This window comes from Cyclopterus lumpus, chromosome 8, assembly GCF_009769545.1.
Source record: "Cyclopterus lumpus isolate fCycLum1 chromosome 8, fCycLum1.pri, whole genome shotgun sequence".
Taxonomy (NCBI): Eukaryota; Metazoa; Chordata; class Actinopteri; order Perciformes; family Cyclopteridae; genus Cyclopterus; species Cyclopterus lumpus.
Window position 1 is genome coordinate 15,094,517 of NC_046973.1, and position 121,896 is coordinate 15,216,412.

General features: G+C 43.5%; 9 protein-coding genes across 9 annotated transcripts in view; 7 read left to right on the forward strand and 2 right to left on the reverse strand.

Moving 5' to 3' along the window:
- pvalb6 (parvalbumin 6) overlaps positions 1-11,884 on the forward strand; it is a 34,785-nt gene extending 22,901 nt beyond the window's left edge. The window contains exons 2-5 of the mRNA XM_034539124.1: positions 10,486-10,551; positions 10,748-10,877; positions 10,983-11,092; positions 11,859-11,884. Of these exons, the coding sequence (XP_034395015.1) occupies positions 10,491-10,551; positions 10,748-10,877; positions 10,983-11,092; positions 11,859-11,884 (327 nt within the window). The 5' untranslated portion in view covers positions 10,486-10,490. The remainder of the gene's footprint in view (positions 1-10,485; positions 10,552-10,747; positions 10,878-10,982; positions 11,093-11,858) is intronic.
- Positions 11,885-14,184: 2,300 nt separating this feature from the next.
- baiap2l2a (BAR/IMD domain containing adaptor protein 2 like 2a) lies at positions 14,185-24,558 on the reverse strand. Its single transcript, XM_034539125.1, has 14 exons — positions 24,450-24,558; positions 24,043-24,118; positions 22,731-22,817; positions 21,500-21,561; positions 21,345-21,416; positions 21,056-21,136; positions 20,838-20,969; positions 19,814-19,912; positions 18,783-18,852; positions 17,935-18,118; positions 17,189-17,254; positions 16,082-16,262; positions 14,688-14,728; positions 14,185-14,268 (listed from the first exon to the last, which is right to left on the reverse strand). Exons 1-14 carry the CDS (start codon positions 24,501-24,503, stop codon positions 14,196-14,198), a joined length of 1,278 nt encoding a protein of 425 aa, XP_034395016.1. The 5' UTR covers positions 24,504-24,558; the 3' UTR covers positions 14,185-14,195.
- Positions 24,559-28,515: 3,957 nt separating this feature from the next.
- cbx6b (chromobox homolog 6b) lies at positions 28,516-40,099 on the forward strand. The gene is made up of 5 exons (XM_034539840.1): positions 28,516-29,583; positions 34,365-34,647; positions 35,041-35,282; positions 36,443-36,622; positions 37,072-40,099. Exons 1-5 carry the CDS (start codon positions 28,870-28,872, stop codon positions 37,300-37,302), a joined length of 1,650 nt encoding a protein of 549 aa, XP_034395731.1. The 5' UTR covers positions 28,516-28,869; the 3' UTR covers positions 37,303-40,099.
- A 15,697-nt stretch (positions 40,100-55,796) lies between these two features.
- On the forward strand, positions 55,797-62,401 carry LOC117734794 (extracellular serine/threonine protein kinase FAM20C-like). Its single transcript, XM_034539060.1, has 10 exons — positions 55,797-56,329; positions 56,505-56,683; positions 58,843-58,921; positions 59,087-59,179; positions 59,678-59,793; positions 60,305-60,485; positions 61,386-61,495; positions 61,596-61,677; positions 61,835-61,894; positions 62,155-62,401. The coding sequence occupies exons 1-10, from the start codon at positions 55,797-55,799 to the stop codon at positions 62,399-62,401; spliced, it is 1,680 nt and encodes a 559-aa protein (XP_034394951.1).
- A 571-nt stretch (positions 62,402-62,972) lies between these two features.
- Positions 62,973-71,056, forward strand: sp100.1 (SP110 nuclear antigen, tandem duplicate 1). Its single transcript, XM_034540080.1, has 16 exons — positions 62,973-63,249; positions 65,731-65,905; positions 66,378-66,602; positions 66,740-66,859; positions 66,979-67,112; positions 67,235-67,279; positions 67,411-67,450; positions 67,601-67,702; positions 67,800-67,922; positions 68,021-68,160; positions 68,821-68,889; positions 69,103-69,236; positions 69,393-69,510; positions 69,698-69,769; positions 70,082-70,225; positions 70,364-71,056. Exons 1-16 carry the CDS (start codon positions 63,106-63,108, stop codon positions 70,448-70,450), a joined length of 1,872 nt encoding a protein of 623 aa, XP_034395971.1. The 5' UTR covers positions 62,973-63,105; the 3' UTR covers positions 70,451-71,056.
- Positions 71,057-71,129: 73 nt separating this feature from the next.
- Positions 71,130-74,156, forward strand: LOC117735449. Its single transcript, XM_034540081.1, has 4 exons — positions 71,130-71,831; positions 72,001-72,069; positions 72,554-72,846; positions 73,026-74,156. Exons 1-4 carry the CDS (start codon positions 71,627-71,629, stop codon positions 73,893-73,895), a joined length of 1,437 nt encoding a protein of 478 aa, XP_034395972.1. The 5' UTR covers positions 71,130-71,626; the 3' UTR covers positions 73,896-74,156.
- Positions 74,157-74,245: 89 nt separating this feature from the next.
- On the forward strand, positions 74,246-76,840 carry LOC117734759 (GTPase IMAP family member 7-like). The gene is made up of 3 exons (XM_034539025.1): positions 74,246-74,270; positions 74,795-74,934; positions 75,829-76,840. The coding sequence occupies exons 2-3, from the start codon at positions 74,865-74,867 to the stop codon at positions 76,821-76,823; spliced, it is 1,065 nt and encodes a 354-aa protein (XP_034394916.1). The 5' UTR covers positions 74,246-74,270; positions 74,795-74,864; the 3' UTR covers positions 76,824-76,840.
- An 866-nt stretch (positions 76,841-77,706) lies between these two features.
- On the reverse strand, positions 77,707-80,469 carry ccdc97 (coiled-coil domain containing 97). The gene is made up of 7 exons (XM_034539026.1): positions 80,041-80,469; positions 79,768-79,944; positions 79,490-79,649; positions 79,034-79,122; positions 78,711-78,900; positions 78,496-78,619; positions 77,707-78,036 (listed from the first exon to the last, which is right to left on the reverse strand). The coding sequence occupies exons 1-7, from the start codon at positions 80,191-80,193 to the stop codon at positions 77,895-77,897; spliced, it is 1,035 nt and encodes a 344-aa protein (XP_034394917.1). The 5' UTR covers positions 80,194-80,469; the 3' UTR covers positions 77,707-77,894.
- A 504-nt stretch (positions 80,470-80,973) lies between these two features.
- On the forward strand, positions 80,974-113,997 carry LOC117734758 (myocardin-related transcription factor B-like). Its single transcript, XM_034539024.1, is given in 23 exon segments — positions 80,974-81,248; positions 82,518-82,576; positions 84,027-84,204; positions 94,931-94,996; positions 100,091-100,138; positions 100,918-100,973; positions 101,222-101,297; positions 101,410-101,571; positions 103,514-103,683; positions 103,919-104,035; positions 104,560-104,628; positions 104,717-104,904; positions 105,000-105,195; positions 106,140-106,401; positions 106,553-106,707; positions 107,303-108,322; positions 108,547-108,744; positions 108,974-109,072; positions 109,662-109,811; positions 109,901-109,984; positions 110,239-110,287; positions 110,742-111,130; positions 111,132-113,997. Coding segments are annotated over 21 exon segments (3,864 nt in total). The 5' UTR covers positions 80,974-81,248; positions 82,518-82,576; positions 84,027-84,065; the 3' UTR covers positions 111,303-113,997.
- Positions 113,998-121,896: the final 7,899 nt, after the last annotated feature.

A 121,896-nucleotide genomic window follows, 5' to 3' on the forward strand; every position in this document is an offset into this window, starting at 1 on the left:
TAGAAGTACTTTTCTATTGTTGTGGGTAAGTGACACTTGTGCTGAAGTCGAACTCTACTTCAGCATTTGTTCCATGTAATCATTTTATTTTATCGTGTCTTACTCCCTCTATCATGTATGTCTATGAAACCTGTCACTTTGCACACACTTCGGGACTCTGAACTAAATAACTCAAGCAGGCTGACTTTGTTCTAAAAGCATAATTTGATGTGAACCCAAACACCTGCAACATCAGTTTCCATTATTTGCAATTTCGGGATTTAGCACATGTTCTTATCTAGTGACTCTAGTCCAGTTGCATCAGTAATGTGTGGGTGTAGTAACCAAACACAAGGCGTGGAGCAAATGGAGAGTTGAGTCAGTGAAGAGGAATGGTAGTACACGCTAATATAGTGTTATGAATGGGAGTGAAACCTAGTTATGTAGATTTCTTAATGAGGCGGTATATGACTCGACACATAAAGTATATTTGTCGTGCTACACAAGAATTATAGTTGAGTATCATCTGCATAGCAGGACTGTAGCTTGTCATACTAACAAGAATATCATCTACAAAGACGGTATTAGACAGATGAACAACATGGTAGGATGATTCTTGAGATGTTACGTCAAGGCCAAGGGACCTGGTTTGTATTAAGAACAGTGTTAAGCAAAGGTTTGAACCCCTCAGGGAGAGCATATGCAGTAAAGAAAGACACCTTTTCTATGAAACTCGATTGCTCTGATTGTAAAAGACCCATGAATGTAAGAATGTCAAAGACATGACAGCACATTTAACAATTTGTTACAATCAACGTTGGAAACATTTGGGATAATGTAAGGACACAACTCAACAACATATAGAACTCAGGCCTAGTTGTGTTTAGACATTGTAATGTGGAAATGTGACATTTATACCCGTTCAAACTGCAGAAACCAGTTGGCTGTAATCACACTATGTCTCTTGCTGTTACCCTCAACATAGTTTCCCAATGTGTCTGCATGATGTTGGCTTACCTGGACTCAGGTTCTAAAGCATCTCTCCCTCTCCTGTCTACTGCCTTTTCTCATTCCCATCACTTGTTCTCTCTTCTTCTCCTCCTGGGACTTTGTTTCATCCTCATAGTTGATCTCGAGAATAACTCTCCTTTGTTCTAAGTTAGAGAATGCAATATAAGTGTAATCTTGTGTGTTTCTCAAAACCGGTGCATGAAAAAAAGGTTGGACCAGAAGTTTGTTTTACTATGAATCAGTGGGACAACTGATGCAGTGTTGTGTTCCATGTTGCCATTGATAAGAGAGTAGAGGAAAACAAATACAAGTTTTTGATTTCGTCTCCGGCAGCAACCCCTGATGGGTTTATTTGCTTTGGGTGAGATACTCATGATGTTAATTTCTCTTCCTCATTTTCAGTCATTTGGCTTTCTCTCCCCTCCCTGCCCTCCAACTCATCTACGCATCATCGAACAGCAGCATTCCCTGATGAGATCCATGTCAACCTCTAGCACTTGACTGGCCTCAACCCTCCCTTTTTACTTCTCTCTATTTCTCTTTTGAATCTCTCCTTTTTGCCATCCCTCTTATTAATTCATCCTCTTCCATTTATCCACTTTCTATCTCCCTGCCGGCTTTGCTTGTCAGTACCCTCCTTCTCCTCTCATTCCTCCCTTCCTCCTGTCCCCCACGATGCGCCATGGCACATCGTGGGATCAAGGCGACCCCCTCTGATACATTAAGAGGGATCTCGCAGCAAATGGACAGAAAGAGCTGAGTGAAAACGGGTCACAAGGCTGCACCAAAATGAAATACCAGATGAAAGAGTCTTTGATAGACCTCTAATGGTTAAAAAGATTGAGAACTTTGAGGGGAAGGTTTGTGAATTGGACTGTGAGTGATGTCCCTGCGCAGTTATGCCAAAAGGAATAAAGAAAAGTACAGAAAGATACAAAGAGAACAAGAAAGAGAGAGAGTAAACGGCAAGTTTCATAGAGATATACAGATCAACCCATGTCATTGTTTCACGAAATATTTAGTGGTCCAGATACCTGAGAGAAGCCGAACAGCATTAAACGGTCTTTGTCAGTAAGTCATTTTAAGTGTTTGGCCAACGAGCTTCTGCAGACCATTTCATGATTAAGTTGCAAAGATAATACATCACTGCCACCGTCACAATGATTCTGGCTTCAAAAAAAAAATCCAATATCAATAAAAAGTACTATCATAAAAATGTATAGCTGTCTCATGAATTAATACTTTGACAGTAATTGAGATCATCAAGTCGCTCCACAGAGGAGAACACCCGTTGCTGTTCTAATGCCTCTCGCCATTACTAGCAGTCCACATTCACAGCACCAACACAGAGAATCAATACAAACCCATCCCTCCCATGAAAACTTGTTTATGGCTTTCACGTTCATGACAGTAGCCCTTAAGTCTCGCATCTCTCGGCCGACCCTTCCTAAAGGTTAACATGAGAGGCTCTTCTGTAATACCACTGGTGGAACAGCTGATGTTGCTGTGATCTATGATCACTTCACGTCTATAAGTGAGCCTCAGGAAGGACTCTGCACTGTCCCAGAGGGATGTATAGCCTGGCAATGCTAGAGGGCTTTTATTGTTTAGGTTCGCAATGAAGAGCAGATTATTTTTCTCTGCAGACTCACTGCATCACTTTCTGGATCTCGGCTCATCTTAGTCAAGCTATTGATCCCCTACACTCAAAGCCAACTAACTTTAATTCAACCCTTGAGGCAAAATGGGCCCAAACCTTTTTGAAAGTATCAAGAGTGAACATGTCCATAGCTTACTGTTTACCGTCGTAACCCAGCTAAATTTCCCCAAGAGCACATCATTATCAACCAGGTTAGGCTACATCCATTTTTGGGGTCACATGTTGCATTAAAAAGTACAAAAACTTGTGTAGAAGCTGGTGTCCCAGATGTTTTTTAGCAGGATAAAATATATATAGTCCACAAGTCCACAAGACTAAAATTCATGGAGCTAACTTTAGCTTCATTAGCTGGCTAGCGACAGCTGATACAATCTACAAGCAACAATTACCATTTCAGCTATTGACATCTTGAAAGTAAGGACCCACAGCCACAATACTGCAAATGGCCATGTAAAGTCTAATATAAGGGTAAGCGGGTAGAGACTAATGATAAAGGTAGAGGAGGTCAGGGCCTCATCATTTGTCACTGACAATACTAAATGCCTTAGAGGAGGAAGTGGTAAATGAGTGCAAAAGAAAAGTTTAAGAGAAGAGAGAAAGAGAGAGGCAAAGAGATTGAGAAGGGAGGAGAAACGGATCAGAGGAGGATTAGAGGACAGAGGGAGTGTCCCCCGGGTGGGAGGTGGGCGAAAATGAGGTGGAGGAAGGAGGGAGTGTTGGAGGGAGGGAGGGGCGAGCATGAGAAAAGAAGTGTGGCTGGTGTGAGAGGTGGAAATTGATGATTATTAATAGTAATGTTTGATTAGTACAAGTGCAGTTGGGAAAGCGACACGGGTCGGCCTGAGCAGCCGAACATCACTGACCCCGTGCCGAACTGGACGCCCATTTTTCATCCCAAAATAGTTGTAGGGGCCATGTATAAAACAGAAGGAGCAGAGCCTCTGATTTTTTTACTGGACGTCTCTCCTGCACCTTTCTGGCCCTTCTCACGCCTCAACATCAATCAAGTGAACTGGTAAGACAAAGATATGTGAGATATCATTTAGAGGGACAACGCTTTTAACAACTCACGGGTTATCGCAACATAGAAGTCGAGGGAACAAGGTGCTTGATATCAACATCTACACTTCGTGATGTTAATCTGTGATCAAATGCAGCGATAGATGTCATCAATAAGAGAGGTTGTAGCTCGAGAAATGTGTGAAGGAATGCAATATACCTTCTTTATAATACGAGTTGAGATTTTTATCGAGACAGTATATCAACCAGGTAATAACTTTCTGAAGCCAGCCGCTGGCTTCCAAAATAAGAGACCATTTTGTTGCAGGGCTTGCTTTGCGTTATCGTTCAAGGTCAAATTTTAATTACGCACAATGAGATTGAATACCGTCTCCGCCCGTGCTCCAGGGAAGTGTAACTTTGTCAAAATGCTGATGCGGGGAAAGGCTTGATGCTCCTCTTGGGAATAAATGTCTCATTCTACGGCTGATCACAGATCTGGCATGTGCTCATACAACAGACTCATTATATACAATGAATATTCATACAACACTAAGTGCACGCAGTCTCAGTTAATTAATGAGGACGCATAATATTTTGTTTGTGTGCCACAATGAAATATGTACGCTTTTCTTTTTTTTTTTTTTTACACTCTTGACGCTGTCGCTTTTAATGGCAGATTAAATGGAATTTACATCTATAATGTGTTTGGTAATATTTTATGCAAATGTGATCGAGACTGCGCGTTAAAGACCACTTTCGTTACAACGCTTATGTGTTTTGCAAAGTCATCTCAATAGAGTTTGTCACCTTATTAGATTATGAATCTTAGTGGTGCCCACAGTATGCTAGGTGGGAGTGAGTAACCATGGCGAGGCTTCTTGCATACACCCCCAGTGATGGATGGCTGTGACATTTTCTACAGGCGTTCATGTTCTCCTCGGGATGAACTGAGATAACTTTGGTGATCCCGACTTTTGCTCTAGTGCCATATTTTTAATATTTTTCCAGTACTTTTGTTTATGACCAAATATATTTTAAACTAATGAAAGTCCCGTCAGCTTGAGCTTTAGCATCGTCATTGTGAACATGTTAGCATGCTGATGTTAGCAGTTAGCACCGCTGTGAGAGCACAGAGAGGCCGTAGACATGAACACCACATGGCACAACACGGAGGTCTGTAGTTCCAACCAAGACGGAGAACTTTATTCCTCCTTTTAACCTTGATAAAGGAAGACCAGATCCACTCTTCCTGTGCTTACCTTTCACAATAAAATCCCCAGACAAAAACTTTGCGTAACTGTTTAACAGTAAGAACAAAAATGTAGTCGGAGCATTTTACTGAAAGGAAACTCAATTAGATATCTCACAGTAGCTATACAAACATTTACCTCAGACAGACGCTGCTCTGGGTCAGTAAGATAAATTTGCATCGGCTGGCTGCACGGTGGTGTAGTGGCTAGCACTGTCGCCTCACAGCAAGAGGGCCGCGGGTTCAATTCCCGGTCGGAGCGGTCCTTCTGTGTGGAGTTTGCATGTTCTCCCCGTGGCAGCGTGGGTTCTCTCCGGGCTCTCCGGCTTCCTCCCACAGTCCAAAGACATGCTGCAGGTTAATTGATCTCTAAATTGCCCATAGGTGTGAATGTGAGAGTGAATGGTTGTATGTCCCTACATGTGCCCTCGATGGACTGGCGGCCTGTCCAGGGTGTCCCCTGCCTTCGCCCTATGTCAGCTGGGATAGGCTCCAGCGCCCCGCGACCCTAATGAGGATAAGCGGTATTGAAAATGGATGGATGGATGGTGTGTTTTTCATTTTTGCAAAACTAGAACACATTAAAAGTTACAGTTTACTACAACCATGTGGCTATGATCATGGGATGGAGAGGAGCCAGAAAAATAAAATTGTTCCACAAACAAATCGTATGTTACCTAATTTACATTCAGTCAATCAGGAAGGCAATTAAGTATTGTGCAGTTATGAGCACGCACACACACGCGCACACACACACACACGCACACACACACACACACACACACACACACACACACACACACACACACACACACATACAGCACCACTGTTGTTGCCAAGCTCTAACTGTGCAGTTAATCCTGTTCTGTACCTGCCAGAGGATTAGCTAGTGGACAGTGGTGATAATAGCCAGATGATCCTCAGGCCTCTGTAATACTTTTATCAAATCTGTCCTTGCTGTGTGTGTCCATAAGTGTGTGTGCATGTCCATGGATGCACGTGTGTGTTTGCTTTTTGCTTTTGAATGAACACCATTGTATATTATCAACGGCTCAATAGACAATGTAATGCCCACTGAAAAGATAGCTCTCTCTCTACAGTCCACCATCAAGCTTATTTGAAGATCAACTGTGCAGATTAGTAGCGAAAAAGCTTTTATGGAGGAAGAAAATCACTTGGGAACCCTTAGATTGGGTGGTTGTGGCTCAGTGGAGAGAGCGGGGTTGTCCATTAACCAAAATGTTGACAGTTTGATTCCGGGCTCCTACTGTCCGCATGCTAAGTGCCCTTGAGCGAGACACTGAACCCCAAGTTTCCAAATGTCATGTATGTATGTGACCTTTGAAAGTTGTAAGCAGTTTGTATGGCATGTTATAGCTATTGTTCTTAAGATTAATGGTGCATCTATAGCTGGGTCTCTTTGTATACATTTAGATACCTATGCAATATGTCGGAGTCACTGTTAGTGGCATGTCAATATTATATATTTTACTTTATTTATAAACGGGAACAATTTAGCTTTTAGTCATTTCAATCTTCTCTATCAACTCCACCAGGGATGGAGGCCTATTTATGATGGAGATCAGTCATATTATAATAATCTGAATCCTATTATATCTCTAAATATTGTATCCAGTGTTTTTTATATTAGTAACCAAAGACACATACAGAAGAACAGTCGGTTTTTTTCACCCATTCATTACATAAAAATCCCAATATTGATGAACTCAATTTAAACTTAAAGCAGCATAAAGCTCCAATGGTGTATGAATGACAACACAATTCTCAATTACAGTACACTGACGCAGCAGCATAGAGGGAGAACAACACACACACACAATACCTTCAAAGCCTATTCGTTTAGAGGACAAGAGTTCACTTCTCGTTCAAAAACTGAGTACAACGATACTGAGGATGCACATATATATATATATATATATATTATTTTTTTCCTTTCTCCTTTTCCCTTTGTCTCTGCTTTTTACAGAATCCCCACAAACATACACACAACAGCCAAATGCACACGAGGGGCTCGGGTTTCTTGAAATGCAAGTGCATTCTTCTTTAAGCCTTCCACCTCTTCGTCCTAGCCTGCTTGGCACACACACACACGCGCACATGCACACGCACACACACACGCTCGCGCACACGTTCATGCAGCTGTTTCAGTTGGCAGCATGGTTAGGTTTCCCACACCTAGAGAGGCCATCAGGGTGGGACTTCCCACAAAGGAAACCCCCGTTTCACATACTGTACATTCACAGACCTCAAGAGGGAGAGATACCATCAGCATCCTGCAGAAACCTTCTACACTCCATTCTCATGTCACACATTGTTCGCCTACTTCCTTTTTTTCCTCCATACAGTATGAAGCACATACATAACCCCTCTAAAATGTCCTCACTGTTGTTTAATGAAAATGTATGTGTGTATAAATATATATACTAATAAAGAGTAATACTAATAAAAACACAAATCAGCAATTTGACCATATTGAAGAATCAGAGTTTATCAGCTGAAGCTTTGTTTTATTATTTGTTTTCCCTTTTGTATTGAGACTAGCAGGCAGTATATTGTATAGCCTCAGTATTCTGCTTCAGCCATGAAAATGTTGATTACTTGTGAGACTAGAAGTAAACAACACACTTCAGGGACAGGTTTTTAAGACTGCAGAAGTCAGTGCAGTAAAGAGTGAAGGAAAAAAATACATTCTAGATGGTTCTTGGAGACAACGACTGTACACAATACATGCATCATATCAGCACTGCAGTGCAGCAGACTTCAAACTATTTAAGAGCTCCTTGGGGAACTAAGTTAAATACACTTAAGATGTCTAAAGTTACTCCCTTGCGTACATCTCGAGACACAGGCGGATTGTATAACATGTGATTTAATTTCAGCTTTGTGAAGACAGATTCATCACAAGACTAAGTGAATTGCGAAAAGTCTGTTTGATAACTTAATTTACATTTTAAATGCATGACAACGAGGCTAATAAAGTATTTAACAGTTCCCCACTGTCGGAGTAAAAGCTCAGTTAATATTGTTAAATGTAACCAAGCCAAGCTTCCTGGTAAACGTCCACTCAAGCTTAAAGATAGTTCATGATTTCTTATATAAACAGACTATGACTCATATGGCCATGATTTGACATTTTGTATGTACATATTATTTACAATTAGTTTTCTATGTAAAGTGAGTGAACTTTCTGTTTGTGACTGCTGATATATTAAATCACAGTTCTACTGAATGAAACATGACGCTGAATTTAGCAGTAAAACTGACTGAGCTCAAACATCTGCAGAGACAGACCGCAGCGCAAACGCAATTGTCCTTTTATACCTAATTTCCTTTAAATAAATCAATGTAATGTACTTTAGACAGTTCCACTGGCAGCACAGTGAGTGAGATATCTCGGTAAATCAATCTTAACCTCCTCATCTCACGGCGAATTGTCTCTTTTCCCCCGCGGACACCTTATGTGGTAAAGGTCGGAGATGGAGGTTGTGCTTTTATAATGATAAAAGATTGGATCTGTGGCCACACAAGTTAAGCAGTGTTCAGTATTGATCTGTGTGTGCAGCAGTATGTTACTGAACTAGATAACGCCATAAAGAAGCTGGAGTGGAGTGTGACACCAATGAAAAAGAACATTGAACTTCTTCATTAGGGACGCTGTTGGTATCTAAGATCAAAAACACTTAAAGATCCAGCCAGGATACACTTCTTTTTTTTTTTTAATAACATATTTACCATTTCGGTGATATCCTAATTTCTGTTGATTTCCCCACACTGTGGTAAATGTTTAACAGTTTTAGAATGGAGCCCACATGAATAACATTGTTTTTTTGTGATTATGCACATAAATCCAGTGTTGCAGACTACGGAGCAGATGATATTACATTAGTTGGACCGCTTGAGGCGTGAAGCAGCAAAACACAACGGGAATATACAGGCAAATCGGACTGTATTTCCACTGAGACGGTCAGGGCTATGATAATGATGATGATGATGATATTGGCCAGCTCAGCATTATGGGGCGCAATCAGGGAGCATAGTGATGATGATGATGATGATGGTCCAAGGATGATGCTGATACCCTGGCATTACTGTGACCGATGAGACCTCTCAGTCCAACCCTGCATTGCATCAACATCAGAGATGAAAGGTTGAAAGATGTTTCATTTATTATCTAGCCCTCACTGACATGAGACGTGTGTTTTTTGTCCAAGAGCTCTAGGGTCCACTGCAGATAAAGTACAGTGAATTTAGCTCAGGGCATAGAAATAGAATTGAAGTAAAAGGCAGTACTCCTATTGTGCTTCCATGGCTCGGAGTGTAGGGGTTTACGTTCTCCTTCACAGGGTCCCAGTGGCCTTGAAAAGCCAGACCACGTCGCACAAGTGCAGCTTTTTAGCCTTTGCTGGTTTCATGTCTCTGGGGACTTTTTTCTCCACTAAAATGGAAGGGGGGGAAATCCAAACTTTTCCATCAATCTCCCAACAGTTATGCCATCAAAGCATCCATCCACACTAACACTGAGAACGCTCGTCTTTTCACGCTCACGATGTGACACGGTGTTCTTCCTGTATACTCCTCATGAGCCGACATTTGTATGACAATAATGATCAGATTTATGTCCGAGTTGGTTGAAAGGACTTGACGCTTGTCACTCTTAGCACGCTTTGTTTGAGCAAAATGTTACTTCCCAGAAGGATTTATTTTTTTGTTGTTGCTAAAAGCAAACACAACATGCTTAACGTGTAGGTGTGTGTGTGTGTGTGTGTGTTCAGTTAGGTGCAGGTGAGGTTTGTGTGTAAGTGTCAATCATCTGTCAAACAGCATACTTGAAAATGTCCCGAGAGAATCCCTTTTAAGGTTTGCCAGACCGCAATAAGGCAAAGTGAAATCAGAGCACCGCATCCTCTAAATCCACACGTCACTCCTTCTCAGCGCCTCAGTCGATTATTTTTGTGATTGTCCATCTCCGTGATCAGCTTCAAGTCGCCATGTGTTTGCAGTAGCAACAGAGGAGAGAGAGAGGAGGTCAAGGTCGGGGGACAGGTGACAACGATCGGGTTCGCTCACATGCGGCGAGTAAAAAGGGCCGCTAAGTGCCGGGCTCACCTTTCAAAGTGTGAGGTACCAGCCGGTTCTCCCTCTGGACCGGGCTGACAAACTGAATTTGGCCTGCTGACTCGGTGCCCTGCTTTCATCTGTCACAGCTCAGTGATGTCAGACGGATCAAAAGCGAAGACACAGATGAGGACACCTCGCTGGTTGTTCCGCTTCCTTCATATCTTCATTTTGACACCACAACTCAACCTCCTCCCACGTCCATGCTCAACGACTCTCTCGCTCTCTCTCTCGTCGCTCCTCTTCGACGGTCACTGATTAAATCCGTCGCTCGCCACCTCTTTCTCACATGTCCTGGTTTCCTGCTCCCTTTCTAGAGCGTCATCAGTGTAAGAGGAGAATATCTCTGAGTTCTCTCTCTGCTCTCTGGCGACCTTGTTTTTAACCTCTGTCCTTCTCTTCCTTCTCTGTCACCCTCGCCTCTGTCTTTTTATCTTCATCTCAACAGCTGAGATGGCAATGAGCAGCATTCTCAACGCTGATGACATCAAGAAAGCTCTCGATGCATTTGCAGGTAAAAGCAACCTCCAGATCTGGCCAATGGCAGCTGGTTACAGAAGTTTTTAATTTAGTGTACAACACAATCTGTATTTCCATTATAATTTCTCCTTTCAACAAAATCCCTATTGTTAAAACCCTTTAAATCAAAATCTTTGTGTTTGTACACCTGTGTGTGTGTGTGTGTGTGTGTGTGTCTGTGTGTGCCGTAGCTGGCTCTTTTGACCATAATAAGTTTTTCGAGATGGTGGGTCTGAAGGCCAAGTCTTTTGACGAAGTGAAGAAGGTCTTCCTGGTGCTGGATGCCGACAACAGCGGCTTCATAGAGGAGGAGGAGCTCAAGTGAGACAAACACACACACACACACACACACACACACACACACACACACGGATGCAACACATGTTCTAGGACATATATCCATTCTGCTTCTCTGTCCCTGGTTAGATTCGTCCTGAAGGGCTTCGCCAAAGATGGCCGGGACCTGACAGACAAGGAAACCAAAGAATTTCTAAGAGCAGCCGACAAGGATGGTGACGGCAAGATTGGAGTCGATGGTAAACATTGTTGTATTAGTGGCAGCTCCATGAGGTCACACAGACATCCAATGACAAATTATTGTGGAGACAACACACACAAACACACACACACATACCAGATGGCACGATTCGACCCATTAAGGGACTATCAAATGACCGGGGTTGGAAGAGGTCAAATATTCGGAGTTGAATCAGCAAAAGGTGAACATAACAAGTGGTGCATCCTCTTCATCGCAGCTGCTCTCCATTTTTTAAACCAATAAACAGTCATCGCCACCGTCACTGAAGAAGCTAATTGGGCAGTGCTTTCACTTCAGCCATTAGTGCATTACATTAAAGGTTTAACTCTTCATGAAAGGTTTAACGTCACCATAGATCGGAATAAAGTTAGCGTGCTAGTGACGAGTGAAAAATAATGTGCTTTTTACATATTATATCCCAATTATACTGTTTCTTAAAACTGACATTTTAGTCATATCTACCTGAAATTAAAAGCCCTGATTGTGACAAAACATTTATGAATCATGGTGCACGATGCAAAAAATTAAAATCACCGTTCGTTAAGCAAGTAAATACATAAACCCTCCCCCTTTTTGACCCCACTTACCCGCCTAATAATTTGTGTACAGTCCCTAACTACAAACTGTGCCCTCTATGTATTACTGTTAGCATCAGTGCCTTTTGGATCAAATGTGGACATCCTTTTTACTGTGAACAATGTTCAAATAGAGAGAAAATAACGAATCCTGACAACGTGTGTCTTGTTTCTCTTCCTCTCTTGCAGAGTTTGCTGCCCTGGTGAAAGAATAGATGGTCACCCAGTGTGACTGACTCTCCCAGATCCCCTCCCAGCTACCGCTACATCCCAACACCCTCCTGACCCCCCTTTCCTCCCCTGCGCCCACGCCTCACCCCCACAGCCGACTCCCGCTAAACTCACTCCTCTTCCTCAGCCTCTTCCTCAGCCTCTCCCCCACGGCTGTCTTCGCTAGAAATGCAATGCTGCACTATAGGAAGTAAGCTGTGGACGTGCCACACTTCAGATGTCCCCGCAGCTATAGTCATCCTATTTATTTTTCCCTTTTTATACAAACCGTTCTTGTTTCTGTATAGATATAAAACATGCCTGCAGGAATAAACCTCACGTTTGAAAGCATGAAGTAGATATTTAAAGGAAATAAGAGCATATTAAAAGGAAGACCCGAATGTCCTTCTGTATTTCTGACTTTAGCTTCTTTCTTTTCTTCGCCAACACTTCCTCTCACTTCCCCTCTTTGTTTCTTTTTACATCTTTCTCTTCTCTCCGTCGATTTCACTCTTGGCACTGTTCCCTTCCTGCGATCCCTTCCATCCCTCCCACTCCATCACCCCGTCCACCCATCCATCTATCTATCGTTGCATCCCTTTCTCTGCTGGTAATGAGCTGTTGTAAAACATACCAAAAGAAGAAAGAGGTCAAGCTGTGAAAGAATAAAATTAAATGAGAAGAGAAAAAAAAAAATCAAAGCCTGTGAGAACACTGACTCCTCTGTTACTTCCCTCCTTTTGATGTGACGCTCTTATCTGATTCTACACTCAATCCAGCTCTCCTCGCTCTAGAGGCAAGAAAAGCGTATCGTGACAGCAACCTAGTAATGAATAAAGAGGGGGACTCATGGAAGGTCAAAATTAATTGTTAGAAATCGTTAGCATCGGCTGTGTGGAGAGAAGGAAACTCCTTGAAGACAAAACGCTGCACATGACATCTTTCTGCGCTCTATGTTGCATTACAAAGGTCACTTTACTGAAAGAGGAGAAGGAGGCCACACGATTCCTGCCAGAGAGTCTTTATTGAGAAGTGCTGTGCTAGTTTAGCCGAGCCGTGCTGTCAAGCCATTAGCAGAACTGGATCCACGCTGAGGTTGAATTTGGGTTAAGTATCCCCAGGGGTGGACCCAAACAGGCAACGCGGGAATCCTCTTTAGTAGGCCATTTTACTGCCTGAGCAAATAAACACAGATCTGAAGCTTAGAGGCTATCACTTAAAAGACTGTTTAGCTCAGAAAGGCACCAGACTGCTCAGGCCGGTGTCGTTCTCAAGAAGGAGAAAGTCAAAGTTACTGAACTTTAACTTAGTCGCTTGTTTAGTTGTCAATATTTAATGCTATAGAAGAAAATACTAAATATTTGAAATCAAGTCGTCAGGGGCTTCAACTGATGATGTAATATCAGTATTTTGTTATTTTCAAGCTTATTTCTTATGTTTGCAGGATGAATATCATCATTATGACATCGGTAAAAAATGCCACCTGAAAAAGCTAAATAAATTGGTTAAAGTAATTATATGATGCTATAAAGACGATATTATATTATCCACGAACGCAGTGCATTTTTCATCACGTTTTTGGCTCATTTATTTCATTATCTGCCAGAGGTTACATTTTCATTTTTCCACAAGCCATTTTCCAAAGTAAATTAGTAATGCAATTAATATGTATTAATGGGTTTTCTCTGCATACAGACTACGCAGAGAAAAATGGTGGAGATACAATACAATGATAATACAAAAGATTATTTATCATGCATCCATCCCTGAGCTACAAGTGACATATCTCTCAGCACTGACTCCTAATATCAACTGTACACAAACACATCCTCGTCATTTATTTCCAAATGGAAAGTTGTTTTCATTATCTTCTAATGAATGAATGTTAGAAACCACAGAGAAGGAATGATGATTTAAAACCAGGTACGATCAATGCACCTATTGGTTTACGTTACATTAACACATTGTTTCAGTCTTACTTTCATACAAATGTTAAAACCAGAGCAAATTATGAAAAAGTCAACAAGATAAAACCCCTTAAACCCCTTAAAAATACTGTTTGTTGTAGTTTACCATAATCTAAAAATATACATATACATTCCTAATGCTAACCCAAAAATGATCAAATATTCATACATTTTTCAGTCCTCTTCCTCCAGCTTTGTGTGTCTCTTAGCAAACCGAGTGTTGTTTTAAAAATTAGGAACACACTAGACGGCCTCCACTCACATACACACTGCCATTTCTAAGGTCAAGAATGAACTGTCAAGCTCAACGAAAACCATTTTGTTTTCGGGGTGAAGATGTCATCGTTGATTAAATATGCGAGGACGATCTGTCATTGGTGGACGTGGGCTTCAGTTTAACCGTGGCAAACGGGTTGGTGCCCCTTCAAAATAAAAGAGGAAGAGAGGGATAAAGATGTTGGAGGAGAAGAAAAAGCATCTTTGAGTCTCACTGTGAAGGTTATAGCAAGAGAAATGAGAACTTCATTTCCCACTGTTCAAGCCTCATCTAGCAAACTGTTCACATGAAGTGAGAGTGAGAGTGAGAGTGATAGTCATGGTTCCCACATGGCCATGACTGAAATGGCTCCAGCACTAAAATGCACTTCAAACTCTAATGGAAGAGAAGCAATCCTGTACCATTTCGATCACTGCCCTCATCTGTTTTTCTCTCATTTAATGGGTTCATGATATTCTTCAAAAAATCATTATTTTTGAAGAAGAGAACATGAGTTCCATTTACACATATTACAACCCGAGAGAGAAAGAGAGAGTGTGAGAGCCACAGGTACATGAATTTTACCTCGGGAAGAGTTCTGGCTGTGATTCGTGTGGTTTTGATCTCTGCAGAAAAGAAATATGAGAAAGGTATACGGGTGAGTAAAGGCCAATCCAAAGCATAAAAAAAGTAGACGCACTAATGGAGGCTCTGCAGGCTCCGGCCCTCGACCCCTATGCCCTTCTGCTTTCAGTGGGTCCTCCCACAAGCTGCTCATTGATGTGTTGTGCCACACACACACACACACACACACACACACACACACACACACACACACACCTACATGCACACACCTAAACACACACACACGCACGCACGCACACACATGCACACACGCACACTCCAACATGCACACACCTACACACACACACACACACACACACGGAGCAACAGAAGAGACCATGCAGAGACATCAAGGAAAATGCATCAATGTCACCATGAAATACAATCAATTTGCTTTGACCAATGACCAGATATTTGGGGTCATCCTAAATGAAAGACATCTTACTTGTTGTCTCTTAATTATACCAACTGTTGGAATACTGATTTGTTTTTATAAAACAAAATAGGTCCCCAACAGTAACAGAAATGCTATTCAAACCACTGCGTGCTTGAATATCACCGAAGAGAAAACACATTGAAAGTATTATCACACTGCAGCAACCTAAAGGTTATGTACCGGACCTGTTTAGTCACCAGCACTCCAAATAGGTCTCCGGTAACAGCATGCCAAAACAAGATAAAACATGTACATGTACACGTACACGACCTCCTAGCCTATACACCATCAACAGCTGGAGCTTCCTCCCTGCATCCACCAGAAAGATGGGTGTGGAGCCATGGAGAACAGCACCTTGCCACAGTGTCCCTGCTGGACAGACTGGCAAACACCATCAAAGATGTACAAACTGAGTTAGAGAGCTGTCCCCCCTTAGGTCACCGTTTGTTAATGAAGCACAAATCAATGTGGTACAGCACTCTCTTATAAGGCGCCTTCTCTGAAGGGATTGTGAATTGAAATGAGAGACTTGAAAATCATTCACTGATGCTCTATGGGTTAATAAAAAAGACTAATATCAAGCAACTTTTGGGTTGCCAGTTGGACTTTTATTTACAGCTTATACACACTACAACTTCAGACTTGATGGACCAAACTCTAAATGACTTTTTTATTAATTATCATTGATTACCAATGTCTTAAACTCTAATATTACCAAGTAGAAAGTTGTTCTTATTAATGGTTAATTTAAAACTCCTTCATAAAGACATTAGTTACGTCGTATATACGATATAGAAAATGCTTTTGAAAAAGACCACAGAAGAAGACAAAAAGGCCATTTGTAGACTATGTTTAAAAAAAGTATTGCTATTCATCTGATAAATAGGGAAAGAGTGAGAAATTATTAATATTGATGTACCTTGTATTCTGAATTAGACTTAGTCCTTTTGTCAGGTGTTGATGTGATCGGTTGCATCTCATACTGTTTATATGAAGATAAAGGTGGTGGTGGTGGTGGAGGGGGCGGGGCTCCGCTGTGGCTGGTGCTTTCTGGTTGGCTAAGCAGGTTGCTCATGCTGCTGCTGCTTCGGAGAGAGGAGCTAGTGAAATTACAAAAAATATATATTTCAAATTAGCTGTCTTCTTTGTTGAAGAAGTATAGTGGTTGTATTTCACTCATTCCTCTTGAAATGATAATTGTCTTTCATACTCAAAGTATATTAGATTTGAACACAGACATTATAAGTTTAATCATGTTTTCCATTTTGAAGAAAATAACATTTCCTGTCCAATTCATAAGCTCAGTGCATGTGAAGCTTTTAGATGTTTGGCATGTGTCAAGAGTGACTGAGTAACAATTTAGTTTAAACTTCTTATTGTTTTTGCTCAGAGCAATGGGTCACCCACATATCGTAAATAGTTAAAACAAAATTATTCCAGGCCTGACCCTCTTTTAAAATGGTTGGACCCATAAAACTATAAGGACAGCCTGGGGGAGCAGCAAAATATGTCCTGTATCATGTTTTAAAGGCAAACATTTGTGGGTTAAAGTCTCTTCATCCGTTCTTAATGCCTGCAAATAAATAATTAATTACTTCTTTGAATTGTGGGAAGTAAGACAAAAATCACAACACAAATAGATGATGTTTTAAGTATATTCCAAAGAAAGAGTAACATGGGAGCAGCTGTAATTCCTGTTGTTGTCCAGAAATGCATGACTAGATGTGTGCTTGTCATCATAACTAGTAAGTTAATGTACAATATGCAATGAATCCAAATATTGAAATCACGAATACTTAAAAGATTCTCCGTAAGGTGTTAGACTGGGGCTTTGAAAGTAATATTTCAACAACAAATAATATGCGTAGTCACCTTCTTACAACCTTATCTTTTGCCAAGATGGCATAGTAGTAAGTAGTCAGTAATTTGTCATTTAATTTCTCCAACAGCCCACAATTCGCGTGACATTATTGTTATTTGACATTCATACTGAGTACATATTGAATACATTTTATTGGATGTTTACCCAGAGCTGGTTGTCTTTGGAGGATCATCCAATGCGTCTACATAGGCGACTGGAAACCACCCCTCACTGAAGACAAAAGAGACCCAACGTAAATGGCAATAGCGGTTCATAGCAATTACATTTTGTTCAGATATTCACCAGCGGATGAATCCTAATTGAGTCGAGGTCCAAATTTTAACGTCTCCAATACTTTGGTTTATTACCAGATATCGGCTAAACTAATAAGATCTGCACTTGGGTTTAGCGCTACGGCTAATAAGCAAATGTGGCATGCTAGCACGCTAAACTCAGATGGTTAACGTAGAAGGCATTATGCTAAATATTAACATGTTAGCATTAGCATTGTCAGCATATTAGCACACTGATGTTAGCATTAGCTAAAATAACCGTACAGCGTCCTGAAGCAGCTGGAGTTGCTATATAATGTTTTCTTTTGCTTTTCTGTTTTCTGTTATTCTTCTTTAATTGTCTGTCCAGTAATTTCTTTTGCAGTTTCTTACTCCTTACAAATGGTTGCTCCGATCACTTATTCTCACCATTTTATTTCTCCTTATGAAGGGACCTGTGTCCAGAACATTAAAACGTAAAATGTCTGTCAGTAGACCTTCAGAACTGTGACAGCGAGAAGCAGAAGACACAGCAGAAGAAAGTAGGCTGATTTACAGGTTTGTACTGTAAGGGACATATTAACAAAGGGTACAGATAGCCAGTGATTTAACCAGGCACACAGGCACTCACACACTCACCGTAAACTGCTGTCAGCACGTCCATACAGCCAGCCGTTTCGGGGTTGTTGGACCAGCACAGTGATGATCTCTCCCCTAGTGAAGGGCAGCAGGGTGGGGTTGGAGCCTCCAGGCTGGTGGGCCACCCGGGCCCTCGTGGATCTGCCTCCTGGAGGGCGAGACATGCTTCCCTGGGGAGACGGAGCTGGAGAGATGACAAATGAAACATTTCAGTTCACTGAGGATAGTTTGTTAGATGATAACCCAGCGTAAACTGCCAAGAAGGATCTCTGGTGAGATGATTAATTAAAAACTATAAGCGAGAAGGGTTGATTTATTTAATTATGACCCTGGAAATCATTACTCAGAGGGTTAGAAGACTACTAAATATTTTTCTCTATGTAAAATAACTTTTGCTTTGATGGCAGGGGATGCACTTCAATGAATTATACCGAAGGCGGGTTGTGCATCGGTTGGGCAAACAAGCTATATTTAATATTCTGGCCATTATTTATTGTCTGTTTTAACATTGTTACTTTATGTATTTATTTATTTTTTTACCATAGATAGGCATGCCAAGTAATTAGACATACTCTATGCACAGGAACTTCAAAATGGGGAGATATGAAAATGTGTGATGTCCAAAATTATGAAGAGGGAGAGAAAGATGGATGAGAGAGAGTGTGTGAGAGAAACATAGATAAAAGGCTTAAAGAAAGATAAAGCGGGTGGTGGAGGAAAATCAAAAAGAGCACTCGCGGAGGCATTACAGGCAGGAAAAAACATAATAGGAAATATGTGGCACTGAATTTTAAAGCAGAATTGGCTTCATCGAGCACAGCTAAAAGGATGACATATCGAGCCCTCACCCCTTGACGGGACGTTGCCGAGTGGCAGCTCCTCTCTGCTCCTTCTCACCTCCTCCTCCTTCATCCCCATCTGTGCAACAAGCATATGCACAACTATCTTCCTGATGCTATATATATTGTAAACCTCAGGAAAAACTGCAGTCACAGAGGCACCATTCCTATGTGAACAAACCCCCCAAAAAATAAAGAAAAGCAGCCGCAGTGACGGATGTTCTGTACGTTACAATGAGTAATGTATGACATGTAGAAGCACAACTCCCACATCTGTCCTAAGCGGCTCTCCGGCTTCTCTCTCTCTCTGTTGTAAGCGAAGGAATAAATCCCACGTCAAACCAAAACAAACACAGAATCCACGTTAATCCTGCGGTTGTTATTACAGTAGGATGTGGGATCTGTGGGGTTCGTGGCCATGTCCCCTTCCAACGAGGAACAGACTGAAGCTGACAGGCTTTATCTCAGGGCCGTCTCTGTTGTGTTTACTTGAATGGTAATTACATCCTTCATACAAAGAATCGTATGCTTTCAGTTTTGGGAATTATCCGTGTTAATCCCACTGTATTGAGAGGTGGATGCAACTCAAGGACTCATGTGTTCATTCAGTTGATATATGATGTTTATATGTTGATACAAGTTGTAGTGTTTGGACAGAGCCCTATCAAAATCACATATTCATTTATTTCATGCTGGACAAACTGTAATCTCTGTCTTCTTATTTCAACTTTCCTCTCAAAGGTAACTGATTTCAAATTAAATCATGCTCCAACCACTAGAGGGCAACCTTGTAACACTAATATTATTGGAATAATAAGGATTTCCCTCCAACATGATCCCTTTTCTTCGTTGCAAATTCGCACACTTTAAAACCAAAAATATTAAACGTTTTGAATTAAACAGATATTCCCTCAGTCCTTTCTCCTAAAACAGCATTATATCTCACATCAGGAGTTTTGACAGATTCAAATGCAACATTCAGCTCTGACCATGGTTGAATAATTCAGTGAAAAGGACTGATTTCTATGGACTGAACTCACAGAGTTGACGACAGCAGTGGGTCGTCTGGCCTCGGGTCCTCTGGTAGCATCAACCTCCTGGTTCCAGGCCTCAGCTGTCTGCTGGAGGGATCCTCCTGTCTGCCACACACACACACACACACACACACACACACACACACACACACACACACACACACACACACACACACACACACACACACATACACACACACACACACACACACACACACACACACACACACAAACACGTATACACAAACAAACAAACAAACACACCCAAACACACACACACACACACAGATGTATAGAATCATTTCATATTCAGGACAAGAGGCATAAACACTACATACATATGATTTATCTTTTAATTTAGATTTATAATCCTATATTTTATTTTATCTAGACAAAACTCCTACCTTTTTGTTGAATAATTTAGATTTTGGTTTCCCATCATTACATTTCTTTGTCTCATAATTTTGAATTCTTTATCTTATCATTTAAATATTTACATAGTTGCTGATTATTTCTCTTTTAATGCTTTAATCTTATAACCTTGACTTTTTATGTTATAATGTTGTCTTTTTATCTGTATTTACATTGTTAAATAATGATTTTAAGTACCTATTTTGGTTGGAGGGCCGCTAGTTAGCCAACGAGTGCACCGGGAAACAAAAGGGCTTTGTGAGAGCCTTATTGCGATAACTGAGCACTACAGGTGTCAGTTTCAGTATCGTGTTTAATTGGGTCACAGAACTGTTCGCGTGGCACCAGTCCTGCTGAAGACACCGAGCGTGTACCAGCTGATCTGGGGTTGCCCTTTGTTATGAAAAGAGAAGAATATCCTCACGGGGACAGATAAAATCTCATAATCATTACACATCATTGAGACCTTTCTTCTGAGTGCCTTCCCGTCATTGCTCCTCTGAGAACCATTGCAATGAGTTGTAAGACAAACCCGACCCACTTGGCACCTGCAGTCAATTAGCCAAAACAAACCATAAAATATTGTTTGGACGAATGCTATTTAAAGAACATTGTGTACCTTATTCATGAGGCGGGCGATGGATTGGATCAGGCCGCAGTGTTTCTCCGACAGGAAGCGATATCGCCTCTCCTCCTCCTTCAGAGCCTCGGTGTGGCTCTCCCTGAGGAACTGCATATACTCGCTACAATCCTGCGGATACACATGATTGACAGTTCATATATATATACTATACAAGGACTGCATAGTTGCTGCAGGGTGGAGACATAGAGAGAGACCTGGTTGTTTCCTCTCCTCAGCTGTCTCTCCAGAGCTGCTGCCTGGTCGTGGACTTCCATCTCGTAGTGCTTCCTGCTTCCCTGAAACGGAGACCATTCACATCACGTCTGCGCAGAATCACCCAGGTCACAATTAGCAATCCAGTGGAAATTAAAATGTTTTTCTCATTTATTCTAGTTTTCCCTTCTAATGACAGATTCCCATTATACGGTTATTCATTCGACGTTACTTCCTGGAAATGATGCTGAGATAACGGCCCTTTTGATCTTTGCTTTGGCCCTCACTCACCGATATGTAATCTTTGTCCAGTCTAATGTTAGAGTCCATCTCCTGAAGGACCTCCATCCTGAACAAGCGGACCTGGAGAGGGACAAAATCATACTGAACACAAGAGAAAATGGAACACCTTGAGAGTTTGGTCACGATGCGTGGGTGTAACTTACCACGCCATCGAGCTCCACCATGAGTCGCCGTTGGCTCTCAGAGATCTGAATCAGGACATCTCCTTCAACACAATTGCATCAAGCTACATGTCACATTATTATCATTACTCAATAACTATAAAACAATAAAATGACATTGTGCTGATTAAATTAAACGTTAGGCCTGTGTATCTATGCAACTACAAGGTCTATTTTGGGTCATCGTGAAGGGAACACCTGTAAGTGTGTAAGCATCAGCATATATGTGACTGGGTACATGTAAATGAAGCTGGAGGAAATCATCAATGAAAGATTTCATTTCCACGAGATGACACAGTGGATGGACAGTTTTGGAGTGAATGTCACGCCAGTTTCAGCACAAATGTCAAGCAAATCATATCCCACGATAAGTTGTATGAACAATTGTTCTTAGAATAACTTTCATCTTGAGCCTTTATTGAAACTGTGCTTAGATATATAGCTTGGGGCAAAGCGCTTGAATATCAGATGTTATCGTGCCATAACATTGAATTGTGGAGGGTGCAACTTGTTTAGTTTGACTTGTCCCTGTCCCTGAAATGCATGCTGGGAGTCATTTCCTCACGGAGGAAACAGTCCACTGAGAGCAGACTGATGATCCAGTTTGGACGGTATCTTCCAGCCACTAAAGCGAACACGACTCCCCTTCAGAGTGGCTGAAAGTGAGTGCAGCACGGCCCCGCTGCCTGTCGTCCTCGATTATTCATGTTCCCAGCTGGCATCGGATCCCTACTCTGCCAACACTTCTTGGCTTAAACTCATAGAAAAACATTCTTAAACATTCATGCGTTTGAACCCGACAGTTGACGTACAGTAAGTAGAAATCCAATTAGTTAGTTGTGCCACACTCTTGGCTTAACCTGAGCCCAATACAGGCCTCAGGTCAGGTTCAAGTTTCTAAGTCTTTTAAAAGCACTGTAAAATACACACACACACACACACACACACACACACACACACACACACACACACACACACACACTCACTCTCTCTTTCTCTCGCTACACAAGCATTTCCTCGTAATTGTGAAAATGATAAAGCGCCACCAGAAGGTAACCTTTGGACTTCATGACGCTGAAGAATACCGTTGAATTAGTTTAATGACCATAAACACATCAAAGACAAAAGGCTCACATCCTGGATGGGAGATAAAGCAAGAACGTCTTTGTGTTTCCAATTTCTTTGTTGTCGTTGTTTGTGTGTTCATACCTACCCAGGGAGCGTGAAGATATGGTGTGGAAGGTATTCTCTCCAATCTTTGAAAGTGCACTAAAGTAGGCCTCACTTGTTACAGCCAGAGCTGAAACAACACAAACACTGTGTCATTTAAATTGATTTGAGGACATCATTTATTAATTCAAATGTCCATATGCACACATATCTTTCTGTTATATGGACATATGTTCACCAAAAAAAGTAAGCATAAATTCACAGAGAAATCCCATTTTTCTAAACTCGCTCTCATTGACCACCAGCTTTTGATACTGCGTTGTTTCTACTGCAGTAAACGCCATCGCAGGTTTAACTCTGGTGTAATTCATTATTAGATTAGCTAGTAACATTATCATATTGATTTAAAGGTTAATATAAAACAACAGTTTATTGAGTCAGCCTGAAAAACGTTCAACCCCTTTTTTTCCCCAGCCTTTCTCTAGTTACTGCTAGCTGCCATTGTAGGGCAGTGGGTGTTAGAAGGGGTCAAATCCCAGCCTGACCCCAATTAAATCTCCGGCCTGGTGTTGAGCACATAATTAGATTCGTTCTGGTCTTTTGTTTTCAGCAGGTGAGAATAACTGGCTTCTGGAGCTAACCAATCAGACAGCACAACCGCCAGAGGTGGTGTGACACATTGATTTCAATAGGGAAAGAGATGGTGCTTCATTAACAATGGATATAGGGAGAGTCTGAGCTGCATCCAGTACCTGTTTGAAAAATAGATGATTTAAAGAATGTATGAGGAGAATCAGCAGAATCTATACATTACATTTTTGAGCTCATGTCATGAGGTTATTGCTCTCCGCTGAACATACGGAGTGAACTCATAACCTCTGTGCAGGTGAGTAACAGAAGACATAATCTGTTTTGAGTCCGCAGGGCTTTTGTAGTTGCTTTTGGTTGCAACTGTGAATCAGTTGCTCTTATGCATATATTAAACAAACACCTCTAGTGGAATACAAAGTGGGAAAAACTGCCTCTGTTGCTGAATTTCATTTGAATGTCAGCCTTTCACATTTATTGCAATGCACGGGGATTAGAGGTGATTATTACGTGTATAATTAAAATGAAATATAGATGCAATTACTGTCCCTTTGGATACATATTACCAGTTTCATCCAGACCTCTTCTCTTCCTCACAAGACTTTGAGTCGAGTGAGATATAATGCCCGACAGCACCATATTCCATGGAAAGACATTGAAGTTTGTTTAGTTTATTGCGCTCTTAAAGGTAGCTGTGTCACAGATTACCAGAAAGGGAGGGAGTCTCTTCAGCGGATTGTGTGTCTTTAAAAAAAAAAAAATCTTACCCTGGAAAGCGTGTACGTAGCTGTGACCCAGTGAGACCAGTTCCTGTAGGCTTGGGTTGAACTCTTCCATCAAGCTCTGTTTGGGAAACACACACACACACACACACACACACACACACAGACAACCTCAGACTCAAGCAGGAGAACTACTCCTCGCAAAATGACTTTGTGCGTTCACATCGTGTTCGCTTGGCAGAATTCACATAATAGAGAAAAAAAAAGGAGAGACAAAATAAAAGGTTTAACTGAGCTTCACTCCTCAGTTTCACTCCTCAGTAACCAGGACATGTTTCTATGTTTTACAAAATCTTCAACTTTCCAGAAGCTTGTGAAAAGCAATGACAAAACAGGGCAGGTCACTCGGGTACGTTTGTCGTCTAACTTGGCACAAAGTATCCGTTGCTTACCGAGTAAATCCTCAAGGTGGAGCGATGAAGCTGATCACTATTCATCCCCGACATGTTTGTATCCACAACAATGCAACCGTCAGTGAAACCTTGAGAGGCTCGGCGGGCCTTAAACCATCCCGCAAATGTTCCAACGCCTCTGAGGGGAAAGAGTTAATAGTATTGAACTGGAGGTGGAGTTGAGGAGAGGAGGCGGTGGGTTAATGTGCTGGAAACTGACACCACCGTGGCCTGAGAAAGACAGGAGTAAATAATTAATCATGGCTCAACCATAAAACACTGACATGTGCTGTAAACCCTGACTGGCTTGTGTGTGTGTGTGTGTGTGTGTGTGTGTGTGTGTGTGTGTGTGTGTGTGTGTGCGCGTGCGCGTGTACTTGCCACATTATGTTTTATTCAAGACTATATCAGAGATCTGTTTTCATGAAACCATTACATGTGTACTTTTAGAAATGAGTCATTAATATCTATTCTTGGATCTGTCTTTAGGTATTTTGCTGAATCCTGAGCTTAACATTTAGAAAACATTTTGGAAGCTTTGGAATCTTGACTTGTTTTTTAAATTATTTTTAATGGGGAGTCATTCACAGCTCTAAACAGCAGTTTGATCTCCCTGACATCTGTTTTGAAGTTTCAAATGAGGCTCTATTTAGTCAACAGAACCAGACTTGCTGCAATAATCTGTATATTCAGGAGCACCTTCACATTTTTAAAACAATTACAAGATTGAGGCAAATTTGGGATTCGGGGGCTACATAAATGAAAGTGACTTATATGAAAATGTCACAAAGTCAACTTGTAATTCAAGCATATTTTGAAATCCGTGATCGCAATCCTTTAATACAGTAATGCCACTCATATTTCTCCTTTTTGATTGGTTAACGCAGAATTCAGTGCTCATATGCGCTAAAAATCCTATAATCCTTGTACTTTAATCACTTCGGATGTGAAAATCCCACTGCAAAGGAAAAAAGAATAGTGGTGTCCCCACACTTTTCGTCTAACATTTAATATAACATGTTCATTGAATGCATCTTGATGATTGGTCATAATGTTCTGTGATACACAGGCCTCAGTATAAGGACACTGAACTGTAAGAAATATTATTAAAATTCTGACCAAGTCAAAAGTCAAAGACAAGGAGAGAGTTGCTCTGTGATATTTGATCAAAACCCCAGATGAGTGGAGAGAAACTTATTTATGTCTGCCCTAACTTCAACCATCATATTTTGGCATTCGGCCCCGTACCTCCTGTTGCCAGGCGGAAACACACACGGCCGGGAGCTGCACTCGGCCCCAAAGCTCTGACGGACTCATTTGATTCTCAAACAGCAAATTTGTTCTGTCTGTGACATGTCAGAGTCAGTGAACCCCCAATGAACTCCTCCAGGAGACGTGCAGGTGTCACTTGCACGGTGACACATTCCTTTTGTGAAGGCATGGAGGATGATGTGGTAAGAGTGTTGATTCTATTTCATGCTTTCAGATACACGTGTCTGAGAGAATCCACACAGGAAGTAAATAGCAAACTGGGAAACCTTTGGTTCTTGGGTTAGTTATTCATAGTTTAATAGATTACTGAAGACCCTGGGAGAGAGAGAGAGAGAGAGAGAGAGAGAGAGAAACAGAGAGAGCCTTGTACACTAGATGGCACCATAAACTCACTGACTACATGACTTGAATTTTAAACAGTTTCATATCCCCCTGATTTAATATCTTTCTTCTTCCCTCTTTTTTTCTCCTCATAAAGTAATATAAACTTTTGTTCAATATTTCAAGTTTTGGCACACAAACCCACTCGGCATACTAACACTGTCTTACACAAGAAGCTGCCATTTATGGATTTAGTGCAACATACTGCAGTATTGGTTCAAATATATATTGGACCATCAGTCGTGGGGGAGGTTTCCAGGCCCTCTTCCTAAATAGAAATATAAAAAAATACTAAATTACAAGTCAAAAGTATTGAATTGGGAAGCGTAATGTATGGTATTTCTCTCCAAAATGCAGTGGATTCCCCCAAATGATACTTTAGCACAGTGCTGAAGTAAATGTACTTTGTTACTTTCCCCCGCTGCAGACCATTAGCAGCTCGCTGTCCATTCTGCTGACACGGTGGATCTTTGCACAGCATAATTACAGCTGGAACAATCAAGCAGCAGATGGATGAAATGCATCAAAAGAAGGAAAAACAACATTGACATACAAAAAAATCATACTTAAAATCTTGAAATATGTATTAAAAAATGTTTTTTCACTGCCACGATTGACTTTGGTCAAGTCACCTGCTTACGAAAGCGTCATCGGACCAAAAGTCCCACAATGTTCTTTCGACTTCGGAGTAACTGAGCAGCTCTGAATAAATCCCCATCACAGCTTATGGATAAAATCCTGTGGAGAAAGAGCATTAACATAATGAAAAATTCCCAACAAGGAAAAACTTTAAAAGCTGTAATGTCACTGCAGCACACAGCATAAAGGTCATGGGCGAGTTATGATGAATCAAGCTCAGACTTACTGGCCACAGAGTCTCAGAGGCTTTTATATAAAAGATCTACAGTATATTGCCATCATTAACTGGGTAGCAGTCTCCAGACTGCTTCACCCAAACTGGCTTTGTTAATGCACTGGTATACCCCTCATATTAAAGCACTGACTCAGTGCTGCAGTGTAATAAAACATCCTTTTAATCCCCAAATGCATTCATGTAAGCCAGTGTGTACACCGTCATCACCATAAAACCGGGAAATAAAAAACATATGAAGCTCCCAGAATCGCCACAATCATCATCGGATGTAACACAGCAACGAGCATAAATGACTGCAATAAGAACCCACACCACAGCTGCAATGCTATTTACAGCCAAAGGGTTGCCACCGGTGACATTTAGTGTGCACGCTGAATACAAAAGTGTGGTGCTCAGCAATCAGTCTAGCTCACGTGCGAGAAGTGATTGTTTTGTATTGACTTTTCCCGAGCTCTCGTCTCCATCTCTGCAGGAGTACTTAACAATCTACTTTACTATTCTAGCGTTCCAGTGGAGACCGAGAGCCCCAGCTATTTTTTGCTGCAGACACGTCTCACGCCATCTCCCTCACCCATCTTCTATTAAAGCTTCCAGCGCCTGGGACTTTGAGAAGTCTTAGCTCAAATCCCACTTAATGCTTGTGTGAGAATGCTCATCACACACTCACTTTATGAACACGGCAAAGAGTTTTCTCACTCCTGTCTGTGTCTGTCTGTGTCTCTCTGTGTGTGTGTGTTTGTGTACGTGTGTGAGTTAAATTTTTCCCCCACGCAGGCCCACTCATGCATGCTCATAAATATGTTGTTTAATTACGTGTGTGTGTGCATGTGCATCACATTGAGATTAAAATGTATTTTTACTGCCAAGCATGGTTTAATGAGACATACCCTAATATCAGCAGGTCTGTGTTGTGGTCTGCGTCACACACACACACACACACACACACACACGCACACGCACACGCACACGCACGCACGCACACACACACACACACACACACACACACACACACACACACACACACACACACGCACACACACACACACAAACAAGCACACAAACCCCAGCTAGGGCCATCATTCTGTCATCTCTGCTGCTGGAGAGCTGTTCTACAGGGAGCCTTTAGGCTGACTTATGGCCGTGCACACATTACATTATACAGTATAGGTCTGTAATGTGTTGCTGAGCAAGGAAATATTAAGCCCAAGAGAGGGGGGGAAACAATGTTCTGATGTGATACTGATTGCTATGCATGCCGGGGAGATCCAGTTTAGAATTTGCATCCTCGATGGAGGCTGGAGGAGAAAACAAAAGGGATAGAGACAAAAATGTAAACTCTTAGCTAGAAAATCTGATGTGTTGAAAGAGCAAAAGGATTTGATATACCAATCACATATTATTACACTTTAATTAAACACTGCTAAAAAAGTTAGCCACAGGCTAAACAGATTATTTTCAAATGAATGTGCAATCAGACTGCGATCTCTCTCTCTCTCTCTCTCTCTCTCTCTCTCTCTCTCTCTCTCTCTCTCTCAGGCTGGATTCTGAATACAGAGCAGAGGGCATGCGCGCTGAACAGGGGGAGGAGGTCTATCACAGACTGTTTCTGATGTTTGTGTTGACTCAATTATGGTGCAGAACTCTCATTTTCTAGTCGCCTGTTCTTGAGAAAAGGAGGAAAAGTGAGGAGTTGTTTTTCTCTCTCTCTCTCTCTCTCTCTCTCACTCTCTCCAACATTTACAGACTATGAATTGACGATGTTGTTGTTTTGGAGTTTTTAGTTTCTTACAGGGGCAGTTATTATTTATTAGCATTATTATTAGATTTTTTTTCTAACAATCGATCGCCCCCGCCGCCACCCTGAAGTTCATTGTTATTATCTTGGCCGCCGGGATGGTGGCCTTCATGGGAGCGGTAATCTGCATCATCGCAGCCGTCCACACCGGTTCCTCCAGGGCTGCCGCGGCACAACAGCAACCGGCTACCGACAACCACTCGCTGTATCCGGACGCGCGGGCGCACAGCCCCGCTGCAGCGGGCTCGGTGGCCCGGGCCGCATCTTTGGGCGCTCTCCATGGTTCTGAAACCCCTGATTCAGAAGCACCGACCTTCAACATCGGGCTCAACGGGATGGACGGGGTCACCGGACTCACGGGTCACGACCCAACGGTCAGTCGACTCATTTGCACGCCGATCCCCGCCGGAGAGTGCAACCCGAAAAACTTTCAGCAACAAGCGGAGGACCCGTCGCTGTACGCGGGGGAAGACTGGGGCTTCCTCCGCACCACCGCGGAAGAGCTCCGGCAGACCGTTCTGCAGCAAAAGGACCAAATCTTGACGGACCAGCGGACCATCAGGGATCTGACGGGGAAACTATCCGAGTGCGAGAAGGGGCTGGACGGCGGGGGCAGCCGCGCGGACAGACGCGGGAGCGCCGCGGGGCTGTGGGGGGGCAAAAGCACGGCGGAGGAGACGCACCTGGAGCGGATCATGGTGCGGGACAGCCCGGGTTCGACGACCGACGGCGTACACTTGCTCACCGTTCGGGCTGTAGATGAGCTGGAGCAGGCTATCACTCAGCTCAAAGACCGCATAGAGAAACTGGAGGTAGGTAGTGGGAAGAAAATTACCCCTCCACATAAATCATATACCTGAGTTTGTGGTCCCACATGATGGGATTTTGAGGCCATAAAGAAATATCTCCAAATAGTGTCACCTAGAATGATGTTTCATGGCCTGAGAACAGCGTTGAAAATGAATGCAGCCTACTATAACTCACACTCTAGCTATTTTGCTGTAATAAGTGATGTTCAGAGTTGACATCCATATCTATTATTGCCTTTTCTCCCCTCTTATGGTCCCTTTTAGGATTCCTGGGTATGCATGAGTGGTTTATGAAAGCCATGGGTTTCAATATTGAATGAGAACAAGTGAGTTATCCAAAATCTTTTGTGTGTGATATTGGATATTGGCAGCCAGATAAATATATATACTACTCTATATTTTACCTGCATACTTATAACATAACCAATTAATCACGTGCATTGATTTGAAATTATATCAACGTTAATTGCTGATAACGTCAACATTTAGTGATTTCTTATATTCATAACTTTCCATCTGTTTATGTCATTAATAATGCATGAATTGATTGCATTGGCGCGGAGGATGCTCATTTCTCACGCCAAGTAAACAGATTGAGATTTTAAGTTAAACGAAGGGGAGAGAGGAGATGTGAGGAAAAAAGGGGGGAGGAGATAAAAGAAGCAGGAGGAGGAGGAGGTGGAGGAGAGAGTATAGCAGAGTAACATGAAAACGTGCTCTCATCTGACCAGAATCCGATGATGTGAACACTCATTTTTGGCTAAAGAAATGCCACACATAATTTATGAGTTGCCTATATTTGTAGAAAGCGCAGACCTAACATGATTCTCTGAGGTGTAGTACTCCTCACTCTGTGCCGGCGTATGTAGGACATGTCTGTATGGGTCATTTTCTTTGTGGATTATAAACACTTTGCTTGTTATTCAATATGGCCACTGACAGATGGAGCCCTCCAGGATGCAAAGGACTAATCTCCATGTTTCACACTTTCAGGAACACATTTCCTTCTGACAGAATGAGATCTGAATGTATATTTCACACATCTTTGTAGTTCAACCCCAACACTGTAGCGTGTGAGTCTTTAGCCAACCGAGACACGTCTCCGAGTACAGGAGCTATACATGGCCCACTGCAGTAGCACACTGTGGCGTTTACATCAGACGCTATGGTGAATATTAAAGAAGAGCACTCATCTGGGATTACTCGGCAGGGCAAATAATATTCCAAATCGCATATGTTTTATTTTTATTTTCAGCACGTACTGCAGCTGCAATTTCAAAGTATACGTACTGTTGCATGTATGTGATCAGTTGAGACGCACTACTTCCTCATAATGTTGCACCTTGAACTTTGACCCTCTTCCTCGTATATCCACTGCACAGAGGATATAGCCATAAAGATATGCTGGCTCGCATACTGTAAAAAGCGACCGGATGCAGGAGAACATATTGGTATTTCTGGCATATTGCATTTGTCATAGGTATTGGGACATACTAAATATTGTCTTGTGGCATACTAAATGGTATGGTTGTATTGGCGTTGTAACGCACAGTATGTTACATTCCTATAAACGTTAGCATTCAAGACCAGACCACTTCAATTCAATTCAGTTTATTTTGTATAGCCCAATATCACAAATTACAAATTTGCCTCAGAGGGCTTTACAATCTGTACATATACAACATTGGGCAGACTTGAAGCACACAAGGAGATATGGCTGCAAATGGTGTGAATGTACAGTTATTGGAATGTTTTTCCATTTCTATCAGTACACTTATGGTACCACAGTTTCTAAGAGCAGTTTGAGCAATTGTGAATTATTTCCGCCCTGCAACATCAGTACGATTTCCATCATAACCAGCAGCTCATTGATAGTAAGTACTCTGTAATATCGCACTGATCCCGCTCCAGTGTGGAGTTCCTCTGCACTGAGCTTTACCTTTCGTATTGGCTCTTGTTTTCATGCATATGCTTTGCATTGGGCACCATAAAGTTTTACATTTTTACATATCTAATTCTAAAATGATTCATTGATGCAATGCTCTGCCACCGTTTTGGCACTTTTAAAAATCTCAAATCAGACCAAAAGATCACAACCTACTACACCAGAACAGGCCATTAAAACATTGCTTTGAGCTGAACGCTAACATTAGCATGCTATCAGGTTCACAATGACAACGCTGACATGTTGATGTAAAACAGGTAATAACGTCATCATGTTCTCCGTCTCAGTTTACCCTGTAAACACGCTATACCGAATGTTTTTGTTCATAAAACCACAGTATTGCATATCAAAAGTTGGACCAGTTGATGGCGATAGATGAAAAGTTAAGGGGTCACCAAAGCTATACAAAAGATATCCGTACCAAATTTCATGACTAGATGGAGTTGCGTTTCTAGACCCTTTCAGATGCTCGCAGCTCCTGAGATACACGTGGCCCCTCGTATGGTGGCCCCTGCCAACAGTGTATGAATGGGTGTGTGAATGTGAATGCGTTTAATGGTGGTCGCTAAGACTAGAAACTCCCCCAGTAATTGTTTAACAACCTCGTCTGAATAGATGAATTCAGTGTGAAACTGTTACCTGCTACTGATGCTAGACAAAAGGGGGGTCACCAAAATCATCCTCTTGGTAACATGGATGTCTGCGCCATTTCATCGTAATCCATCTGAAAGTCGGTGAGACGGTGGACCAACATGGTTGTCAAGTTAGTGTGAGGTATACATAGGTATTTACACTGTTACATGTCTCAAGAACAATAAAGATGCCTGTTAAAAGTCCCCAGAAAGGAGATGTCATGACCGCACCTGAGACAGGGAGGATAAAACAAACGCTCCCGCCTGGAAATGAACCCCCCCTTCAGGTACATTTACTTCCACTCAGCAAGAGACTGCCTTCCCCCCTTTGCTCCCACTTTTTTAGACCATGATGTGTGCTTCCTGTGAATTTGTTCACTTCTTTCTCGCTTTGATTCACGTTACCGCACAATATCTGTTGAGGGGATTTTGATTTGCTAATGAGCCTGTTGTCCCTTTGCGGAGTTAAAACCACTCACGCCGAAGTGACCGAAGAATTAATAAGAGATCTTCCTTTGAAAATGAAACGGCTCTCCAGAAATTAAACGAGCTGACTACTTCTGCTTCTGTGCTCAAATCCATTAAGTCAAGTCCACTGCAGCACACATGTTGTACGTAATGAATTAAGGATTACATTGGAAATCCCATCCATCCTGACCATGCATCTTCTTTTCTTTTTTTTTAACACTTTATTTTGTCTTTTCACCACAGATAGAATACATATATATATATATACAGAAATGAAAAGCAAGTACAAATAACAAAAACAAATAAAGGGGGTCTGGTTTGCTCTGTCCACTCAAAAACTTGATAAATCCTGATAACCATTCAAGCATTCTTTTCTTGTGTTATCGTTGACGTGTAAACACTGTCCATTTCGCCCACTTCTCACGACATTGCTCCTCTTGAGCTCTTATTAAGACATTAGTTAACACATCCATATCATGTATATCAGTCACAATTTTCAACCATCCATCTTGTGATGGTGGTTCAATCATGTGCCATCTCTTAAAAAAAAATCAATACCTGCTCGTTAGAATGTTAAAATATTAAAATATGCAATAACGTCTCTTTTAAGCCATGACTTACATGCATGTGTTAACATTTCAGATTGTCACATAGAAGTTATCATATAGGGAGTAATTCTCCTCTATGGCTTTACTTTATCTCATAGCTCCATGTAAGCACTCAGCACCCTGAATGTATTCTGAATGAATTTTTCTGTGTGTATTTCTTCAGTAACACAATGCTCAGTGGATAGACTGGACCACGCAGGTTTCAGGAATCTAGCAGCGTCTGTATTTCTCACATTCCTTCCCTCGTTGTTTGGCTATTTATTTAAGTGAGCCGTTGTGCAAGGGAGCCCAGTAATTTCTTGTTGACTGAAACAGTTCATTATCTTGGTAGCCTTTTCTGAAATGCAATAATTTATTGCGGTATAGTTAATTAACTTTTTTTATGTTTTATTATTTAGCATGCATCTAAGTAATGCTGTAGAAGCATGCTAATTCTATGGAATAGCTAAAGTGTGAGATTCAATATAGGCTACAGGAAAAAGACACCCATCTTTTATTTAACATTTTTTATGAATGCTTTTTTGATTTCTTGGTAAGAGATATCAGAAGACTGATTCCACATCTGTCCATTCAGTATGCAACTACAGTCGACATTCAGTTAGCTTAGCTTAGCATAAAGACATGACAGAGCCAAAGGTGACAACATCCAAAAGTTTTTTTAATTAACCTGTTATACAGAAATGTTTGTATTCTGTACCAAAAAACAAGGTGTAAAACAACAATTAATTGCTTTTATAGGAGAAATTGTTGGGATTTTACTGGGGGTTATGTTCAGGGCTATTTCTTGGCTGGTTATCTAGCAACCTCATGGTGACTGCACCCAGCCAAGAAAAAGTCCTGAAAGCAATTAATTAAGGACTATTTCATTAAGGACTACATAATCGTGCAAACTGCAGCATCGTGACACCTTTATAAATGAGCCCTGTTGTATATCCAGCAGTGAAGTAATATCAATAACCTTCCCTTACATAGGCACGCAACCAAGCTTTGTTGTAGCTATTGTCCTAGTAAATGCACTATTGCCTGAACTGTTGGTTTGTTTAAACATTGCAGCGACTGCAGAGTGTATTGTACAATATTTTCCTGTAAAACCACTCTGTGAACCAGTTCTCATCCACTGTCTCCCTGCAGTCAGACATCGGCCCATTTCCTCACAACCAGACAGACAGCAGCACCTCAGGGGCGCCAGAGGTAGGCGCTGTGTCGGGCGGCCCTGAAAGGTTGGCGGACCCCGGGCACAGAGCCGGTGCCGACAGGCCCTGGAGGATGGAAGACTTGGAGGGGGAGCTGGAGAAGAAGGTGGAGCTGCTGGAGAAAGAGAGAAAAACCCTGAGGCTGGAAACGGAGAAGCACAGGCAGGAAATCGACCAGGGCATCAATAAACTTCACCACCGACTCTCAGGGCTGGAGGGAGGTTGGTATCAGGGGAAGAAAAGAAGGAAATTATGTGTAAATGAAAATATAATAAATAGGTATATAAAAGGAAGTGAGAAATTGTGAGTGACTGTAATGAACCACTTGCAGAATGACTCAAGTCACTAATGAGAAATGAGAAATAATTTACTTTAAAAGTTATGTTTAATTTGTGTGTTGCTCTTAATCAAATCAGGCCATGGGGTTTCTTCAAGATGAATAAATGATGTTTAAAAAAAAGAAGAAAGAAATCTATGCCCTGCCTAAACATGTCAGATCACATGAAGAAGTGGGAGTTTCAGTCTATGAGAAAAGCAGGAAATCCATTTGATCGTCATTCCAGATCGATGATTTAATTGATTCCTCGATTTTGTTTCCGGGTTTGTGCTCTCAGGCGTTTCAGGGCATTCCTTCCCAGAGGGCTACAGGCTGTCCTTCCCAACTCGGACCAACTACATGTACGCTGTTGTGAAGCACTCCGTCCCGGCTCTGCGGGCCTTCACCGCCTGCCTGTGGCTGCGGCCCGCGGAGGGAGGGATCGGGACGCCTCTGTCTTACGCTGTTTCCGAGCAGCCCAACGAACTGGTGCTGCTGCAAGGCCTGCACACCCCCACCGAGCTGCTCATCAACGGCAAGGTATACACGCTGCCAGTCCAAGAGACCAAGCCTCCACTGTGTGTCTGAAACTGACCTGTCCTCTGATTGGGTGATATTCCCGAGGAGATTTATGTCACGTTATTATTATGTTATGTTTGTGGCTTGCATTTCAAACTATTTATTGATATGTATTATTGAGTCGACCCAAACCTTTTAGAATCTTTGGAGAGCACACCATCATGAGTTCAATGAATTCAGTGGTATATAGAAACTGTATACATTGACATACACTTGTATTTTTAATAAATGTTAATTATTGACAATCATTTTGCGATATATTTTACTCCATAATGCAAGTTTAAATTGCTCTATCTCAATTATTGCTGAATAAAAAGATCAAGATGTACATGCATTATTACCTATTACTAAGTAAATATACTCTCTCCCATCAATTACAGATTTTAACACACATTTTATAATCTGTGTCAATATGATTTTTTTATGTAATGGTACAGCCAATATGTTAGTGCCTTTTGAATAATAAACATGCAGGATAAAAAACAAATGTCAAACAGAGAGTGCTACCTGTTAATAACGTTGCTGTAAGACACAGTAACTAGATCCAAGAGCCGAACGCACTAATCTGGAATAGATTCGGAAGACTCGACTCAATGATTTGTTTATTATCACCCACAACCGCTTTGTAGTATAGGCTCACCCACTTTGTGAAAATGTTACCAGTATCACTGCGCTGTATATGAACAGCATTATGGTCTTGATTAGAATCTTTAACGTCTCCTACAGAAGTTATGTGTGTGTATTAGTATGCAAATAAGTCGAACACGTCAAGCGAAAGAAGCCATTTAGCAGACAAGCTAAATGGCCTCATTCACACAATAATGCACCACCTCGACAGCACTGCTGGGTGGTGTGGTGCGGTGCAGGTACTGGTGTAATTCAATGAAGTCATTATGGTAATAGATGCCTGGAGGGTTGTTTGATGTGTCCTTGGAGGTGGCAGGATGTCTTTGGGACTTAGGGAACACTGCACCACAGCCAACAGAGAGAACAGGGGAGAAATAAGATCACAGTGGGACGTCCTACAGCGGTAGAGCTGCATCCTCTCTCGCCTCCAAATGTGTGGTGTGGAAACCATCGACTTCTCCTGAATTGCCCTTTTTGCCCTCCGCCGTCGCTAGGTGGCACAGTTGCCACTCAACCTCTCCAGAGGCAGCTGGCAGCACATCTGCGTAAGCTGGAGCCAGAAGGGAGGAGCCTGGCAGGCTTACCAGGGGGGAAAGCTGCGGGGCGAGGGCCACGCGCTGGCGGCCGGACATCACATCCGACCTGGAGGAGCGCTCATTCTAGGGCAGGAGCAGGTGAGTGCATGAATGAAGGAGTGAAGGACTAAAGGAATGAAGGGTTCACTGCTTAGACGCATGTAAGGCTTACTCCAAAATAAATCTAATTTGGAACAGCCTTCAGGCTTCTGCTGACTACAGCATTGCGAGCTAATTTCAGTTTGGTTTTGAGTATACTGCGTGGTATATAAGTGGTGTTGTAGTGTTATGTGAATAAGGTGTGCGTCTGCATAATGGTGAGAAGCACCTCAGTTAACAGCCTCGGGGGCCCTCATCCAGATCCCGGAGAAGCCCTCTCTTGTTCAGTTGTCCTGCATTACAACTTCTTGATCTTACCCATTAGCCAGTTCACAGTCCTGCCCAAGGGAGCAAAACAGTCGAAGCGGAGCCTTTTTGTGTTTGGAAGTCAAATGTGTTTTTGTCTTCAATCACAGCCTCTCTGTCACTTCCCTCCTCTGTCTCTCCAGGATTCCCTGGGTGGAGGGTTTGACTCATCCCAGGCCCTGGTTGGGGAGTTGTCCCAGGTTGGTCTTTGGGACCGGGTCCTGTCGGCCAACCAGGTGGCCAGCTTGGCCCGCTGTGGCCGAGTAACCCAGGGCAGTGTGGCCCCCTGGAGCGAGAACGGAGTTGAGGTTTACGGTGGAGCAACCAAGGACCCCGGAGAGCCTTGTAGTAAACACAACAGGAGTTCTCAATGACCGATGGGGGAAAGGGAAGTGACGGAAAGAAGGGTGGGGTAAAGTTGTAGCCCTTTCAAGAAGGTAGGATTCTGCCGATTTATTAGCACTGGTACAGGATCTTTTTTTTTTTTTTAAACATCTCTATGTGGCATGGAATGACAAGTTTGTAAAAAAAAAAGGAAAATTAATGGTATGCATATATATATGACGTGAGTACTCGAGGGTTTGCAGTCACTTTACCACACTTCTAATCAACGCCATCATGGAGGCCCTGTAGAAATTTGTACAATACAAGATGAGATTCCTCATAAATATAGCTGATTAAATTTGTAACCCGATTCAGGCCACACTAAACTATTTTGTCTTTGGGCCAAGCAAATGTAATCAACTAATGTACATATTAACTACGTGAATACGAGTAAGCCATTGAACCTTCTGCTGGTTATTAATTTGTGAGCGAACGCTTAAGCATATGTCAGCTGACCAAAAGTAGTATCATTAGCTATCTAACAAACAGTTTTTAACCTTTTTAAAAGGAATTGTTAAGCATTTTGGAAAATATATCCATTCGCTTTTTGCTCATTTCTGTACAGTAAATCAGCAGCGAGTTTACTTAGCTGGGCATGAAGACTAAAAATGTAAGCGTGGCTCCGTCCAAAGGTAACGAGATCTACCTATTTATTTTATTTTTTATATATATTTTATTTTACTGGGACAATGCACACCAATCAACAGTAAAACTGTAAGTGAGCCAGAGAGGCTAATTTTCATCTGATGTCCCTAGCCAGATTTGTTTGAAGGTGGCCAGAAGTTACAAAATGTCCAATAACATAATGCAACTAAAATTCACAGACAGTGACGTTTGGAAAAAAACAATTCACATATAAGCAAAAGAGAGGTGTACCTACAGTATGAGCACATATATATCACTGAGGCACATAACATACAGCAACACTGAACAAGAAAAATGCACATAAACACCAAACAAGCATGACAGACGGCACATTAATGCTTCACATCCGATTGGCAAAAAGCCGCTCCTTAAGGCAATGTTTGAATGTTTTGTACGTGTTCTTTTCTACCAGCTCACCAATTAACATGTTATATCCTGTTTGAGCACAAATATTTCTTTAAATTAGTCATTTTGAGACTTTTTGTAAAAATATGTTAATTTGTGAGCTTTAGGCGAAATATGTTTCGTTTGGACAAAGCTATGCTGTCTTTTTGCCCGGCCCTCCTGGCGTGCATAGCTATATGTGAGCTTTTTACCAAATGCTCAAGAAAAGACTCTCAAGAACGCAAACAAGTGTATCTCCCGAAATTTTGAACTGAAATCTTGTATCGGATAAGAGGAGCTGTAAAAAAAACGTGCAAACATGACCACTATCTATTCATTCTTTTGAGAGGGCCCAGGCTTTGGAGAACTTCAACGAGTCGCTTGTGGTTGACCTCCATTATGGCTGCCAGACGTTGTGTAAAACCTCTGAAATCCCTCCGTGAGTGCAGCGGGGTCGGGGTAGAGCTAATTAAGAGCTGTGACAGCTTTGGAGTTGGGAGTCAAGGTAAGGTGATGAAAAGTGTTGGAGAAAGTGGTGTGAATATTAAGTAGTAGATGGCACCAAGGGTAGATGATGAAAGAGAAGGGAAAGGAGTAGGAGGGGGATGGATTGGGCACTTTTAAGGAGTGATGCCACATTGTTTTCACCTCTGCATGATGTATTCACATACCTGTAATGTCTTGCCACTGCACAGTGCCTCCTGCATCATGGCTGGTAAGTGGCTGTTTATGCGTTTGTCTATAAAGGCCCTAAGCGTCTCCAAATAAGTTATTGAACAAATCTAAAACAAGTCTTATTCACGAATGAATTCAACACCGCTAGCAGAATGTTACTCTTTTTTTTTTTTAAGGGCGCTGCATATATATATTTCTGAAAAGCCTTTACCCCATTTATGTAATTATGTGCACTCTTTATGTTCTTTGAAAACATGTTAAATCGAGATTACGATACAGCGACCAACGTGGAGAATATATTCACCCCAATTTTATACATGCAGCCACTCAATAATGCGGTTCGACGAATGAACAACCTGCAACCTCCAACTCTTCCAACCTTCCGACATTCCATGCATGAGTTGTACTGTATGTTTGTTACACGCCAAGGTGCATCCTGTATGTTTCTGAAAATCCATTCACTGTTGTGTTGAGACATAACGTTAAATACAGATTGTCCATTTCACCATTTCTAAAATAACTGGCTCTCCCCAGCACACACAAAAAAAATATCCTTCGTGGAAAGTGCCTGTCCGGGTGTTTGAACCCATGTAAACAAATCATTTAATTTAACGTCCTGATGGAAAATTCCCACTGCGAGATATTCTGAACTAATTAAGCATCAGTGATTCTGTGAACTCCCTGGTGGATTTTTAAGATTTAGACGGTTTGATGAAACATTTGAAAACACAGGACTTCTTTGCAGTGCCGCCAAACTGATGCTAAATCAGGTCAAAATCCTCTTGCTGTGCCTAATAGTGTCTTTGATGATGTCTGTTATTACAAATATTATGCCTGTTGTCGGTTCAGCTTGTTTCAGAGCATTTTTTGTCTTTTTGATAGTTGTGTGGCATTATTCTCTTTACAGTTATTGGAATTCAAGACTTTTGGCAGTGTTTTCTTACATCAGCTTTTTATTTTTTTTCACTGTATGCATATGTGTCTAGTTTGTATAAATACTGTATGTCCACGTCTTGTATGGTGTTGTATTGTTCTGCATATTTGCTGTGTACAAAACTCTTTAATAAAGTCCTTTTCAGATCTAAAGAATGTGATTATTTTCATAGTACCTTATACCGGGTCAGCTTCAGAGAAGAAGTGTTAACTCAGTCTATTTGTGACTCTCTCCACTCTCTTATTCAAGGACACACACACACACACACACACACACACACACACACACACACACACACACACACACACACCTGTGATAAAAGGGCAGCAGCAACAATACCTGCTGGGAGAGCCTCCGACACCAAAAATATTTGATGGAAAAAGATATATAAAGGTATTTCTTTGCTGTCCTCGTTCATTCTCCTCCCAGGCAAATAAAAGGAGAGAGTTTGAAGGAGAAAAGCCCGGAGCCATCTCCCTTGGGTGCAGCAGGTGCAGATGTAAGGTAAGAGTAAATTGAGGATTTGGGAGAGCCAGTGAGTCATCTGTTGTGTGTCAGAGCTCCTTATCGAGATGTGAAAAAAAAAAACTGTTTCTATTTCAGTAGCCATGTGTTTTAGAGGCATAATGGGTTCAAGACCTCACATTCAGTGAAAGTCTAAAATGGACAGCACGATACATTTAGTACAACGAGAACACATTAAGCACAGAGTAGATAGAACAGACTCTAACAGTGACTCATTCATTCATTCATTCATGACACAGTCGAAAATAAACTGTCATTTAATTAAAGAAATAGTTTGACATTTGTAAAAAATAAGTTTTCTTACGCCTTCTTGCTGAGAGCTACAGCGACCAGCCGGTTAGCTTAGTTTAGCACGTCTAACGCATGTTCGGCTGCTATATAAGCTGTTGAACGTGTTGACTACCACTGGACAGATATCAATATAATGCTTGTCTATGTAGCGGCCATTTTCTAAAAGTGAATAAAGACAAACCCTTGAGTCTGTCATGGTAATTGATGTTTTGAACATGAGCACAGAGAATGTTGGTAGCATAGTTGGTGACTTGTAAGCTCAGAATTCCTCGCAGGTGTAACGTTACTCGCCCGGTTTCTCCACACATACATTTGTATATCGGGCCACATGCTTATATAAGCTATAGCCACGTGTGCAACAATCTGGAAAGTCAGTTTGTTTTGGTTGCGTTTGCCATTGCACAGCTCGACAAGCTATTGCCTATTGCTCTCGGGCGCACACGTACGTACGTCATCGTTGGTGACAAACGCGCATCATTTAAAAAAATCTTCGTACAGAGCCAGGCTAGCGGTTTCCCTCTATTTCCATTAATGCTAAGCTAAGCTAACTGTCTGTTATTAGATGAGAATCAAACTTCTCATCTAAGTCATGGCGAGAAATCGATTACGGGTATTCCACAAAATGTTGAACCGTCCTTTTACAAATCTATGTTTTGCATGAACTCCCACATCACCAAAAGATATGTATAGGCTTTGAAAGCCTATTTTACTGAATAGTACAAGTATCTTATATAGTATCCCGTCGTGCCACTAGTGTGCAATCTCCAACGCAGTTTCAATTCTCACTGCAATTATTCTCCCCACCTCTCTATCATCCTTCATTCTCACCTCCCACTCTCCTCCTCCCAGCCGACCCTGTCCGCTCGTTGTCGCCTGTCGCCTGCTCTGTACTCAGTCCCAGCATTCCTCGTGTCCCATTTCTCGTGTCACAAGTCTACTGACTACAGAAAAAGAGAGACACCGTCGTATCACTGGCTCCGACGGTTCAAGGGTGCTGTCACGATACTATCTGTCATTTTAACAGATATTTTGGAAAATTGGAGAGAGCGAGCATAAAAGAGATGTGTAAAAACACACCACTGTGTGAGTCGGGGGCAAATCCATCGAGATATGCCGCTGCACCTCAAGACCTAAATCATGCAGGACATTTTTGATTTTCTCTTGGGTCTGTATAGATTACAAACACAATATGATTTGACAAACCATGACGCGACTAATCGTGAAAAGGCAACAAACACGATGCCATCGGCTCACACGAGGCCACGAACTCAGCGATGTGTGAGGGGGGGGAAGGGGGGGGGGACGTTTTACATGTTACTGTCGTGTTTTCTTATCGGGTGAAATAGGAAACTGTCTTGTTTACACGCTATAATCTACATACTGTACATGTTGTGATGGAGCTACCTGTTGAGGCTGAAGAGGTTAAAACGTGTTCCAATACAAAAAGCATTCACGTTTCATGGTTGTTTTGCAGACACGTGTATTTATTTTTGGTGGCTTTTGCATCGTGTCTCACACCTGCTATGACGCTGCAGCTTTAACACAATTGCCCGCCACTCTTAACCGCTCAGCGCCTGTCGAGTGTTCATTTCTTTCTCTGCGTTTGTCCGAGACAGCAGACGGCACGGACACGTAGGTGGAGACACACATTCAATGTGGGATTCGTTCACATCACATTTTTTATGTTTTAGCGCCTCAAAGATATAGGAATTGGCGTCTTTGTATTTCTCACTGAACAGCCTGCAGCACGGTTGGAGGACGCTCTGATACTGGCTGCAGCGAGAGGTTTAACCCTTCAGATCCTGACCACCTCCAACACATGTCATCCACAGCAACGGGAAGATATTACCTGTTGGATTACTGATCCCGATCTAATCCATAATGTTCCATCTAGGAATGGGCCGACTGTAATTCCATGTAATCCATGAATTAGATGGACCATCAAACGGAGAGTTGGCCTGATACTAATGAACTCTCACATTTCATTAGTCCTCAGTTTATTATGTTTCTGAACGTGCTGTCTTTGATTGTTATTGTGTGTGTTCAAATTTCTTTGACAGTGGATTAGACACTAGATGGGTTGGCTCCGGGTAGGGGTACTTTTTTTTATGACTCAAAACTGTATAAATGAAAGTCATTGTTTTTTAAAAGCTCAAGCAGATATATATGCAGCTTTTTAATGGTGCATTAAATCTTTTTTTAAAAGTACTCTTCCTGTAGATGTTTCGCGTGTACGGGATTCACTTCATACCGCAAAGGCTTGAGTTACTGTACAATTTCACACAGCGATGTCACCGGGGTACTGGACTACACCTAGCAGCACGGTGAGGAGTGAAACCACTGGAGGTCAGCAGAAACAAGGTTTGTTTTTAAAAGACACCCCGTGGTTACTGGTGTTAACAACAGGTGTGAAAATCAATACCGAATCACATGCATCATCCCATGTCTTTGTCTTGGAAGGTAAATTGAATCCTGCACAGGAATGGCGGACTCCGCCACTTAGAATGAAAACTGCTACACAGAGAGGTAAATACAGAATGTAAATACTTTGAATGTAACAGGTTGGAACATGAATATTTGGATCTTTGGTTTTCACACACCCAGCGGATGCTTTTTGACACTTTGCGGTCAATGTGATGACTCCTTTTTCGATCAAAATCCTTAAATACACCTACTCATCACTTTCCCTTTTCCCTTTTAGGTAATCCGCCTACTCTGCCTCCACATGGCAGTGTACCAGAATAGTTGCTCTTCATACACTCACACACACAGTCCAAAATCCCCACTGAGGCTCCATCTGGACAGGAACACACTTTGCTCGTCCTCCGTCGTTGTCTCCCACATTGCATCTCATATTACTCCCTCCCTCCCTCAATGACCCTCCATTGTTTCATATAGTATTATTTCAAATGAAGGTAGGTGGCCTTGTATAACTCCCTGGACCAAGCAAAACTGTAATAAAAAATAACGCCAATGGTTTAGCTTCCTCTGAGACCGCTTGTGTTAAAAATGTATACACTCATGGTACGAGTGCACTTTAGCCCAAAGGGCATATTTGGTGATAAATAAACCGAACTGTGTGTTCTGGTTATTTGGTGTAGTGTGGCTTTGTTCCCCCATAGCTGTGAGTGAAGTCTTTTGTTGTCGTGAAGAGAGCCCAGACCAGGTCACTCTTCCATGTTTCCATCACCTGTAGTCCTGTAAAACAGACCTGTAAGAGGTCACTCCTCCATGTTTCCATCACCTGTAGTCCTGTAAAACAGACCTGTAAGAGGTCACTCCTCCATGTTTCCATCACCTGTAGTCCTGTAAAACAGACCTGTAAGAGGTCACTCCTCCATGTTTCCATCACCTGTAGTCCTGTAAAACAGACCTGTAAGAGGTCACTCCTCCATCACCTCTAGAAGCTTTGCCAAACCCAGACCTTTTTTTAACTTATGTCCTGTAAACCTGTAAATAATCCAGACCAGAACCTAGAACCACAGCTTAGTTGTGAACATCTGTCTCCACTGCACAGTGAATAAAACTCATTTGAGCCACAGAATTAGACCTGAAAGAAACCTTTCTTCAACAGTGTCAATACTGCTGCATGAATGAATATTGTTAATGCGTTTTTTATTAATAGTGTTATTGTGTCATTAAAACTGAATTAAGTAGTGCATGCAGTACCTGCCGGTCCTGTTTTACATAACTGTAAAGACACAACATAACTTGCAAGGAAATGAATCATAACAACAGCTTGTTGCTGAAGCCTACACATAGTACGAACATTCAAAGTGGTCTTTGGTAATATGACGACTGGTTGCAAAAACTGGCAAAAAGACTAAACAATTTATGTATAATATCAAGATATTTATTCACCTACGCTGTACACTAATATACATACAAACGCACATTTAGTGTTACTGATACAAATGTTATATAGTGGCAACCTCATTCTGTGTACTGTACACGTGCTTCATCAAAACAAGAGTTAGAATGTGTTGTATACGTTTACTAAGCAGACAACATCTAGATCACTTATTCCCACACTAATCTCATCCTGACATAACCCTCCAAATCTCCCTCATTCACTTTCTCTCGGCGTCTAATTACGTTTCTGTAGCATTCTCAACCTTTTCGTCTTTCACTTCTTCCAATTCCTCTGCGCTTGGGTGCAGAGATGCTTGGCGTGTGTGTGTGTGTGTGCGCAGGGCTGTGCAAACACGCTTGGCTCTTGGTCCCACTCCTTTATCAATGAAACACATCCTGAATTATATGGATTTTGAACTAAAATGTTTATGTGTGTCTACAGTATGTGTTTCCAGGCAGGAAGCGATCAAGTATTATTTGTAATCTTTTTTTTTGATAAACAGTTCAGTGTTTGGAGCTGATGCACTGCGCAAATCAATCAATCTTTGCATTTCTATTCAACATCCACACCTTCTTTCGTTATTTATCGTTAGAGACATTCTTTTCTGCATGAACCCCCTCAAAAAAAGGAAATAATTGCAGAGTGAACGTGTGGTGTGAAGACAAACAAGTGTGAGAAGATGAGAGGAGGGTCGGCGTGATGAAGGCTGAAAGGAGCAGAATGACGATGCGACTGACGGAAGCGTCCAATTTTATCTTTGGACAACGAATAGAGAGGAAGGAGAAAGGGAAATTGAAACTGATAATAGCAAATCAGAACTGTTTGTTAGCACTAACAAGTGCATTATCATGAGAACATAAAAATGAGCAAGTGCACTGCTATCAACCTGTGTACACACAAGCGGCTCACAAGAACAACGATATATGAATGTGCTGTGCACGAGGTCACTCTGGTGTTCCTGCTGCATTTCAATGTGCAGCACGTGTTCGTCTTGTTTGGTCCTCTGAGGGCTTTTCATACAATCTGCTGAAAATCAATTTTTATGCTGGTGAGAAAGACACACACACACACACAGACAATTAAGAAGGACTCTCTCTCTCTGTCTCTATCTCGCTCTCCCCCCATGTGTCCCCTCAGCTCTCTCCTCCTCAGTTTATGTCCATTAAGGATCACAACACTGGCGCAGCTCTCTGAGTCACTCCCACTCACTTTGTTTTTCTGTCTCTCTCCCTCCACACGTTGTACGCTTGATGCTGTCATCACATTTAGCTGAGGCACACGGGCTGACCGGGGGCGTAACAAGGTGCCGCTTGGTTTACATTACAGAAAGAAATCGTTGTTAATTTAATGCTTTTTTGGGTCTATATTTTAGTCATCAAACCAGTTTTACAAAGGGCATTATGAAAAGGATGAATTTCAACAAACAACAAATTAATCAGCAGGCAGAAACCAACCAAGAATACAAATTATTACAAAGACTACAGCAGGAATACAAGAAGAGTGTGCAAAACGTTTCATGAAATGAAAGCACAGTATTTAATCCCAGGCTCAATAACAAGGGACAATACAACACATTCAAAAACGGTGTCAATACACGGTGTATAACTTTTCAGCAGCAGTTTAATACGTCACAGCACTGCCAGCTGGCAACAAAAACACCTTCTGTTGTGATTGAAGCTTTACTTGGAGAGAAATAACCTGCCTGAGAGGTGCTAGGTCAGCCAGGTTATCAATGCCTTTGATTCCCACAAGTCCCCCTTCATCAAAGTACCCCTTCAACCATACAGACAAATGAACGAGCAAACAAACAACTTGTTGACTCACAAACAGTTTTGCAGCGATGAAGCTACATTATGACTTCTTTAATATACCAATTCTGAAATCTGGTCGAGGGTAACAGGGTCATTTGCCCTTTTACCATCAATGTCCTTTTAAATGGAGCTTAAGTGGAAGTTCAGTCAGGGAGACTCTCTTTACACTCCTATTCATTCATATTCTCTCTCTCTCGCTCTCTCTCTTTCTCTGATTACTCTGTCGGCTGATTGCGGGCGTTTAACTTTAAATTCACTAACCAGGTTCTGCACGGTTTCCTTCAGCCAATCACATCGTTTCTGTCAAACTTACACAAAGTGTATCTGTCTATAATTTGGTCTTTTGAGATTAAGTTGATATAAAAAGTGTTTCATATCCTCTCTCCACATATGGCCAAGTAAAGATTATAGAACGTGTAATATTAAAATATGTAGGCCTCCCTGCACAGGAACAGCGTATGTAATGGTCAGCAGTTGATTCAGACCCAACACACTATAAATTATTTTAAAAAGCTAACTTATGAATTCACCATATTTGTGTGGAGCGCTGCTTATCAGCCACAACTATGCCATATCTACTGTATCACACATGTACACACGTGCACAATCATGTTAAAACATGTACGGAAATGAATAGTCCTAACATAATTCATAATTAGTCTAAAGCCACGATGGGGTTGCGCTAACTTTTCATTCTCCTTTTTACTATCTGCTCTTCTTTCCTAATTGCCCCACACATGCACATCCACAACACAGGTCCACGCGTTGCCACGCCGATGACAGATCGCCCCATGTGCAGAGACGCGTGATTAGATTATCCCAGGAGCTGTCACCTTGAAATGTACGACCAGCGAGAGAGAGAGAGAGAGAGAGAGAGCACGAGGTTATGAAAGATGGATGGAGTGAAGAAATGTATGGCATTGGAAAATATTATTACAATTGCTCTACTAGGAATACAAGAGGCTTGCAGAGGCACATTTATATGATTTTCTACTTATGTGTTTTGTGAGTTGCGCTTTTTGTGTCCACGGAGAACTAAATATAAACTGTGTGCATCTTACACATTGAAGCTCCAACTGTAGTTTGTATTCCATGCAAGTTCTCTCCTCGCCGTCGCCGTCTCTCTCACTCCTTCGGCTTTCCTTCGGTTTACTTCTCATCCCCATTTGCATTTGTTGCTCGTTGTCTTTATTTGTTGCTCTCGCCCGTTATGCTCCATCACTTCTGTCTAACCCTCTTTTCTTTCTCTTTCGTCTCCCACTTCTTTCAATCCCAGACCCCGCCACCTCTCTCTCTTTCTCTCCAGATGAAATATTCATGCCCATCTATACTGGGAGTGGAGCAGCAGCAGTAGCAGCAGGAGCCACAGGAGTCAATGCTTTCAAAGACTGTAGGCCTCTCATAGAAAGAGAGAAAGAGAGAGAAGGAGAGGTTGTGGGGGAGGACGAGAGGGAGTAGGAGGAAAACAAGCGAGGAGGTAGATGCTGAAGAGAGCATGTGAGAGAAAGGAAGAGAGAGATACGCTGTGATGGAGTAAGAATGGAGGAGGAGTAGAAGGATGAGTGAAAGACCATGCAGGGAGACCCCCTCCCCTCACATCAAACACCAGGCAACACATGATGAAACGTTTCTTTTTAATCTCTCTCTCTCACTCTCTTTCTCACTCTCACACACACACACCTGCAGACACACACACCTGCAGACACACACTGCCGGTTAAACACAAAGGGAACCGCCAAGATGCAGCACCATCAGCCGACACATGATAAAACACATCGGTCTCTTTGTATTCCACACTCGCCAAGAAAAAAAGAAAAAAGAAACTAACACCCTTGGGTGCTCATAAGGCAATGTAATGCACCCAGGCACAAACACAGACAAACTACATGTTCAGGAGCGAACACACACTCGCTCTCGAAACAAGCGTAATGCATGCAGACCCACGCACATTAAAGCCTCCGAGGCTTTGGTGGGCCAACCCTCCACATGAGCCGATGGGCCCTCTGCCGCTCGTTCTCCCTCTAATGTGGCAGATGTGATCTTAAATTCACTTTGTCTTTTATCCTGAGTTTGCACATCAGGGTCGCTCGCCGTCCGCCTGCCTGCTGGATAAAGCACACGCACGCTCCAATTAGGCGCCCAAATTCTGGGTTGTTTCCAAGCAACCTACATTAAGCTGCAACTGCTGTAAGGGAAACTGGGCTTCAAAGCTTTGAAGGATGTTTTCTTGCCGCTTGAATGCGAGTGTGGGGAGAGAGGCTATGGAGAAAGTGAAAGCAACAATATATATTTTTGTGTTTGATTACCTGTAATAAGATCAGAGCACTGAGAGAGCAGATTCCCTAGGGCCTTGATGTACAGTAGGATTGTGCCTTCATTGATCCTTTCTGTTGTTGAGCACTTGACCCCGAAGTGACCTCGGATCTCCCTCTGGAGGAATAAACCTGTGAGGAGACGGCGATGCATGAGGCATCACATTACATAACGTTACTATGTGTGAGCTCTCATTGTGCCCTATGTAACATTGAGGCAACCAATCAGTTGTCAGTGTTATAGTCCTCTTCTCCTTTTATTTCCCAACTGTTTGCACTAATTCATATCAATCCACAGCTGAAAATAGTCCCCAGCAAGTACTCTGTTTACTCCAATGTGTGTGGCATTGGCTGCACTACATTGCCCAGCTGATTTGGGGAATCATCATTTTCCAAAGAAGAAACTATTGGTGATGTGTTTTCACAGATTTAGATGTGAAATGGGAACCAGTGGGCTTGGGGCTGAGAGACATGGTATGTAAATCAGTTAGTCAGTGTTGGGAGACAGACTTACACACCAGTTGGATTGGGTATTTTCATGGGATTTCTAGACAATAATATAAATATGGAATAGCTCCTGCTCCGTCCTTTAAAACTTGGGAACAGACCAAGCTACAACCTCCAGTGCTGAGAAAAGAAAGAGCCAATGAGGGAGTGGACCCTTTGAGTGACAGGTGTGTGTGTGTGTTGTCTCAGGTTGGTGTGTGTGTGTTGTCTCAGGTCGCTATAGCTACTAGCTGTGGGCCTGCCTCAGCTCCAAAGATGATTTATTTCTTTGGCCATTTTCAGAGTAAAACTGTGTCGTCACTGGGAAAATGGCGACGACCGACTTCACAACGGTTATTAAAAAACCTGTAGACTATGCCCATGTTTTAAACCGTCTCTAGACTCACAGAGCGTGGCTGTAGACTTGTACTATTGTACGTCACTACCAAATATATTTTAATATGTAGTCCACACAATGCAAAACTCTATTCCAAACTTAATACAAAACATCCAAATACATACATTTGCTGTATTGAATCACGACGCCACCCTGAGTTTAATGAATCACAACAACCCTAAACTATATATTCCCAGTTACATTATTCCAATTTAAAACTGCAAGGGCATTGTCATGATGATGAATAATTAAGATAAATTGCTGTTGTCATGCATTTAGATTTCTCCAAATGAGCTGTATTTTTATTTTCCGCACAGTTGTTTACATGTAATGAAACACTGGCTGCATATAATACCACAGCATATTGCCCCTGTTTTGAAAATCATCCGCCTGCTCTACTGGGACCTGCTGCAACATACATAATGCATTCTCTCTCAGAGCAAAGTTACCTAATTACCGGAAACATATAGTTGGCTAATTAGCAGTATGCCAGACAACGATTTCTCAACCCTCAGGGGACACAAAACACTGAGAGTCAAAGAGAAGGATTTAAAGTCAGAGCACGAGATAGAACGGATGGTAGAGGGGACAGGCAGGGGTGGGCAGAAGGAGGGATTTGGCATTGGACATTGAATCCATAACTGAGTAACTTCTGCACATGTTGGAAACAATGAGCTTTTAATGAAAAACAATAACAAAGAAGATAAAAAATCAAGCAGGTTTTTTTCTGCAGAATGTGATCTGGCGTCTAAAGTGCTTTCATTTCTCCTTTTCATTCACGAAACCTATACAATTTGGTGTTTGCCTGTAATCTACCATCACCGTGACTACTTCACATACTTGAGGGTGAAACACAACTATGATGTAGGACTTTAAATTCCTGTCATCATACCCGTCCTTTCATTTTAGGGCCTCTGAAGGCAACGCATGTAAAAGAGAGCTCAGATGACAAAGGAATGAATTAAAGTGCTTCGGGGGATACCTGCTGGATTACGTCAGAAATGAGGTTTCTGAACCGTGTAAAATGGCAAAGAGGAACATTATGGTTCGACCATCATGGGAGCAGTTGGGTTATGCAATGACGTTTATAAAAGGACAATATGAAAAGGATGCTGATTATCCTGGCCGAAATAAAACATCCAGATTATCATCAAAATATGCTTCAATCTCTTTAAATGGCACTAAACATAATAGAATGGCTTAACCCCATACAATCTAAGAAATACATATTTTATTTCATGACAGATAGTACACACATAGTTTTCTAGTGATAAACAAACATATTTAATGTCTTAAAATAGGTCCCCCTTCATTTAAAACATTGTGGGAATCTGTTGTTTCTTACTTGATAACGTCTGGGTAAAAATAAAAAAATTAATCTTGAGGATATTCACAATTATCCCGATTTGGAAATTCACCACCATCAAGTTATTTTGAGAGTTTTTTTATTATTGCACATCGTCCCATCCTTAGTTTGTAAGAACTGCTGAAAGTCTTCTGGTTTGCAATAGATTGACAGAGGGCTGTCTCCTTCATAATGAATAACTCATAATGAGTTATGCTGTGCTCAATGATATTATCCTTTCACGCTCTTGTTACAAGTCAACTTTTCTTCATCCTCTTGATATATTGAACCCATCATAATCTTCAAGGAGGGACACAGACAGGAATTACCCTCAACTCTGTCCCAACACGAGGTTGTTTATATCTCAGATATGGGCATGACTTACAGAAAGATGAGTAGCGCAGAGGTTATCATTTCTTCTTCATTCCTGAAAATGTGGCAACTCTCTACAACCTCATGGAAAAGGATTAGCTCAGACTCTGGGGCAATGAGGCCTCAGACTTCTTCCACATCCACCAACTTGAGCAAAATATTCTGCCCTCCATATGGATATTAAGCCTAAGCTTTTCATGGTGTTTCTGGGGGACGTTTACATTTCCAACTCTTACTAGCAGCAAGAACACACAAGAAAATCTGGCAGGGAACAAGTGCAACTAGTGGGGCTTAGTGAGGCCCTGATGAGGGGATGTGCTGCAGGTGAGATGGGCGTGGAGAACCAGGTGGCCTCAATGAGAGAAGGCATTTCTTGTGTAGAGGTCCTCAGGCCCCTAAGGAGCTTCTCTCATGTGATCTGGGAAACTGATGAGCTGGTTGCCTACCTGGACCCCAACCATTGGATTCCTGGGTCAACCATTCTGACTAGAAAATCTCTTAGTGGGGCAAGAAGCATCTTCCAGTTGGCGACACAGGATTGTGTGGCTATGCTACAAGGAGCAAGAGCTGTGTCAAGCTTGCTATTTGAGATTGGAAGTGCAGCGCTGTGCCTTGGTTTTCAATCCAACCCCTGATCAGCCAGCACAAATTCGACTGCTTCCTCTTCATGGCCTAGAGCCAAACTGGCAGCCCAATCTTGCAAATGAAGAGGAATTCCAAACTCATGATCCTGGCTACTGCACTTCAAAAAGTGGCCTCCGCTGGGACGATGAGGCACTGGCTCAGGTTCAAGCCAAGATTAGAAATGGACTGCCAACACCAAATGCACCTTCTTGCTTTGACTTCTACGGAGACTCTTCCAATGATAGCCTGTTCTGTCGCATTGTAAGTGGACAGCAGCAACAGTGGAGAGTGTGGGAGGACAGTGAGCATGTTGCCTTCCTGACACCGTACCCAAACACTCCTGGTCTAACCGTTGTGGTGCCACGCAAACATCTGTCCAGTGACATCTTCAAACTGAAAGAAGCTGACTACAAAGCACTGATCTTAGCCACTTATAAAGTGGCCAGACTACTGGAAGATGGGATGAGAGCTCGAGGAGTTGCACTGATCTTTGAGGGCCTTGAGATTGATTATGCTCATGCCAAGCTAATTCCTCTGTTAACCTCACCAGAGGGCACAACGCCTGCTTATCTGCAAGCAGAGTTCTTCCAACTACCCTGGATATGTGTCCTCATTGGATGGCCCAGCTGCTGAGCCCTCAAATCTCTTCCGTAAGGCTAACTTTATTTTAGGTGTTATTAAATGTCACTCTAGCCTACTCAACACTTGGGTCGCTCGCAGACGAAGCAATTCTTGAGTGCGAGCCGGCAGCATGGCACCGGCACAAAAAGGTTAAATCCTTTAAAGGTGGTGCTGAAAAGCTCAGGGAGAAAAAGAAGAGATGTCTGGAGGAAGGTGCATCAACATATTTACAAATCTCTGACTTATTTGGGAAACCACCGACTGGTGACAGTGATATAAGTTGTGGCGTTGACTTAGCCAATGTTAGCTTGCTTTTCACAGATCAGGTAACGTTCCCTACGAGCTAGCCTAGCTAACGTTAGCTAGATAAATGTCAAATTGAGACGGTTATGTCAAGACAGCGGACAACAAATTCGTCCAGTGGACCAATCAACTACAGGAGGAGACGGAGCTGGAGGCGGAGACCACTCTGCCACAGAAAGGGGGAAGAAATCCATGCCTGGAGAGATGTTCCGAGATGAGGCTGTGACTGATGCCGAAACATCATACAAGATTGAGGTCAATCGAATCATGGGACACAGTCGCAGGAAGCATGCACGAGCGGTTCTTCAACTGGCACTTTGTATACTGATCTGGCACTTCTGGACCCGAAAAACTTCAACAAGGTAACATCTTACGGCGATAGTTTTTCCAAGTAGTTAACTGACCGGTCAATAGACTACAGTTTGCTAGATGTGCGATGCATTGAGTGGGCAACGCGGCGTGTATGGAGTGGGCCACTTTTCCCCTCCAGTCCGCCCCTGGGGACAGGTTCAAAAAGACGGTGTCAAAGAGATGAATATTTGATTTAATCTGGGCTCCTTAGTGTATGAATTCATTACTCTGCATGTTTCTCTGTGTGAACTTTAATGTGATCAAGCTCACTGCTTTTGACATCACTTACATTTTCATTCAGGAAAGTAGTTGAGACTTAAAGCAATCCATTGGGCTTAATGAAAAAGTCTCAATGAATTCACAAAATGAGCACAAACCACACTGAGTGTCCTTTAAAAACCCCAAACTCAAGGAACAAATTATTTATCTCTCTCGCTGGGATTTACATTAGATTGACACCACACTCGTGTCTGTACTATAAACATGAAGCTACTATGATCAACCAGTTAGCTTAGCTTAGCATAAATAATAAAACCAGAGGGAAACTTTGTTATTGTGGTCACATAGGTTAATAATCTGAACCTTTTATTTGTTATATAATTGTAGGAGTTTGTAACCAAGTGAAACCAGATACAAGCTGTGTTTAGCTCTATTAAATTGTTTTTTGTGACTACCAGTGGTGACCCAGCCATCTACAAACAGTTTGTCAACTTTAAAGGTGCTGATGGGTGAATGGGGTTAGCTTTGGGCATAACCTGGCTAGCTGTCTGTATGGTAAGATAACCAGTTGCAAACAGTATAGCTTCATATCAAACATCCTTTAACTATTGGCTTGCCAATAATATTTCCCAAAATGTCAAACTATTGCTTTAGAGATTAAAGGTGGAATGTGTTGTTGGCATTTCTTTTTTCCAGGGCTACTGCATTGACCCCACCACACCTGTGCTGAGATTTCTATTATAAGTCAGTGATACGGTGGCATGATTACCCATCGTGCATTGATCCCGACGGACTAAAAGATCATTTGGCAGTGTATTGTGATTCCCTTCCTCTTCACTGTGGGTCACGTCGACAAAGGTCACTGCAACCGCAGCGTGTCAGTCCTCTGACTTCTGTTTGGATTGCAGCGGCCGCACGATACAGATCTTCCTGGGAAAGGACACAGGGGAAAAGGAGGGGTAGAAATGTCACCAAACTCTGATTATCTACCTCATTAACAGCGGAAGAGGAGCAGACTAGAGAGCGTGAAAAGGAAAAAAGGCCTTAAATGAAAGAGACGTAAGTAATTCATCCAGCCTCATGGTCCACACAGGGAATTTGGGAGCAGTGAGTGGTTCAATAATGTATTGATTTTCTTAATGAACTTTTCTTTCTTTTGAGGATTTGATGTAAATGTTATCTGACAGCTTAATCTGTGCAGTGTGAATGTATGCATGCGTTCCTGTTTCTCGGTCCATCCATCTGTCTGTCTGACCATGTCAATGAACCAATGGAGAGTTAATTAAAGTGTGTGTGTGTGTGTGTGAGTGTGTGTCATAATATAATGCATCTCTGAAGTAAAGATGATGATGATGTGACAGCTGTATGGATTAATTGTATATTTATCTTCTTGTAGAGTTATCTGGAGGACATAGTCAACCTCTGGTTTACTGAGGAATAAAGGATGCAGAAATGTACTTCCTAAATGTCCCATAAAGTCTGCATTATGTTTAAACTGAGCAGATGTTTAACTGCTGCTGAATTTCTCTAAATTGAGATGTTATTATGGTAGTGTGGGAGCTGCGTTGGCACCACAACCTTCGCAACCCCATTGGGTTTTGTGAACGCAGCCAGCGTGTTTTAACTGTTACTGTAAACACCCATCCACACATTGTGGCTCCCATGCTAAAACTGTCTAAGCCCATGATGTTCACATTTGTGGTTTTGAGTGTAACAATCTCAACATGTATTGGATGGTTTATCATGACATGTGGTAACTTTCTTACATTGATGGTGCCCTCTTAAAGAAATGTAAAAAAGATGTATTAATTTAGCGTCATTATCAGGTAAAATGTTTATGACTGAATACCTGAAAACTCGCGACATTCCCCTCAGCCTCAGCTGTTATTTGTGATAAATAAATTGCCCTGTTCAGACAGCGAGCATTTTGCAGCTGGAAAACGAGAGGCGCGATCAAACTTTGCAGTTTGCCCCGTCTTTTTTAAAAACAAAAAAGCTACTCAACTGATAATAGATGTTAGCTTAACACAAACCATAAGCTGTATCACACCTGCTAAACATGTTGGCTTCATTGTGAGCATGCTCACGTTCAGCGTTAGTGCTGCTAGCATGGCTCTGTTCCTCTGTCTGAAAGCTTTTTGGAAAGGTAGCAAAACACCAATTGGAGTTTAACTTGTGAGCCTTTGTGAGCAATCCCGTTACTTCAAATTGTTCTTGAGGGGAATGCAATGACCAGAAAATGTTTCATCATGATCACGTTTGAAGGGTTGGCGGGGCTCCGTGGTCTGTTTGGATTTTAAATGTCTCTCTGTTTTTTTGCCTCTCTTTCCTCCAGCATGAAGACACAGAACTCGGGTCGATCCACTCGCTGCATCTATCTGGGTCTGGCGTGTCTGTCCCTGGTTCTCCACCTCTTTCTGGCATTTTTGTGTCTCTCTGTCCTCCAGAAAGCCTGTGTCCTTCCCACCTCCTCCTCTTCCTCCATTCCAACTAGAACAGATACTCAGCACTGTCGGTCCATCTCCCACTCCTCCTCCTCTTCAGCTGCCTTGCCCTCACGTAAACTGCCAACCATCCCCCAGAGTGAAGAGCATCGCAAACTGAATGCCAACACCTTCCGCCATAAAAAGAACCACTCCTTCAGTGATGCCACTGAGTGGGAAAATACACTGATTGGAGCTGGAAAAGGTCAAAAGGTCAATGGTCGCACTAAGCTGGAGGAGCTGTTTGAGCACCCTTTGTACAACCTGCCGCGTCCAGAGCTGCAAGACGATGATTGGCTGCTGAGGGTCAAGAAAAAAGAACATTCGGGGGATAGAGGAAGTGAGGAAGAGGAGGGGGAAGACGCCATCGATGATGACAGTCAGGGGTAAGGGAAACGGATGTAGAGAATAGATCAACGTCCTCTAGAATAGATTACGTATCAACATTGGTTCTGAATGAATAACTCGTCACAAGGATGAGGTACAATATTGTCCCATAGTTTCAACAAGAAAACAAAAAACTCTTCTGCCTATTTATAACCACGTCTTCCTCTCCCAAAGGTCGAGTGCCAGCGAGGAGGAAGGCTACGACAAAATGTCTTGGACGAGCGCCATGGAGACCCACCCTCCCTGGCTACGGTTCCACCTGGGCATCTCTCGCCGGGAGCTGTACGACAGGAAGGATCCCAATCTGGCCCAGCTGACTCACTATTTGGCAACGCAACGTGTCCTCGGTGCTGGTGAGCAAATGGGAGTTGTAAGGGGGTAGCATGGGGACAGAGAGAAGGAGAGACAGAGCCAGGGGAAGCCACCAGAAACAAAATAGACGCCTTAGAGGAGGGGGAAGAAGGTGAAGGATCACCAGTGATTTCATTAATCTCCCGCCAATCTCGTCTGTTCCTAAAAATAAAAGTGTCAGCCACACATAATTACGTCTCACTGGCACACAGCATACTGAAGATGTTATTCTTTAGGTAATAACCAGAACTGGCACTTGTGTGAAAGCACTTGATTTAGGCATTAACGTACTAAAGACCTTAATCTGTATTCTGCACCATAGTGGTGTCTTAATATGCATGCCAGTTAAATTTCAAAAAAGCTTGCTTTTTTCATTTTCATGGCGTATTTTTATCGTATAGTTTTACGCATTATGTGGTCGGGTTCAAGGCTGCACAGATGAAACGCAGCACTTCACTCTGAAGCTCCACATTAACTCAATGCATCAACCTTTCATTTTCCACTTGACACAATTACAAACTCACAAGCCGGCTGCGTTTTCCTTCTGACTCTGATCCCTTCATACAAACACACTGCTGTGTGAGAGCCGGAGGCAGCACAGTACGGCACACTGTGCCAAAGTTCATATTTAGAACAGTGGAGATTACATTTTTAGAAAATGCTCATACACACAAAGTTACACAATGTCAGAGGACAGATCCTTGGGTGCTCACATTGATGCAAAGTACTTTTCCAGAACATTTACACCGAGAAAGAATACATACTGAACTCAATATTTGTGATCACCCACAAATTCTTTTGATCACAGTGACAGTTTGAAAGGGTGGAAAAGCAAACATAGAGGAGGCGTGTATTGCATATGTGTGTGTGTGTGTGTGTGTGTGTGTGTGTGTGTGTGTGTGTTGTCCTAAAACGTCACAGAAAACAAATACATGTATGAAGTTTGCCATGTTAAATATTTGTTGAGGCCATGTGCAGATTCAACTGAGTTTAAGAGAATGTAGATTGTGCTGTCGGTGTCACATATTATACTGGACTAAACCATGATTTCTATATAAATTAGAAGACCAACACACATAATACAGAGGGATTCATGTTTTATGAAGAAAAACAAACTGATCATCTTGAATTTTCTTCTTTTGGGGGGGTGTTATACATATAATCCTCCCACAAATGTACATTATCTCAACACCCACACACTGACCCGAGTGCACAAGTGCCACACACAAACAAACACATGGCACACGACTTCCCTTGCATCAACACAAGCTCAATTGTGTGTTTACTCATCTCAGACGTCCCCGTCTCCAGCACGCCGCACAAATAAATAATGCATTGATGTCTGTGTTATGCGCTGCAGATTACACACTAATCTCAGCGACAGGCTCCCTTTTCTTTCACGTGTAAATCTCGCCGACACACATACACCTTTCAAACATTGGAGTTCAGATTCATTCCCTTTAATCAGACTTATAAACAGGTATCATGAATCCGTGTGAGAGGATTGGATTTCTATTTCAGGATTTCTATCTTTTGAATCATTTACAGGACTTGTTCCTACAAGCATAGCGTACCAACATGTTCTCTTCTTCTCAATGTCTGGGGCCGTAATTTTTTAAACCTTTACGTGAGTCCCATTGAGATTAAAAATCTCTTTTTCGAGGGTGCCCTGGCCAAGACAGGCAGCAGCATAAGAAACAGATGGTTACAAACAAAAAACACAGAACAAGTTAAAAGAAACTAAAAGTTAAGAGACAGTGACATAACAGAGTTAATTTAAGAAACATTGACATTTTTGGGAACCTGCCTCCTTTTCTTTCATTTTATATTTAAAAACAGTAAGTGATATCAGATCTTTGAGTTTTTGTTCATGTTTTGGTAAACATTCACAGGTTTTGACATGACTGATGCATTATCGGGGGGGGGGGGGGGGATTAAAACTGATTCAATCAATTTCGCTGAGTATGTTATTCAGGCCTCACTGCAGTATTGTACCTCATGGAGGGACAAGTAGCAGTTGTTGGTTCAAGGCCACCATGTGGAGGAACAGTTGTACTGCACTGCATCATCCCAGTGCAGTCCTCATATGACCCGATATGCAATAATCTATCCTCTAATATTCCAGTGTGTGACGATTGCAGTATTTATGTCTATCTTTCAGTTCAGAAGGAAGGAGGCACCCAGCTCAAACTGCTCGTATCGTTCCAGAACCACGGACAAGCTCTGCTGAAACCTATGAAGTAAGAGGCCGCGGACCCGATGCTGACCGACTGACATCGTGAACCAATGGCAGTGTGTTTGTGTTGCTCCGGGTTCAGTTGAGGGGACGGGGTCACAACTGGAGGTCCCGTAAAGCATCGCTCCACGCAGCCTCATGCATCACGTGCTTCTTTTTTGTCTCGCAGACAATCCCGAGACGCAGAGACGGACGGGAACCTCTTCTACTTCTCCGACTTTGAGAGACACAACGCGGAGATCGCTGCCTTTCACCTGGACAGGTACACAGCCATGCTGGGGACACAGGACATTGTGTCACCAGTAGACCCATTACTGGGACTACATCTTCATGAAGCTGCTTTCGGCTTGTAGCGTAGAAAAGAGTAACAGTGTTTAACTCTTCTACGTTTTATTATTTTCTGCTTATTCCCGTCGCCGGCGCGGAGGCTATATTTCTTCAAATGTGGCACAAACGCGGTCAAAGGTCACTGTGACCTCACGTCCGTCCGGTCCGTTGTAGTGAACAGGGCCTTCGGGGGAAATTTCTTCTCTTCCACTTGGACTCAAGGAATGAAGTGAATAGATTTTGGAGGTCAAAGGTCATTGTAGGCCATATATTAAAAAACTGTATATGCTAATTATGACACTTGAACACTGATAGCATTAAGTAAATGATGAAGTGAACCCGAAGAAGAAACTGCAACTTGACTGGTTGGTGGAGGCAAACAACTGTCAGGCGCAAATTCTAGCTTGTGTATCTTTTTATTTTTATTTTTCAGATTGTTGGGCTTTAACAGGATCCCTCCAGTAGTTGGCCGACTCATCAATGTCACCTCAGAGGTCAGAGAGATTACCACTGACAAAAAGCTGTCTCGCACATTCTTCACTTCCCCTGGTATGTGTGAGCGATTCTTAAAATTATTCTTCATTTTATTTGGGTTTTATTTAACCAGGTTTGTCCCATTGAGAGCAAACATCTCTTTTACAAGGGAGAGCTGGCCAAGAATAGCAGCAGCACCGAGTTTGAACAATCAAAAACAAGAGTACATGAGTTTGATCAGACGGCACATTGTTACACTCGTTCACGGTTACTATGACGTTAACGCTCAACAGTCGGTGAAGGGGAAGACACTCTAAAAGCTTTCTTTTCCAATTCACTTCTGACTTTGGCATCAAAAACGTCTGCGAACGGAGATTTGTAAGTGCCCCAAAAATTCTCATTTGAAAGAGAATATAAATAGGTAGGAATTTGACTAAGAATAGCTTTGGCAAGGAAAAACGTGGACATAAAGCAGACTAATTCACATTTGAGTGACATACATATCCAGCATGGGAAGACGGTGAGTTCACGTCCAACCCATTCCAATAATCGGTGACACACTAAACTCCAGCTCTCGCCTCTCCAGTGGGGAACGTGTGTTTCTACGGCCAGTGTGAGTACTACTGCTCATCAGAGCACCCGGTGTGCGGCCGTCCACACCAGCTGGAGGTCTCCGTGGCTGCCATGCTGCCTGACCTTAGCCTGGCTCCCCGCAGGTCCTGGAGGTCCCCGTGGAGACGGGCCTACAGCCGCACCAAGCTAGCAGCGTGGGTACACTATCACGTTTGTTATCAATAGTGGCGTTAAAAGTCATGCCATCACTAATGTTTATTAGTAATGTGTATTATAAAAGATCGGTTTGAATAGAAAAGGCTTTATACACTTGGTGGTGGGCAGAATATTGGAAACACCTCCGTTTACCTTTACCCTATAAGTTGTAATGTTTCATTCTGCCATATTGCTGTTGCATTTTACAGTTGCAATGACTATATGTTGAGTCATGAGTCTTCACTGCCCCCTGGGGGTCCAAAGGAAGAAGTGCAACACAACATTGAAATTGTGGTTAACTAAATTGTGTGATAACTTAAATTAAATTATCACACTCAACTTAAATTGTGTGATCAATATAGAGTGCTATTGTTGCTATTACTCATTATGGGCATAATTACTAGAAACAGTAAGAGGTCAGGAGTTATTGTACACGCTGCTGTGCACTAAAACCCTTTTAGAGGTCTATATAATAATTTGTAATGTCAATGTGACCACATTTTTCCCTGGAGCTCATGTGACTCTGTCTGGAGGCCCCCGAATCAGAACAAAGCAATAGTGGAATAAAATCTTCACTGAGCTAAAATAACACGATGTGTCAAGAAAACCTTGTCGGCGGATGCAGGACCTGTCAGAGGTGCACAAACTGATTTGATTTATTGTGTTCACTCTTTTATTTTGTAGACCAACAAAAAGTGATATTCTCAGATTAACTTCTCACAAATGATAGTTAGGATGGGCGGCACTAGACACCATGGCTAAGAAGATTTAAAAAAGGCAAACAAATATATTAAATAGAAATGGACAAAAGACAGATAAACCCATCCTCACATTCAAACATCAAGTGCGTGTCCCATCAGTGTCCATTGTCTTCTTCTAACCGGCCCTGCTGTTCCCAGGTGGGAGAAGGACCCGGCCTACTGCGACACAGTGAAACAGAGGCCTCCTTACAGCCACGGCACCAGACTGCTGGATCTCATAGACATGGCTGTGCTGGACTTCCTCATGAGTCAGTCTTGGCGTTTTTTTTTTTTTACTTGTCATCCATTTTCATCGATACGTGACATTATTAAAGACTCTAAATGAAGGTAAATGTCTTTGATTCAAAGGCAACATGGACAGACATCACTATGAGACGTTTGAGACATTTGGCAATGAGACTTTTCTGCTGCACCTGGATAACGGACGAGCGTGAGTATCCCGTGAACATCCGCTACGGACTCATTTCCGCTGTTGATAATATTAATATAACACATATCTGACAGACAAATAAGTAAAGTGACATTATATATAATCCTTTTTCCTTTTTTTTATTCTTTTTTTAAAATGAAATAAATACGTTTTCCAGGTTTGGCCGTCACTCTCGGGATGAGCCGTCCATTCTTGTTCCTCTGCAACAGTGTTGCAGGTAAAACACAACACAAAAATGTGACTGAGATTCACTGATAGACTCTAACACACTTACAATGTAAGGTTAAGTGAAATAAACTGGAAGAAACTTAAGTAGTCTTCATTTAAGAGATAATAAAGTTGCAACGTGTAGTACAGAAATGATTTGATTAGATGTTGACACATATAATGGGCCCAGAGACGAGGGGCCCTTTATGCTCTGGCTACAGTGGTTGTCAATATTTATTTTGGATCTGGCTCTCCATCCACATTTTGTAGGATCCGACGCTCCACCCTACTCCGCTTGCGCCTCTTGTCCCTCCCTAGCTTCCGTCTGAGCGATGCCATGCGGGAGTCGCTGCTCCGGGATCCTCTGGCGGCTGTGGCCCCCCTCCTCTCTGAACCTCACCTCTCCGCTTTGGACCGGCGCCTCGCAGCCGTCCTGCGGGTGGTGGAGGCCTGTCAGGGACACCACGCAGAGGTCATTCACAACGACGTGGAAGGATACGACCAACAGCCTGACTGAGGGACAAAACAAAAGCAGTAAAGTTGTCTGACGTTTTGTCACATAGTATGAATGCAGAATGGCGTTAAGGTCAAAAGGTCATGATCATTTCATTCATCAGATCATTTCTTTCTGCAGAAGTTCGCAAAGATATTGCATGCAAGTAGTTCACAAGAAGAATGCGAAGAAACAGAAAAGTTTAACGAAATAAAACGTGTTTTTTTTTCATTCTCTTGTCCCAATCGTGTGTGTGTGCGGGGGGGGGGGGGGGGGGGGGCTCTCAGGAAGTACTCTGGGCTCCAGCCCTACTGATGAAGGATACGATGGAAGATAAGATATGATATCATGGAAATGAGTGAGATTAAAGCACAACACCTGGATGACTGAGTGTGACTCCCTCCTGTCCTGTCGAGCACTCTCCTGTATTGTTTATATAAACAAACAAAAACACGACATAATAAATAGAAGAGAATCCAGGAAGGATTCAGTCCATTTGGACTCGGATCGTGCCCCTGCTGCCAATGACCGCAAGTGCGACTTACCAACAGAGAGAAAAAAAAGAAAAAAATAGTTTCACTTTCTAAACGTCACCGACGGAGAGGCGGCGCCGGTCGGTCGGTTGGAAGCCATTTGGAATCTGCCATTGAAATCTGCTCCTTGTTTGTGAGACCTCGGGCAAGTTGTTGGTGCTCACTTTCAGTTACACCGTGTCCAAATCCAAACCCATGGACCCGATGGACTGGCTGAAGAACGAGGAACTGCTGCGGTTCTTCCACCGCTGTAAAACCGAGATGTCCTGCATGGAGAACCCGCACACGTTCCTCCGCCAGCTCCGGGACCACGACCTAGTCCCGGAGGACCGATACAAGGTTTGAACCAAACTCGCGCGGGAAGGAACAGCATATATGACACTGTAATAAAACACTAACACGGTAATACAACTAGTAGGTTGCCCTCGTGGCAAAATTGTCAGAATTACAACGAATTAGTTTACAAATTGCACTTACAAGTCTGCTCTCCGACCATGAGAGCCATCCTTATAGGCTATACTTAGATAGTGCTTTATAAATAAAATGCATTACAGGTCACGGGGCCTTGCATTAAACATAAATGACATTTTCTCCAACAGTTTCTAATCTGTAACCCTCGCTTCACTCACACTGCAGGGCGGATGTAAAGTTTCTTAATTACAAAGGCCTAAAAAGGGGGGGGGGGGGGTCTGAGGTGAGTTAGAGAGGGGCTGACTGAGGAAATGTCCTCTGTTGTGATAATTGGTTATTCACACTCCTGAAACCGCCGGTGGGCCCCAGTGTTGTTATGGTAATGACACTATGAGTGTTGATGCAGCCAGACTCAGTGATTGGATGATGACGGCGAGGCCACCTGAGGTCAAGCCCTGTTCACACCTGGCCTAAGGTGATCCGCAAAGTGTTGAGATCCGATTGCTCGGACCACGTGTCGGGCGGGGTCTTGGCCACATATACCTGGGGGAAGGCCCGGGGTGTGTAATCGGGAGAATCGGGAGAGTTCCCGGTGAGCCGCTTCACTTCTGGGCCAATTTCATTTGTTGACATTTGTCACGTTTGTTCATCTTCTCTTAAAGTGGGCTACACACGTTCCGCATTCTGACACCGCAGCCTCTGCATGGGTTGTACCATGCGAGGAAGTTCACCCCTCTCAAATAGAGTTGGTTCGGTCCGTAGCCCGTCTTTTCCAAAACGTTTTCTCAGGTAGGCTACGGATAGCTGGGCCGGCCCGACCGCAGCGATACGCATCAGGGAGGATGGACGGGAGGAAGAGGGCAGGAGGGGCTGAAAAAGCCAGGTTGAAAAAAAGAAAGGCGTTGGAGGAGGATGCTGCCAAATGTGCCAAGCTTACTGATTTATTTTCAAGAGGACGAACACAAGTGGCAACTGGTAAAGAGAGACAAAGGCCTAATGATTAGCAACCTAACTATTCGGTTAACGTTGTAGCCTTGATTAATTAAAATATTAGCCTTTTTATATCACCCCAAATATGGCGATCCATAGACTTTGCAAATATGATGCAAATATTGATATATAATATTGATATTGAAGTATGCAGTAATATGACTATTTTTTCTGTGTAGCTTCGGAGCAGATAAGAGTTGAACTGTAAACATTAGTTCAATATGCCTCTTTGTTGAAGAGTGGGATATGTTTCAAATGTTTTATTCATTTATTTCTGCTTTTGTTCATTTATCAACCTATCCTTGTGGAATAGTGGAGTTTTTGTTAACTTCTCATCTTAAGTGGATTATTATTGTTGTATTTAACCTTTACATTATTTGTTGGATCATGGTATTAATAAAAAAAAACTACAGGATAGTAAGAGCTGAACTGTTGCTTCATTTATCCAATTTCCACTACCATGGAAAAAGTGGGCTGGTCTTGAGCCTGAAATTCCTGGGCTGAAAAGTGGCCCCACTCCGGCCCTGCCTGGGGGACCTGTGCCAAACCAAGAAGTCTTCTTGGGTCTGTAGAATATGACGTGTTGGCCCGGACATCTTTGCAGCGCGACAATATTTCATTTTAAATGGTATTTTGACACAGATTTAAGCAACATGCAAGAACACTTGCCGCCTTAAAAGTAGTAGGTAGCTGCCGGCAGCCTTTTAGCGGAGGACACACGGGTTACATTCCGGGACAGCACTGATCTTTCCATATTCAAATCGTAAATCAAAACCCACCTGTTCAGAACTGCTTTTAACTGCTTTTAATATGTGATTGTTTGCTCCATGTTTTTATTATTTTTATTTATTAGGGTTCGAGCAACTGACAAAGTCCCTATTTGTTTTACCTGTATTTTAGTTATTCTTATTTTTTTAAAGCTTTTAGGATGTTATAATTATGTTTTGTAAAGTGTCTTTGAGTATCACGAAAAGCGCTATATAAATTAAATGCATTATTATTATTATTATTATTATTATACAGCTGTAACAAGTCTGTACATCCGCAAAACTGAACAATAATAAATCCACTTGACGATTGTGAAGTTGCGATCAAGGAATATTCTTCAAAGCATATAACATGAAAAGAAGGGTTGCACAAAGTTTCTGAAATAACAGACCATCAACAATGGATTTCTCCTCATTAAAATAGTTTTGAAAAAAGCTCCTTGATTGGACTTTGTTTGTGTCCTCAACAACAATATTGTGTTGTTGAAATAAGAAAGATCTTAAAGACAAGTTCTGTTACATGCTTTTTTTACTTAAGTAGTAAAAGACTCATAAGGAGTGATTCATGAAAAAGCTATTCCAGCGTGTATGTTAGGGGCTACTGTAGAATTATTGAACCCTCATTTTCTCCATGCTTTTGTGTGTTTTTCAGAAGGTGATTTGTATGAAGAGTAAAGACAACATAAGGAAAGGTCTCTACGAAATCCTGGACTGGTTGGAAAGAAAACGTTCCCAGAGCGTCAGAGAGTTCTGGAGCTGCGTCTTCAAGGACACCATCCTGAACCAGTATCCCAGCCTGAAACTGCTGCGCAACAACCTCCTGGACGGTGAGTCTTTTTTTAATTTTCTTTAATGGTCACAGAGGTGTTAATCGTTAGGATTCTGCTTACTATGTTTATTTTCTTTTTTGTTCAAGTGGCAATTATTCCGCCTCACTCCTCTGCATTAAGAGAAGCTTCTGAGTGGCTCTAGAGTGGCATATGTTGCACACATTGCCTGCCAATAAATAAACAAATGTCAATTTAGAATACTTCCATATCTCTGTATTTGGATATTTCATATATTGTTGTTTGGAACAGTTAAATAAATAAACATATGATTAACGCTACGCGACCAATAGAAGGTTCTAGATCCATCCTCTGATCCGCTGCAAAAATCCTGATGGGAGCCCCTTTAACAAGGAATATGCAGAAGTCACAATAGACAGAGATAACAAGAGTAAAGGTTGTCAATTACTTTGACATATTTATTGTTATTGTCTTTGACTGAATTTTTGTTTACATGACATTTAAATTGCAGGGTCTTTCCATTTTGACAAACAACCTGAAGAGACGGTGGAAACGGAAGAGTCAGACGAAGGGGAAAAGAAGGCGCTTTCGGGAGGTGAGGGGGGAAAGGAGAAGCAGGAGAACTCGGTGAAGAAGATGAAGAGAAAACTGAGAAGTAGCGACCATGACGAGGAGCTGGCCGGTCCATCATCTCAGTTGACACCCAGGAAGAAAAAGTCCAAGAAAATATGCTTCTGTAAGCCCCCCCCCCCCCCCCCCCCCCCCCCCCCCCCCAACACACATACACACACACACACACACACGCACACACACAAAGAAGTTTCTCATTTGGAACAACGAGGTCAACGTATTATTGTTCTTCCTGTTCTGCAGCCTCTCCCCTAAAGAAAGGCGAGAAGAACAGCATTTGGAGCTGGCCCATCTATAAGATCCAGCTGCCCGTGACCTGTGGAGACCAGGTAGGGACCCTGAAAAGAGACCGACTGGCTAAAGGTGTGTAAGACTCAAGGACTGAAGAATACATGCTGCAATCATAGTCTCCTCTAAAAAGTGAATGGGGACGATGGCGGATGGTGAACGGTTGACATTAACGCATCCTCTGAACGTTTCAGGGGAGAGGTGCATTGTGGTCGGGAAACAGTGGTTCACTCCCAGTGAATTTGAGAGGTTTGCGGGGAAGACGAGATCCAGGAACTGGAAGATGAGCATTCGCTGTCAGGACACGCCGCTGGGAAAGCTGATAGAGGTTTATGGAAGAGTGAATTTGGAATAAACACATCGACAAAGACTTTTACTTCAATGTGGGCCATGTTACGCGCTTTTGTTGGGAGCGCCATTTCATTTTCCGTTTTGTTTCTTTCGCTGCAGGAAGGTCACTTGAAAGCAGTAAAATACAAAGGAGGGTGTAAAAAGGTGAGAAGAAAAACATAAAAATACATAAATAGATACATTCCGACTTTGTGGTGCATCTTCTCGTCGTTAGCGATCCTGATCTGAGCCATGTCCCTCCTTCTTCTTCTTCTTCTTCTTCTTCTTCTTCTTAGGCCAAGAAACCACTGTTCCCGTCTGGTCATGCAACTGCAGGTTTGTTTTATTCGTGATTTGATCAAACTACAGGAATATACATGGAGTGTCTGTGGTGGCTCATGAGAGAGTGCTGCATCCATCGCAAGCTGTGATACATTTGAGAAAACACAGGCAGAGTGAGCATCTATATGGCTAATTTTTTCCTAGTGTCTGACGAAGATGAAGATGAAGAAGAAGAAGAGGGCCGTGAGCTGAACGAGGAAGACCGCTTCTCGTCAAGCAGCGAAGAAAGCTCCACAGCTGTCGCAGGTGCTGGTCTCTCCAAAGTGATGTTCAGGGTTTTTAAATGGAATCGTGTTCCGGCAATGGGGACGTTGATCATACTTCCCGTGTGTGTCCATCACAGGCGAGGAAGTAAAGGAACCGACCGAGCAGCAGCCGGAAGTCAGCCGTGAGGACGGCAGGAAGGTGTTCAGAGTCACATGCCGCGCTGCAGCCGGGACCTTACACGCGAAACGATTCTCCTCAGGTAGCGATGTCTTGTCTGTTTCTCTGTGCACGGAAAGAAAGCTCACCACGTGTCATTGAATGTGTCCCAACCCGGCTCACATTTGCTCCGACCACCAGGGACATGTGGGAAGAGTATTCGTACTGAGACGAACTGGATGACCCCGGTGGAGTTCCTGAAGGTGGCGTCATGTCCGACGGATGCCTCTTGGAAGAAAGAGATCCAGTGTGAAGGGGGACCACTCAGTGTCCTCATCGAGGTGAACATGATCGGGCTGGTTTTAGTGACGCAATCGGAGAGAGTGGAAGTTGTAATCCCTAAGATTTCAGTCCTGTTGGATATTTTGACAGCCATGGTTACCGTGGTAACGGCAAGTGCAGTTTCATTTGAGCAGCTCAACACAAGAGCAACTGGTGAATTTGTTTCCTGGTCATTATCAATACGATGCATTGTGTTGATAATGATCACGACTCCGCCCCCGAACAATAAAAACAACCATATGGAGAGAGGATTTCAGAATGTAATTACGTCAAATGTCTATTGTAGAAAAAAGACAGACCATAAATGATATCACAAATTGGGTTTACGATTTTAACTAGAATGCGACTTTTGTCATTCAGTCAGATACACACACTTTCAAGATCACACATTCCCTTAAGGTACTTCACTGTGAGCCAGCATCACCTCTAGAGGAGGAGGGTCAGTCCTAGAAGTAAAGAGATGAAAGACGGAACAAAGACATCTCAAATAAAACCACTGCAGAAGGAAATCCACCCCATCTTGGATTTAAATCCGCCGAAAATGGTTGACAAGAGCCAAAGAAATGTTGTTTGTCAGACATGGCAACTAAAGATAGAGCCACAGGATTTGTCAAGCCGGAAAAAATATATATATTTTAACTATGATCTGTCTATTTCAGGCAAACATCTTGAGGATCCACTCGCTGCTGTGTAATTGCCTACTGTGCAAACCAGATGGCACCGACCTGGTAAGCCCGTTTCCTCATGCTATGCACGTTCTGCATCGGCAACGCGTTGTCGACCGTAGCTGATGTTTAGTGATGTTAAATAGTCCCCATGTAGTTGTGTAACTTAATGCACTTATCATGGTTTAATGCACTTATTGTAAGTCGCTTTGGATAAAAGCGTCAGCTAAATGACATGTAATGTAATGTAATGTAACCAGACTTGTGTCCCGGCAGGAGAATTGGAAGAACGATGACGAGTGTTGCGTCTGTAGAAGGGAAGACGAAGACGATCTGGTGGTGTGTGATCACTGCCCTCGCTCCTTCCACCAGAAATGTCACCTTCCCCATGTGGAAGATGTCATTTTAGGGTGAGTTTTGATGAAAGGATATATCTGAAGCAGTTTTTTCTCTCTCGTGTGAGAAGTGTTGTTTTTAGTGACGAGCCCACAGAAAAGTATTCACTGTTGATAACTGTTAGACCTTACATATGATTATTTATTTTATGTGTGTGTGTGTGTGTACAGAGACAAGAGACTGTGGATGTGTACGTTCTGCATATTCAGGACCAATCGAGAGTATTTTTACTGGGAGGAGCTGGAAAGAGAAGCAGCCATGTCGCGCCAAATATCCCAACGCATGCTGGTGAGTAAACTGTGTGACTGTCTTTGTAGCAGAATGAAAAAAAAGGAAACTAAAGGTAAAACATACTTGTTTATCTTTGTTGTCCCTGTTTTGTGCCGTACGTCTATTTCTGTGCATGCAAACACTGACTGACAATAAAGCTGAACCTGTCTGTCCGTCACTCACCCCTCTTTCCTTACATCAACAGCAATGCCAGTATCTCTTTCTGTGTCTGTGCACGGCTGATGAGGAACAGATATTCGCTATGAACCCACTCTACGTAAGTCCTTTTTCCCCCGCCGTTCCCGTGCACCGGCTTGCCGTTAAAGAGCACTTGATTATCCGGTTACTGGAGGACTCGCGGCCGGCAGAGCGTTGTGTGTCGTGGGCCCTGTTGCTTTTGATTTTGGCGTCCACAGATTTGACAGTATATTGACACCACACCAGCAACATTGCTACGGTTTTGATTTATATACCTGTAGGACAATGTCACAGCCCATATTTATTTTAACTTCCTGTTTCAAAATAAAAGCCCTCTAGCATCTTTCTGTGGACAGAATCCCGTCATCCCTTTTTCTCTTGGCACCCTCAGCTGAATGACTACTCCAGTGTGATCAAGACTCCGATGTGGCTGGGTCACATAGCAGACCAGCTCCAGAATCAACTCTACTGGACCGTTGGAGAGTTTGTGAACGACGTCCAGCTCATTTTCTCCAACTGCGCTTTATACAACCGGGTAAAAACCCTTTAGATGCAGCATTAAGAGTTTTCATCATTTGTTCACATGTGGTACTAATCAACAGTTAAACATCAAAAGGTAAGATGGACATTCTCGACATTTTATACTGACATGGTCTGTTGTGTTTTTTTACAGAACAATGCTGAATTTTTCGCCTCGGGCAACAGACTGAAGGAGTTATTTGACAGAGAATTTAAGAGCGTGTTCAACATCAATGAATAGGCTGGTGACGGATTAACAGTGTTCAGTTATCAAACTAAGTAGCGGCCAGGGAAAGGTTATGAATATGTAAATATGCCTGTGGTATGTATAGTTTTGAAATAACCCTTTGTATGTGGTTGAAATATCCCAAAAGAAATGATTCAGAATCAAGAGAATGCAAGGGACTTTCACTTGAATTATGACAACACATTTCAATCTATAATTCTATGATAATGCATTTAAAAAAAAAAGAAGGTATTCTTTCCACTTTGTTATTTCTGGCGCGGTACCAGAAATAACCAACAGTTACATTTACATTTCACCTCAACTCAACTTACTACGATCACGCAGCCCAAAGAGCTTCACACAGACAACAACAATAATTTTGATCTGAATATTCATTTTTAAAAGTGAAATGTATTTTCCTGTATGTTGATCTCAACATTATTTTTATTGCCATGTTTTTTATGGTGCTACACCACATGTGAGGAAGGTTCTTTACATTGTAAAAGTCTGCATTAGACTTTGTGTTTGTCTTAAGCCTTTTGTATCGTGCAACGGTGTCAATGCATAGGATGAAAGGGAAGTCTCTCTGTTTTAAAATAAAATATGAACTTGTGTAGGCTACATCTTGTTTACATGGCTTGTCTCCATAAACCTGAGTCTTAAAGGTAAAGTGTATCCCAGAACGTCAACAAAAGATGGACACAACTGTGAAGATGAAAACCCAAACTTTTCATTCTGATAAGAAAAGACACATTTGCTGTTACTCTTTTATAGATCATTGCGTGATGGAGATTAAATCCTCACACTAATCTCATCTTTCGAAACTGGATTGTTTACTACGTTTGCCACAGACCGTGTAATGGCATTTGCGGGCCCGGCCGACGTCATTAGTCACAGTTGCCAGCAGCAAAATCTGTGCGGACGGCTGCGCAGCCGCCCTGCGCATCCGTCGTCCGAGGTGGACAGCGCAGCCATTTCTTTGCCCCTCGTGAAGGGAAAAACACACAGCGAGGTGGCGTCTGTCCATCACGCAGGTAACTAACCCGGCGCTCGGGGCGCCATGACGTTGGCGGCACACGCCGAGGCTGAACACCACCGCCGAGCGAGACCCACGAGCTGCAAACTTTCTCCCGACTCGACGCCTGCGCAGACAAAACGGGCTCCACCGCGCCGTTCGTGTCGGTGTCGGCCATGGAGGGGAACCTGCGAGGAGGAGGCTGCTGCAGCGACGTCGCGACGATGCACGTGAAGACCGAAGCGGTCGACGAGACATCTGCGCTGGGTTTGGGCAGTCGAGAGTCGCCTGCGCCCTGCGGAGACACCGCATGCAGGGGAGGGGGAGGGGATCAGACTGCAGAGCAGCTGGCTGACGCCACAGCGACTCCCGTGCTGCTGTGTGAGTGCACGGATAATAATAATAATAATAATAATAATAATAATAATTTCATCTTTTGTGGGGGTTAATTTATATCTGGAAAATATGACCAGCATTCACCATTTAAAAATAAATAAATAATACTAATCTTTTAACACGATATGTGCCATTTGTATGCCCCCACCATCAGATCCCGTGAGCACAGACCGCTTCTTCACCACATCAGGGGATGGAAAGACGTACCTGAAGATAGCTCCAGGTGAGTGGATCACATGATCACTGGTGTCCGTCATCGTAATGAAACACACACATGGAGGCTGAATTTCTCTCACAGGACCGTTGTGTTAACAAATCTGTCGGTGCTGGCTAAAACCTATATGAATCAAACGTATTATGTATTCAACTTCATTAGTTCTCAAGTTATTAAAGGATGGTTTCAGATCCTAATAGGTTTTCAATTGGAGCTTAAAAAAAAAAAAAGGTCGGAGACCGACACAGACAGCAACATACCCCAAAACACTGCCCAAAAAATTAAGTGTAGTTTAACCAATATGCTGTAGATCTTAATGATGATGATCCACATGGCTTCCATTATACAGGTCTGTGTGAAGCACATTTCCATAAGTCTTTACCAAAAATCTTCTGGCTCTCCAGGCCTGAAATTGCTACTTTCAAATAAGATTTACATATAAGGAATAACAAAAATAAAAAAATAAAAGTTGATTTGTGTCCTGTCCGTCCAGCTTCAACGATGCCAGCAGCTCCCTCAGAGAAGACGCTCCCCTCCGGTTCCGATTTCTCCTCCAAAGCCGTGTTGTGTCTGATAGAGGCCGTTGGGCGGCGCTGGGGTCTGTACGAGACCCGGGAGCGCTCGCAGCTCTTCCAGAGCGTCCAGGAGGAGATGGCCTCCAAGGGTCACGTGCTTCCTGTTGAGAAGATCCGCCGCAAGTGGAACAACCTCATCGTCACATACAAGAGGGTTAAGGACCGCAGCCGGGAGACGGGACATGCCAAAACGTCCTGGGAGTTCTTCGATGTGAGTGTTTCCCTTCAGAACTTTTTATTTTTTTCCACACAGGGAAAATATCACTTAAAAAACAAAAAAAACACCACACACCTCTTATAATTTCTGACCCAGAGACTAAGATCATGAGTTTGCCAGTTCTATAATATAACTTGGGTTGTTTGTTCTCCTCTCTCTGTCTCTCTCTCTAGTTGATGGACGCAACACTCTGTGACACCGTTGGCACTCAGATCGTCAGCAACAAGAGACACAAGGTTTCCGCCCTGCCTGGTCCTTTGGCAAAGATCGCCGCAAAACCGCAGTTCCCGCACCCCACCACCACCATCCGCCCTAACGGGGACTTTGCTTCAACTGGTGGGGTGGACTCGGTGGGCTTCGGGGCCCCCGGCATTCAAATCATCAGCAGCGCTGCTGCCGTTAGCTCAATGACTACAGCGACCGCAAGCCCAACGAATGCTCCGGAGCTCAAGCCCCTGATCGTGCTCAACAGCGACATTGTTGCAACCAGTATTCACCCAGCCACCATTGTGCCATCTCCGTCTTTCATCTCCTCGCCTTGTTTCACGGAGACGGCTTCTACTCCCCCTTCCCTTGGCCTGACGGGCAACGCTGACCTCAGTGCGTCGCGCTACGCAGGCCGCAAAGAGCCGGCGTTCTCGCCAGGCGTCGTGCCCTTTCGCCTCAACAGGGCGCCGCTGAGCCACAACCGCAATGTCCTCGGCCTCTCCTCCTCTTTCCCGCCGGCTTCCTCCTCGCTCACCTCCTCCACTTCCACCTCATTATCTGCCACGGCGCCGCAGGGAAGCGAAGGACAGAGCCGGGGAGGGAGCGAGGAGCGAACCAGCGTCGCGTTGTTCCAGGAGGTCCTGAAGCGGCAGGAGGAACAAGCCTACATGGATCGGGTGGCCCGCCGCCGGGTGGAGGCCAGAGAGAAGCGGCGCGAGAGGAGGGAGGTGCGGATGTCGGAGTCCCTCGGCAGGATAGCCACGGCCCTGGAGCTGCTCTCCTCCAAACAGGACACAGTCATCGCCCTCCTGCAGAGACTGGCTGAGCGGAAGTGATGGAGCTCTGCATCTTTGAGCTCATTCAAACTTCTTCACCTCCTAACATGTAGCGACCCGGTTCGCCTGACTTCTATAATGCTACTGAAAAGGGGTTCACTCTCCTGATCACAGTTTCAAAGACATTTTTATAAAATGCACATGCGCTGCTCACTTTTCTACATGAAGTGAAATGGGGTGCTTTTGTAACATGCTTTATATTTTAGTGTGTTACAGTTTTCTCTACTAACATCAAATAAAAACCACCTCCTTGACCATTCAGTTAATTTTAAAGATTTTGTCGGAGTGATTAATGATAAATATAGGTTCACATTTGCTCAAGTTATCCTCGTGTCCATGGCGGGCACCCTGAAGGACCCATCACCTCCCTAGAAGGTATGAACATATATTGTGTATGGACAGACTGTGAATCTATTCTGAAGGCAGAAGGTCTGCTCTTAGATACCGAACCCACTGTGGATCTCCTAAAAGGCTTTTTCACGGACCTAGTATTCAAAAGCACTGAAAAAATGTGTCCACTAGGTGGCACTGTTTATCTACCAATAGGTTTTGTTTTGTTGAAGTTTTCATACAAAGTAGTATGAATATCACATTCAATTGGAATTGTTTCCCTGTCGTTTACATCGATCACGTGACCCTCCGAGTTCACAAAGACATTCAATTTTTGTTCCGTCATCAACTGTATATACTCACACAGCATGTGCCTTTCATTTGGTTTCTATCAATAAACCAAAACAAGAGAAAGGGTTAATCATTACCGTTCCATAAAGCACTGATAAAGCACAGATGCAAGTTTTACTGTCGACAACGTTTTCTATGGGCGAAAAGTTTCCAGCCCATTGAACCCAGTTAGAGTCCTGCCCTCTTTACACGTCCTTCTACTTTCATTTCTACTGCAGCAGGCAGGAAGAAACCGGACCAATCTGAACTCAAACACTCTTACCAAGAACAGTCGGACATCATACAGACATGATAACGTCGGTTGGCAGTGTGGATGGGAGCAGCCCTGACATCATGCCCGATGCAGAGCAGGAGGAACGTAAGTATAACAATTCACTTTTGATTCTCAACCCTTTGACTTTGTATTTCTGTGTCTTGCTGCGCTTCCAAGAGAAGTGCCACATGATTTTAAATAAACTGAACTCCATTTAAAAGGATGTTACTCCTGTTTCACGGGACAACACATGAGTCATCGTGGGAGTTTCTAGTCTTGACTTCCTGCCTGTTGAGCAGCCGTTATAAACAAATAATTGATACCACGGACACAGTCACTATGTGTGAATCCTTCTTTTCACAAAGTCTTGGCTCTGGTGCTTGTGTACATACCTGCTAGACAAAAGACTTGACTATGTAGTTTGGCCCAATCCCAATCTCCACTCTCAAGGATTTTGCAGGAAGTACATAGTCCCACTGTAAAATCGTTGAGTGATTGAGGGCTCTCTGGCAGACATTTTGGCCCCGGAAAAGCTGAAAAGATTTGGACAAATGGATATTCGTGAAAAGTAAATGTCAGATAAATAAGCAAGCTTGCCAAAATCCCCCAGAAGGGAATTTCGGCAAGCGTGCAGAAACGGGCCCTGGGAAGCCGTACTCAACCGGTTTCTTTACGCGACACCCACCTCTGGCCCTGTGGGCGTTGGACCCTCACTGCACACCACATTTTAAGCATCCATCAAAACTAAAAACAGTAGTTACGATAACACGTAATGCTGACTGCTGTCTTGAATCTTCTTGGTTTGATTTCCCAAACCTCACCACAACATCGTTGCTTCGCCCGACGCCCCAACTATCTATCAGCGTTCGCCCTCAAAAGATCCAGCGTTGGTCGGGCTTTAATGTCAATCATACATTAGAAATCTAAGCAAATATGAGAATTGAGAGCATTTAATTGTGTATCTTGTATTAAAATGTCTTCTATTTGTTGGATTGACAGAGCCCCTGAGAATCATGCTTATTGGGAAGAGCGGGGTCGGCAAGAGCTCAAGTGGCAACACCATCCTCGGGCGACAGGTGTTTCTGTCGGACATAAAGCTGAAGAGAGTCACCAAATACTGCGAGAAGGAGAGTGGGACGGTGAAGGACGTGTCCGTCACCGCGACCAAGGGAGTTAAAGACGTGCCCGTCTCCGTGATCGACACGCCCGGCCTTTTCGAGACGGATCGCGACAAGGAGGTCGTCGCGCGAGATATTCTGAAGTGTGTCAAACTCCAGGAGCCGGGACCTCACGTCTTTGTGTTGGCGGTCCCCGTCGGGAGGATGACGCAGGAAGATCAAGATACCAACACACTCATCGAGGCAATGTTCGGCCCGAGGGTGTGGGACTACACCATCGTGCTGTTCACACATGGGGATCGCTTGGAGGGGAAAACGATCAACGACGTCATCGCAGAGAGCGAGGACAACCTCCGCAACTTCATACGCAGGTGCAGCGGCGGCTTCCACGTCTTCGACAACAAGAGTCCGCAGGACCAGAACCAGGTGGCGAGCTTCCTGGCAAAGATCCAGACCCTAGTGGCCCTGAATGGAGGGAAACATTACCAAACGTCCATGTATCCCGAACCGGAGAGGAGGATCAGGGAAAAACAGAAGAACTTCCTGTCGGAGAGCAATAATGAGATCATTGATAAGGAGAGACGGCTGCGGGAGCATTTCCAGGGGGAGGAGCTGGAAACGAAGATGAAGGAGCTGTGGAGGAGAGAGGAGGACAAATCCAGAGTGAACGCGGAGAATTACATCCGCGTGTCCGACTACATTCTGCGGTTGATCCTCTTCCTGGGAGGAATAGGATTGGTAGGTTTAGCTTGTCGGGTACTAAGTATGTGCCTTCTGGCGGTGATTATGATTTTCCTTTTGATTTTCTTCAACGACAATATTTGTCGTCCGTCTGTTTCAGGAAAAATACCATGGCTTTCTAAGAAAATTCAATAGGCGTAGGTGTTTTGACACTGAGGAATTGTCATGTAACACAACTGTAAAACTTGCTAATAAAAAAAAAGTATCATCAATAAGCAATTATTCGGTGTGTTTTATGGTTCCTTTTCCTCTCGGGACGTCGCAGAGGTAAGACACTGTCTGGTGGTCGGTTATCAATTGTTCTGGTCGTTTCTGAACAAACGTAAAGTTGATGTTTGGTTGCAGTTTTGTGAAAACAGTTTGACATGGACACAATAAACAGCTTGCATAATGCCATGACAGCACATTATGGAGATTGAAACCAACAATGCTTCACCAAAAGCTGCATTGCAAAGTGCATTGAATCCTCAACAGAACATTATCCATAGCGAATCAAACAAGTCTCAACCGTAAAGGAACTACTGAACATATCAGTCAATGCAGAGATGAATGCAACCATCTATTGGTCATTTTGTGTTGAGGTTTGAGGAATCAAACCATAAAGATTTTCAACATCAGTCTGATTATTGAGCATGACTTGCAACGACTGCTTCTAGTTTTAACAGATGTTAAAATGCGGCGTGACCAGCTACGGTCCTACACGCTCTATTTAAGCGAATAGTGTATACTTATAATATAAAGTATATAGTTTGTGAAAGTTTAGTCAATGTTTGATTACTCAGAAACATAGCATGTCCTTGATACAATTGGTCTTACATTTGCACGGTTTCTTTGATTATTTTTCTATATTTCTGAAGGCTTTTTAATGCATTTCAGACAGTCTTTTAATAATGAAAAGTGTTTTTGTCTCTTGTGAGGTATTTATGTCCTTGTTCTTTGTTTTAATGTTGCTTTGCTTTTCATTGTATTTGTGCATGACGTAAACAAGGTGAATAGAGAACTGCCAGTCACTCAAGGGTACAAATAGAGCCCTTTAGTTACACATTAAATTATGTTTACATTTGCAAAAACACCAAAACAATATTTATTACCAGCTATGTTTGCATTCGTTCAATGTGTAAAATCAAATAGAATACATATCCTCATTTTGTACATTTGTATTTACAGATCAATCAAAGCAGTGAGTTGTTATTTCTACTACAGACACTATTCTGTCATATTTTCCCCTTCATCGTTTTCCACCTCCTCATCTTCCTCCTCCTCTTCATCGTCATCTTCAAAGTATTTATCCTCCGCATCTCTGCTGACTATGTCCAAGTTGTCGTAGTCTGGGTTCTCGTCCACCTCACTGTGATGGACACAGGCAACATAAAACACACATCTGCAATGTGTTTACATTAGAAAATTGGCACTAATAATAGAAAACTACTCACTGTTTAAGTACACATTTTATCTCAATGTTATCAGCACCTTTTAATAGCTTCAAATCTCACGTTTTTTGGCGGAAAGGAAACGGCTACAAGGTGGCACTGCAAGCAAGTCCACCACTTGAGACAGAAGGCTATTAGAGTTGCATTTAAAAGCTCTTGAAAGGTTTTAATTCAACAAAATCCTGTTTATTGTCACAACATAAACATAAATCCTGCTCACTCAGCAGTTATTTACATAGGTTATCAAGTATCTGTTTCAATAGAATACTTTTGTTTCTTCTATTCAGCAGACGTAATGACACACTGTTCAATGTCTGTGCAACACAAACGCAGCCTTTACGTGGTATGAATGCCCGTTAAGTGGTGGCGTGGCTGACCTGTAGTTGAAATCCTTGTCTTTGCCATCTAGGAAGCGCTGGTGCATCTGACTGATGAACTCCTCCCTGAGCAGGGCCTTCTCCTCTGGGGTGGGCTCACATTGCTTCTGCTGGACAGAATAACCTACAGTAGAAACACAGAGAGAGACGCACGATGACCGACGGAACCAGGAGAGCACAGAAACGACATGCATTGCACAACTTCAGCCTCTCACCATCGTCCTCATCCTCGTCCTCCTCCCGTGCTCCATCCTCTCTCTCCTGCTCCTCGTGCAGGCGATTCTGGATGAGACGCTCCTGGTAGGAGTTGAGAAGGAGGTGGGCGAGCCCTCCTTTGCTTCCTGCTGGTGCCCCTGGTCCCCCCTGTGCCTCCTCCAGCATGGCCTCCTGGGAGCGCTCCAGCACCTAAAACATTTGTCATTCAGAAGTTACTTTAAAAACACACACACACACACACACACACAGAGTACAGAGTACAGAGAAGATGCCTAAACTGAAATAAAGCTATGACAGCTCTGGCACGGCACCGGGCTCTCACCTCATCATCAGTCAGGTATTGGCCAATGTATTGTTCATACAACAGCGGCTCCCTGATCCTCATCTGTTCCTCGCTGAAATACTCGCCCTCTAGAAAAGGAGGCAGGGCAGAGGAACAAAGGGATGACGCACAGTTGCTATACGTCATCAGGTACACAGTGTATACAAGGGGTGATCGGAGGGGTGGCAAGAGATAGCTTGGCCGCCTTACCAAGTAGAACCCAACATATCTACATGATACTACTCATGGCCAGTGTAAATTATATAATATATCGTACAGTACACTTTGATGTCAATCATGTTGCTTGGCTGCACAGTTTAAGAATGCTTTACATTTTAACCCAGCGACGGTAAAATGAGTTATTGAGAGAGTCCGGACAATTCTCGTACTAATAAAGTCTTAACTGGCATGAATCAATATATTCCTTGTTTCAGTTGACCAAAAAAAAGTCCCTACCCCTCTGCAGGGCCCTGAGGGCGGCGTAGCGCTGGTTTCGAACCCTCGTCCTGTTGGTGAACGCCGCAGCCCGTCTCTGTATCACATCGCTGTAGTGAAGAACCCGTGGGTCTGAGCTGACGTGGGCAAACGCTGACAGGTTCTGGGGCTTGAGGCAGGCCTAGACATGGGGGAGGTAGGTGGGTGCAAAGAAATATGCTTGTCAGTATGGTGAATATAAAAATACATACTTTGACCAGCTGCCACACACACACACTTATTGAGCTGCGTCTACGTACATGGTACCTCTCCAGGAACACCAGCGGTCTGCTCCTGTACTGATGCAGCAGCTCTTCTCTGCGCTGCTTCAGGGTCAGCTCAGCATCTCCCTTCTGCTGGCTCTTCACCAGGCTTGCGCTCATGGCCAAGGCGTCCACCATGGCGTTGACACAGATCGCCTCCGCCTGGCTCACGCACTGCGCGTGACAATCGGACACACGATCAGCATTTGTTATTGTGTTCGTGTGCACATGCTTAAGAGATAGCGGTTACGTTGACGCTGCTGCTCTCACCTGTGCGTCTTGCCGTGGCCGCTGGGCCTCCGTGGGGCGTTTAAAATCCCATAATTGTGACAGTGTCACGGGTTCTTCTGGTAAATCACTCTCGTCTTCACTTTCACACAAACTCGGTTGTGTTCTAGCCGGAGGGTCGATTTCCCCCCACATGATTAACGGTTAGTCAGCTAGCGTTAAATTAGCTAATGTGTATGTCCGTTGTCAGATTATCTTGATGTTTAGCTTTACTGGAACATTAACGTATCTGAATGAGTTGTCAGAACAACCGGAAAAGGGATGGCAATGTCTCTCGATGTGGCGTGAACATTCCCGTATGAAAAAAAAAAATGAATTACAGGTTTATTACACACATTCGTCTCACTAGTTTAGCTTTGTTTTGCCGCCGTGTTGGTCCGTCTATAATAATGTCCTCTAGTTCTGCGACCGAAAGAATGGTTCCCCCCCCCCCGGTCGCCGACGCGCCTGCTCTGTTGATTCTGTCGCCCTTTGGTGGTTGCTTTTGGACCATAACAAGCAAATTGAAATAAATAAAACAATTTAAGATGCATTTTTCTCAAATATTGATACAAAATTTGCTTGATGTCCTGACTCCAAATTGGGTACCAATATTTTACGATTGTCTTTCTCAGTTATCCATAATTGTATTACCACGCAGGATATCTGGGGACAGGTACGATTCCAGCACAATAAGTGTGGGTATGGGGGTTTAGTTTGGGGCCGTCACAGCTCATTTGCTTCATTTTTTTAAACCATATACATGCAAATACATTTTAAGAAAATGTCAAGATGAATTCTCCCTCACCCTTAAAATTGTTGAACTTTTCACCCCCTTTCACTGTCGATGTAAGAGGAGGTGCCACTTCCACCGAAATAAAAGGGAATAACACTTTTATATGTGTGTGACCACTTCACTTTTCATCACGAGATGAGTGTTACGGACAGACACGATGTTTCAATCCTAAACACTCGCGAGCGTTATCTTAAAGTATGTATTTCCTGTTATGGTCGACGATAAGAGGTGTATTTTGAAATCTTTTAAACCGGAAATGGTATATGTGTCCCATCCCGGTTGACTTCACGATGTGTATCGCACAAACTTGTCAGCCTCCCCGGACCAGCCCTAAAACTCTGCGAGTCTTGCTGGTTGTATCCGCCTGAGATCGGCAGCGACATGGGAACCGCCCGGGATCAAAGATAGTGCCGAGGTACGTTTTCACCACATAACTGACCGCATGCTGCGTGATGCCAGTGCGCAGCGGCGCGCCGCTTTGTGTGTGGACCACAGCCTGTCAGGTCCTTGTTGACTGCTGCTGCTGCAGCTGCTGGGCCTAGTTATTTGGAAAAAGAAGAACAAACACAGTGATTTTGCTCTGGAAGAATTGTCTTTGTTATCGTTGATGGTTTAAGTAAATGAAAAAAAAAACGAATCACAGTTTTGTCACGATTCTTTGTTATTGTGGTTAATCCCAAAACTTCTGGCTATAGATTTGAGTACAGCTATTCCCTCCATGGCATATACAGCCTCTACAAAGTAAAACATTATACAGGGAGAACTTATGGAAATGTTTTTTATTATTATTATTGACTTGTTATTTTAGGGGTCGAGTTTAGTGTCCAACTTACCTGAGCATCCTGTCTTTGTGAGTGTGAGAGGACACTTCCTTTTTCCTCTTCGAACCGAAGGGAAGTGGCAGATTCTGTTTCGACTTAGGGCCGTGGATGGAGCTGACTCGCCTCGTTCTCAGCCTGGAGCTTGGTGGTCAAATTTGGTTGAGGTCCGTTCCTCAAGTCTCAACTTCAGGTCCCTGCTGCTCCATCGTCTGAAGGAGGACTTCCTGCCCTGCCCTCAGCTCACCGATCGGCTCCTCTTCCGCCCGAGGCTTCTTCTCTGTCTCCATGGTGGTTGCTGAGGGCCGGCTTTCTGTTCCTGAGTCTGATCAGTGAACTTCCGTTTCTTAGCCCCTCTTCTTCTGGAGCTGGTCAAAGTACCTGTTTCCAAAGAGACCCGTTCGTCTCAGTCCACAACGACGCGTTCCTTTATCCCGGGCTGCTGCTCGGTGAGTTTTCAACCTTGTTGTCTTTCTTCTGCTTCCTGCCCGCCTGGTCAGGGTCAGGGATGATGGATTTCTTGACAGGGTCAGGGATGATGAGCTCCTTGACAGGGCCAGGGATGATGGATTCCTTGACAGGGTCAGGGCTGATGGATTCCTTGACAGGGCCAGGGATGATGGGTTCCTTGACCGGGTCAGGGATGATGGATTCCTTGACCGGGTCAGGGATGATGGATTCCTTGACAGGGCCAGGGATGATGGGTTACTTGACCGGGTCAGGGATGATGGGTTCCTTGACCGGGTCAGGGAACCATCGCATTATATTGCGTTACGCCTTTGCACAGACTACTGTATCTAATATTTTGTATATTAAACAGCTGTTTCTTCATCTGACCCATTTAATTCCTCTCACTTTGGTTCTAGACTTGGTCCAGTGAGATGGAAACCTTCGGCTGCTGGTTGAACAGGAAATAAAAACCCAGGTATGTACATTTGCAGCTTTCTGCTAGCCAACATCTTCATAGCTCCTTTTTATTATAACAAAAAAAAGAAAGAACATATTTCGCCGAGCCTAAGTTGAGATGGAGTTCCAGGTTACTCCAGAGTAATACACAGATCCAGTAAACATGTCAGGTTTTCTGCTCTCTGGTTTGTGAGCTTTCATCTTTGAGTTGACGTTACCGTTTGAAGAGCCTGCACTCAATACATTGTTTACATTCCAACACAAACACGCCGGGATGTTCTGGAGCTACATTAAGCCAATGAAATGAGTCACAGGGTTGCTTTTGGTCGGCCGAAAATAACAGCTGCACGCACCTGTTTAATGATACTGTCTCTTAAAGTCAGGGTTTTCATTTGGACCGTTGGCTCTGTTCTGAAGCGGCGTCGCAGGCAAACGATATTTCCTGGAGGTCATGAGGTGAGGCGAGCTCCCTCAGGTCAAATCCAAACCTTTCACTGCAGGTCAGAACATGAGCGTCACCCTATGCAGCCTCCGTATTTATGAGCATTGCTCTAATTTAAGTGCAGAGTTGTGCGTGTGATGCAGCAGACTCCTTCTCTGCTCAGATCAAGTTCAAGTCGTAATTCTAACCGACAAAATCCAGGTTTGTCAGATAACAATTGGAGGAAAACAACAACAAACAAAATCCTCAATTTTTACATAAACCCAGTGAACATGTTTTCCCATAAATGAGTCGGAGCCAATGTTGTCGTAGGTTCTCGCTTCCTCTTGAGTGATGACTCTATGTTGAGCAAGAACTCGCCTCGCTATTTCTGTTTTACACGCATGGCACGTTGGAGCACGAGATATGGCGACGCTGAAGGGTTCGGTTGATCGAGCCCTGCGGACGTTCCCTCGATGAGTCGAGTTCCACAGAAGTCCTGATTGAACTCTTACAAGCTGCGCAAACAGCCCCACATCGAATGGGGAACACAGAACATTCATAGAACATTCATTGCATTAGCCAGTAATTTATAGTGTTTATTATTATTATGTTAATGTCGTACAATGAATATACTATGAATGTGATTTTTGACATTCTAATGAAGAGCGCTCTCATTTTACACATAACTATTTGTATGGCATTAATAAAACAGGGATTAGTCTTTATTACCTATGCAGGGTGCTATTAATAAATCATAGTGGGGGTGTAGGGAGACGATAACTGGCATACTGAGATATATAATATAGAACACTGATTATCTTGGAAAGGGGGGAGGAGACGTGTGTATCTGGTCATCGGGGTCTACCTTTCCTCCCCGAGGTGCCAGAGGCTGAGGATGTAATGTGTTGTTTTTTCACACAGCAGCTCATCGGCCCAGCAACCCTCCCAGTGTGTGGCGCGCGGGTAGAAGATGCGCAGCATGCATGGCGGTGTTTGTGGCACACGTGGCTCTGAAACTCCGGGTTTGCGTTGCTTCACTTTCTAGGTCCGTCCGCGCAGCCGCTCCTCTGAATCCCTGGTAACCATGGAGACCGAGTTTGGAGGGAGACCAACTGCAGGTGCCTTCATCCCCAGCCCTCAGAGTGAAGCTGTGGCCAATGAGCTGCAGGAGTTGTCCCTGCAGCCCGCCCCCAATCTGCTGCCAGTCAGGGAGAGGAAGGACGGTAGGTGGCTTTTCTGTTTACCCTGCAAATGAAACCGCTTCTACTTGTGCCATGGAACGGCTTCAAGGGGTACACGCCTTGTGAAACTAGGAAGACAGACGAGCAGCAAAACCTGTGGTCCCGTCGGATTTAATTTGAACATGATTGGGGCCTATTTCCTTTTGTGTTTAACCGTTTGAAGATGCAAAGAAGTAAAATGCTCCCAGAGGGGGGATGGAGGCTGTTTGTGTGCCGTGTTTTTTTTTTTTCCCAGCATCTGTAGAGCTTCTAGCTGCTGCTGGAGTTTACATTTCAGACATACCAGGTCTCCCTTCCAATTACCTCATTATAAACAGCAAGTGCTGTCTTCCGAGTGCACACACTCTCAGGGGCCGGCTTGCTTACGCACACAGGCTCTCATGCGGGAAGAGAAATGGTCGTACACGTGCTGTATTTTCGGTGAAGTGCACTTCGGCGAAACAACACAGTTGACCTCAAACTTGACCCAAACACTCAGAGAAATGAGAGACCGCTCGTTCTTAAAGCAACGCGCCATACGGTGATGCTCTGTTCCCTCTGTGTCGGCTGCAGACAACATTGTGGATTTTGAGACTGGGTTCAGATGTAAGGACCCGTGCCTGTTTCCACCTGACGTTAAAGGGACCCTGTGGAGTTTGTTTGTTTTTAGCGTGTGTCCCCTTTTTATTTATTTTTCTAGCAATGCGCATGTATGGATGGTCAATGGCTATCTATCACTGACCTTTCAACTTGTTGGGTGCATTAGTTTTGTTCCGATAGTGCATGGTCATGTCGCACAGATGTAATTGCAGTGCTGAGCATTGCATTCATTTGCATTTGTACAGATACACAGATAGGGCTGCAATATTATAGGGAAGCAAAACAAGTCATGTGCAGTGCTTTTCTTTTTCTACTTCTGGATTGCAGCCGCAACATTCAGGACAGTTCACCTCAGGCTGCCGCTGCGGGGTGCACATTCAGTGTCACATGACAGCTCCCCAAAAGTGAAGCCAAAACATCTTGATCGCCCCCTCCCACCCAGTGGCTGGATGTGAGTTTAAGGAAAACATATTTTTCGACTATACCTTGAATAGGGAAGGTAGAGCCGTAGTAGCACTTAAATGTCCCTTACCGATAGCACTTTGTTGTTAAGCACTTTAGTAGCACTTAAATGGCACGTACGGATAGTACTCTGTAGTTTAACGTTATTGAAGAAATTGTACTTGCTTGATTCTTGTTGTTCTGAGTTTGGACTCATGGTTTAATGCACTTATTGTAAGTCGCTTTGGATAAAAGCGTCAGCTAAATGACATGTAATGTAATGTAATGTAATCAGCGCATCTAATAGGAGATATTTACTCACTGGCCTTACAAGGGCAGACGAGCTCGACACTGTTGGGTGGTATTGGAGCATATTGCTTTGGGAGGGTGCAGCTGTAACTCGTATGGACACACCGACGGGTTGCTGTGCTTTCTTTTCACAGTTGAATTGTCGACCTCTCCGGCTGGATGTATTGAGCTGGTGTCTTATTGTGTGGGTGCTTGGATTTGATGATGCAGTTAATGCAAAAGAATATTGGTATTTTATGTGCAGCTGAGATAAAGATAGCTGATGAAGATTGCCCGCATTTATTTATATATTTGAAGGTATATATGAAGCATTAATATTGATCGATTTATTATGGCAAACTGTTCCATTATTGGAAGTTCTGGAGCGTGTACTTGGATAGAAACGTAACATGGAGATCACTTGGACTACCTTCATTCATAATTCATGTGTGGTCTGGTTTGACTTATTTCTTTTAATAAAAAAAGAATCCCATGTTAGGCGACTGTAAAAGAGTGATATTTATAGTACCAGTTTTCCATTCAGTGGAAGTTGTTATGCATGAGCATTTTACCAATTAAAGTAAACTCTGGAGCAGAAATAAATATTTAATCTACGCAGAGAGAGACGGATAAATCATAATAAAGAGACAAAGGACACGGTGCCTTACGTGTAAACCCTTTTCCACTGAATGGACGAAGAACGACATTTCATCTTCTTCTCTCTTTTACTTTTCCTCAGAAGGACACAGCACGGGTTCTGTTTTGTTTTTGTGTTTCAGAAGTGCAATCTGAATACATCTGCTGCAGTGAGTAAACAGCTGACATAGTAATGTGATACATGTGGGCAGTTACACAGGCCAGCACTGTGGAGCCCTCTATTTTAAAGTGTGTGCCTGTCTCCACCTTCTGGCCAATACAAGTACTACAACCAGCGCTGCTCTATGTAAGACAAACTAATGTGAACCCATGGTTCCTAAACTGAACACCATCTGGACCCGAGTTTTGTTCAAATCCTGTGTATCAGCCCTGAATAACGTGTGTGTGTGTGTGTGTGTGTGGCAGTATGTGTGTGTAAGGTGTGTGTGTGTGTGTGTGTGCAACCCTAGCCCTGCTCGACACGGTTGAAGAAGTTCTGGATTTAGCGGTGAGGCCAGCTGGTCCTGCTATTTAAACCAGTTGGAGAGCGTACAGAGGTTAAGAGCAAAGCGAGATGTAATATCAGAGGAGGGTTGGTTGAAGTGAGAAACGGTATTTGGGGTGGTGGGGGGGGCAGGAGTTCTCTGGAGGAACAAAATAGAATATAAGGTCAGAATGTGGGTTTGAGGAGGCTCTGTGTGCATGCAGCAACTTAAAGGAGCAGTCTGTCGGATTTATTAATATAATATTCACAACGATGTTCCGATTAGTGTGTAATGACCTGAAACCGAGAGTCGTTATCTTCGAAGGGGCTCGTTTACATCAACACGGGGACGAGGTCTTGCCCAGAAAGGACGCACCAATCACTGGCTCTGCAGCCTTTCATGATGTAATGTCCGCTGAAGGCCTCCGCTGTCCTCCCACGCGTAGAGCAAAGAGTGTTCGCAGTTGGATGCAATCTGCAACCTCACCACTAGATGCCACTGGATCCCGTTGAAGGAAAACTCCTCCGTAAACTGGGGGTTTGGACCCAAAGGGCGATTGCATGGCCCCAGAACACAATAAATGATGCTTCACGCATAGAGACATTTAATGCATTATTTATCCTGCAAGAAAAAAAGTCTTCAGTTTGACTGACACGTGGATCAATAGTTAATAACAACATTTTCATTTTGATGTTTGAAAACAAAGAGACTCGTTTAAAGTGGATAGTGGGGAATAGAGTGGGTTGGAAAATGGGTATCACCGAGTCAGCAGCTTTTATATGGACGCTGTATAAAACCTTAATATAGGGAATAAATAATATTGGGATATACGAGATTACAAATAACTTTCTTAGGACGTAAAATAGCGTCTTTGTGTGGAGAGCAGCAATTTGGTAATGGGAGAGTGCATTCCAGTAGCATGCACAACAACACGAGTGGGAGGAGCAGTTAATATGACACTTGTTTACAGTGCATGAAACCCAAGATGAGGCCGATATGGCGCAATAAATACCTGTGGAGAATGTGAAAAGAACGTTTATAGCCGTAGTTAAGTTATAAAAGATTGAAATAGACCAGGGCTAATTTTATTGTTTCATCACTTTTTTAAAGGTAATGGGTGACCCAACTTTCTATGAAGACCTTGAAAATAAATTCTGAATGAATCTTCAAAACTGCTTCTCAACAACAACCAAATATTAGATCCACGGGCTTAATATAACAAATGCACTGTATCCCGCTCCCATTAAGCATTAATGTCTAGAAGCTGGTCTATTCCTCCGTGTTCCTCCGAGCCTTTCTTTCGTTTCCTGTACTCCAGAGCAGGGGCTATATGTCATTTCATATAGGTCAAGCTCGTTTAGCAAATCTACATTCTCAGTGAAGGCAGGTCACTCGTGGAATGCTCTGCCACCACACATACGTTCACAAAACACGTACAAAACGTTCAAGCATAACCTGAAGGAATGGCTTGTTGCCAATCAGGTGTGCAATCATTGATATGCTCTCTGTCCTGATGCTTGTTTCGCCTATATGTGCATTTGCTTTTTATGTGTATGTTGTATTGTAGCTGGGTTTGTTATGCCTGATGCATGCTGCATCCCGTTATGTCTCTGGTCTATTGTTGTACGCTTTCTTTTGGCTGTATATTGGTTTTGTTTATATGTTGTTGTCAGTTTGTCTATGAATTTTATTTCCATTTTATTTTGAGATTTTGTTATTTTAGGCTGCCTTACAAACATCTGTCCAGGGACAGCAGATGGAAATAAGCCTATCTGGCTAACTCTGGCTCACTTACAGTCCAACTGTTGATTAGTGTGCATTGTCCCTGCAAAATAAATGAATAAAATAAAAAATATTGAGTCAGGTTTTTAATGAACACACGCTCGCTGACACATTCGCTGATGGCAGCTACTTGGCAATGACCATTGACCTCTAGTCTCATCATTTCCTCTCAGTGACATAACAGGGAATCCTTTTATTAGATCCATGGACTCCCTCTCCAGAGATGACAGCGAGACACTGATGAATGCGTAGCCAGAATTCCTGTGGGTTTAAAGAGGTCAAGCCCAGGGGTCAAGCAGGAAATACCTCTGGATGTAAACTCTATTTTGTTTTCGTAGGACCTGACCTGCACAGTGTTCATTGACCAACATGCGGGTTGTCATGGATGCTGCTCGTCATTGAGGGCTCTGTAGACATCTGAAATGTTATTTTGTATTAGCCATGCTCGCCGTGTGGCTTAAGGATGGCAACATTCGCGGCCAGTCAACCACTTTGGTCCGGACTAAAATATATTGTTTCATTAGAGCCACCATGAGTTTTGAGTTGGAGGGATTGATTTGAACATTTCATTTATTGCCCGACTGAATTTTGTTGTATTTTAACAGTTTCATTTTCATGCCCCCACAATGTCTCGGGCTTCTTTTTAGCAACCAGAAGTGGGTGGAGCTAAGCACAACCAAACGCTGAATAGGACATTTCTTAGGTGGTTGGAATTAACTCTCATGAACCAAAAACATACTCTGAAAGGGTTAAAGTTCTGAGATGAAAACACAGACAACTCCCAGAACAACCTGCCCTAAAGCATACCCTTTATGGCCTATTTGAAGAAGACTTGAAACTAGAGATTGAGACCATAAACTCATGTTTACAATGTCCACTGAGGTAAAACATCAAGTGAGAAGCAGAGTCCTTTCCTCATAGACTTCTATACAATCTGACTTCTTTTTGCAACAAGAGTCGTCGCCCCCTGCTGGCCAGTAGAAATAATTCACGTTTCAGACACTTCCACATTCAATTACTTCTACCGATGATCGCAAACTGCTTCCTTCGACTCCACATGACCTCGGCATCCTGACCTCTCCAAACTGCTACTTTGAGATTAATATCTTGACCCCAGAGAGATAAAGAGAGAGAGAGGGAGAGAGAGAGATTTACAGTTCACTTGGAGCCACGAGCATTTTGTTGGCTGTAATCTCAGCATTTCTGTCTACTGTGAGCTCACTCTTTATGGGGACTGAGTCAGATGCAAACAAATCTCTAGAATACTCTTAATGCTCCATAAATTATACAGATATATTAGTCAGAGTTGAACGCATTGTCACACACACACACACACACACGTGTAGATCCACATTTTTCCTGAGAGCAAACACGCGTCTATACACACACACACACACACACACACACACACGCGGGATAATCCCTGCCCGTGTTTTGGTCGGTCCCTTATCTGAAGTAATGGCGGCTCAGAGCCCTGATTCGTTTCCCCCTCTCTCTAAACAACCTCTGATACCGCAGACGCATCATCCTGCATATTTAACGCGCGCACATCCATATGCACAGGCGGGCCTTTTATGCCTGCAATCATTTCTTTGTTTTTTTGAGGCACATTTGTTTCATCAACCTAATGTGAACATGACGGGCACCGTCGGTTCATTGAAATGCAAATTGACAGATGAGAGGGGAGCGCATTTATTATTTATTTTCCACCTTGAACGGGGCCCCCCCCCACTCACCTTTTTTAATGTCATGTCACATTATCTGATGTCACCTGGGACAGAGCCTTAATAATGGGGATGAATGAAGCTGTCAATGGACGGGGAACGGGTGTTTTATACTGACAAGCAGGCAGGGAGAGATGGAGGCTTTATTATATATTATTATACACTTTATTAACCCGCTGAAGGAGAACAGATCAGCTGGTGGTTGGGCTGTGGGTGCAGATGTACATTTAGTTAGTAGCTGGCTTAAAAGAAATGGCTTTCTGACATTTGTTTTACGGATATTTACATTCCTGGGAAGCGTTTGAGTATTTTTAATGGTTTTCTGGCTCTTATCAACTGGAACAATTTCATGTCTTCCTAGAAAACTACGGACAAGAGAAAGTTATAGCTGATAGGGATGGGCGCTTTTAGATTGGCTACTTTAAAAATGGAGCTCATTTGTGGGACCAACATTGAAGCTGCTGCTGACTTTGTCTTCTTAGCCTGTTAACCCCTATGTTCTTCTACTTGGGCTTCACCATGTTAGGAGCGTCACTGTTGCGTAAGAGTGGGATTTAAAGCCGTTACACTTAACACCAGTTTAGGCGACCTGTTGTGTCACTGCTGATTGTCGCCGTGGTAATCTGCATTTCAGCTGGCCTGGCAATCTTTGGTGCGTGTGCGTGTGCGTAATGCTTGTAGACCTGAATGCACGATGCCAGAGAGGTGCTCACACAGGTGCACATCATCGACACCGCTCTGAGCTCAGATCAGAAGTGCTAAGTGAGATGAATTTGGCGAGGAGGAAAAGCGTGCGTGCGTGCGTGAGTGTGTGTTCGCGCCTGTTTGTGTCCGTCAGCGGCTGAATGACTGAGTACAGCAGCAGCTGGGACCGACTGCTGGATCACAGATTCGACATTTGACACACACACACACACACACACACACACACACACACACACACACACACACACACACACACGTCTTACTCAGTCCTGCAGCAAACACAGCAGAAGCTCTTCTCAAGCTGTGCAGTAGCTCTGATACAGTAGCTTTGTGTATATATATGTATAATATTGCTTTTTTATTTCAACAACACAATACATTTCAGGAGGATTTTGTTGTTGAGGACACAAGCCGAGTCCAATCAAGGAGCTTTTTTGAAAACAAGGAGAAATCCCTTTTTGATGGTCTGTCTTCTTTTCATAATATGTTACTTGGCTTTGAAGAATATTCCTTGATAGCAACTTTACAATCGTCAAGAGGATTTACAGTTGTTCAGTTTTGCGGATGTACAGACTTGTTACAGCTGCATACATCCAACACCTGGATTCCGCTACACTTCCTGCCTCCTTGTTTTCGTCGCGCCTGAGTGTCATTCAGAGTAATTCTACGGTTTGATCGCCATGCTGAAACACCTGCCCGGTGTCCGCATCGACCCTGCCCCTCTCAGGCCTCCGTCAATCAGCAGGGACATGGATGAGAGAGCCCTGCGCTTTGAGTTGGAGCGGCAGGCCTGTCAGAGTCTCAGACAAGGTGGGATACCTGTTGTGTGTCGTGCTTTATGAAGGCAAACTGATTTTAAACTGTGCGTAGCCTGGTGGGGGAATTGCTTTGACTGCAGCGGCACCATTTAGCTGTAAACTGGCTAAATGGGCGATATTTGCTGGTTACTGTCAATATAGAAAACGGCATATTAAATCAGTGTACAGGCCTTCCTCCGAGTGTCATCCAGGTTTATTTTCTGGGGCTCAGGTGTTAAGTGGATCAAATACTCTACAAGTGGCTGGGTTACAGTTGGGGCTCGGCCAGCCTGGGCACAGCACACTTTGCCTCGAGCACATGAACTCAGCAACCTGTTGACTGGAGAGCGGCGTGGGCCTCGGACCAAAGTAGCAGTTTGGACCCATTTAGGAAAGGACAAACTCCAAGAGACTCTCAGGGATGTCTCAAGTGAAATGGCATGAATTGAGCCAACTCCTACGAATGCGATTTGAGGTTGTTATTATTATTATTATTATTATTATTATTATTATTATTATTATTATTATTGTTGTGTGTTGCTCAGTGTGGTTTCCTGTGGACTCTAGCAGGGCACGTTTTTTTAAAACAGATGGGCATCATTACAATTAGTGGTAATAATGAGATAAATTGACAGAAGATTAACCAAGCAAAGCTGAGACTTATTCTCACCACAAGTGGCCGCTCCTTCTCCTGTGTGTGTGTGTGTGTGTGTTGGCAATTGACAGTACAGTCCTTTTTAATTCCAATGGCCGCCCGGAGAGATTGGGTTCCAAGCGGTTACAACATGGACACGAATAGAAAACTGAGTCAGAGGGCGACAGTGGAGGACCACAGGTTGGAGATAGAAACAGAGGGTACAAAGAATAGGAAGTGCTGTTCTGAGGCATGAAGGCGAGTTGACAGAAAGACAATAATTCCATTACAGAAACATGTAGATAAGGAAGCACGTTTAATAGCACTCAATCACGATTTTAATAATGGGGCGAATTACAGACAAACAAATCCACAAGGGTGTGCTTCCGCAAGGTGTTTACGCTGTTCGGCCGGCTGCCCGGACGAGGCCCTCGTGTGTGATTATTAGAATTGATCTTGTCTGCATTAGACTGTTGTTGAGGGAGGGTGCACTCACCGTTATGTGGTGGCATTTGAGCAATGAACACACTTTCCCAGAATAGATTCTGTATCAGCACATCGCATCACTTGCCTGCCGCCTCCTGACACAAATCATCTGCCTCGAAAACATGTGTTTTGTGTGTTTTGTGTGTGTGTGTGTGTGTGTAGGCTACGCTGGCGGTAAGCTGAGGTATTAAGATGTGTGTTTTATTTCTGCACGTTTTCTTATGCCGGAACTGCGTAGGCATGCACACGTTTTGCATGCTTGAAACAAGTGTGCGTTTTAGTTGGTCTCGTTCGTCATGCCTCGTTTTTTGCCTCCAGGAACCAGTTAAACTTTTCCCGCTGCCGAGGCAGGAAGCTGCAGCCATCCCGCGTCAGCCTCGTGCTCCTCACAGAAATACACGCAGATTGTGTGAAGATTCTCCCTGCAATAAGCAGAGCTCAGATGCATTGAGTAAGAAGACGTTTCCCTCGGGAGTTGGTGGAGACCAAAACGGAGGTAAAAGGGGAGTGAAGATTGGACTTCCATCAGCAGGTGGCCCCGAAACAAGACTCCAAATTAAAGCTAATGTTGCTCCCAAGTGGCCAAACAAGTAGTTGAGAACAGCACATGGAAGCACTGCTTAAACATATTTAATGTATTAATGGTACTATGTTTCCTTTACTAAGGTTCCTTTGTCCTCTGAGTTGTACTTGAGCTTGTGTGCCCTGATTACAGCAGTTTGGTGAGGTATTTGCTAAATGTACTGAGGCACTTTTCTGGCCCACTATCCACCTTTTTAGATGCTATCCACCTTTTTAGATGCTATCCACCTTTTTAAGATGCATTTCCTGTCCAGATCAAATGCAATATTAGTTTGCTGGTTTGAACCTGACTGCTGATCAAGTGCTGTGTTTGGAGGATCGCTGTGCCGAGGAAAGTTGAGCTACAGTTTGAATGTCATTGGGGCGATTGGCGTCTGTCCAGAAGTGGCAGCAGTAAATTTTGGACTTTATGGATTTGTCCTTTCCCAGAATGACGCAGCAGCAGCGCGGGGGTTTGGTGTATGTTCCCGACAAAAGAGGAGAGCATGTTTGCGTGTTTAGAAAATGAGGATCTGGTGTGTAATTGAATGAACAGCATGCAGTTTGCACTGGAGGCAATGTCATGTGTTCAAGGTGCTATCTTATTACTGGTAGTTGCCTCGACAGATATCCCACTTTGCAACAGCTCTTCACTGCAAAGGTGTGAGCTAATGTCGTGGCTGCAGATGGTCCGGGTGTGGGACTAAAAGAGGCCTCCACCCAAATTTTTTTTTCGAGATGCCCTTTTTCTTTAAACTTGTAATGCCGACTCCATGACTCACCTATGCCGGAGCTGCCGATCTGCAGAAGATCATTTCCTGACCGTTTTAATATTTTCTTTTGGGAAGCTCGCTCGTTCCTTACATTTTTTTTTTTCCCCCCCGCTGTTCTTTTTCACATGCAAACATGCACAGTTGGCTCTGAACGCGGTGAGTCAGAACGCTTCTCTGAGCGCGTGTGAACGTAGAGCACCGTGACCCCGAAATGCAAATGTCCTGCTTTTAATGATAGTTCCGTGTCGGTATCTGAGCCTCCGTATTACACCTGAGTGGAAAGACGGAAGCGCACAGGTCTTGGGGAATAAGTGAGAATAATAAACATCTGGATCTCCTTCCTTTTTATGGGTCTTGGTCACACAGTCTTCTGTGGTGAGGAGCTGTGACACATGCAGCAGTGAAGCGTACGCACGGCTTTTTTAATCAACTACTTGAAACAGGAAACCGTCTGCGCCGTGGTTTCTTAGTATGTTCATGCTTGTGTGTTTCCCTTGCAGTGTGTCGCATAACCTTTTGGTTGTCTTCTCACAGACGACCACAGAGAACTAATTCTGCTCATCAGCAGCTAGAACCTCTGTGAAGAGCCTTCGATGACCCGATTGTTACTTGCATTCATAGACAGAAAGCCTCCTTCTTTGATGTGTTCCTGTATACTCGCAGCCACGTTGTGAGTACACGCTGCTGCCTTTGTGGCTTTCTGTGGCCGGGAGCTGAGGTAGAGATGATGTCTGCTCGGTGTGGCCACGCTTTCTACTCATTCTGCACCGGCTGACTTGTGTTTTCTTCTGCTTCTTGTCTCCGTCTTGGCGTTCAGTTCTCCAGCTGAAGCTACAGCAGAGAAGGTCCAGGGAGGAGTTGATCAGCCAGGGAATCATGACACGTAAGTAAAGCAAGGCAACGTGTTTGAGAGGACGGTGTGGGTCCACGTGCTGAAGAAGTCCTCGTTTCCATTTTTGAGGAGATTCAGACTATAATTTGTTCACAATGTCGGCCTTTTATGATTATTTAACGCTTTGCTGATGCAACCATTTCAAAATCACGATTGGTCTACAATGTTCTCATTCAGTGTGATAATGAAGCAGCGATTATTTTCAATGTTGACCTATTTTATTGATAAAATGTCACTATTTGGTCAAACCTAAAATGCCTGTAACTTCTCACCCTTGATGCAGTCAAATAGCTTGTTTCTGCCAACCAACAGTCCATTCATCAATGCTATCCAACTTATAATAAAAAGAAAAAAGCAAACCATCAAATCCTCATATTTAAGAACAGCTTTGACAAAAATAATTAGGCAATTATTGCAAATGTTGCAGTTACATTTTCTGTTGATAAAGTAATTAGAATGATATACAATTGAACTAAATGGTCCAAATTGGAACTTGCCTTTTGTCTCACCATAACCAAAGCAGAAGATTAATATGACATTTGTTCTATATACTACTTTAAAACAGTTTTTTTAAGTTCAACAAATTATTTTTAGTTTCAGCCTCAGTATTTAGTCCATACACATCGCCAGGTAGACTAAATATTAGAAGCTTTTCTCAGTATAATTCAATAGAATTCTCCAAAATGACAATGAGTCACATCACTAGAAACAGTTTCAACAAAATGGAAACTGTGCTCCGAGTGAAGGGAGGAAGTGTTGCGGGGCGGTTGTGTTCTTTTTTTAACTATCAGCTGAGTGTCCGTTTCATAAAGTTGATTCTGTTTCATGCTGAGGTTTTTTTTTATTCACTCGCGGCCTGTGAGAATCAGCCGCGTTCGCCTCACAACTTGAGTGCTCGGAAGTGATATAGATTGTGGTCAGGACGGCGCCATCGTCTCCCAACCGGCTTCAAAGAGAGGTGAATCAAGACAACACTGCAAGCGTCATCAACGACATCCGTTTACCGCTCTCTATCTGATGGAGAGATTTCCCTGTGCGCCATCAAACTCCAAATATTTTGACTGTTAGTGCTGATTATATGCTGTTGGCTTTTCTTCCACGTCTATTGAATAGAAAATGCGTCTGCAGTGTTAAGAATGCCGTCGTTATCATCCCATACCACAAGAAGAACACCCCGTTCCGATATTAATAATTATTTTAGAGAGTGGCCCGCCTATTATAATCCCATTTAGTTTCGAGCACACTAGTGCCACCTTTTTTCTCTCTCGAAAAATATCTAAAATACGTTTTCTCAAAGGAAGCGCTCCTATTTTTGTGCATCCACCTTTTATTGTTCTGCTTCACACACACACACAAACACACACACACACACACACACACACAAACACACACACACACACACACACACACACACACACACACAAATGCACACTACTTCCCTTTTACTATACAGAGCCGACAATACAATAAGTAGTTCTTATCTTTGTGGGACAGACGGCATTAATAACGAGCAGGGCTCAGACCTCATCCATTGGGGAGCTACTTTAAAATGAAAAAGATGCCAGTAGAAATTCGCCATTGTTACCAATGAGGAGACAAACGGTGCCGTTGAGGTTCTTAATTGTCTGTGAGTAGTGAGCATAAACTGTACATGGTTTCTTTGTAGAAACCGACTGGGACGCCGATCCAAATGTTTTGTCCACGTGGTCTCATCCAATTAACCTCTCCACGCTCTTTAACCAAGGGCTCGTTGCTTGATTAGGTGCTTGTTTAGTCTCCTTCAATGTTCATGGGAATTACGGTATGTCCCAACAAGCCCCGCTGTCGGCATTGGTGATGTGACCAGAGCGGAGACTCTCACGTGGAGACAGGAGGTCAATGATGTCCTGCTGTCCTCGACCGCAGGTCGGCATGCCGCCTGACTACCGCTTAGAAACGGTGAACTTTTGGCTACGGGGCGGAACAATTAGCGGCTGACATTTAGGCTATACCTTTTCGTGTCACATGACCTTTATCATCATTGTCCCTGTGGTCTCTCATGGAGACAGACACCACTTAGTGTACAACAGCGGCGATCACCACCGGAGCTCCACATTTGCATCTCTGACTCATCTCGTCCTCCCGCTTGTCTTCTTTACTAGATTCCGCTTCGCTAGGCGTACTATATTTTTCTAATTCGGGTTTTATGATTCGTAGGAATAATCAGTTGGTCAAATGAGTTTGGCACAGGTTGTCATGGTTACCTGGCTCCAACTAACTCTCAGGAAGTGATAATTACAGTTCAGCGAGTCAGCATAACTATAATAATATGCTACTATAAATACAGTATGTTGGACGATAGTACGGGCATTGTGTATGTAGCGCATAGTATGCAATTTTTGTTTTTTAATTCGTATGCTGCGGGTACAACAGACTACGAGTCATTTTCCATAGAAGCAGTTGACGTGAAGCTAATCTATAACATTTTGTCAACGGATTTAAAGTTAGATTTCCATTTTTCTCTTTTTTTTGTCAAACAAGAACATTGGAAAACGTTGACGGACATATTTATTCATACTCTTTGGTGATGAAGTCAACACTTTCTCTCGCTCTGGGTCGATGGTCTCACAAATGTTCACTTGACCTCGCTCAACAATGGCGGTCGTCCTCTGGCCACCCTTCTGTGATCGAGTATCTTTATCACTCACTGTCCCTCCATTCGGCCTTCCACATTCCCATTAAAGAATAATCTTTTTTAAATGAGAACTTGTGTTTCTTCCATTAGCCGTGCTGTGCGTGGGTTCATTTGGCTCAGCGCTATAATAAGCTTGCAGTGTGAAACCCTGCCTAGCATGTTATTTATACACTTCTCAGATGTGTAAAAAATGTTTCTCAGCTAAACCGTAATGTGCTGATGAAGTCTTTTTTTTAATATCTGTTAGCGAGAGCAATAAAAAGAGCATCATACTGGATTTACACTTACTCGTGGAGCTGCTACATCTGTGGTCTATATAATGTGATGACGGCAACAAACTTGGCATGTTGAATTGTTTTAGGTACGTGTGTGGCTATTCAAGTAATACACAGAGGGGAGTTTCTTGAGCAACAAGCCAGTCGGTTAACGCATAAGAAAAAGGAAAGCCCCGGTTGGCAGTGGACTGAACATCAAAACACAGCCACCGCCAGAGGAAGTGAGGCTGCTCCATGTTCTCAAAGTTTAAAGACCGGGAATTCTGGTTAGCTTTATGGCAAGAAGCCACGATGCAGCCACTCATGCTCATAATGGGGTCTTTTCTCTCTGACCTCACTCCGCTACTCTCTATTTCCTCCTCTTCATTCGCCCTTCGGTGTGTTGTTCCATTTTTCTTCCAGCTGCCTCTCTTCATCTATCGTCCTCTCCTCGTCTTCCCTACGTTCGGCTTTCTGATGCGCCGTCTTCTTCCTATCCATTTTGACCTCTTACATCCCTCCAAGACCTCATTTTGTGCTCATCCATCCGTCGCTCCCTCCATCCCACCCCTCATTTTTCCCATGTAGCTGACTGACAGGTGGGCTCAATCCCCCTTGTGGATGGGTGAGAGGTCTAAGAGGGTCTATGTCCCCAGGGAGTGCAAGAGTGAGTGTGTACCAGCAGTTTGACAATGCTCAGCGACGTGAACTCAGGCTTGAACAGGTACCAGCAGTCTCGCCCAGGGTCGCTAATTTTGTGTGTGTGTGTGTGTGTGTGTGTGTGTGTGTGTGTGTGTGTGTGTGTGCGCAGTCAGAAAGTATTAGGACAGCAACACATTTTCTGTTAGCTCCAGCACATTGGAGTTGAAATGAACTGAATTGGCCAGTCACAAACACACCACTGTTTGGCCATTTAAAAACTTATTTTTGTGCATGTTTGAGAAACAAATGGACATGGACGCCCTCCCATTAACCTCTCAGTTCATTGGGTTGGTTCAATTCCAGTGTGCCGACAGAAAGCCCAAAACAGGGGAAAAACAAACATATTTGAACTGCGTGTTCATCCTGCATTGTGTTTGTGTTGCACTGGGAGAGGAAGTTAACTCGCTTTAGCTGTCTGAGTCTTTCAACTATCATTTAATCTGAATGCTTAAAACACGATAAGCTAAGAGGGTTGGACATGCATGTTATAGCTTCATGACATACATCACCTTTAAGAATGGTGTCAACCTTTTTATAAGCTTCACAAGGGCTGCTTGCTACATTATGCTGCAGTGTTTCGCCATGAAGAATGAAAAGGCCCGTCAGATTGGCGATCAGATGCTATATTGATGACTTAAGGGTTGATCAATGATTTTTATTTATTCTGCTTCCGCTCACCAAACACTGTGCTCCATCAGCGTAGTTGACAGAGCTGTTGTAGCTCATGGGTAGAGGAGTCATCCTGCAACCGCAAGGGTAGTCGGTTCGATCCGTATCATCCCCATAGTTCCACAGTGTCTGCTCCTTAATGATGGGTTGGAAGGTCCAATTTCATGTATGTAAAATAAGGTAATATGACGATTATAAATTTCTTCGAAAGCTTCTTTCTCAATTGTGGCAAACCGTCTCATCTTGCATCAGCTGCTGTGTACTGGACCCGTCTCGTGCTGCCTTGCTTTGTTTTTGGAGCCTTTTCCCAATATCCTTGGCTAACAGCAGCTGCGATGCAAGCAGTGCGAGCATCAATAAATTGGTTGTCTGCACATCCCTCACTGGCGCACACCTTTTTCACATGGCGTTTCAGACATCTGGGTAAACCCCATTATGTCCCCCAAATACAAGATAGTCGGTTGTTCTATGACACTATGACCCCTGCTGGCTGTTTTACTGACGTGCGGTCACGAAACTCCCCCCACCGCTTCCTACTGCCGCCGCCCCCTCGGTGACGTGAGATCGCCGATAGGCACCAAGTTAGATATGAAAAAAAAAAACCTAACTCTGATGATTAGTTTTAGATTAGCTAATTTATGCCTACGGGAGAGTATGTGTGTGTAGCCCAAGTTCATTCGCGTGGGTAAAATGTCCAAATCTAGGTTTACACCAACAATGAATCTATGTTCAGTACCCTAATAACTTCCTTATTCAACCCTGCCTCTTGTCTGTCTTATCTTACAGCCTCCTCTTCATTCATAGGGGCTTGGTCAACAAATATACATATGCCAGGTATATACAATGTTCAATTTACAACTCCGCAGTGTCATTGAGCAAATCAATCTGAAATAGTTGTTAATAAAAAGCATGTTTTTTAAATGGACCCTGGCCTTTAAACTGATCCCCATCGTGCTCGAGTTGTGTATATTGCTGCTCAATAACCTGCTTGCTTATATATTCTTCCATGCAATATAACATTAGGTTTAGATTCTTGTTTTAGAATCATAAAGCCTGTACGGATGTGCTGCATTTAACTCAGCATTTTGGTGTCATCACAACCCTTTAGGCTTTTAGGTGTCTAGCACCACTAATCCCTGGGTTTTTGCATAATCATAGGCTTGCAGCAAGTCTTGCTTGAGTCATTTGGGAATGCTGAACAGATTCTATAAATTTCACTGCGGTAAAGAGACTCGTTGGACTGGAACCTTCAGAGTCTAGCCCATTACACCACTCCTTTTACCTGTTAGTGGGACCACTGCCCAGGCCATTATGCATTTAGTTCTGTCATGGAATATAGGAGCAGGCCTTGACTACGCTGGCATGGCACTCATAATGAGAGACAGGAAAAGCTTTGGCAATGTAGGAGCAATATTTCTCCCCATCAGTTAACCTATTCAGACTGAACTGGAGCTGAACTGGAGAAGCAAAGAGCCATTCAAAGTCATTTTCCTCTCCATTTCCCTCAATGGCATGAATGTACACACTGCCATGTTAATGTACTCCCTCTCTCTCTCTCTCTCCCCCTCCCTCTCATTCTTTATCTCTCTCTCTCTCTCTCTTTTTTCTTCAAGCCCTGAAAAGTTCAGCTGTCTTCCACGAACAGAGACGGTGCTTGGAACGAGCTCGGGTGAGAAGGCCTTCCTCGATTTGATCAGTGAACTGTCCGGTTTCAAGCAAACAGCTATCTCTGCATATGCCAGAAAAATATTATATATATATATATGTGTATATATATATATATGTGTACATACACACACACACACACACACAGACACACACATATATATATATATATATATAATATGTATATTATAATTCTAAGTCGGTATTATAAATCCAAAGGTGAGTGATTGTCAAAATGTTTTGCTCTGTCAGACTGAGGACTATCTCAAGAGGAAGATCAGGGCTCGACCGGAGCGATCTGAACTGATCAGGATGCACATCCTGGAGGGTAAGTGCCACATAGAGCCTCCTGTCTGTCTGACGGCAAATAGCTCAGAAGGCTCCTAATGCACTGCAACAGAAAAAGAAAAGTACATCGTTTTGTTTCTGCGTGCTTCCAGAGACGTCAGCAGAGCCGTCGCTTCAGGCCAAGCAGCTGCAGCTGAAGAGGGCTCGCATTGCCGATGATTTGAACGATAAGATCTCCCACCGGCCGGGGCCCATGGAGCTGATCCACAAAAACATCCTGCCTGTTCACTCCAGCATTAAGCAGGCCATCATAGGTACGCCGGGCCAGGTTTCAGATGGATTATATTTGATCATCTACACTCCCCCTGAATGTCTGTGTGTCACTTGTCATGTCATGGGTTGCATCCGCCCACACCCCAAAACCACCCCACTCCCCCCTAACCTCACCACATGGGAGTACCTCTTTGTTTTGTTGTTTTTCTGCCCCCTAGTGGCCACGAAATACTGAAAACACCTTTAAACACAATATGCCCTGCTACATGTGGAGGAGGGAGGTGTAATATACATGTGAAAGTGTAATACATCGCAACACACCCACAGTGTAAGGCTCCTGACAGGATGTCCCTACACACAGACCCGCTTGACAGACAGGAAGTCCCCTCTCTGCTGTCAGTTTTAGATGGCAGAACCTGTTAATAAAAAAACTCATTCTCTTTTATTAAGAAAATTACACACTAATTGAAGAGTTAGGACTCTAAATGAATGAAAGGGATTTTAATCAGTTGCAATTTGGGCATAGTGACAAGATGTAATGACCCCAATTTCACCCTTTTCCATTATAACGGCAACAATAAAAGAAGAAGGAAAAAAAGGAGCCGTTCTGTCAAACTGTTATCGTACATCTCCAGTCCAGTGCTGTCAGACATTAGATGATGAGATCAGAGTCGCTGGGTCCAGCTGCTTGATTGATGTGTGGAGGAAAGAACTCTGAGATTCAATAACATTCAGCCTCAGTGGATTATCCATCGCTGTCGCAGCCGTACAATAAACACAATTGCATTACTGCCGGTTATTGTGGGAGCACTGGGAACACAAGAGTTGCACACGGTCGACATGCAAATATACAAACGCACGCACGCACACACACACACACACACACACATACACACACACAGACACACACACAGGCACGCCGGAGCAGTGAGGAAGTCATCACATTATTGGATCAGAGGGTGTTAAATCAGCCCCATGTTGTCTTTTCATTATCACCTGCTGATGTTAGATTAATGACCAGCGGTGTGTTTTACATCGCTGTCTGCTGCACTGTAGCAGCTCCTGTAATTAAATAACACACATGCGCCAGCAAAAGGAAAGTCTCTATCCTAGTCTAGCAAATCCCTGTAAAGACTCGAGAGTCTGCATAATAATGAAAAGATGATATGATATCCCTGAGGGAAATATTAGCAGGACCACGACTTGGATTAATTCCTGTGCTGGAGGTCGTTTCAACCTGATTCTCATTTGTCTTTTTACGTTTTCATACAGTTGTTTTTTTTAAAATGATTTATCTGTTTTGTATCATTTGGCTTCTTTATCTGTAGCCCGGCAAACATTTTTGTGAAGAGAATATCGTTGGTGGCACAGAAAGTTGGCATAAACAGGAGGAGCCCTCACATAAACAGTTAATGCACTCATAGCAGGAATTACGCAACTGATCCTCCAGTATTCTCATCATTCACTCAGAGGGATGCCATCTGTCACATGAAAACCAGCATGACTGAGGTGGCCAGGCTTACTTGGCTGCACTGAAAGTGAACTTAGATGAATGAAAACTATTACTGGGATAAAGGACGGAAGAATAATTGTCAAGATATCCTCTAAAACTGTCTTCCGTGGGCACGATGTGCAGCAGAGAGGACATGCGTTTAGGCTTCTCTGCAGCAGACATCGCATAAATGCACCGGCTGACGGTTCTGGAGCAGACATCTGAGAAGAAACTTGTGTGTATTTTCTGTGGGCCTCGACTCGCGCACACGCAGTGGTGCGTTTGCTGATACTTGGAGAGGATGTGCTGGTGATAGTTATGGCTGACTTAAAGGATGCTAACAGGGTGTTATTTCAGTGGCACAGTGCTCCACGGGCTCAACATCTGTACATGCAGGTGATACAAGCTGACCGTCATTGTAGGGATGTAGCAAAAACGGGCCGACACTCAGACCTACATAGCTACCGTGTCCTCCCTCTCTTCCTTCTCAGAGACACGGTTTCCAAAGGCTTCAGGTGATAACTCGTCATGTGATGAAGACAGCAATTACAGCCTGTCTCCAGAACAGCCGGTGAGCCTGGAGTCTCCTCTGGGCCTGCTACCTCTGCCCTCGCCACCAGAGATGCTGGCTGGCAGCCGCGGCGTCCCATCTCCCAGACAGGTATAGCATCACTCACGACGGAGAGAGTGTGACACACACACATCCATGACACACAACATGGTTGTCCTATCCAGTATGATGGCAAACTCGTATGTAGTATGGAGCTTCACTATGTCATGGGAATTTTGATATTTCTCAAATAGCTGATTTTATTGGTATAGCTCTTGGTAAGACCCTGGTGTCAATCAGGGATTAGTTTGGCTCATTTTAAGTATGTTTCCGTCTTATCAATTAGGTCTCTCCTCCTGCTCTTGCTCTCCCACCGCTCTCTGGATCCTCCCCCTCATTCAAGTTGACCAATGGGACGGCAGCATCATCCGCCCAGAGGACAGGAGCGACTTCACAGATCAAGGTAAGTGACATCTGTCCGCCAAGCCAATCAAAAGATGAATGTGCAAAAATGACCTTTTTTAAACCTTGAAAAGAAGCCGTGTGAACTATGCTTTGATGCTCTGATTTAAAGCTGCTCTCATCAATATTTTTATATTAACAATGGATCAAATTACTCTGTAACGAGACAGAGGCCACTTGTAGGGATGAACAGAACATTAAAGTTCATCACCCCTCTCTATAATTCCCATCAGCTCTACAGCCCGTGGTAGCATCTTTCAGCTCATTGTTTGGGTTTTTACGGTCAACCTGTTTCCAGGAGCAGCAAATAACAACACAAAACTATTAAATAAACACTATAAAGACAAAGGTAGTGACCAGCTGGTGGACATATTGGAGCATTTAGTATCTAAAGAGCCAGATATTTCCCTCAGGAGTTGGTAGAGAGCAAAACAAAGGAAGCTACAAGGAAAGTGCATACCGGACATTACAGTGACTGATGCTGTTGTATAAATGTTTACTGTAGGCACCATTCTCTGTTTTCAGTGCCAGCCTAAACCACACTCTGACCGCTCTGCACAACGACACAAGAAACCTAAGGACAACAAGCCAAAGGTAGATTGAAACCGAAGAGGAAACAAATGAGTAACAGGAGCAGCAGTCATTTGGCTATTTGTTATACTGTTAATGTGTTGCCTTCTAGATTAAGAAGTTAAAGTACCATCAGTACATCCCTCCAGACCAGAAGGGAGATAAAGAGCCTCCTCCCCATCTGGACTCGTCTTATGCCAAAATCCTCCAGCAGCAGCAGCTCTTCTTGCAGCTCCAGATCCTCAGTCAGCAGCAGCAGCAGCACTATAACTACCACACCATCCTGCCTGCACCACCCAAGTATGTTGTGCATGTGCGCAAGCTTGTAGTGTGCAGTAACCCCTGGAGATGGTATCTGGTGTAAAGACCTCTGACTCTGACTCCCTCTCCAACAGACCTCAGAGAGATCAGCAGCCATCTTCCTCCTCCTCCTCCTCCTCCTCCTCCATTTCCACAACTACCTCCTCCCCTCCTCGACCTGTCGCTGCCCCTTCAAAGGCTCCGTCTAACCCGGGCTGTCACATCCGTCATTCGGCTGCTTTACGTGGGACAAAGCCAGTGTCTCTACCTCCAAACCTGGACGAAATGAAGGTTAGCTGCACAGCAACATAGAAATCCAAAAGAAAACAGCTCGGGTTAGTTTATGATCCATATCGCGTGTCTCATTCTCTCCGCACAGCAAGAGCTACAGCTCTCTCTGCTGTCTACAAGCTACCAGTCAATGGAGTAACTGGTGTTGACATGTGTAAAATATTTACTAAATGCCGTACCAGAAAGGTGGCCTGCCGACTTAGAGCTGACAGAGAAAGCGGCAGTGATGGATTAGTCTTTTATTAGACCTTTATTTAAAATCAATTGATAACCGATTCTCATTTACAATGATGACCTGGCCAAGAGGCAGTAGCACAGTCCAGACAGGTGACACAAACAGCACATATACAATACAGTATGACAAACACATGAGAAAATGGCTAAAAACAACGTAGGTAAAAACATGTACAAAAAAAAGGCAGATTACTGGATGTTCTTTGTAAAAATGGAAGAGAGAGAGAGAGAGAGAGAGCGAAGTCAGGGCTGGTCAGCAAGTACAGCTGTCAACTATGACCTGTTGCAGCTTTTGTTGAGAGAGGCGAGAGCTGTTAGTCAAAATGAAACGCGTTATGACCAAACACAGTGCGGACTTTTGGAATGATGAGCCTAATGAAGTCACTGGATCTTAAACGCCGATTGCTGTGATTTGAAAAAGAAGATTTGAGCGGTAGTGAAGGGGTCATTCCCAAAATGGATTTGTAGACCACGAGCAGCCAGTGTTGTAGCCGCCTGGTATGAAGGGAGGGCCAATCCACCAATCTGTAAAGATCACAGTGGTGGGTGGTGAAGGGTGCACACGTGGCAAAACGTCTGCCTTTTTGTTTTCTCTCTTCTTTTCCAATAGATCCGTTTACATGTTCCTCTGATCTTGAATCCTCATCTCTTTACTTTTCCTCGCTCTTTCCCGTCAGTCTCAATTTCTCTGTCGTTCCGTCTTTTGTCAGGTCGCGGAACTGAAGTCCGAGTTGAAGTTGCGCAGCTTGCCAGTCTCCGGCACCAAAAACGACCTCATCGAGAGGCTGAGGACCTACCAGGAGCTGAATGGAGGCTGTGACACTACCTGCGCTCCAACAGCAGGGGGTATCACAGGGCCAGGGGCCGAGGGAGCAGGAAGATCCACCAAAACTGCAGCTGCAACCACCAACAACAACTACACATCACAACAACAGCAACCGCTTCAGTGCCACGATACATCTTCTCTGACTGGTTAGTCGAGCAGAAAATGTATCCGTACCTCTTCAATCTCCTCTCGTCATAGAGTTACGTATTCAGGTGTTAAAAGATAAGGAAGAAGTAGTGTGGATAATCTATTATCGTTGTGCCTTCCTCCTACTGTCAAATCTCACCCTCTGTATAGTTGATGCAGGTAGCAGTGCAGCCACTCGTCAGCAGCCCATGACCTGTGGTGGCGCCGCGTCCCCCCCGACCGCCTCACTCACACACTCTGCCTGCTCGCCGGGCGCCATGAGCCTAGAGGATACCAGCTTTAACAGCGACCCCTTGGTTGAAATGGTCAGAATCTTTTATTGTTGTTGTTGTAATACATTGACATAACCTTGGTGAGGGTCATGACGGTGTTATCACCTGAACTACTACCCAAACTACTAGATTATGAGAGGCTTATAATACTTTTTTTTTTACCATTTTACCGAATATCTGTTGGACAACTATTCATATACATTTAATGTACTGCAGATACTTCTTTTCAATAATCATATCTGAAATGGTAACATAATTAATATTTGGTCAAATTTCTAGAATGCCTATATTAAGTTCAACAGTGTATTTAAATAGAAATACTTATAACCTAATGCTATTTCTAAATAGACCAGTCAATAATTGTATGAATCTTTGGTTTCTGACGAAATACCTGCAAAACAAATGACATTTCCGTCTTTGTGTTTAGTGCTAATGTTAAAAAGCTAACGTGCTAAACTAAGATGGTGAGTATGGTAAACATTCTACCTGCTCGACATCAGCACGCTAATATTGTCATTGTGAACACGTTAGCCAGCATACAGACATTAGCATCAAGCTCAAGCCAGCTTAGGCCGTAGACTATTTTACTCCTGTATGTTAACCTGTTCTTATTTCTCTTGCTATCTAGATGAGTCCACACATCACCCATGTGAGCCTTCCGCCATGTTCAGCTGCTCAGCTTGCGACCGGCATTAAAGAAGAACCGAAGTGTTCCGCCCTGGCCCCGTGTCAACTCTCTGTAAAGCAGAAACATTGCCTGGTCTCATCGACGGCCCTCACCACGGCAACCCCGGCTCTAGTGGGGACGATGGACAAGGACAGGATGCTGCAGGAGAAAGACAAGCAGATCGAGGAGTTGACCAGGATGCTGAGGCAGAAGCAGAGACTGGTGGAGGTGCTGAGGATGCAGCTGGAGCATGTGAACCAAGGAGGACCGGAGCCGCCGGTTCTTGTAAGAGTGAAACAAGAACCTCCTGATGGAACTGGTGGCCCTCTCTCATTTGGCCATTCGCTGTTCTCCCCTTCACCGTCACCCGTTTCAAGTGAGGTGGATGTTCTCAAGGTCACTGTTAAACAGGAAGCCATCGAGGCAGAGGAAGTTGCGTGCGAGACAACGATGCAATTACCAGAAATTCATGGATTACCGCGGTCTTTGACACAAAGTCACAAACAGGTTCAGCTCCAAATCCAGCCGGAGCAGATGAGCACACAGGCGAAACAGCAACATGTCCGCCTGCAGCAAACCACTCTGCAGCTGGCCCAGCAGCAGGCCATACAGAAACTCTTGCTCCAGCAACAACGCGGCTTTCAGAACGAGCAGACGGTCACGCAGAACCGCGGTCAGACGCCAGAAAACCTGCAGAAGCTTTCCCAGCAGAGAAAGAAGAAGTCTCACAAGCAGCATCTGAAACAACTCCAGCTGCAGCAGCAACTGTTGCAGTCGCAGCAGCAGCACCTGCAGCAGCAGTCGAAGCAGCATCAGCAGCAGATGCAGCTGAAGCAACAGATTCTGCTGAAGCAGCAGAAGTCGCTTTTACAGCAACAGCAGCAGACTAAACAACTGCAACAAATCCAGATTCAGACAAAGATGCATCTGAAGCAACAGCAGGAACAGCAGAAACAGCAGGCGCAGCAGCAGCCGCCACAGGTCAGGATATCCTTTACGCCACATAGACTGTGAGAACGTTCTGCCGCGTAGGATGCTCCCGATGGTCTCCTGATCTGGTCCGATTTAAGAATATATAGATGCAGCTGGACTGCATAGTTGAATCGGGAATTTTTGGCACGTCAATAAGAAATGTGAAGCAAAAGTGTACGCAGACGCCGATCCGTTCTCTAAAAGTTCTCCTGTTTTTTTGTTTTTTTTATCAGGTGTCTCATGCGTCCTTCAACCAGCAGCCAGGCTCAGCCCCTTCCTTCCCACTGGATCTCCTCAAAAGCAACTCCGGCCCGACTCTGGTCACCGACGGCAACGGCAACCACTTTCTGGTTTCGCTGACCAGCCACATCACTGAGAGCCAAGGGACTGCTGCACCTGGGAGCAAAGCAACCAATCAAATCGCACTGCAGGTACATGACTCACTTTCAGCAATTCTCTTCAAAAGATCCAGATTGTTCTGTGCCTCAGAATATGTTCTCCATGTTAATAGAAGTATAATCACAGGTTAACCAATTACCAAAAAAGAGCTCCACAATATCCAAGATTAATGTTATCAGATGTGCAATGCTGACGTACTCTTTTTATTAAAATAATAAGCACTTATACGAACACTAACTACACCGTTTCTTTTTCCAATAGCGACTCCAGTCGACTCCAGCCAGGCTCCCTGACCACAACCATGTGACTCAAATCAAACAGAGTACGCACGAGAGGTTTTTAAAACAACAAGAGGCAAAGGTGAGTAGTAGGAAAACATTTGAGAGATGTTAAATGTATGTATATTATGGCTTGGATTTTCAGATTGTCACTACATTATTGTCATGGCCAAACAATTATTTATTATAAGAATATCCATCTTTAATTGTATTTATCGTACATGGGGAGAGAATGGCTGTGTTGCCTTTTTATTTGCTCCACTGATTCCAGTCGCAGTGGAAATTAATGATGTTTGCCGTTGGAGACAGTGACGGCCGTCTCTGATAAGAGCCCGATGCTGATGATTATTGCTCCAACGGCATCGTCCATTACCATGATCTATGTTGTTAACAGAGCAGGAACACAAAATTCCGTCGCATCTCAGCTAATTGAGACGTACCGTGTCTCTCGGCGAGTGCAGGTGTGCTGGAAAATGTCAATATTTGGTAGATCGCTGCGTGCTGATGGCACACATTCTTCCCCGCTGTATATTTGTCGCACTCTTAAGAGAGATTATTGATGATTTCAACTGGCAGCAGTACTAGTTGGAGAAATAACTAGTACTGCTGCCTCTGCATACTGTCTCCCTGGAAGGAGAACTTATGTTTCCACTCTTTGTGATGACTTGAAGCCACAGAACGTGAGACCTCAGGTATCTGTAGAACAGCCTCAGCAGGACGTTGCTCTGTGTTTGTCAGCACCTCCCAGTCTGCAGCCTTTCTTCAAGCACCAGGAGACCGCCTCCTCAGGGAACAACACCTCATCGCCACCCTCTCGAGCTGTAAGTAATCTCCGGATGGTGACTCGTGTCATCCAGTCACATTGTAAAGGATTTCCATCTGGCTTTCATTTCCGTCCTCTCTCCTCCAGGAGCTGTGTCCTGGTCTGGATGTCTTGTTTAGTCCTCTGTCTCCAGCGTCCAACGACACAGCTGCCTCGTCGCCTGATGACAAAGTATGACGCACTGCACGTCTGATGGTGTCATTGTGCAAAATTATTACAAATGTTCATCTCAAATCTGTGATTTGAAAGCCGTGGGAGTGTTTCTTAGGTTTTTCTAACCTATATTAATCTACATAAGCCGTTTTTTGCATCGCATCATTTCACATTTCACGTCAAGCGCTCGAGTCACATACTCATGTGCTACGTGAACTTTACACACAGTTTTGAAGGGTAATGTGTGTGTGTGTGTGTGTGTGTGTCCTCAGAATACAGAGCATGAAGAGGATTTTATTGACATCATTTTGCAGACAGGAGGTAAGATGCAATAACATCGTCTGATCTGTTTGTTGTGTAATAACTTTTTTACTCTGCCGTTTGCTGATTATTGGATTGGGAGTGATTGCCTTCATACTTAGTTTCTATGGCTTTGTGCCGTCATCGGGTCGTCTGTACATCCGTCCGGTCTATTCTCGTGAAGGTGATATCTCAGGAACGTCCTGGAACTAATGTCTTAACATTTTGCACGAACATCCACTTGGACTGATTAGAATCCGGTGGCCAAATGCCTCTGTGACCTCTGACAACGGGTCTTTTTCCAAACCGGTGGCATTCATCTGCTAACTGACAGTTTCACGCAAATATCTTCATCATGGATGAATGGAGGATGCTGATGATGATGATAATGATGATGATGATATTTGGGCCAGATGGATGTGAATTGCGACTTGACTGGACGGCGAAGGTTTAATTCTGTCTCTTTCTCCTTCAGAAATGTCGACGACTTTCAACCCAGCACCGGACCCTTCTCTGGACTGTCTAAATCCACACTCCTCTTCCTCTTCTCCTCACCCCTCCCCATTCCAGCTGATGCTATCCCCCCCCATGCCTTCGTTTTGTGACACGCAGCAGTCGGCCTCCTCGATGCAGTCTGATCTCCAGACTCTGGCCGACGCCATCGACGGGAAACAACACCTCTGTAGCACCGAGAGTGGACGCCTGGAGGACTTCCTCGAGAGTACCACCGGTAAGCCCCTCCTGGGGGTGGAGCCTGGAGGCCTGATGACTTTGATTGATGACCTCCACAGTCAAATGCTGTGCACCCCCAGCATCCTGGACCATCCCTTGTCTCCCATGGATACCTTCGACCTGGCAACGGAGGGGGGAGCATGGGTTGGACGGTATGGATTGGTTGGACCTCACCATGGGGGGAGAGCGGGGGGAGGAAACCTCCACGCTGGCCCCACTTTGCTCCCAAACACCCCCTAGTGTCTTTTCAACAGACTTCCTGGACAGCTCCGACCTGCCGATACACTGGGACTCCTGCCTATAGCCCATAGCAGTCGGACAACAAGGACGTGGCTCAGTTGCACTCACTGACGGAGTTACACATAGCCACAAAAAAACATGTAATTTATTGCTGAGGCTTCAGTATTGGATTAGAGAACTCTTTCTGTGTCCTCTCACACACTGGTGTATTGAATCTTCAAGACCTTTATTTAATTTACACACTATTAGTGTATTGATTTGTGTGCGTAGACACTTATTAGGCAGGCCCTATATTATTATTCTATATTGCTGCTTTAGCAACAGTTTTGTCAACACAGAGGCAGTGCTGTGGATTTGGGCCTGATTATTGATAAGACACTTTTAACTGAGCCGTGAACGCGTTGCTCACATATAAATTAATCTCATCTTTTCTTGACACCGCGTTACCGTGAATGCATCAGTTTGACCTTTTTGTCTAATTAGCAGTGCAAATCCTCAGTTGCCTTGAGTAGTGATGATAATCAATAGTTTACCACTACAGACAATCAATAACCAAAGCTGAGGTCAAAGATAAGGATTTTCTAGCAACATGATGATAGTTAATAGGATGGACGAGCTGCACTCTGATGCTATCATTTCAAAAGATGATGTGATTCTGAATCTCATGTTATTCGTATCAGCTTTTGAAGCAGTATTACAGTGTTTCTGAGCTCCACCACCTCATGCCACTGAGCGCCTTGTGCCATAAAGATCTGCAGCTGCCACGCTCCCTTTTATAAAACCTTTAATTTTACTGCAGCAGTGGCCGACATTCTGCCACGCTCGGGTCCCGGTCCCGGTTCTCCCGTGCCTCCCTTCCCTCCAGTAGCAGCGTGGCTTTGGTGTTGACGGCAGGTGAGCTCCAGGTCCTGCAGCTGCAGACGGACCCCGTAGTTCCTTTTGCCCCCCCCCCCCAACGCAGTCGACACAGGTCATCCTAGACCACGTGAAAGACCCTCACAACCACCACCTTGTCATTGTCTGATCCCATCGGAGCCCTTCACATCACAACGAGCCCCATTGTGCGCGACCAGACGAAATCTAATCCAAATCCCATTTGCAACTGATTCGCTGCACAAAGCATGCTGGGATACATACCTGCGTTGTGGACCACGAGAGGGACGGGCAATTTCAAAGACTCAAATAGTGCTTACCTCAAGACAGCCAATCCAGCTGCAGCACGGGCAACGACAACCAGGAAAGGCCAAAAAACGAGACTAACGATAATAGTTTTGCAGTTTCTATCTCTCAAGGTAAAAACAAAAATGTCTTGTTCAGCTGCGTTCACAGCAGGAGTAATAATTCATGCATTTCATCCACAATCAACTTTTTAAACCGCATGCTTTAAAAAAAAAAAAAAATAGTTGACATACAAACTATGAAATTGTTTCACACAGTACAGTGACTTTACAACCCAGATTATTCATTTCAGATTATTGTCAATGATGCTAACAAAATAATGGTTACATATAAAATTGATATTTAATATTTGTCCATATTCAAAATGTTTTTTTAATAGAATTGCACTTATATTGGTTATGTCTTTGTTTTGAAGTCTTCTGAATGTAAACACGGTCGTAGTTGCTGCATCTCACATGAACTACACTGCTTGGTTTAGGCGCTACACCGGTGCTCTTCATGGCTACGTGCCGTCTGGTCTCCGTGGTAACGTTGGACACTCGGGTCTTGATAACTACCGTTCTGTAGTTTCACTCCCTTTCCATTTGCACTTGTTGTTTTCATTTTGCATGTGTCCACACACATTGTTAAAGGAAAGGATAACTCCTGCAGTTTGATAGATTCTTCACAAATGCCTTCTTCATAATGATTTTTAGTGTTATTTAGTTGTTGCTCTCAATGCTGACATGTGGGTATCCTGTACTGCATCAGTACTTTTGCCAATGGGGATTTAGTCCTTTTTCTCTTTGAGATATTACAATGATCTGTTATATAAGTTTAGACACATTGTTACGAGATGCATTTATCTGTCTTTTTTTATTTTTCAGTTTTTCCTCTGCGGAACACTCTGGTGATACAGCTTTGTGTTTACTGGGACTAATTCTGACAAAATGTCTGTATTGTGAATCCAAAACTTCTCCTTGGAGACGCACTGCAACAACAAACACACGTTTCATTTTGATTCACACCATCTTTTTACACTTTTATTGTTTTTTTGTCCCCAGGTACAAACTACACTATGCTTCAGGTTGTATTGATTGTCCAGTGCAAACTCCTTTTGATTTGTCAGACTTTGGTCCAACAGTCCAGCTGTTTTTAGTTTAGGTATGTGTTAAAACATTCAAACTGGCCATTAAGAGATCCCTTTGAAACTGTGAACCTCAGCCTCACAAGGCTTATCCTAAACCTAAGCCATATACTACAGCTTACTATTATAAATGCAACAACAGCTGATGTATTGTCTTGATTTTTATCAAATAAATAATGTTTTAATTGAGTATCCGTTATATAGTCGGGTATTGTATGCCAGACCGTGGCTAAATACTGCAAACTCTGCTATTTTATATAGTTATAATATATGATTATCTCACCTCTTATAAGTTGTTGTTCCTTTTTGAAGAAAATTCAAGTGCCTTTGCATGATGTAGCAAACACATCTCTGTCCAACTTATGTGGACTTTCAAACGCGAAAAGAAAATGCCTTTTTCCTGCTGTATTCTTCAGTCAGTCAGTGTTGAGCCAGATTTTTTTTTCTAAAACAAAAGGGGATTTGTTAATAAAAGAAAAGATAATTAAGTCTGTTGTGGTAAGATTATTTCAACTACGGGTGAATCGAGGGGAGTAAAGGGGGACGCCATCCCCCGTGTTAACCTGCCATCTCCATCCCATAGTGGCAGTGGGTTGTTTAGTTTGAATATAATGTATATAGCTCCCAAATTGACATTTAGCGCAATCATGCACAAATACATACAGTTATAAGATCTTGCATATTCAAAGCCCCAAAATATCTTAATTTCTTAGGGAAGCAGGCTTGTAGATGGATGGTTCTTCGCCTCCATTGCTCCTTCTTCAACTTCCTTTCTTCCTTCTTCAACATTCGCCAGCAGAAACTAGCGCTGAAGTGTGGTGAATCTGAAAAGCAAAACTGCTGACTTCAAATGTCTTTAATTTATTCCGAGCCAAACAAATTGCAACCTTACTGATCTGCTATGTCCTGTCAACCCACTTCCTTTAGCATGCATAGCTTGACATGAGCCAGAAGCGTAGGCACACACACACACACACACACACACACACACACACACACACACACACACACACACACACACCTCTCTAAATCCTACCCTATAATGTTGGACTGGGCTTAGAGGAAGTTTTGCCACTGGGCAGCCTGAAGTAACTCTGCAGATGCTTTGATGCATCTCAGCACAGCGGTGGGGGGGTCTGCTTGTGATGTGGAAGTTTGTTAGTGTTTGCAAACACACACACACACACACACACACACACACACACACACGCACATGAACCAACATACACAAAGAGTGAACATGGATTTATTCCACACAGGAGTGCATAAATACATATGTCTTTACATAACTCCTGCAGGGGAAAAGCCAAGGTGGGAAGCGACCAGCTCTCGTCTGACGATGATTTAGCTTTTTACTGGTTTAAGATTAGCTGGTTAACTGGCTACTTGTGAAACAATCCGGTCATACACGTCATCTTTAACACCAACTCCAGTCTCGCTTCTCAAGTTTAGACATTACATTACTAACCACTTGGTTACAGTTAAAAAACGTCCGGAGTCATGGTTACAAGAGGAAACCTCTAGAACAATATCTCCTCCATCGCCCCATAACTCTTATATCTGCGAGAGGGCTTGGACGTATCATATGTTGTTTTAGGGGATTAGCTGAAAGGACTGATGCTCTCATTTTTCATGTCTCGCCGAGATCTTTTCCGAACTGTTGACCGAGTCCACCTGAAATCTACATTTCTACATGTGAAAGCCCCCGCAGCCACAAACCAAAAAGCTATGAGACAGAGTGTGGAGCTGCTGTTGTCCTAGATTAGATGTGACAGTCCTTTGAAAGCTCATGTTGTTCCAGACCAAAAAGCCATGACATCTCCACGGTGGAAGTAGAGGGGGAAATGAATTCGCTGTTAGCAAGAGGGGTGAAGACTGAAGCAGCTTCCTTTCACCCAGTACAACACGTGTATTCTTGGAAAGATCCTCAAGGTCAAAGCAGTCTCCCTCTAGATGACAGATAATCTGCGGCGCTCTAATGGAAACCCGCTGCGATGACATGTTCATACCAACACACACACACACCCAAGTGGCAGCTCGAGCCGCATGTCAGCGGCTGTCAGATATACATGCAAATAAATAAAACATGGCTGCATGCACATAGACACACACACACACACACGCACACACACACACTATAAAACGCGTGTAGTCTGGTATGTATTGCTTTAGTTATTCATAAAGGTCCGATTTAGACAATGGAGGTCTTGCAGCGACGTCAGGATTTAGCTCCACATGCGACGTATTACAGGACGCAATGCACTGTGGTCATAAAAAAAAAAAGAATAGCTCATTCGTTGTATTTTAATGAAGCGGTTATTAAACGGGCCTCGTCTTCACCCACTGGCCACCTGTCTCACCTCTAGCTCTACAGAGCCACAGGAATACAATCATAACATATGGGAAGTACATGAAAGTAACACCTGCATTGAGGTAATAAACGGCATACAGTAAAAAAAACTGCAGATCTAAAATAAAACTGCAAACAATTAAAACTAAATCCAATTTATAATGTCTGGCTCATGATGTTCACACACCTCTCATCCGCATCAATGAATCCAAAGTATTTTAGCGTCTTCTTGTGTTTTTTGGCCCGTAATATTGTTGCTTTGATTCATTCTCCCCGATCTCACAGGAAACTCTTTTCAGGGAACTCATTGCACTCTTTGCCCATCACCAATGAGAAGACATAATTATCAAGTAGCTGGTGATTACAGCCAAACAACAGCCCGATATTTCCCCCCAGAGTTGGTGGAGTATTGAACTTTCATTCGTCGAGCCCAAAACGAATGCTAATGTGGTTCTGTGTCTGCTGGATGGGTAATTTAGCATGTTTGCTATATCAACACTTTGTTGTCCAGCAGCAGCAGAAAAAAAAAAATGAACGCAGGTGTAACTTTATGAAATAAGAAACTTGTCATATACCAAATAATCCCTGCAGAGCCTTTTGAACTATATGAGCTCCCAACTATAGATATGTCTTTAATGAGATTAACAAGTGCTAATGGATCTATTTTCTAGCAGAACAGAGCTTATAAATAGCTTATTATGGGACGCAGGCTGTGAAGATAGGTGCAAACACAATACAACTTTACCTTTACTCTACCTTAACTCGCTTCCGCAACACGGAGGAACTGATTGAAAGAAAAGTAATGAAGCCCAAGGAAAAGCTGACATCGATGCAACGCACGAAGTGAACAAAGGAAACGCAGCTCGGAGAAACGAGACGGCCAGAGATAAGTGAGTAAGAAGAGCGGAATGAGGGAAGAGGGGGGAGTGCCTGTGTGTTGTGCACGTGTGTGATGTGCACGTGGGTAGGAAAACGTCAGTCCCACCTGGACCGCAGTTCGGTGTTTGACGGCGAGAACACGTGTGAGCCGGAGAAACTAAGAGGAAGAGAGAAGGCAGAGAGGTGAAGAGCAGAAGCGTTGAGAACGGAAATAGCTGCAGCCCATAATCATCACCTCTTCCTGTCTGGCTGTTGCACCTCTAATTGCTGCAGCCCCGTCGCTCCAAACAGCACACAAAGAAGGTGCATAAGTCTGTCCTCATGTAGATGTTTTTGAGTACAGTATATTCATTTACAGAATCCCACCCCCTATATTTGCGCCTTTACAAGACAAGTTTGATGAGACGCTATGTTTCAGTGCCTGTAATTCGCTTTGTGTTCTTGTCACCGTGTGTGTGATGGTTGTGTGTGTGTGTGTGTGTGTGTGTGTGTGGAGATTATAGCTCTCCTGTTAACCACCTGGAGAGAGGCAGCCTGGTGAGAGAAGCTTAAGGAGAATTTAATCCTTTCCTTAATGTGACAGCAGCATTTTCTGCGAAACTACCATCATTACTAAACTGTTGAGCCTTGGTGTGTGTGAGTGTGTGTGTGTGTGTGTGTGTGTGTTTAAGCATCCCATGTACACACACACACGCACACGTACCCGCCCCTTGAAAGCAGACATTTTGCAGGAGGATACAGTAAGTGTGACTTCATGTGTCGTCTTAAGCGCACTGAGAGCAGCCGATGTAGGTCAGGCGTATTGCAAACTGACTGCCTGACTGTTCTTTGACTTATGCTTGAAACCAAATGCTGCCATGGGGATTATGCAGAGACAGTGGCAAGCCGTACACGCACATGCACACGCACACGCACACGCACAGGCACATATATGTGCACCCCATCACACAGACACATAAAGGGCTTTTTGAATCTAGGTCAGCCAAAGACAGTACTGACCTTTACTGCAAAAACTACAGGTGTGAAGAAGAACCATGCAAGGGTGGAAAACCACATCAACATTGGGTCAACTTGGGCCTTGCATGTGCACCTTCAACCCCAAATGTATGAGATGCACCCACCTCCCATCAATCGCTGTGTCGCCACGTGTAAACTGCAGAGGCAGCATCATATGACCGCTGACAGCTTCCATACTTTCTCCCTCTGCTCAACAAAACTGCTGAACTCCTGCCAGAGAGAGAGAGAGAAGAGACACACACACACACACACAGACAGGGGCGTACAGGGTTCCCATCTGTTTATGGTGATGCAGTGTTTCTTGTCAGGGTCTCTGTCAGGTTTATATGTTTGGTGTGTCGGTGCGTCCATCTGCCGGCGTTTATGTCAATCTGTCTTTTGGCTGTGGAGTCAGCCAATACAGTGTCTCTCTGTATTGAAAATCACTCGCACGTATTTACCTACGCAGTTATGATGTATGATTACGCCTCTTGTGGTCGGTTACACTTTAACACTGCAATAAGAAATTCAGTTCCCAGAAATCTTGTCCTGTGACATCTAAAATGTGCACAAACAACAAGACAACAAACCATTCTGTCCTTGTCCCGTAAAACCAAAAGGCACTGAGTCGACAAACTAAACCACAGCGGAAAGTCTTCTCCAATCAAAGTGGATTTACAGACATTCTTGTTTACCTTCCGCTGTGATTCTATAATCAATGGAGCTAACTGGCAAATTTGGTTTCAGAGAAAATTCAAATAGTTAGAGTGCGATCGCTGGTTCTGGTTCCCGTTTGGAGGTCAAGTAGTATTGATCAATCACACTCGAGCCGGCTTCGGTTGAATGTAGGTAACGAGTCTGTGTGGAGAGCAAAAGAAACTTGTGAAACAAGTCGGGAGTACACGTTGTCTCTCATCTCGAGTTACTTATCGGACTGAGAACAACAACAACCAGCAGTGCACGGATAAGGAAGTCTTATCATCAATATCCGCTGGCCACACTCAATATATATATATATAATATGGCCCTCACCCCCCAGAGACCGATGGGCTCCAACATTGGGCCGTGCGGTGGATCGTAGAATGAAGAGTGACACATAATCCTACAAATCAGCTCACTCGGATACAGTATTTATTTTCCAACCGGGTATCCTCTCTGATTTCTTCAGCAATGTTTGACATTTTTTCGTCAAGTCCCGATAGGATCGGGTCAGGTCAAAGTTCAATATGTTTTTTTTGTAACTTTAACACATTCATTGAAGATGCGCTCTACTGCTCAAGACCTCTTCTAACCTAAACACTTGATTTCCTATGCTATGGAAAGTCCTTTCCTAGCTATGCAAGCTAAGTCCGCGCTGTATAACTGACATTGTCAAGTGATTCTTCCTTTTTTCACAAGTATTTCGACCTCGAGTTAAACTTTGGCCGCAAATCGGGGGGGAAATCAGCGTAGTGCTCGACGCTGTGACTCGTTTCGCTGCCCGAGAGCACCCAGCTGTTCTCTTCTGTGGAAATGGTGGCCATGCTGTGTGCACTGCGCTGTGAAAGCCCTGAGTCCCACACTGTGTGAACCTGTTAGCGGCTGGTTTGACAGCAAGTTTTGGACTCCGCTATCGAAACTTCGATTCCATAACTGTGGTTCCCCCCGACGTTCCGGACAATGGATGCAAAATCCGGTAATCAATAATGCAAATTGGGAACAAAATAGTCACACACGAGATGTGCAGAGCAACCATTCGTGGGACGTCCTTCCTTACGAGAGCCCCGCTTTTGAGATTCATGCCGATAAGAAATGTATATTTATATACCAAAATCCTGCCTAGAGCAGTTTAACGTTTAAAAAAAAAAAAGGAAATTGTTGCAACCCTGAACTTTTTTAGATCATGCAGATATGCAGTCCGCCTGCTCCCCCTCTCCATTGTATCGCTGTTAGAGGCACTGTGTTCTCCCCCCCCCCCCCCCACCTCCCATCAGCCATGACAGGTTCGAGTCAGAAGATGAAGGATTCTGATTCTTCTTTTCAGTGGAACACGTTGCCCACAAAATTACAAGACGCAGGAGGAGGAGAGGGGAGGAACGAATGGGAAATACTACAATGGGAAATGTTGTGGATGCATAAGCCCTCACGTGGTGTCTTAATATCTTGCTGTCCACATTCCTTTCTTGTGCAGCACATCTTCATCGCTGGCACAGAGAACGCTGCCCCGAAACAAACACAGAAGCCAAACCACATTGTGATAAGAATTTCTCTCTCTGAAAACCCTCCGGCATAATCAATGAGTCAGTTATTTTCCCCCTGTATTCTCAGTCGAGCATATTAGGAGGCATTTGTGATATTCCCAAGGAGTGAAGATCAAGGCTAAGAGCTTATCCACCTCCTGTTCGGCAACCACACATTTCCCATGACAGCCGGAGGAAGGTGGAGTTTAAATCGTATTATTCTCTCTCTGATCTCTTCTTTCTCCTGCGGGCCGAAGTTTCATGTCCTACCTACAGTGCAGCCAGTTGTATAACTGCTAACTGCAATGGCTGTTGCTAGTAAAGCTGTTTCTGCTACTGTGTGGGCTGTTTCTTTTCTTTTCTTCATGCCCAATAGACAAGCATGACAAGCCGCATTTAAACATGTGTTGCGTTGTGTGGGTATTTGTGCACTATACGGGTGGAGAAGCATGCAAATAATGGATCTTACCGATTCGTCTGCGAAATGTCTTCCCATGATGGGGTTTTTTCCTTCTTATTTTGTGTGTGCGTTGATTCGTTATACGTCCATACTCGCCCATGCACGGGGAAGGGAGAGGAAAAGGTTGAGCAGCAAGGGAATGAGGTCAGCCTCACACACGCGCACACAAATGTGCAATCTTTTGCCGGTTGTATAGAAAATGCTCTCGCACAGTCAAACAGAGATGGAAACATCTCCATTTCTTGCCTCTCTGCTCTCTAATGTCAACATCTGGGGTCAAACCCTCACGTTGTATCCGTCCTCATTCTTCCTCTCCTCCTCTTCGTCTGTCTCATCCTCCGCTCTCTCCCTTAGCCATTCACATTTCAGACATACTCTCGATCTCATCCCGACTCCACTTTTAAACCTCTTTGCGGGCCACAGAGGATTCTGTTACAGGAAGTGCTGCTTAAAGATTCGAGGCTTGGACTGAAACCACAGAACGCACACCTCACCGGTGCCTTTTCCCCTCGGCTCTGAACTTCCATACAAACTCTGATCTCACTCATTTTGCTGCGAGGCGGAAAGTATCACACTGTCTGATGCAAACGCCTGTTGGAGTGCTCTCGACGTGTAGCAATGCGCAACAGCAGAACCACAGTGAACGGGATGATTTCAGCAGAACCGGAGATCTGTATCACTGTCCCGTCTTGCAGATTGCAGGCATTCATGCTGAAATCTTTCATTAGATCTGTGGTGGGATTTGATTTTTGTTCCCATTTATCATTGCACTCTTCAAACATTGGATGGACAAGTTAAAAAAATAAATAATCAAAAGATATCGTCTTTTCTTTATTCCACACAAGTTTCTTGCTTGTCACTGCCTGGCGCCTGCAGGGACGTTCTCCACCCTTCCACGCGATGCCCTCAGACCTTCTCACTCGACTCTCATTCACCTGCTCACCTCTTTCCACTTCTCCTCAGCAGCCTGGCCAGTATATAGCGGACCCATTTCCACCCTTTCCCGGCCAGATAGCGAGTGATGCGTATGCCTTTGTGTCCCAGCTTTATCCTGGACCTGCTTCTGTTCCTGCTTTTGTTTTTTTTGACCTGCTGCCTGTTTGCTCGCCTGTGGTGCACCTTTGGATTTATTTGTTCGGACTGCCTTCCTGTTATCAACCTGTAGTGTATTTCCATTCATCATACTGCACCTGCTTGCCTTGCCTTATGTATGTAGGTTGTTGTCTGCATTTGAGACCTCCTCCCTTTGTTGATAGAATTCAAGTCAAACGTACAATATTTCCCTTTTCAGAAGCTGCAGACACCGCTGCGCCACTGGATTGTCTATTTCTGGTGCATTCACCTTCATTCATATCTCATTCATTATTCATCTCTTTACCTTATTCTCCTATTTCCTTACAACAACCTGTTCTGTCTCTCTGTCTGCCCTTCTTTCACTCTCTCTACATC

What these genes read in the sequence shown, in the direction of transcription:
- LOC117734794 (XM_034539060.1), top strand. Translation starts at nt 55,797, where the DNA reads ATGAAGACACAGAACTCGGGTCGATCCACTCGCTGCATCTATCTGGGT. An exon ending in AGCCGCACCAAGCTAGCAGC is followed by an intron (nt 60,486 to 61,385) that starts GTGGGTACACTA and finishes TGCTGTTCCCAG; the next exon opens with GTGGGAGAAGGACCCGGCCT. An exon ending in CCTCTGCAACAGTGTTGCAG is followed by an intron (nt 61,895 to 62,154) that starts GTAAAACACAAC and finishes CACATTTTGTAG; the next exon opens with GATCCGACGCTCCACCCTAC.
- baiap2l2a (XM_034539125.1), bottom strand. Translation starts at nt 24,503, where the DNA reads ATGTCGGGGATGAATAGTGATCAGCTTCATCGCTCCACCTTGAGGATT. An exon ending in TGAGGAGAGGAAACAACCAG is followed by an intron (nt 20,970 to 21,055) that starts GTCTCTCTCTAT and finishes GTGTATCCGCAG; the next exon opens with GATTGTAGCGAGTATATGCA. An exon ending in CGGCAACGTCCCGTCAAGGG is followed by an intron (nt 18,119 to 18,782) that starts GTGAGGGCTCGA and finishes TCATCTCTCCAG; the next exon opens with CTCCGTCTCCCCAGGGAAGC.
- sp100.1 (XM_034540080.1), top strand. Translation starts at nt 63,106, where the DNA reads ATGGACCCGATGGACTGGCTGAAGAACGAGGAACTGCTGCGGTTCTTC. An exon ending in GTCTGGTCATGCAACTGCAG is followed by an intron (nt 67,451 to 67,600) that starts GTTTGTTTTATT and finishes ATTTTTTCCTAG; the next exon opens with TGTCTGACGAAGATGAAGAT. An exon ending in GTGGAAGATGTCATTTTAGG is followed by an intron (nt 69,237 to 69,392) that starts GTGAGTTTTGAT and finishes GTGTGTGTACAG; the next exon opens with AGACAAGAGACTGTGGATGT.
- LOC117735449 (XM_034540081.1), top strand. Translation starts at nt 71,627, where the DNA reads ATGGAGGGGAACCTGCGAGGAGGAGGCTGCTGCAGCGACGTCGCGACG. An exon ending in AGCGACTCCCGTGCTGCTGT is followed by an intron (nt 71,832 to 72,000) that starts GTGAGTGCACGG and finishes CCCCACCATCAG; the next exon opens with ATCCCGTGAGCACAGACCGC. An exon ending in CGTCCTGGGAGTTCTTCGAT is followed by an intron (nt 72,847 to 73,025) that starts GTGAGTGTTTCC and finishes CTCTCTCTCTAG; the next exon opens with TTGATGGACGCAACACTCTG.
- LOC117734759 (XM_034539025.1), top strand. Translation starts at nt 74,865, where the DNA reads ATGATAACGTCGGTTGGCAGTGTGGATGGGAGCAGCCCTGACATCATG. An exon ending in CGATGCAGAGCAGGAGGAAC is followed by an intron (nt 74,935 to 75,828) that starts GTAAGTATAACA and finishes TTGGATTGACAG; the next exon opens with AGCCCCTGAGAATCATGCTT.
- cbx6b (XM_034539840.1), top strand. Translation starts at nt 28,870, where the DNA reads ATGGTGGCCTTCATGGGAGCGGTAATCTGCATCATCGCAGCCGTCCAC. An exon ending in ACCGCATAGAGAAACTGGAG is followed by an intron (nt 29,584 to 34,364) that starts GTAGGTAGTGGG and finishes GTCTCCCTGCAG; the next exon opens with TCAGACATCGGCCCATTTCC. An exon ending in AGCTGCTCATCAACGGCAAG is followed by an intron (nt 35,283 to 36,442) that starts GTATACACGCTG and finishes CGCCGTCGCTAG; the next exon opens with GTGGCACAGTTGCCACTCAA.
- ccdc97 (XM_034539026.1), bottom strand. Translation starts at nt 80,193, where the DNA reads ATGTGGGGGGAAATCGACCCTCCGGCTAGAACACAACCGAGTTTGTGT. An exon ending in GGCCACGGCAAGACGCACAG is followed by an intron (nt 79,945 to 80,040) that starts GTGAGAGCAGCA and finishes TGTCACGCGCAG; the next exon opens with TGCGTGAGCCAGGCGGAGGC. An exon ending in AATACCTGACTGATGATGAG is followed by an intron (nt 78,901 to 79,033) that starts GTGAGAGCCCGG and finishes CAAATGTTTTAG; the next exon opens with GTGCTGGAGCGCTCCCAGGA.